Genomic DNA, 144,179 nt, shown 5'->3' with positions numbered 1-144,179 from the left:
ATTTCAGTTGATGTCAGATGGGCAAGCTCTCTCCCTGCCCTGTATTCCAGTAGCCAGATCCTAGAGGATCTGTGCAGTCCTGGGTCCAAAGCATGGGAACTGGAACAAGGCCACTAGTCATTTAGCACAAACAAATATCATGCTGTCTGGAGTTCAGGAGGTGGGGAAGAAGAGGAGGTCAGACAGGAAAAGGATGTTGATAAAGTACAGGAAATAGTATTTTATTTATTCATTTTTTGACAATTGCATATATCAATGCTATACATTTTGATCATTTCCATAAGTCATTACCCGTCTCTCATACCTGTCTCACCCCCCACATAACCCGTTCTTCATGAAAGGGTGTTATTAGGAGTTCTCAAATGGAGAAATAAAGTTAAATTGAGTAGTAGATGGCCTTTGGGTAATGAAGTAGATTTGGCTAGGTAGAAATAGGGAGGAGGCAATCCGAATAAAGGAAATGGCATGAGCAACGGGAATAAATAGTAAATTAAATAAGGCAGACTTGGAGAAAGTGGAAGTACATGAAGACAGAGGTCATACAATGTTTTGGTCACATAGTCTCTGGAGTCAGACAGTGGTTTGAAGCTTAGATCTGAAATTGACTCTGACTTTGGGCAAGTTATTTAACTTGCTTTATCCTGTTTCTTCAATGTAAAGTATAATTAACAAAATAATTGTACCATAGGGTATTTGCATTCAATGACGTAGTATCTAGATCTTGGCAAAGCTCTATTTAAATGCTTGGTACAATCTCCTCTAACTTATCAGAATTACCAAGAAAGATAAAATAGTGATTAAAAATGTATGTCTGTAATACCTAAGATTTTTTTGACTTCGACTTTGTGGTGATCCAACTAGAATACATGAATCCCACAAGTTTATAATACAAATCATTAAAGAAAGTACATTTTTTTCTTTTTTAAGATTATAATATAAGTGCAGTTTTCCTTTTCTCCATACAAACACTCCCATATAATATTCCTCATTTCTTTCAAATTCATGGCCTCTTTTTTCACTAACTTATTACATGCAGATATGTGTATGGAATATATTCATAAGTATAGCCTGCTCAGTCTGTATAATGTTACTTGTATTTATGTTTTCAGAAGTGACCATTTGGAATTAGATAATCTTCCCTGGGGAATTAATGTGTTCTTCCCTGGGTAAAGCTATTTCTCCTGTTTTTAGCTTTCCATGGTAACCTGTAGTTCTTTGTGCAGGAAGAAGGCCTCATGGTCTTTCTGCTGTCCTCTCTGGCATGTATATTATTGTTGTTCTTATTCTGGTTGGTGAGATTTTATGGGTATGACTGGTGAGATTGGATATCCTAGATTATGCATTTTATTTGGAATAGTAACCTTATGTCAAGTGACTTCATGATGCCAATTGAAAATTTTGTTTTAGCTCTTTTGTTTTGTTTTTCAAGAAACACATTCTCTTTGTATTCCTGGCTGTTCAGCTCTTCCACCAGGCTGCTCTCAGAATCAGAGATCTCTCTGACTTTACCTCCTCAATGCTGGAATTAAAACCATGAAGTAACTTGTTTGTTGGTCTTTGCTAGGTGGTGAAATATTACAGAGATTAGAGATAATTTTGGAGATAATCTAGGTGGGCATTAGAAGATCCACGTCAAGCATTGTTTCTACATCCCATGTGGAATTAAGGAGTAGTAGGAGGCAATCACATGTTCTAAATCTGCCACAGACTACAATGGCTTATGTTTTACCAGTAGGAATACATGCCAGAGAGAAATGACTTATAACTGTAATGCAGAAATCACAGAATGAATTTAAAATATGGACTATATGCTTACAGAAATATTTTACCTAACTTATTTTGATACGTATGTAGATTGAGATCTGAAAAAAATAACAGAAATTAAAAATATCACTCCATATAATTCTTCCTGCTCAATTTTCTCATTTAACTTTCAATTCAAAGCCATACTAGAGAGCAGAGTTCAAAATTTAGGTAACATCATTGTGCTTCATGTGACATGTATGGTACCACTCCCTAAGGTTTGGACTGTATAAAGCACAAAAGAAAAATTAACCTTATCTGTAAAGACACACACACACACACACACACACACACACACACACACACACACACGGGGGGGGGGCAGAGGATGTCTGTTTTCTATAAATATTTGACCTATGAGGTAAGATCACTAAGCTGAAATTTTGCCACACTTATATTTGTAGCTCATCTACTTCTTTATTTCTCCTCAAATATATTGGCAAATACAGAATACAGAATATAATTATGCAGTATATATTTGATAACTAGATATACAAGAAAATGATCTCCATCAGAATGTTTCCGTACTAAATTTTAAGAGGTATTTGATTCAAATTTAGTATTTATAGTTTAAATGTATGGGAATTTAAGCAGTGTGATTATTTTTTGTTTCCTCTGTGGTCCTTATCGAACACAAAATAAAACCTATCATAATCTCATTACCTTGTTGTGTGTGTGTGTGTGTGTGTGTGTGTGTGTGCATGCGCGTGTGTGTGTGTGTGTGTGTGTGTGTGTGTGTGTGTGAAAGGAACCTAAAGTTTTCTGCATACTAGAAAAATATGTTTTATCGTTGAACTATCTCCAGCCCAAGCATCCTATCACTGAACCATAGCCTCATCCCATGGTATTTGCTTCTTAATAATTAAATCCATATATAAAATTGTTTCCTATAAATATGTAAATAGAAATTTAGAAAGTAAAATCATGCACTAAAGTCACAAAATAAAATGGTCAGTTAATGAACATCAGATGGCTGGGAGGTGGCATTTAGAGTGTTCATGTTTCCCAACTCAGGTCCACTGCTTCCCCACATCCCAAACAAGCGGAGAAGAACCAGAGTGGCATAGCAACCAGATAGAGTTGCTATTCAGCTGGGTGATCTTCACAGCTCAATGCCTCACAGGATACATTGTTATGATTGAGGCTAAAGTGGCTGCAAACCAGGTTGCTAACAAACTTCTTATCCTGCCTCTACCTTCCCTTATCATCCTAGACTTAATCAGTAGATAGCTATTCATCACACAGAACTGATCTAAGTTTCTAATGGAATATCAAAATGAGGTATGTTGTCACATTTATGAAGATTAAAAGCCAGTAAGTGTGATGAACTTCAAGTAATTATGCCAAGAGTCATAAAAGTATACCTTTGTATTTGCCATTATAAATCCTCTCCTTTTTGTAAAATTTAAATAGTAAAAGATATGTTTTGCCTGTATAACCTAAGGAAGCTACATTCTACTTATATAACCCATGACTTAGTGCATTTATGTAAATGCAATGTATTATATAGGCAATGTAATACTCGCAAATTTCCTATGTAGTAGCATATGGAACATTTCCATGATTGTTAATGGTACTCTTAGCTTCTCCCATTTTTAGGAAGCATGCTGGTTTTTATTGCTGGTTGGTGGAGCTGGAGCTTCACCTTGTTAGGTATGTAAGGGAATAACACAGATGCTAAGAGACAAGAAATGCCCAATGGGCTCTGCTGAATCTTGGAGGGTAAGAAAGGTTCCTTGATTCTATACCACCTACTCCCATGGAAGTGCTTCTAGACCAAGATAGAGAACAGTTACCCTATAATACAATGCCGCGGAAGGAGGTTAACATTTTGGAAACTAAGACAGGAATGGAGAATTTAAGATGCATCTTAAACTGTGATTCTGAACCAGTTTAGAAATGTTCTACGTGACCCTTCCTACAGAACCACTCTCTGGGTCATGTCTCTTTTCTTCTACATGGATATTTCTCCTTCTTGTTTCCAGAGACAATTCAACATTCTTTTTCATGGTAAAAATAGAAAGCAGCAATCGTCGATTTCTCATAGCAATGGTTCTATGTCTGTTTTCTGATTTCTTGAACACACACAGACTAAAGAGGCAGGATAATTATATGGAAGTGCCATGCGCTAACAGAAAATAGCTATTTTAGTAATAAGGAACAATGAAGTGTGGTGTGCATCTATCATGCCATCCTGTGCCCTAGGGTGCTAGAACTAGAGGTACGGGATGCAACAATTGTTCTGCTGACTTTCTTTCAGACTTGCTTTGGTCTTATCCTTTATGTATCTGTACCTCCCTTTGGGATTGAAAGGATTTACTTGGGTATATGGAACTTGATTTTGAGTCTACAGAGATTACAGCTAAGAGGTTGCCATAAGTCTGAGAAGATAGTTTGCAGTTACACTTTTTAGGAACATTGGAATGGCTAAGACTATGGCAACTTTGGGAGGACTCAGAACATTTTACATAATGAAGTAGATAGAAGTCTTTGGGAGTCAGAGGAAGAATGCTGTGATGTGTAGGTGTCCCCTGTAGGCCTGTATATTAATGGTTTAATTGGTACGGTAAGAATGGGTGCGGACACTTTCAAGAAACAAGGTCTTTTTCTTGAAAGGAAGTTGGTCCATTGCAGATATGGTCCTTGAAGAAGACACTTGGAACCCTTTCCTATCTCTGTCTTTTTCTGAACAGGCCTTCTTTGTCATGTGTCCCTACCATGTTATCATGGCTACCCAACACAACATAGCTAAGCAACCGTGGACTTAAATCTCCAAAACCATAAATTGAAACATCTTTCACTCTGAAGATAAGATTTTATGCAGTTATGATGGGAATATGTGCAAATATGACTTTATAGTAGATGCAATCGTCTGCCCTGGACCTACACAAGACTAGGCCTAACAACAGCTGATCATGGACTGAAACACGGTTCACCTTTGCTAAGCTGTTGGCGTTTGATGGCTTCTGGGGGAGAGACAGTCATTTCTTCCAGTTTTGTGCCTAATGAGGAGTCCCAAAAGCTGCAATGGATAATTTCAACCTGTGGCCACAAAGATGGGTGTCATTAAATCAGTGGGTTACAAAATAAAAAGAAATGGATGTTAGAAAGAACTGGTAGGGTGAAAGGAAGATAAGACACTATGGGAGTTAAGAATACAGAATGTACTATATACAAGTAGAAAATTGTCAAAGAAAAGCTTTAATAGATACAAATGGCCGTATAAATATTTTTTTTATAATTTATAATTAATTTTTATGATTGCCATCTTAGGTTTTATATATAACCAATCTGTTTTGATTGTGTGAAAGGACCTAATAAGATCAACTATAGAAACCTATAGAGCTGCACTTTATAAACTAGAAATATTTTAGGACAAAAAGTTACTGCTTATCTTCCCTCATTTCGCAACTCTTGATTGAGAGACTGCTCTGTGGCCAGTACTGTGCTAGATGCTGATAGAGTACAAAGGACAAGGCAGACACAGCCTATCTGTGTTTTTGTGGTACTTGTATACCAGTGGGGTGACAGTCAATATAAAGAGTATCACAATAGTTCAATATGATACCATCTGGAGAAATTTTATGAGCAAACACATGAGGGATATGTGGTAATGCAGTAAATTATACTGTGCTTGACAATTACAAACTACTGAGAAGTCTAATGTTGCATTAATACTTACTCAAAGCCAACTATTCATAATACAGAATTAATTTGAGTAAAAAGAGCAAGTCTTGTAGTTCATTTTAGTGTTTAATTATTACCATACTTCAATATTTAAATATTTTAATATTCAACTATTTTAAAATTTTATGTTCAGTAAAAAATACTATTATTTTTTAACATTGTTAACTTCTGGATTGCTCCTGTAGACATTGTTAATGAATTATAAATGTATATGACTAAATGGATGCTCCCAGTTGGCAGACACCAGTGCAATAATAATGCTATTTTTAAGATGCTTCAATTTAAAACATGTCTTCTTTCTTATTATATTTAATTGTAATTTCTATTATGTATGGCATTAAAGATACAATTTTAAGGGTATACTAGAGTTTGCATCTAACATGTCCTGCAAAGGCACATGTGGTAATGTATTGATTTCCTGGGGTGTAACACTTGGGAGGTGGAAGATCTTTTGGGTAGTAGATCCTAGTGAGAACTCTTAAATTCATCCTATTCACTGCTGCTGGGCTTAGCAGCATTTTTACTCAGGCTACACTCTAGTTAAGATTTACAGACTGTTTCTTGGGCAGCACAAATGAACCAAGAAGACATGAAGATGGGCATAATGGGTGTTAATGTATATTACAAATCATTTCTAAAATGATTTAATGTAATAAGCATGTTTATACTTAATAGATTGAACATCATTTGTACTTACAGTTGTCTGCCCAGAAGCATAAAAATTATGCACGATTTGGTTGATTGCCTTTGAAAATTATTAGTATTCATGTGCTTATGTTTAAAGGTTCAAAGACATAAATAAAACAGTCAATTCTTCGAGATAATATGAAAATGTTACAAAATGACTTTCTTCTTCTTTTTTTTGCTGTTGTTGTTATTTCTTTGGCAGGTTATAACAAGATAAACTCTGTTTTCATGAGAAACAATTGATTTAGTGTTTAACAGGTGGTTAGGGGACCTCTTTTTTTTCTGACAAATTTCTATTGTCGAAGTACTTAAATGTACACCGCTAGCAATAATAGTAAGAATGAACAATAAATACTTTATTGGTTTTATTAGATGTAGTTGAAATAGAAATATTAAGACAATAGAGGAGGGTTAACTTACTGATTATAGATATGATACAGTTTGTGATATAAGAACAGGAGCATTGGAATCAAATGGGTCTCCCATTAACTGGTCTTGAGGATCAGGACAAACCACCAGTCTCTAGAGCCTTTACTTATTCTACTGTCGCAAGAAGTTTAGGGTGAGTCTCTTTCAGGAAGTAGATTTTAGGATTAAAAAATGTTTAGTGTGTAGCATGTTTTCTGGCATTGATGAATTAAATTAGTTGTTGAGTCAACATTTACTGTTTGTAAATCAATTAATTGCTCACTTATGGCCTTTATTACTGAAGGACTTGTATCTGAGTTGTAACATTAAGACCTAAAATACTAAATTCTATGAGAAAGAATGCATGTTATTCTATGACATTTTAGGTCCTAATACAATGAGCCACACTTATTTAGAGTTGACAACAAGAATAAACAGGAACCTTTCAAGCGTTTTAACCATGGCTCAATGAGATCTTGTATCAACTAGGATCTACACAGTTAAATATGAATATTATATTGTATGTTTGTCCACATATTTTGTGATATTATAAATTGGATGAGGCGTACATTTTATTTTGTAACCCAATGAATATTCACGGATGAATCAGAACGGTACTTCATTATATGCAATGAGCTCTGATTATTTTCTTATTTCACCCAACTGATTGTATTTACCTAATTATTTAAATTGATTTAAAAACACAGTAACAATTTTCAATCTATGGTTTAAAAATTCCTCTGCTAGACTACCATGGAGCTCTACATTCCCCCGCATATATGTTGTCTGGGCAAGCTCGTAGGATGCAAACAGAAAAGATGGGCAAGGAACAAATAAAATCTGTTCAGAGAAGATATGGACTAATTCTGGATAGTGGAAACAGGCACGTCAAGAATGGTGGGGTGGGCTGGAGATGCAGCTCAAGAGTAGAGCATAGAAGAGGCTCAAGGTTCAACTTCAATCTAATAGAGAGTATCAAAGGTGAAAGAAGGTAAATTAGAAAGAAGTAATTTTTTGGTTCTAAAATAATGACTTGTGAATATAGAAGCATCCCAATATAACACTAGGCCATGTGACCCAATCTATCAAAAAAAAAAAAATTGCACCAGGGATTGACTGTCTAGAAGTGAATTTGGTAGGCCTCAAATACTACCTAAATATGAGTGTTTCTTTTACTTTGGGCAATAGCTCTTGGTTTGTGAATAGAGAATGAGAAACTCTGGTTATGAAGGACCTAGTACATGGCAATGACCTGGTTTTGTACTGGTCATGGAAGATAACTCACATAGTACTGAAAAGACATGGCATTTATATTATTGAATCTAGTGAAAATTATCACTGTTCCTAAACAGTTTTAGTTTCAGAATTTGCTAGAAATCAGAAAGACAATGGGAAGTGAACTGAATGCTAATTTAGCAAGCCATGTTTTGTGAGTTCAAAATGTATTACAAGCCTCATGTATATAAAAGAGAGCATCTCTAATATAAAGAAATGCATAACACAATGAAATACAATTGAAATAATAAAAGCTTCCAAGAATATAGCCAAATGATCTTGGCAAAGATGCACCTGAAAAAATAGTTTAGTAAAAACTGGATATCTACCTATAAAGAATGAAATTAGAACTCATATCATCTATAATTGTCAGCACAAAACAGACTAAAGGACCCAAAAAATTACATCTCCATCCATTCCTGGTACCCTCGTCCAGCCTCTGCTATCATTATATTTTTTTTCTCCTATGACAGCCACAGTTTTTAGCTTTTATACACAAGTAGGGATATACAGTATTTTTTCATGAGTAAATTATTTAATTTAATCTCCAATTTCATCCATGTTGCCATAAATGCCACATTTATTTTTATAGCAAAATTGTATTCTATTGTGCATATATACCATGTATTCCTTATCAATAAATCTGACTAAGGATACATAGGTCAATTCCATGTCTTAGCTTTTGTACATAAAGGTGTTGCTATCTCATCAACATACAAATCATGTTTCCTCTTTTGGTTATAGAATCAATAGTGGAATTGTTGGATTAGGAGGTTATTCTATCACCTTTTATTGTGGTAAGATTCTATACTATTTTCTATAATGGTTGTACTAAGTTATAGTCCTATCAATAAATAGTAAATAAAAATATGCCTTGGTTTGTATCCATTTTTGTTAGTACCCATTGCTGAATGGGTGGTATGAAATCCCATGATGGTTTGGATTTGCAGTTCCCTGATAATTAGTGATGCTGAACATGATTCATATGCTTTTTGAATGTTTGATAATTATGTATTTATACCACTTTTAATTTAATTTGTTTGTGTGTTTGAGAGACAACTTTTTGGTAACTAACTGGCTGGTCTCTAATTGTTACTTTTTGAGTAGATGTCACTACAGTTATGACTACCATTCCTTGTCATGGCTTGCCCACTCTTAGATATTTTTGTCTGCTCTTGAGTTTCTTTTTTACTTTATTTTATTTTAAAATTTTATTTAATTTTATTTTTTAATTGAACAACTTTATTTTAAAAAGCAGAGATAAATGTACAGATTTTAAGCACTTTTTGCATAAAAGTATACAAACACATTTTTGTCAGTACTTGGTTTTTTTAAAGGTTTGATAGTGTGCATTAAGATCTTACAAGTTACAATGAGCATAAAGTACATGTAAAACAGGATGTTGCCTGGAATTAGTCAAAGTTTTCTTGGTGTGTAAAGATTAAGCATGATGGTTTTTCATTTTCTTTTTTTTTTTCTTGAACTATGTATAGTCTGTGAGTTGTTTCTGAGTTTCTTATATATTCTGAATATTACTGCAATTTTGGATTGGTGAGTTTTCAATTATTTTCTCCCATTATGTGTGTTGTATTCTTAGTGTTTTCTTTTCTGTATAGAAGTTTTTTGTTTGATGTCCTCTCATTTGCCAGTGTTTTTTGTTCTTGCTGAATGAGCTTTTGGGACAATGTTTAAAACTCTTTGTGTAGAATAGCTTGAAATGTTTACCTTATGTTTTCTTCTAGTAATTTCACAGCTTGGAACTTACATTTGAGTCAATCTATTTCATGTTGAGTTTTGTGACTGTTGGGAGAATGAGATTTAATTTGATTTTTCTGAATTTGGTTATCCAAATTTCCCAGCAATATGCTCTATCTTCTTATCTTAAGAAATGTCTGTAAATATGTACATTTATTTCTTAGTTCACTCTCAACTTCATTGCCTATATGTTTATTTTAATGCCAACATTATGTTTTTCTGGTTACTATAGCAGTGTGTTTACTCTAAGATCTGGAAAAGGCCATGTATACACAATTCTATTTTTATTCAACTTTGAGAAGGGAGTCCTAGCTAGAGCAAATAGTCAAAAGAATTAAAAGAAGGGCATACAAATTGAAAATGAGAAAGTGAAACTCTCAGTGTTTGCAGATAGGAGGATTTCATATCTACAAAACCCTCAAGATTCCAAAAAATAAACTGAATAGCAAACTATTAAAACTGAAAGGCCCAGTAATTTGTAGTATACAAGATAAACATATAGCACTTAGGAGAAGTTATTAAGGCAATTATGACTTTTCTAATGCAGAGACCAAGAAAATAATCATATTAACAATAATTTGAAGAGAATACCTAGATAAAAAAGAAATATATATAGACATATATAAATATATAATGTATATAAAAGTACAATAAATAAAAATATGTATTCATTGCTATATATTCAAAAGTATAAAGCACTCACAAAATTTAGGAGAACATACAAATAAATGGAATTCATTCTCATGATTTAGAAGAACATTGTTGATATGTCCCTACTAGCTGAGGCAAAACTATGCACAGATTAATTGCAATTCGTACCAAAATACCAGTGACATTCTTTCAAGTTTATAGAGAGATTTTTGACTTCTTTAAAAACACAGAAATACGAATGTACTCTAGTTTTAATCCAAGGTATGCGGTTGTGAGACTGCCTTGAACTGTCTGCAGCAGCTGCCTATGATTTGCCTTATGCTCTAGCAGAGGCATGATTTTTGCCAGTTGCAGATAGTACCTGTGGTTGTGTGATCGATCGTTGGAATTCTGGGAACTCTTCAGAGGTTATGTAAATGCTGCAAGCCTGCAGTTATGTTGGGATGGTGGTTGGGTTGTTGTTGGTCATTGTTAATCATTGTTGGTCTGTGGTGGTGCTGGTGCTGGTGCTACTGTTGCTGGTGGTGATTCCTTAAGTAGTAATATGGAAAGAAGAAACAAGAAGAAGAAATTAGACATCCTGAAGGTGAAGAACAAACTTCCCCTAAGGAATTTTATGTCCCTAATCAGCAAGAAGTAGTCTAAATTACCACTATCCTTCTCTCTCTGTCTTTCTCTCTCTTTCTCTCTGTCTCTGTCTCTGTCTCTGTCTCTGTCTTTCTATCTCTAATGTATTTCTTTTACACATTCACTTTACATCCTGCTCACTGCCTCCCTCATGGTCAGCCCCTCCCACAATTCTTCCTCACAACTCCCCTCCCTTTCTTCTCTGAGGCGGTTAAAGGGTTAGAAGAATAGTGTTGGAGAACGGTGGAGAAAAGCAGAACCCTCAATAATATTAGTAGGTGATAGAACCCTTAAGAAGTACAACATTGTGTTAGGAAGTAAGGCTACTAAAAGCAAGGCATTAATGAGTGTGTTGGGAACCTCAGCTCCTTCTCTTCAGCCCAGCCTCGTATTCTCTTTTGTTTACAACTTATCATGATGTCAGTAGATTTGTCTCCCATGAACTTCTCTTGGGACATAACTCTTTTCCAAAGGCTGAAAATCAACATGCCAGCCTACCCCAAACTTCAGCCTTTACAACTGTGAATGAAAATTGAACTGTCCTGCTTTTATGCATATCACTCCAGTTATTTCGTTACATGTGTGCACTTAATTTTTGGCTCAACTTTAGAAGATCCCTGACTAATAAAATGTCTAATAAAATATTTGTCTGAATTTCATCATACAAAAGGATATCAATAGTTTATGCTGTACTTTCTTCTAAAGTATTTTATTGTTCTCTACCTTTCTTCCCTTTTGATTCTGCCCACAAGGACAATGGAAAATAGAAAAATAGTATATCTTGACATCTTTAGAGTAAACTCCATTTTGTTTTATTGTTTAAAAATACCTTTATTCTTTGAAAATTCCATAATATATACAGTATATTTTGATCTTTCCACCCAGTATTACTTCCCTCCAACTCCACCTAGCACTGAACTCCTAGTATCACTCCTGACTTAATGTCCCTCCTCCTCCACTAGTGCAATTTATGCGGACCAAGTGAGAATGGTTTTGAGAACATCCACTAGGCAAGGACAGCCTACCACTGGTTATATCTCCAAAGACATCTATCCCTCAGTAGCCATAAAATTCCTATTTGTTCTTAGGTTTGGGCCACTGGAGCCCCTCCTCTATTCATGTTGTACATTTTGATGGGTTGATATTATGCTGCCAATCAAAGATAATGTGAGTTGGTGGATGCAACAGCAATGGAATATCTGAAAACCGCTCTCCTCACCAATTGTTCCCCCTATTCTTCTGTGATGTTTATTATGTCTTTGTTGTCCACATTGATGGCCCATATATGGTTGAGCACTCAGGACACTTATTCTCAGAACTTTGATTGCCAGTGAGTATCTATATTAAGCAATACTCACTGCACACACACAAAAAAAAGTTTCTCTGACCAAGGTTGTGAACAGAGAGAATCATCCTGCTGCAAAAGAACCACACATCCTATGCCTGTGTAATTTGCTCTCCCCACTATACTCCTGCCTAGAGATTACCCTGCTATGGATTGAGTAAAGTTGGTTGCCAACTCAGAGCCCCTAGATGTGGTGGTTGAGCATGTTCTATTGTTTTCAGAAATCTCTAGCTCAAGTTTGACTCATGTGTGCTGAGAACTAAAGAAAATGTCAGAAGGTCTGAAAGGCACAAAGCACAAGATCAAAGTCCTCTGAATGGCCCTTGGACAGCTGTCAGGACCTCTTGTACTTTAGTTGTTGGTATTCTTGGAATAAAAGAAGGTGTAAGAATCATTCCAGAAGAGGCTTTGCATCTAGCAAGAAGATGCTCAGGTCAGGGGCTATGACCCTAAGTTTCTGTACGTGTGGAAACTGCATGTGGATGATTACAGGATGTCTGGGGCCCATCAGGAAACCCATGGAAGGAACCTGGTGTGTAAACAGAATCTCTGGACTCATTAGTTTTATGGCTTCAGAGCAAGGCTGTCCTTCTCAGCTGGTCAGAAAAGTTCAACATGTCTCTTCCCTTAGACTGTGAGAAAGATCTTTTTCTGGCTCTTCACATCACATTTAAACAGTAGAGGTTAGAAGTTAACTAAGAAGTCAGTATCCCAAAATCAGTTCAGAAGGCAGTTTTGATTATTAGGGATATTATTATGTAACTACGACAGAAGTGTTTTGCGTAACCAACACATTTTCCCCCCATAATTTTGGTGCTGGAATTCAAGACTAAATGTCAGAAAGGATGGCCTTTCTTCCTGGCCTGCATACAACCATTTCTTCCTGTGCCCTCCCAGGGGCTTTCCTGTTTGTGTCCCTGGTTTCTTTATCTTTATGTGTCTGATCTCTTCCAGAGACACTAATTAGATTAAATTGGGGCTCACCTAAGAGCCTCGTGTTAGTATACATTTTTTAAATACCTTATATTCGGAACATGGTCTCAGGGTAGCAGGACGAGATCCTCACTGGCTGGAACTCATGGGTCTCAGTTCTTGAGATTCATTTTGGAGTGAAATAGTAACAGATGACCCACACAACCAGGACTGAACTGGATGCTAGATTTTCCTCAGTGATTGTAAAAGGAGAAGTTACTGATATGCCAAGGTACACACTTGTGTTTGTATTCTCTGTCCTTGGACCTTAGGAGCAGCCCATGTCTCCTTTCTCAAAAGATTATCTTTTCTAGTTACTTAGCTACAGACATTGTTCTTGGAATAGACAACATTCACCCTCTGTTCCACCATTACTTGTAAGTCATTGTCTTTAGATTACTGAAATACGATGCATCTTGGGGCTTTAGGTGGCTAGGAGTAGCTACAGTGAAAGTGTCTGGGTAAAGGATCCCTAAGGGCTTATAAGATTCTTTAGGAGAAGCTAACCTCTGGTGTCTGTCAGTGATCTCTGGTTCTGTATTTCTATCCTTGTGATACTCCTTCACACATTAAGTAGGGATGGCCTGTGTAACTAGTAGGATGTAGGGCACATATGAGAACTCAAGTTTTGAGACTTGGTCATGAAGTACCTGGTGGCTTCCATCTTGCTCTCTTAAAACACTTTATTTTGGTCCTCACACTTTTAGATTCTTTCTTCTCCCTCTCTTCTTTGAGGCTTCCCGATCTTTAGGTGCAGGAATTGTGTTGTAGATTTATCAGTTGGTGATCAGCAAGCAATATATAGTCATTTGCTGAGTTTTCATCAGTTGTGGTTTTATTTTTTCTGTGATGGTCTCCATTTGTTGAAAAGAGAAGTTTCTTTGTTGATGTGTAAAAGCTACAGTTAACTGTGGTTATTAGGATAAATATTGAGAATGCAGTTAAGAATTCGGTTTGTTTAGTAAAGTGATGGTTGTATGTTCACCTCTGTGATCTATGAACTCTCTAGCCTTGGGTTGTTGGCTACTTTCCAGTGCCAGACACGATTTCCTTTTTATTAGGCCGGCCTTAAGCCCAATTAGAGAACTGTTGGTTACTGTCAAGATATGCATGCTCTGCATCCTCTGCCCACAATGGATGTAATTGTAATCTGTAATGGTTGCTGCTGCATTACGTTACTTCACTGAATTACCACTTGGGGGATTTTGACTTATGATTTCTTAAGTGACTTTTTCTCTCTGGTATCTGTTTGAATGGATGGATTCTCATCATTCAGGTTTCTCTTTAAATTTTTGCTTCTGAGGAAGTCTTTCTGGAGCACCTGTTCTGAAGTAGTTTCTCCCACCATAGATCATTTGCTCTCTATTCTCTTCTTTATAAACTATCTGCGTCTTCTCTTTGCAGCAATAGCATCACCTGAAATAAACCTGTTGCATTATTGTTTGATTATTAAACTCCTCATACTATAATATATGGTAGTTAAATGCACACCTTTGCATCTACACCATCTAGAACACATAGGAAGTACTCAATAAACACTGAAAGAATTAGCTGATAATTAAAAGCCTGTCCTACTACTCAGTCTTCAACTAGAGGTCTTCACCTATAGGATGGAGGTGTTAGATTGTTCTCCAGGACTTTTCCACTCAAAATCATATGCTCTCCACTCATATAATTTGGCTTTTCAAGAAAGTTCCACCAGATGAGAAATATGTTAACAAATATGTGGATGAATATCTAATTGTTTACAAATATGTGTATGAATATCTAATTGTTTTATGTCTGAAACCGAATGTGCTGCAGTTGTTTTCAAATGTATCACACATAGATAGTTTGCTGAGTGAAACCAGAGTATCTTCACCAATGTCATGTGATATAGAGTTAGAAGCCACCCTGCTCAGGATGAGAACCCATCTCTGTCTCATAATAGCTGTGGAAGTACAGGGAAGCCATTTCAGCTCCTCTGATTCAGAGCATACTTCTGTGTAGAAGGGAGAACAATAAGAATATGTACTGCATTTAACTGATTTTTAACTGTCAACTTTTAGTTTTAGAAAAGTATTCCTAGAAGTATATAGTATACACTGAGCATATTTCCCCTGAACTTCTTCCCTTTCCATACCCCTCACTTCCCTAGTTAGTAGTTTTCCTTCCCTTAGCAGCACAAACAGTTTCACTTCTACTTTTAAGTCATAATTTAATATCTATATATGAAATCTAGGAACCCCATAGAAAAACCATACTTATCACTTTGAGGCTTGTTGAATTTACTCAATATGATTATCTCCAGTAGTATCCAGTATCTCTATTCTAGAATTTTCAGAGTTTCAGGTCTTACATTGGAATCTTTGGATCATTTGAAATTGCTTTGTGTGCATGGTGAGAGATACAGACCAAGGTTCACTTGTCTGCATACATGTAGATATCAAGTTTTCTTAACACCATTTGTTAAAGTTGTGTATGTGTGTGTGTGTGTGTGTGTGTGTGTGTGTGTATGAATATCTTTGTCAAAAATCATGTTGTTGCAGTTGTGTATTTCTAGATCCTCAGTTCTACTCCACTGATCAACATGTCTGTTATGGGCCAGTATCATGCTGTTTTTGTTGCTATGGCTCTGGAATATAATGTGAAATCAGGAATGATAATACCTTGGTGTTTTTATTTGGGATTATTTTGCTATCTGTAATCTTTTGTGCTACCATACAACTTTTAAATATTATTTTACTTATTTACATTCCAGCCATTGACTCTCTTCAGTCCTCCCTCCCACATTTCCTCATCCCATTTCTCCTGCCGCCTTGCCTCCTTGTCACCAGGCCTCCCCCTTCCCTGGGGCTTTAAGTTTCTCTGACTTCTCATCTTCCCACTGAGGCTAAAGCAGGCAGTCCTCTGCTATATATGTGCTGGGCACCTCAGATCAGACCATATACGCTCCCTGGTTGATGTCTCAGTCTCTGGGAGCTCCCTGGGGTTCAGGTTAGTTAACATTGTTTGCCTCCTATGGGGCTGTCATCCCCTTCAGTTCCTTCAATTCTTCCCCTAACTCTTCCATAGGGGTTCCCAACTTCAATACAATAGTTGGGTTAAGTATCTTCTCTCTGTCATCTGCTGGTGGGGGCTTTCAGAGGACAGCCATGCCAGGCTCCCATTTGGAGAAATTTCCTAAATAGAACTCCAATGGATCATGCTCTTAGATCAAGAATTGATAAATCTTCACTAACCCCACATCTGAGAGAGGGCTAATATCCAAAATAAAGAATTCAAGAAGCTAACCACCAAAAAAACCAAGCAACCCAATTTAAAAAAAAAAAAAAAAACAAAAACTGGGGTATAGAACTAAATTAAGAATTCACAACAGAGGAATCTTGAATGGCTGAGAAGCACCTAAAGAAATGTTTAAAGTCCTTAATGATCAGAGAAATGCAAATCAAAATGACCTGGAGATTCCACCTTACAGGAGTCAGAATAACTAGGATCAAAACCTCAGGTAACATCACATGTTAAAGAGGATGTAGAGAAAGAGGAACACTCTTCCATTGCTGGTGGTATTTCAGACTGGTACAACCACTCTGGAAATCAATTTGTAGGTTCCTCATAGAATTGGAAACAGATTTACCTAAGGACCCAGCTATACTACTCCTGAACATATACCTAAAAGATGCCCTACCATGTCACAGGGGCCGGTGTTCCACTATGTTCATAGTGGCCTTATGTCAATCTTCTTGTGTCAGTTGAGGCTTGTTTTTGTGACTGATTATATGGTCAGTTTTGTAAAAGTTACTATGAGATGCTAAAAAAAGGTATATGTTTTTTGGGTGAAGTGGTCTGTATATATCTGTTAAATCCATTTGGATCATAACTTTTATCAGTTTCACTGTGTCTCTACTTAGTTTTTGTTTCAGTGATATGTCCATTGGTAAGAATAGTGTTGAAGTCTCCCACAATTATTGTGTGGGGTTCAATGTGTGTTTTGAGCTTTCATAAGGTTTCTTTTATGAATATGGTTGCCCATGCATTTGGGGCACAGATTGAGTCTTCCTCTTCGTGGATTTTTTTCTTTGATGAATACAAAGTGTTCTTCCCCATCTCACTTGATAACTTTTGGTTGGATGTCTGTTTTATTGGATATTAGAATGGCAAGCCCGGGCTGTTTCTTGAACCCATTTGCTTGGAAAACTTTTTTCCAGAATTTTACTCTTAGGTAGTGTCAATCTTTGTCACCGAGGTGTGTTTTTTGTATGCAGCGAAATGCTGGATCCTGTTTACATATCCAGTCTGTTAGCCTGTGTCTTTTTATTAGGGGAATTGATCCATTGATGTTGAGAGATATTAAAGACAAATGAGTGTTACTTCCTGTTTTTTTTCTTGGTTTGAAGCACTGTTATATATGTATGATTCTTTTCTTTATTGTTTGTTGCGAACTGTTTAGTTTCTTGTATTTCCTTGGGTGTAGCTACCCTCCTTTTGTTGGAGGTTTGTTCCAGTGTCCTCTGTAGGGCTAGATTAGTAGAATGATATTATTTACATTTAGTTTTGTTATGAAATATCTTGCTTTCTCCATCCATGATGATTGAGAGTTTTGCTGGGTAAAGTATCCTGGGCTGGCATTTATGTACTCTTGTGGTCTGGATGACATTTGTCTAGGATTTTCTGGCTTTTAGAATCTTTGTTGAGACATCTGGTGTAATTCAGATAGGTCTGCCTTTATATGTTATATGGCCTGTTTCACTTATGGCTTTTAATGTTATTTCTTTGTTCTGTGCATTTATTGTTTTGATTAATATGTGAGGAGAGGATTTTCTTTTCTGGTCAAATATATTAGATGTTCTATAGGCTTCTTGTATATCTTGGCTGTCTCTTTCTTTAGGTTAAGGAAGTTTTCTTCTATCATTTCCTTGAAGATGTTTTCTGGCCCTTTGAGCTGGGATTCTTCACCCTCTTCTATTCCTATTATTCTTAGGTTTGATCTTTTCATTTTGCCCCAAATTTCCTTGATATTGTGGGTTAAGAACTTTTTTATAGTTTTTATTTTCTTTGACTTATGCATTGATATTTTCTATGGTATCTTTGATGCCTGAGAGTCTTTCTTCTTTTTCTCATATTCTGTTGGTGATGCTTGCATCTGTAGCTCCTGTTCTCTTTCCTAAGTTGTCTATTTCCAGAGTTGTCTTCCTTTGCATTTTATTAAGTGTTTCTATTTTCATGTTTATTTCTTGAACGCTTCTGTTCAATTCCTTCACCTCCTTGATTGAGTTTTCCTGTTTTTAAAGAAATTCTTTATAAGAAAGGCCTATTTCATCTTCATGAGATGGGATTTTACTTTATTATCTGCTTTTTCACGTGTTTTAGGTTAGCCAAGGCTTGCTGTGGTGAAAGTACTGGTTTCAGATGGTGATAAATTGCATTGAGTTCTGTCATTTATGATGTTGTGCTTGCCTCTGGCCATCTGGTTTTCTCTGTTAACTGCCCTGGGTGTGTCTTTGACTAGAACTAGCCTCCATGGAAGCAGGTCGAACTCTGTGACCTGAGTTAGAACTGGTATTCTTGGAATCAAGCAGTGCTTTCTCTGGTTAGTGTAGGCCTCTTGTGTCTCTAGTTACTTCAGACCTCCTGTGCCCTTGGTTACTGTGTGGATCTCTTGGGAGGCTGCAGGCTGTAGTGTTTGGGTGGACATCAAGTCACTGGTCTACCCCAGCTGGGAAAGCGGGACAAAAGGAGGTGGAGCTCAGAGGTTGGGGTAGGGCAATAGGTCCCGAGTCTGCTGGTCTGTGTGGTTATCCTAGGCAGCATGGATATTTGGGCAAAATTCATGCCAGTGTCCTTGGTCACTGCAGACCTCCTCGGGAGCACAAAGGCTGCAGTGTTTGGGCAGATATCCACCATATAACTTTCAAAATTGTGTTTTCAATGTTTTAAGAAGAATTGTGTCAGAATTTTGATGACAACTATATTTAATCTGTAAGTTCCTTTTGGTAGTATGGCTATATTCACAAGTGTTTTCATCTTATGATATCTTCTTAAATTTCTTTATTAGAAGTCTTAAATTTTTTGTTTTATAAGTTTTCACTACTTTGATTAGCCTAATTCTAGGATCTTTTAATTTTTGAAGTTTAATTTTTTTAACATATGAAGCCCTAACCATTTATTTACTTTGCAGCAGTGAGAGTTTATCTTAAGATTTCGATTATGTTTAGCAGGCACGCTATGACTTGAGCTACATCCCAGCCCTCTTATCTTTAAACATATATCTACTAGAAAGTTACCTTGGAGCTGATGTTTGTGGTTCACATATTTATTCTTGTTAGTGCTGATCTAGTCTTTATTTTTGTGTGTGTAAACAAAGGCTAAGGCCGGTCAGAAGAGAAAGATAGCAAGTTCTGTGCATTTAAGTGACCATATGGAGTCATTATTGTTGGTTAGAGAATGTTTGACTTTTCATAGAACTGGTTATTGAAATAGGTCATCATCTGTAGGTGCAATAGATACTGAGCTGAGGATGGCACACTGAACAAACAACCCTGATCCAGAGATTTTCAAGTATCACACAATTTTAAGAGTCAGATCCATAACAACATTATGGTCATAAATCTAGGCCTACTGTTTTAATAAAGCACTCCCCTGTTTACTTTCTTCCTGGAATCTCTAGGCAATACCATGGGAATGAAATGTAGTATTAAATCAAAAGAAAGTTAGAATAAAAATCTAAAATTCAGGCAGCTCATAAACACAGTTTCTATGGAATTGCCAAGAATTAAGCCAGACAAACCCTCAAAAGTACCTTGCAGAATGGCTGTTCATGTGTAGCTCAGTGGTAGACCGCTTGACTAGCACAGGACTCTGCGTTTGATCTTTAGTCTATTAATGAATGAATGAAAGACCCTGTAATTCAATAATAGCACTTTAAGTCTCTACTAACTCACTGTCACAACTGTACTGTGAAAAGATGAGTAATGAATGTTACCTTGCTTTAATTTATGGATTAGGAAAGAGTCAACGGAGGTAAATGATTTGTGCAAATCAATTAGTGGTTAACAGAGCTTACTTGCCAGGATGGGATAGTGTAAATGGAAGTATTTAACAAAACTTAGAAGTTAGGTGCCAGTGGTGCCAGGCTTGCCATGCATGCACAAAAGTCCTGATTCCATCACTAGCATGGCGCAGAAAGAAGTAAAACAATGTTCTGAGTTGATCCTAAAGGAGATATTGTATAATGGTACATTCCAACTTTGTATATCTTTTTGACTAGTAGAGTTAAACAGTTTTCTGGGAGCTTTTGTAAAGTAGCCTTGTTTTAAATGCTAGAAATAAACAAGAAGAGACTTTGGATGTTTATTCATTTTTGTAGCAGTATTCTTTTGAGAGGAGTCTACTTTGTTTAGAATAGGGGTTCCTGATCCCCGTGGACACAGTTTGTCAATCTATTTAACACATTTTGCCAGAGCTCAAGCAAATCATCATCCCTGGCCTAAGAAGCTGATGATGTAGTGAGGATAGGTAGACTTATAAGAAGAAATTCCTGCAAAGCTGGGCAGTAGTTTAAGCCCAGAAACAAGGAGGTAGAGGCAGGCAGACCTCAGAGTTTGAGGCCAGGCAGGTTTACACAGCCAGTCTCTGCAAAGCCAGGGCTATATAGTGAGACCCTGTTTCAAATAAAAATACAAATAAAAGAAAGCAGAATAAAAAAGAAAAAGAAAGAAATGCCTGCACGGGTATGTAGTGCTTTGATGAAAGAAGTAGTCATCAGACTTATCCTTCTAGACACATTCATATGCGCTCTGAAATACAACCAATTGTTAACCTGAACTTTAAAGAAAAGGGATTGAATATTTGTATGAAATTGAAATTTTGGTGTTGAAGTGATCCTCCTACTATAGTCTGATGAGAAACTGGGACTACAGGTGTGTTCCGCTGTGTCTGGTGAAGTAGAATAAAGTATTTGACCTGCAGAAGAATCTCATTAGATGATATTTATTCTAAAAATTCTACAGATGTGCAAAAAAGAGATATGAGGTCTTGAGTGGTGAAGATATTGAGTGATGAGGATTGGATTAATATCTAACACAACTTTTCTTTTATTACTGGCAAAAATGTGTGTGTATCTACCACCTGGAATGCACACTCGCGCACATGTACAAAACCCTTTTCATAAGCACACACAAAATATCATAGCTTTATTCTGGCTAGTCTCTTCATAAGGTAGATATAATCCAAAAATTTTTGACTAACTTTTTCATCATTCTGAAATGTGTAAAATCCTAATCTGTAACAGTATAACAAAATAACTTATGTGCCACTTCCATTAGAAAGACAGGACATCAAGTGGATGGGGTTGCCACCCCACAGTCAAAAATTCTGAGGCAAAATTGTTCCTGTATAAAAGAACTGCAGGGCAAAAATGAAGACTGGACTGAGGAAAAGTGACAGGCCCAAACTGGAATCCAGGTTAAAGGGAGGTTCCAAGGCCAGACACAATTACTGATGCTATGGTGTACTTACAGGCAGGAGCCTAACATGTCTGCCCTCCAAGAGGCCCAAGAAGCAGCTAACAATGACAGATGCACATACTTAACCCTAACGAATGGACTGAAGTTGGGGACCCATGTTGAATTAGGCAAAGGCTGAAAGAAGTTGAGGAGGAGGGTGATCCCACAGGAAGACCAGTAGTTTCAACTAACCTGGAACCCTGAGATCTCTCAGACACTGAGCCACCAACCAGGCAGTATACAGCAGCTGATATGAGGTCCCCAACACATAGACAGCAAAGGACTGCCTGGTCTGGGTTCAGTGAGAGAAGATGCACCTAACCCTCTAGAGACTTGAGGCTTCAGGGAGTGGGAGGTCTGGTGGGGTTGGGGTAGAGGGATAGAAACAACCACTTGGTGACTGGGGAGGAAGTATGGAATAAAAAAAAAATAGTCAGAGGGTGGGCTGGGAGGGGGAAATTACTGAACTGTAAAAAAGATTAAAGAATAAAATATGCCTTATGTGATGTGCTAATATGTAAAACAAATGATAGTCCCTTCAGTGCCCAGTGCCAGATTTCAAAGCACTCATGAGCATGTACTGTATAGCTGTCTTTCTACTGTCAACAAAAAGAAGATACAATAAAGAAAGTAAACATTTTAAAGGTACATGACTGATTGCTCAGTAGTATAATCATTGGGTAGTGGCATAAATATTTCAAGCATACAATTTGGTTAAATATGGACATATATGTGCAATGTAAAACAGTTTTTATAAAACTGTAAGGAACATTCATGTCATCACCAAACATTTTTTTGCATCCTTTTGTCTTTTTTGCTACTTGATGAGCTACAACCACTTATCACTATAGATGCATTTTAATTTCATAGAATTTTATATAATTAAAATAGCACAGTATACTCTGTTATATGGTGTCTGAATGATTATTTTGAGATTCATGCACATAGGTTACTATGTGCTTGACTGTATACTCTGTTCACTTTTATTTGGTGAGTAGTATTTAAGGGTATACATTGTCAATGTATTGATCACTTATTGATGGATATTTGGATCACTTCCAATTTTACCTACAAAAATACATCTGTTTAAGATAGCCACATAAAACTTCTGTGTGAACAAAGGAAAACCCAACTGTCCTTTCATTCAGTAGCTTCTGGATCTGCAAACTGGCTCAAGTCTGTAATTCATTCACAGGGTAAGATTTACTTTTGTCATGATCGAATGAAGTCTGTGTTTCACGTATTTGAGAAATTTTTCACTTATACAAATCAAACAAAAATATAGTAGGCCTCTTATTTGTTTCATGCCTGGACACACCATGATTGATTAGCCAGAACTAAATACAAGTCATGCCACCATAAAACTATCTTTGTCTTTGCTCCCATTATGAGAACTATGATCACCTTGTCTTTGGTGACTCAGTGCTGTGACCTTGCCCCTACTACTTCAGGTCCTAATCTAACCCACTGCATTTAAGTTACCCAACTGATCATCAGTCTCTCCAAACCAGATATGTTCATGCCGTTCTAACCATTTTGTGTCTTATAGGATTAGTGAATGCCATGTCTTCTGGGCTTTCCATTACGAAATATTAGGTTTTATACCTCACATCTACTCTAGCATTGCAATTTCCTTGAGCCATAAAATCATCAACATTTAGCCAAAGGATTTCACACATCTCTAACTCCTCAATAGGCCATTTTTAAACAAATGTTTTAACAAATCTTTCAAATACATTTGACCATCCTCCCTTCTATTTTAAAACTATGCAAGCTTTCATATTAAACCTAGACTCTTCACTCAGAGGGTCCATATTAACAAACTCAGATGGATGGATCTAGTTTTATGTTCCTTCCACCATTATACCAACACCCTTAAAATTCATTGTTACAAATATTCCCCAAAGTTCTGCTTGAATGAATTAGCAACCTCATTAAGCTCTTTAGCACTGTAATTCACTTCCTCAGGACTACACTTTCTACACGCCCCCAGGCACCCAGCCTGTTTAGCCTTAATTCTGGTGGTAGATCTAGAGGCAACTCATGGTGGGCCCTGAGGGACATCCTTATTGTCTTGCCTGGCATCTCCTCAGAGATAGTCAGTGCTGATTTAGCAGACAATAAAGTTTAATTTTCTCACTCAAGGTTAAAAAGTCAGAGGGCCAGGGGAGGAGCAAGTCTTCTACTGAGGGTAGAGAGATTACTTCCTTAGGTGAGATAAAGCCTTGAGATTCTGAGGGTTCAAAGTTCTTAGCTTCATTAGGGTTCTTGTATACATCTCCATCCCAAGTTACTTACACGATTTCTTTCTTTACCAATTAATACCCTTGCTTTAACACCAACGGCTCTGAGGCTGAGACTTAAATTTTTTACTGTAATTCGGCCAACCTTATAATTAGGGCTTCTGTCTGATTTTGTGAAACTTGAGCTCTGTGGTTTCTGAAGAAAAGGTTCTCTTCCAGGGCACACTTAGAAACCTTTAGACTGTTAATGTGCATCTGGAGTTAGTCAGTTTTATCACTGAGTTCATTGTTTTCCTTCACCATATTCCGGGATGCTAGAAGTTGGTTAATTTTTATCACAGAGAGCTCATTCTTCTCCTTTGTCAACTTAACCAGAGATGCTAAGAGCAACTGACAAGATTATCATTTCCTCATTTTTCACAAATTGTCAAAACTTTTATATACAGTCACCAAATGCATTGCTTCTTGAAATTGGTGAATAAGAAAAATCAAATGCATTTGTCTTTTTTTGGGCTTTCAGTACTCTCTGAACTTCTGGAAGAGGTTACAGTAACTGTAGGTGTTGGCAAATTAGGTGCTGTCTCTCTAATAGGTATTAACTTTGTGGTTACATATACAATAATCTTTGAATAAGCATAGAGGAAAAGCCAGTGGATGCAGCCCTGCTGCACTGGTTTGAGTCCACTGATAGGTCAAAAGAAATAATGCATATCACAGTTGTATTTTGTTGCTGTCATGTTTTTAGTAGGGCCCTCTTTAGTTCTAGGAAACTTTTGAGTAGCTGGTTATTTCTCGATTTGCCTAAAACCTATGACTATTTGGATTTCACTGTGTGGAAAGTAACATACCAAGACAGCAATATTGAGATTTCAGATCCCAGAACAGTTTACTGATAGCAAAATGAAGTATTGGGAAACACATATTATTATAGTCCCTAGCCTCAACAGTTTCCCAAAAACTAGGGGGAAGTCCCACAGTGATGAATTAGATTGGTTGCTAAGAAGGCTCTGGCATTTTTTTCAGGAAGGGACTAGAAATAAAAATAAATAAATTGATAAATAAATAAATTATTGTGTGTGTATTTGTATGTTTGTGAGAGTGCAGGTGCTCATATGACACTGTAAAGCAACGGTGGAAGTTAAAGGACAACTTATGAGAGAAGATGCTTCATTCTCACTTAGAAGGGAGAGGAAAATAATCATGGGAAGCAGAGGGAGGGGACCTAAGTGGGAGGAGGAAAAGGAGAAAATGATCAGGTATGAGGGAGGGGTGAGGGCAGGAGAGAAGCCCAGAGGACCAGCAGAATGAATGGAAATATGCAGCCTCAGGGGGTGGGAGGTGGGGAGACCCTCTAGGAAGTAACCAGAGACCTGGAAGGTGAAAGATTCTCAGGCCTCAATGGGAGTAATCTTGAATGCCCAACACTGGGGAGAGGGAACTTTGAGAACCCACCTCCAATAGATAGACAGGCCTCAAGTGGCATTGTACTTGTCTAAAAGAACCAGAGGAACAGAAATGGAGAAGATACTGAGGGAAAGATGGTCCAGTGACAGGCCCAACTTGGGATCCATTTCATGGGGAGGCATCAAGGCCTGAGACACTATTACGGGTGTTATGGTGTGCTTACAGATGGAAGCCTAGCATGGATGTCCTTTGAGAGGCCTAACAAGCAGCTGACTGAGACAGACTCAGATAGTTAAACAATCAACCATTGGACTGAAGTCAGTAACCCCCATGATTGAATTAGGGGACAGATGGAAGAAGCTGAAGAGGAGGACAATCCCATAAGAAGACCAGAAGTGACAACTAACCTGGACCCCTGCAAACTCCCAGACACTGAGTCACCAATGGGATAACATATAGGAGCTAGTCAGAACACCCCCCCACCCTGTCCCCTGACACATATACAGCAGAGGACTTTCCTGGTTTGGCCTCAGTGAGAAAAGACACTCCTCACGGAGACTTGAAGCCCCAGGAAGGGGGAAGGCCTGGTGGTGGGGGAGCATCCTCTTGGAGACAGGGGGGAGGGGGATTGGGATGAAGAACTGTGGGAGGGAAGACCAGAGGGGGCAACAGCTAGATTGCAAGTAAATAAATACAATACTACTACCATTACTACTACTAATAATAATAATAATAGTCATGATAATAATGAAAAAGTTAGTTCTCTCTACCACATGAGACTGACTATAAGTTCCGACCATCAAACTCAGGTTATCAAGTTTGGTAGCAGATGCCTTAACTGCTGAGCTATCTTACATACCTGAGACTAGAACTTTAAGTAGAAATGATGAAGTCTAGAATGATAGATAGAAATGATGAAGGAAGAAATACAAGAAGGTCACCTGACACTTCGGCTGTCAGGAAGGCAAACGATTGATGGAAAACAGGCTGGGAGAAAGCTAAGTTGACTTTTTTTGAATTTTATTGGTTGAGGTCCAGGTTAATGGGATTAGAAAAGAATGAAGAGTTGTCTCAGCAGAGAAGTAGTATATAGCACAGTGGTGAAGAATTTGGGTGCCAGAATCACAGCCTTTGCCATTCTGGGTTCTGATTTACCATTTACAAGGTCGAAGTAACTTGGGCAACGTGCTTAATCTTTATGTACCTCATGGAGTAGCTCCCAGAGTACAGTGATTTCATCGCACAGTGCTGGTAATAGTAGACACTCAGTAAAATGTTAACTGCTGTGTTTGGAGTTGTTCTTCCTCTTTCTTAATGTTTTGTATTCTATTAGGAAGATAGACATCCACTATTCATTCCAGACCATTATAAGAGTTATGAACAAATAGGTGTATGAGTCTGGATCAGATTTATTTTGGTGTTTGGGACCCACTGAGATGATTAGACACGTCTTGCTCAAAATCCCCTTTGGTTGGTCTCTGGAATTACTTTGTAGAAGCTGAAGTTATGGCTGGCAGGATGTACTTAGTGACTTCCTTGGAGAAGTCTATGCACTGCTGTCCCTTGAAACTTAACAGTTTTCACTTCTGCCTCCTGGACACTAGAAGCCATGTGGGCTCACACCCAAGAGTCCTGCTTCCAGAGGCTCCAGAGCCACTTGGCAGTTATCCTGCTTCCGGGGACCAGCCTTGCCTCTCTTCGGCCGAGTGTTCAACTCGGACCCCACACACCGTCCTAGCCCCAGCCTCCGCGCAGGCGCCGCCAGGGCCACCCCTGCCGCCATGTTTCTCCCGCCCACAAGCTCCCCTCCCACCATTCTCCGTCCCCTCCCCTCCTCAGCTGGGCTCTGGGTCCCCTCCCTTATCCCCCACCCCCTGGTGAGGTCAGGCGGAGGCTCTGCCGCTGCGGCCGCAGCAGCTCAGCTCCCATTCCCAGGCAGCCTGGAACAGGGACTTTGGCAAATAACTGGATCCGCGTTCGGGTTAGGGTAAGCAATCTTCCACGCCTGAAGACTGGGCGAAGTGGCTAGGGTGACCAGGGGGAGCAGTGGTGCGGGTGCCTGTGCCTCGCAGCCTGAGGGGACCCGGGCTGCGCTGCGCGCCTCCCTCTTTGGCCTCTGAGCGCAGCTGCTCTCGGAGGAGCGGCTGGGTGCAGGGACTCGGCAAACAAGGTGAGGCAGGATCCTGAAGTCACGGGGGCTCCACGAGCCTCCCAGCCTTCTGAGCCACTAGGAGTTGGGATCTGCACCGGAACGGCGAGGCGGGGAACCCGCTTCGTTCTTTGCCTACCGGGCTTATCTCCACGCTTTACACTCAGAGGTCCCTTTGGCTTCACCAAGAGCTTTGGTACCTCTAGGCTCCTAGTCAGAACTCAGTTTTCCTGTGCTTCTTTGTCATCCCTCCAGTTTCTTCTCTGGTTTCCCTTAGCGCTTCCCCGATCCTCTGGGGTTCCTCTGTCAACCTCACTGTCTCTTGTCCTCTAACACTTTCTACTTTGTGCTTCCTGATCCATCCCGCTTTCAGAATCCTAACTTGAGAGACTCCGCTGGCTGCTTTCTCCCCAGTCAGGAACCAGGAACACTCACCCCCCCCCCCCTCCGAGCTTTTAACTTAGTTCTGAATGTCTTCAGCTCTGAATTTCTCGACTTTTTTTTTTTTTTTAAATCACAGTTGGTTTTCTTGGAAGCTTACAGGGTTTAAGCCTATCTATGGCTTACAGAAAAAAAGATTGAACAATTTCCTTATTAAATACCATTTAATAAGCATCTGTTGAGGAATTTTAAGATTTCTTTCTAGGTTTTAATAGCCTCGTCTAAAACCCAGTCACTTAAACTGTGTGTAAGTATGGTTGTATGTAATACTTTTTCAAAGCCCTAACTTCCTGGCAGTGAAGCAGGCTGGACTGAAGGAGGTCTGGTGGGGTTTGTAAACTTGGCTTCGTTTCTTTATCTATAAATTAGGATGCTCATCATTTAAATGTACTTAGAGGATGACCTTAGAATTTTGGATTAAGTCACCTAAATTAGTTATAGACTGATTATTAAGCACACTGAATGGGAACTGAGAGGCCCTGGGGTTTAAAACTACCTCTGTTGGAAGGGGACCTTCCTTTTAAACAGAAGCCACAGTTTCGTATGGTACATTTTAGAACCTCATAATTCTTTATCAAACAATCAAGCCAAAGCAAGCCCACTAGTTTGAGCCGTTTCGCTTTCTTGCCCATGCAGTTGCCATGTTAGTTCCTGCACTGGGCTTCATTTGCTCATTTCCACGCTGTAATTAGTGTGAGGAACATTGAATGGAGAAGCTGAAAGTGGAGGCAGATACCGGTGAATGAGCGCATGACGTATGCAGCTGTGTTTTTAGAAATAGGCTTTATCTAGTGCTCAAACGTGAAAGCTGAGAAAAATGATTTAAAACAGTTATGACATCATGTTATATCTAAAAATATTAGCTCCTTTAACCACAAGTCCTTACACTTAACAGTGATAGATTTGTTTGCCTAATGCATGACCAGGTGCTGCCATTGACACAAGAGTTCACTAATTGGCAGCAGTCTCAGAAACAACCAAGTTGAGAATAAAGATGGTGACTACGTTTCACTCTCCTGGTAGCAATTTTGAGGTCTGGTAGTGTGGCCGTGAGAAGAGTTTCTGATGTAATATCAAATTATAGCATCTTTAGATAGGCAAGAAGTTCAAATGCTCAGTATTTTTAAGCTGCCGTTTTTATAAGCAAATGTGAAACTGTGTGTCGTGGTTCTATTGCTTTTAGTTAATGTTTTGAAGAAAGTAATTTTCATAAGGGCAGTAAAGGATATAAATTATTTTAGTTAGGTAACTTGCCTCTAACATTTCCTTTTCCAATGAATTTCTAGAGTTCACTTTAGTTCTATTAAAAACTGGAAGACGGGAGGGTGGGTGGTGGTTGTGGTGGCTGCCTTTAATCCCAGCTCTCAGGAGATGGACGCAGGCAGATCTCCGTGAGTTTGAGGCCACCCTGGTCTACAGATCAAGTTCCAGGTCAGCCACAGCTACACAGAGAAACCCTGGCCCCCACAAAAAAATAAAAACAAACAAAAAAGGGAGATGACAGGGAAAGGGCCTACCATTTTCATTTTTGGAGCAACCTGTCTTTGAGACATTGCCACTGATGTGACTTTATAATGAAAAGCTATTAATTTTTGCCTGGAAGATAAAGAAAACTGTAAGTTAGCCATAAGCATTTTCTCTGTATTTTCAAAATTTGAAGATTGTTTGATATACTTAGAGATTACCATACTGAATATTTCCTTTTCTTTAAAATTATAAGTTGGTCTCACACAGCCCATGCTGGCCTCAGATTTGGTATGTAGCTGAGGGAGGGTGGCCTTGAAGATGTGATCCTCTGATCTCAGTGCCTGGATCACGTACCACAGAACCAGCTCAGATGGATGGTACTAAATCTAACTTCAATGTCATCTCATAGTTTCCTTTTCTTTTATGTTTATATTGTATTCATTAATTTGATTTGCAGTCCTGAAATGAGATTAAACGTTCAAATCGTTTGGTTTGTGATATTTCATATATTATTAGTATCTTTTCAGCATCTTGGATTTTGGTGTCATTCTCTCGTTTATTTCTCTAAAATGATAACTCGGTAGAAATCACATTTTAAAAAAAGCATAGGAACCGTGTGAAAACATGAACAGCCTAGAGTAAAATTTCAAAAGTAGAGTTACAAATATTTATAACAACGAGATTTTTAATAAGTTAATATTTCTTGGCATAAAATCTGTTGAAAGCCTCCCATCTTCCAGGGCTCTGTAGATTAGCCACAGTATAAAACCTTGTAAGTCAGTAAAAAGAACGATAAAGAAAATACATAGAATACAGAAAACTCGAAAACACCTAGCTCCACACAGTGGTGTCCTGTGGTTAATGTTCTTTAGCTTACCTGGCTTAAGAAATATCCACAGAGTAGGTAAAACAGTGCTTTGGGCGTGTCGCAGAGAATGTTCTAGAATAGTGTCTGACTATGGGTGGACTAAGTAGGGAAGACCTGCCCTCAGAGTGGGTGGGCACCATCCAATTGGCTGCAGAGAACAGATAAAAGAGAGTGGAGAGCGCCGCTTCGTCCCTTGCTGCCTTGAGCTTTGGACCTTGGCTCCACTCTTAACCAGTGGCCCCTTAGGCTCTCAGGCTTTAGGCCTTCCTTAAACTGAGTCTCACCCTTGTTTTCCCTAGTTCTGAGGCCGTCAGACCGGGACTGAACTCCACCACCAGCATCTACGAGCATCCAGCTTTCGGACTGCTGTAGGAGGCCACTGCCGTGGGACATCTCTGTCGCCGCGACTCCGTAAGTCAATTAATTCCCGTATATATCTACCCTTTTAGATCTACTCGAATTTCCTATTCTGTATCTGTCTCTGGAAGCCTCTTAGTGAAGGGGCGATGTTGGAGTAAAGTCTAAAGAGAAGAGTGAAATGTGTTTACTTTCTTAAATTCTGGGAGCACACCTGGCCTGGCGACACAGGCCTTTATCTTTAATCTCCGCAGTCTGGAGACAGGGCGCCTGATCTCCTTGAGTCTGAAGCCATCCTGGTCTACATAGTTAGTTCCAGGCAACCAGAGCTACATAGTAAAGCTCTGTTTTTTAAAAATAATCCGGGAACATGGTCTCCAGTGAACATTCAGACATAGGATTCTCGAACAGAAAGTTGGTGTGCTGAGAGGACCTAGAAAGTGTTAGAGATAATAGATACATAGAATTTGGAAGTCCTCGGAAAGAATTTGAATTTGATTGTTGGAAGACCGGAAAGCCATTAGGGAATTTGAAGTTGTTAAAAAAAAAAAAAAAAAAAAAAAAAAAAAAAAAAAAAAAAAAGGACGTAAAACCCGGTTTAATACCTGGTTCCATCATTTACATTAATACCCAAGAATAAAAACTTTGAAAACTTGTTAAATAGCTAAGCGAGTCAGTTTTAGTCTGTTTAAATAAGGGACCAGGGACATAGAAACTCTAGGGTGTGTCCCAAGCAGTCCTTTTGCCGCTAGCAAACTGTCCTCTGTGCTGCAAGGTGAGTTGTCAACAAGTGAGGCCTAGTGGCGGAGGCCTATAATTACAGCCCTGCGGAGGCAGAGACAGGCAGATGTCTGTTCTAGGGCGGAGGTGTTGTTTCGAAACAAAGCAAAAGCCACAAAACCAAAAATCCCACCGCCAGATTCCAACAGACTATTGCGCTATTTTAGGAATTTGTTTTTCCAGGACTGGGGTTTGTTAATTTCTTAGAAATACATTTCTTTTGGAGTGCTGGAAATTTCATTTGTACACAAAGGAATTAAAAAAAATTATTTGGACTTTTAAGAGATGTTTTTATGCTTTTTTTACCTGTTGCCCCTATAACATTTTCCTATCTCTGTTCCTTTATGCTTTGAGTTTGGGTTGTCTTAACGATATTTTTTTTAAAAAAATCTTTTCTTTTTGGTCACAAATAGGAGTGTGATTACTAACATCCTAATGAGCGTCAATTCTGTTACAGGAGCATTTCTTGTAAAATGTCCTCTAGCGCCTCCTGTAGGTTCCTTAACTGAGCAAGCCCAGATCCTTCATGACTTGACTCCCCAGATTTTTCCAACAGGTCTATTGTTGTGTGTGTGTGTGTGTGTGTGTGTGTGTGTGTGTGTTTTAAGAAAAGGAAGACAGGGATATGTTTAGTAGAGGCATGGTATGGTGCAGGGGTTGGGGGGGGAGGGAGTGCCTTTGCGAGCCCATGCTGAGGTATCTCTTCTCCGTGAAGCACTAACCATATGGATATAGTATAGAATAGTTTCTTTAGGTTATGGGGAGGGGAGGGAGGGAGGGAGGGAGGGAGAGAGAGAGAGAGAGAGAGAGAGAGAGAGAGAGAGCTTGCTCAGAAGCCAGAGGCCTGCCATGAACACTCGGAGAGAAGGGGGAGGGGAGGGGAATAGGGAGAGAAGGGACAGAGATGGAAGCAGATAAGAGGGTAAGAGAATGAGAGAGAGAGAGAGCTCTCCAGAGAAGAGGCCAGAGGCCAGAGGCCATCCATGAACACGTGGAAAGAGAGGGCGGCAGTGGAGGGGGGTGGGGAGAGCAGGGACAGAGATGGGAGTAGATAAGAGGGTAAGAGAATGATTGAGTAAGAGAGAGGAGGGGACAAACAGCCCCTTTATACTGACTTGCCAGGTAACTAGGGCAGAGCCTAGAAGAAATGCTAACATTTATTATTCTCATATGGATTTCTTTTGGTTTCGAGGGTTTTCCCTACTATGGGACTTTTGTGTTTATAATTCATTTTTAAAATGATTTTTTTCTGTAATTTCAAATCTTAGCACTGTTCAAAGAACATTTTAAACATCAGGTGAGTAGTAGCCATCAACTTGCCCTATTGTGTCATCATTAAGCTGACTTGGTACCTGACCATCGCTACACTTGCTGCTGCTTCTGTGAAGGTGACCTGGACCTCATCTGTTTGCTGGTTGTTGGTATCCCAAGCACCAAGATTTATCCGTTCTAGTTACTTAATAATGAATAATGCCTTGTGATAGTTCTCCTGCTATATTTGCATACCATATCATTTAATACTTCTTTACCTTTTACACATCTCTCTTGTATTCTAAAACAGTCTAAAGGGAGAGTTTATTTATGAAGAATAATCTTTGAGAACATAAACACTGCAGCTAAGCAGCTTGGGTTCTAATTCTATCTAGGATACTTAGTAGCTGGAGGCCTTGGAGCGAGAGAGTACTGTAAATACACCTCTGTTCATCATTAAAGTAAGGAAAACTAAACTTACCTCTTTCGATATTTTAAAGTTTAAATGAATTGGCTAGACTCAGGATTACTTTGAAAATTTCAGATTTCCAAAGTTGTAAAAGTTAAAACTTTCATTTGATAAGTTAGGTGCTAAAACTCAAGTGGGGGAAAAATATAACATTTAAATATTAAGGTCTTTCTTTTCCTTAGTGTTAGACTGCATACTTACTGTGGCATTATTAATATGCTTAGGAAATAGTACTATAGGCGCTAGTGGAGAATTACATCACATAGAGTGATACAGGTTATTGCCTATCTGAAAGACTGGACATTTCTGAGAATTGGGATTCTATTTGGCATTGAGGTTTTTAGATAAGGGACTGTACACCTTGTCTCCTCATAGTAAAGCCCTTAAAGCAGGGCTTTGCACATACTAATAGTAAACTGTTGCTCTGGGCAGTGGAGATTGGGGAGGTAAATGAATTATTTCATCTTCTCAGTACTTTGCTCATAATGATTACCATTTAAATTGTTACCATATAAATACATGCCGATTTATTCACAGAACTCCCAATAGAGAGGGCTGTCTGTCTGCTCCTTATATCAGAAGAAAGCAACTATAACAGGGTTACACAATTGAAATTTGCCAGAACTCTGATCTGTCAGTACTGGTATTTTGTGCTCAGTCATCTAGGACCATGTTCATAGAATATTTTGTGTTTCTTTTGTTATTTAAATATTCTACTTTTTTCTACAACAAGGGAGTCTTTGTGGGGGTCAGAATTCAGTTAAGATGTATTTATTCTGATTTTGTACTCATTGTTGCAATTTATAAACATTTCTTAAATTCATAATACATATTAAGAATCTGTATTAAAAGCAGAAGTAATGTCCCAAACAACTGAAACATAATCCCTAGCCCAGAACTATTCATAGTTATATAGGACCATGAGTGTTCAATATAATTATTTGATTTTTTTCTTTAATCTTTAAATAATATTTAAAAACATGCAACAAAGTCCTAACTGACTGTAGTGTATATTACATGAACCTTTATTTATCACCTAATATCTTTGCAGCCATTTCATTCTAACTTGAGGTAATGTGAAAAGAAAGGAAGGGAGTGATAGGGGAAGGGATTTGTAAGGATAGAACTGAGAGAGGGAGGGGCTATGATTGGGATGTAAAATTAATAAAAATAAATTGTTGGAAAAAACTAAAGTAAAAAGTAGAAGAGAATTTGTTTCTTAATAACCAAAATATGTGCTGATCAATATGACAGATAACTATGTATATGAGGTATCGTATAATTATAAAACATGACAAATGAAGACTACACATTTTATTAAAATTATTTTACATTAGGAAACTAGTTTAAAAGATCATTCTTATCTATATTTGACAATCATTAATGACATATTTTATTTGTCCTTTCAGTTTTATTGATGCTATTTATAATTTCATGCCACAGTGGATGTTTTTCTGGAATGTTCTTTCAATTGAAATCTGCCAATTCAATCAACTAATATATAGGAAATATGCGCAGTGTATCTCAGACATTATTCATTCATTCATTCATTTACTTATATTAACTTATTTACTTTACATCCTGCTCACTGCCCCCTCCTGGTCAGTCCCTCCCACAATCCTTACCCCATCCTCCCTCCCCCTTCTCCTCTGAGAGGATGGGTATGGCCTGTGTATCCTCCAAACACTAGCACACCAAGTCTCTGTGAGGCTAGGCACATCCTCTCCCACTGAGGCCAGACAAGGCAGCTCAGCTAGAAGAACATATGCCACATACAAGCAACAGCTTTTGGAATAGTCCCTGCTCCAGTTGTTTAGGACTGCACATCTGCTACGTATTGCACAGAGGGCCTAGGTCCAGCACATTATGATTCATAACAGTAGCTAAATTACAGTTATAAAGAAGCAATGAAAATAATTTTATGGCGGGGGTTAACCACGACATGAAGAATTATATTAAGGAGTCACAGCATTAGAAAGGGTGAGAGCTCTGCAGTCTAACGTAAAGACACAGAATCTGTATTTATTGTTCTTTCACCTACTCCAGCTTCCTCAAAATAGGGTATATGTACTGAATAAACAGGGTGGCAACATTATAGTGTGCCCCTTGAGACAGAAAATAAGCCCCTTTGTAGTTTAAAAATCTTTTGAGACTTATTATTTTATGTATATTTGCCTATGTGTATAGACATATGCAAATTACTATCTGGTACCTACAGAGGCTAGAACAGGGCATTGGAACAGCCAGAAGAGGGCTTTGGGAGGTTAGAAGGTGGCATTGAATCTCTTGTAACTGCAGTTACAGGTCATTTTGAGCTGCCATGTGAGTACTTAGAATTGAATCTTCATCCTCTGGAAGAGTATTTTGTGCTTTTAACCAGTGAGTCTTCTATCTAGCCAAATTTGTCTTTCATGGACCACATTTTTTATATAAAGATTCATAAGAAGATCAACTATGTTTTTCAATTTACATATGTGAAAATACTTCCACAAACACAGATATACGCATTTGAGACAGTACATTGAAATGTAATATTCATGTTAAAATTTAAGTTAAACCACATATTTCATTGTAACTCTCCAGACACAGTTATAAGTGCATGCTTACCCTGCAAAGGTTATCGAGGCTATAATGTAGTGCAAGAGTTTGTTTCTTTAAGTTAAATACTCATGTAGCTCATTATATTCCCATCATGACCTGTCCAAACATCATTGATGCTCTTCTCGGTTGCCCAAAAGGGTTTGCCCGATAATGGCCAAAATGTTAACATGTTTTGAATTCCTAACATTGGTGTGTAAGAACTAAGACCAACAGTGAGTGATTAGCTAAGGGACTGATATCTTCAGAAGAGAGGTTATTAGAACACAGTGAGCATAAACTTAAACTACACAGTTGATGGGTCAGAGCTGGGCCCTGTAGTGTGAGCACTCGCCGATTTGAAGTTATCTTTGTTAAGTTTAAATTGTCTTTTGTTTACAACACATTAAGTATACAATGTGTTAATTGCTGACTACTGGAACATTTGAAGCTAGAGCAAAGTTAAGGGGTCGCCTTGACTTTGATTTAAAAAGTTTTCTACAACTTGGTATTTTTTGGGAAATAGGACAAGAGTTCCTGTTAAAGTGAAGTAGTTTAATTTGCTACAAATGAGAATGATTAAAAAAAAATAAAAAGCAAGTGAAAAAACCGGGGTTGAAATGAAAAGGAATAACTCATACAGTAAATCTTTCGACTGTTTTTCATCATTGGTGTCCCAAGTTGAGTGTTCTCTCATGCCAGATGCAGTTCCCAGGACTTGGCATCTCTGTGCTGTTGTGTTAGTGCTGAAAGATTGTAAAAACCATGGGCATAAAGGATGGTGATTAAGGCAAAGCCTTTGTAATCTACAAGGGATGGGCTTTATAGTCTATTCAGTAAAAGTGGGTAAGAGAGTTGTGCTTTTTGGATATGCTGTAAAAAATAAGCAAACATTGCTAAAGATTTTGGCTATTTATTGTTCTACCCTCGGGTAATACGAAGTGGGAGGACAGCTGAAGAGCTTAGGCCCTAAAAGCACAGGCTTGGGTTCAAATGTTGACTCTTCAGGTTTGAATTGTGATTTGGGGTAAATTGTTTCATCTCTGTGAACCTTAATTTTCTCTTATAAAATATCTGACTCACTTGAAGTATTGAATAAGAAAGGTAGTGTTGGTGGGTACCTTTAATCTCAGTTCTTGGGAGGCAGAGGCAGAGAGACAGAGGTAGGCAGATCTCTGAGTTTGAGGCCATCATGGTCTACAGGGTAAGTTCCAGGATACAGGCTACACAGAGTGTGTACTCGTGTGTCTGTATGTTTATATATGTGAACATTTTCAATGGTAAAAAATTGAGATGGCAAATAAGATGATAAACCTTTTATACAAAACAGTCACATATCTCTTTCAGGGTATCTGACTTGTGTAAAGTCAAAAGATTTGTGTTCCTTTTTAAAGATTTATTTTTATTATTTATTAATATACATGTATACATGTATGCATGTGCCTACAGAGACCAGAAGAGGGCATCTGATCTCTTGGAGCTGCAGTTACCAGTGGTTGTGAACCATGTGATGTGGGTGCTAAGAACTTGGTCCTCTGAAAGAACAGCAAGTGTTTCTTAACCATTAAGTAATCTCTCCAGCTCCCAAACCTGTGGTTTTAAAAACAGCATAATCAACTAGGCCTGATCATGCATCATGCACACATTTAATCCTAGCGCTAGGGAGGCAGAGGCACACGGATCTCTGTGAGTTTGGGGCAGGCTTGGTCTACATAGTGAATTCTAGAACAGTTAAGGCTCAGTGAGAGATCCTGTCTCAAAACAAACAAACAAACAAGCACCCCAAAATATGTAATTGATACACCATCTAAATTTAATCTATTTAAAGTATACAATTCTGTGGTTTTAGTGTATTCACTGTGGGTTTTTGTTTTGAAACAATATTCTCACTGTGTAGTTCTGTCTGCCCTGGAGTCACTATGTCCAGCAGGCCGGCCTCAAACTCACAAAGATCTGTCTGCTGCTCTCTCTCTCTCTCTCTCTCTCTCTCTCTCTCTCTCTCTCCTCCCTCCCTCCCTCCCTCCCTCCCTCCCTCCCTCCCTCCCTCCCTCCCTCCCTCCCTCCCTCTCTCTCTCTCTCTCTCTCTCTCTCTCTCTCTCTCTCTGCCTCCTAAATGCTGGGATTCAAGGTGTAAGGCACCCTGCCCAGCTATTCACTTTACAACCACCAACAATCAGTTTTAGAGTGTTTAGAGTGTTTCACACACCCCCCTTGAAAGTAGATTTTACATTTGTTCTACTGATTACCTATAAAAATATCCGGAGATGTCCTCTCAGTGTAACTCAGAAGCTTCATCTCCCGCTCTCCTGCTTCTGCCACACACACAGTCTAGTCACACTACTTTTAATTTCAGTTTGAACACTTACTCATTGTTCAATGGATTATGGGTTTTTGTTTAAACTGATTGTATAATTGTGTTTGTCATAAAATGTTGATATTAGTACTAAACAAATGTAAGTCAGACTTGTCTTTAACAAGGGAACTGCTAAACCCACTTAGTGTGAGTTTCTTCTGCTGTGTGCGTTCTTTATAATAAACCATAACTAGAAATAGCTGAGAAATGTTTTGGGTACATAGTGGCATTTTAAAATATTTTTTAAATGTTATGCCTGGCATAGGTTAATTTGTAGAGTTTTCTGACATAAAAAGAATCTGTGTCTGGTTTGGGCTAGAGGATAGTACTAGGGTCCTGTGTCATGGAAAATGTCTACTTTAGTGGACAATGAGGTATTGTGTACAGATACTATGAAATAACTGCCATTTACAATTTTTTTTTGTATACTTGCTTTTTGGTCACTCAAAAAAAAAAAAAAAAAAAAAGAAAGAAAGAAAAGAAAAACCTCTAGTTGGTGCTAGAATTGAGGACTGACTTTTAGTCAAGCTATAGTTCCCCTTCCATTTATCTGTGTGATTATTTGAGGAGAAAGTCTGTCCCCAGCTCTTCATTAAAGGAATGAGAGTGTTACTTTTCAGGGAGGGAATAGCGGTTCAGTTTTTGTTATTAAAATGTGTCTCCATAATGAGGTATCATAAGCAAATTTTGAGTTAATTTTAGTTGGTTTCTTTTGCTTTGTTTTTATTTTACCTACTTTTGAGTTTATTGACTTTGATTTTCAAAGTGATTTTGTTATCTTAATTTGTGCCAACTGTATATGTGGCATTTCTAAGGACCACTTTATGTTTCAGTCGTCAGATTTTTTCAACAGGATTTGCTGTAAATGTCAAGTGAGGTCTTTAGTTGCTATGGTGGATTTTCTGCTTTGCCATGTGCAGCAGAGGCACATGTGCTCAAAGTTGGTGGGGGAGAATAGACTCATACAAGATGGCACTGCTTGTTCTAGGAGAAGGAATCAGTTTGTATCATTTAACTAGATCAGTGGTTCTTAGCTTGTGGGGTCCTGACCTCTTTCGGGGTGGAGGGTATTAACCCTTTCTCATAAGGGTAAATACAGAGCATCAGAAAACACAGATATTTATGTTACAATTCATAACAGCAGCAAAATTACAGTTATGAAGTAGCAAAGAAGTGATTTTATGGTTGGGAGTCACCACAACATGAGGAACTGTTATATTAAAGGGTCACATCATTAGCAATGTTGAGAACCACCGATCTAGATAGCCTTATTACCAAGGAACTTGGTATAACATGCAGTGAGGGAATCAAAGTATTGAGTAGATTCTAAAAAAAAAAAAAAAAAAAAAAAAAAAAAAAAAAAAAAAAAAAAAAAAAAAAACTTGATTTAGAATGGTTACTGTGTATATAATGTTGCTGCCCTTATTATGGCTAGATTTTTATTGAGCCTTTATGCTTTGCGAATATATGGAAATAGGTTAGAAATCTACACATTTAAGGCAGGCCAAATTGGGCTTTCTAAATGAGAAAGTATCATACATACCGTTTAACAACAGCAATTTTGAGTAATGTGAGTGTTGAATTCTCTGTGGCTTTATTTATTTATTGATTCAAAAAAGAACCCATTACATTATTCTCATTAACTGTTGTTTCAAAATGCTCTGGTATTTCTGCTTGAAGTCGTGCTTAAAATGGTTTGGAGTAGTAAATGGTTGAGAAGGACTCTTCATGTGGCTTAAATCCATCTACTATTCTACAGATAGATTTGCTTTATCTTCAGATAATGACTCTCTGGCTTTAATTAACCTTTTTATGTTGTATAGGCAAGACCTTATTTCTCTGGAAGGAAATGAAGTATTTTATATAAATTTACTTATGATGTATTAGGTAGTTCTCTGACAGAGGTGCAGGGATGCAGTTGCATTCATCTTCTGAGCCAATCACAATATTCTTCCTTGTTCTTTCTTCTTTCAGAACACTGTATCTAAAGAAATGTAGAAAAGGCAGAGAATCCACATTCCTTCCAATGATATTACTTGGAGCTTGTATACATCACTTTCACAAATGTCACAAGCCGTTTTAGACCTGTGGTAAAATCTAGGTATAAGGGAAGGGGAAACAATGCTGCCCTTTCCTAATCGTCCTGTGTGAAAGCTTTTTGTAATGAGAAGGGAAGAGCATATATTGGAGGATAACCAGCAGTGTCTCCTATATATTTTCCTAATGTAAACTTGAATTATTGGTCAATTTCATGATATTTTTGAAGATGGCTACCTATTTGTTTCAGAGATTTGTTTTGGGGTATCTCCATTGCTTTGAGAAACCTGAAGCAAGGTCAGCAAGGCAGATGAAGTGTGCCACAGCAGAGGTGACTTAACTTATTTCAGCCAGGAAGCAAAAAGAGACAGAAAGGGGCATGATATAGTCCCCAGCAGGATGTCAGAATAACCCATTTCCTTCATCTCTTCTATTTCTAACGTTTCTATCACTTCCCAATAGCCCACTAGATTATGAGCTCATCAGTGGCTTAGCCTAGAGATAAAGTCATCTCACAATCCTTTTAATTCTTAAAAGCCAAACATCTGAAATATGGCTGTATCCCAAAGCAAGCATTGGCCCATGAGCATTTGAGGGCTCAAACTATAATAGACTTAAGATTTGCCTTCTGGTTGTCCCTTTAGCTCTTCCCTCGTGCCTACTAATATTGCAATCTAACTTGAAGCCTTACCCAGCCTTCTTGCACTTCCCCAAACTAGCCGTGCTCTCTTAGCTTCACAAATTTGCACTTGCTTCTCTTCTGGAATGCTAACTATTTCCTGCCATTCAGAGTTCACTTTACATGACATCTCTTCTGGGAAGATTTTCTTGAATCTATTCTACTTCATAATTCCACTCTGGGGTTTCTTTTACATGTTTATATAGTATCATTTTCTCTGCTCTTTAGCAATGTTTATTATTGTCTTTGCTTCTCTCTTGTTCACACTGGCTTGTGAGTTCATTGAGGGAAAAAGTCAGGTATTTTTATTGCTTGGTATGATACCTGGCTTAGATTGAAGTTTAATACTTGCTGACCGAGAAAAATGGATGATTGAATAGTGACATCTGTTGAGTCAAAGCTGATAGTTTATCCCTTTGGCCTCTTGAAATTGTAAATAATACTAGCTGTCTAGTAGCTAGGACTGGACAATTCTTTCTATACTAGGTATGGTTAAATCCAGCTATTTTAACATAAATGCCATCTTATAAAAAGCATAAGAGATAGATTGATAAAATTTTAGAATTAGGAGCATCCCTAGGGTTCCCTTAGTATAGCCCCTTTAATTTTAGAAAGATGAATAATACATGGAGAGAGAGAGGGAGAGAGACGGACAGACAGAGACAGACAGACAGACAGAGAGAGATAGAGAGAGAGACAGAGAGTGAGACAGAGAGAGACGGAGGGACAGAGACAGAGAGAGACAGGCAGACAGAGACAGAGAGAGACAGGCAGACAGAGACAGAGAGACAGACAGAGAGAGATAGAGACACACAGAGAGAGACAGAGAAACAGAGACAGAGAAACAGAGACAGAGGGACAGAGACAGAGAGAGACAGAGAGGCAGACAGAGACAGACAGACAGAGGCAGAGAGAGAGATAGGTGAAATCATCCTTTATCTTTACGGAATGTGCAGTGTCATAGAACAGATGATATTTATAATCATGAAAAAACACAATTAAAAATTAAGTGCCAAGGAAATAGAAGGGGTTTGAATTGAAAAGATAGATTTAACCAAGGAATTAGGCTGTGAAATGACCCTGGATAAGTAGTTGGGATTTGAAATAGAGAATCTTCCAAGTGTGGGGAGTGTATACAGTTAGGAAGATGCAACAGAGAATTAGGGAACATATTCAGCTGAGTGGTTTAGAGTTGTAAGAGGAATTGCAGAAAATTGGAACCAGAAAGTATAGGCATTTGGCTAAGATGTTACTTGGGAAATTGTGGGCAGTTTCTAATTTGATGATCAATTTAATGAAAATAACTTATATTTTAGCTGACTGATGTGTGCAGGGTTTAAGATAAATGGGTCATGAAACTGGCACAATGTCTAATATGCCAATTTAAAGATTAGAGGCTTAACTGTTTTTATTTTTGTTTTGGTTTTGCATAAAGGCCAAAAAAACCATAATACATCACAAATTTTCAATATAATTAACAAAACAATGTCCGAATGTTTTCCTAATGGAAAAATAAGCGCAAGGAGCAAACTTGTACTATCAGTAATGCACATGTATTAGTCATGACATACTATAGATAATTGCATAAAGTCTCCTGTCACGCCAATCAAGTGCAAACATTCCTGAAGTAACTGAGAATGTGGTAGCAGCTGCAGCATCAGCCTGTGCTAGTCAACCAGTCATCTAGCGTAGACAAACTAATATGAAACATGCCCCTTCCCTATGCATTTGGAAGCCATTTTGTGTAAGAATGGTTTTGTAGGAAGCTAATACACTGTATTATAAGAGCTGAGTCCAGCAAATATTATTACAGTTCCTCCGAAACTCAAAGCATGAAAGAGAACTTTGAATTCTGACCTTGTACAGGGCAGATTTATTCTGAAAGGTATATCTGTAAATATTATACCTAATTTTCATTGTTAGTGGTGAGTCCATTTATTTTTGTATGGAGTTATGTAGTTCCCACTGGCCTTGAACTTGCTATATCCTGAAGGATGACTATAGGTTTTTCTTCTTTAGAAAGAGTGAGTGAGCCACTGTGCCCTGTGTTACATATTTCTTTAAGGGAACAAATGCATGGTTCTGGAGAAGAGTCTCGGGTGATTTTAGCTTTGGTTTGTGAAAGTCAGTAAATTTACAGCAAATTTTATTTTTTACTCTTTTTTGGGGATTAAAGAAAATTAATACAATTTTTTTTTGTAAAGTACCTACATGTGAACAATTTATATCATTTCTTTTTCACCTAAGAATTATGAAGAACATTTGAGATAAATGACTGCTTGTTTAGATAATATCGATATGAGTCTATTATATTTTTAAAAGATTAATTTATTTATTGTGTATTGTGTGCCTGAGTTTGCGTACGTGGAATTAGTGTATTCACGTACCCACAGAGCTAGGAAAGGGACTTGGACCACCTGCAGCTGGAGTTGTAGGTCATTGAAAGCTGTCATTTGGGTACTGGGAACCGAATCGTTGTAAGAGAAGTCAGTGCTCTTAATCTCTGAGCCAGTGTCTGGCATACTTTAAAAGGTTTTTGAGGAAAGCTGTATCAAAAATATTAAATATGACACACAGATAAATCTATGCAAACCTATTCTATACTATCTTTGAATTTCAATACAATTTAATCAACTCTGTGTATACTTTTGAAAACTAAATACAGTTTTATCTTAAAAGTATATATTATTTCCTCTTTTTTTTTCTCTTCCCTACTCTAAGTTTTGGTAATTTCTAGCCCATAATATACTTTTTACTCTTGCACAATAACATTATCTGTGTTTATATGTGATACATGTACATGTTTAGGAGTGGTGTCTATGCACCGAATGTACATTGCATATGTGCGCATATATGGATGCCAGAGTTCAACATCAGATATCTTCTTTCTTTTATATACATTTATTGTTTTTGTTATATGTCAGGCTAGAAGAGAGTATTGGGTGCCCTGGAACTGGAGCTAGAGGTAGTAGTGCACTTCCATATGGATACTTAGAACTAAACTTGTATAACCAAGGTTTAACTTGAATTTCTGAGCCTCCTGCCTCCACTTGTCAAGGGCCAGGATTGTAGGCATAGCTTCAGTTGATGCAGTGGTCTAAAGTACTGAGGCATCTTTGTCATCCCTCTACCTTTGGAGATAGAATATGTCTGCGATCCTGGAACTTACCATTTCAACTATGGTAGCTGGCCATCTAGCCCTTGGTCTGTACCTCCACAGGACTGCAATTACAGGGATGTGCCACTGTGCCTCTTATACATGGGTGATGGAGATGCAAAGATATGTCATTATGCTTGTACAGCAAATGGTATATCCATTGAGCCATCATTGCAACCTCCTTTATTTTGCCAACAAATTTTTGGTTGGCAAACACAACAAAAATGTTTGTCAACCAGTGTTTGGCACCATATATCATTGTAAAACTTACTGTCATAATATTTTAGAAAAGTTATACTTCTGTATGTCCCATTAAGACATAAATGAATTATCAGGATTATCTAAGCTATGACCTGTTAAAAATTATTTGTTACACTTTCAAGTTGGATGGGAATATTAACAGAAATACTTAAAAGTGATTTATAGGGTAGAATATAATAGAAATTAGTCATACATATGAGTACATGTTCTTTCTATGCATTGTAAACAGTAGTGATTATAGATATAGCGGTAAAGATAGTTTTAGTTAAGTGGCCCTGCTATTTGCTATTTGAAACAGTATATTTCATTAAGTCATTATTTACCCTCTCAAACATAGAAAAACATAAATGTCACAGTAAGTAGATGAATGTGGCATGTGTTTAAGTGTGGTACGCATAATACAGTATGTTTCAGTGAATGTTAGTTATAATTTCTCCATGCAAGCACCATTTATTTGACTACTGAAAAAAAACCTCTTCTCATTCCAAATTTATTTTTTCAACTGTTTTATTTAAAATAAGCATCTATAGAAGAAACAATCTAGTAAGAAGTAGGTAAGGGGAAAATAAGTACTTTAGTCATTATCAAATAATAGTCATTATCAAATGTAAATGGGTAAATCTCTCATTTTCATTTCTTTTTTGGAAAGGTAATGTATTTATTTATTTTCCTTCAATTGCAAATACAATTTCTCACATAATATATTCTGATTACAGTTTTTCCTCTCCCTTCCCCACCTGCCCTCTTATCCAGATATACCCCCTTTCTGTCTCTCTTCAGAAAATCAATAGGCTTCTAAGGGGTATAATATAATACAATATAATATAGTATGCCAAGAAAAAAAAAAAAAGAATTGGACAAGACAAACCAACAGAAGCAAAAGAGCCCAAGAAAAGCAACAAGAACCAGAGACCCACTCATTTTATATACTCGGGAATCCCGTAAAAGTTTTCACTAAACTGAAAGCCATACTAGAGAAGCAGAAGACCCTGTGCAGAGCTGTGCTTACTGCTTCAGTCTCTGAGTTCATAGGAGCTTTGCTCAAGTTGATTTAGAGGGCTTTGTTTTCCTGGTGTCCTCCCTTCCCTCTGGCTCTTTTTCCAGAGAGTTCCCTGAGGGGAAGGGATAGATGGGCTGAGTTTTCCAAGATGTCTCATTCTCTACAAAATGTCTGGCTGTGGCTCTCTCTCTATTTATTACCATTTGATGCAGGAAAAGCTCTGATGATGGCTGAGCAAGACAGCCATTTTAGTTTTCTTTCTGCCTCTGAGATGCCTCACTCAGGGTGATTTTCTTTTCCTAGTTCAATCATATTACCTGTGGACTGTACTTTTTAAAAATAATATTCCATTGTGTAGACATGTACATTTTCTTTGTCTATTCTTCATTTGAGAGGTATCTAGGTTGTTTCCAGTTTGTGGCTATTATAAATAAGGTTGCTATGAACATAGTGGAATATGTGTCCTTGTTAGATGTTGAAGTATCCTTTGGGTATATACCCAGGAATGATTTAGTTGTGTCTTGAGGTTGAACTACTCCAAATTTTCTGAGAAACTGCCAAATTAATTTCCAAAGTGGTTGTACAAGTTTGCACTCCTAGCAGCAATGGAGGACTGTTCCCCTTGTTCCACATCCTCAGCAGCAGCTGCTGTCACCTGAGTTTTGTTCTTAGTCATTCTGACTAGTGTGAGATGGAATCTCTGGCTTGTTTTGATTCGCATTTCCCTGGTGATTAAAGGTGTTGAACATTTAAGTGTTTCTCAGCCATTTGAGTTCACTCTGTTTACACACGTGTTCCACTTTTAATTTGGATATTTTTTTTCTTTACACCTGTGGTTTGAGTTTTTTATATATTTTGGGTATTATTCCTCTGTCAGATGTATAGTTGGTAAAGGTATATTTTTTCCATTCTGTAGGCTGCCACTTGGAATGACAATGTCTGTTGTTGTACAGAAGGTTTTCAGTTTCAGGAGTTCTCATTTATTGTAGATCTTGGTGCCTGTGCTATTCAGGCAGTATTTTTCCTGTGCCAATGAGTTCAAGGCTATTCCTCTTCTATCACATTGTCATTTTGTGTTTCCACCTTGCTGCTGGGGTTTCCAGAAGAGTGCCACTGTGCCCACTACCCACCAGGGGAGGCAAAATACAGGTGTGTTAGGCTGCATTTCTTCTATACACTGGGGTGCCGAACCCCACCTCAGGGATAGCAAAATGCAATCTATGATAGGGGGTCTCAGCAAGTGTTTCTCTGGGTAAAAACAGCAGAGGCTGGGATGGAGGCTATAGTTCTCAAACTCCTGTGCACCCAGACACTGCTGGGAACCACAAGGAGTTGAGAAAGGTAGTTCCCATCCTCCGGTGTACCCAGAAGCCTCTGGACATGGAGGAATTGAGAAAAGTGGTTTGTGGCCTGCCGTGAGCTATAGGGGTGGAATAAGGCTTAGCTCCAAATGAGTATAAGGAATACAGAGGGTCTTCTATGGGAGACCTAGGCATACCTCTGTATGAAGAAGGCCTTCAACCCGTAATACCGCCCCTATGTGGTCTTTAATGAAGGAGACAGTTCTTGCTTGTGCAAACTGTTTTGTTCATGGTGGATGAAGATGCATACATGTTACTCAGGGTGAACCAGAGATTAAGTACCTTTTGCTAGAAGGGATGTCCAGGAAGGGAAGCTCATTTGCTAAACACTAGGGGCCTATATAGATACTTCATTAGCATGGAGAACTCTAGGTTATATGCCACATAACCAGTTGTCATGGTCATCATAGTAGGGTGCTGTGATTAAGTGCTCCAGGACAGATTCTGGCTAGTTCAAACTCCTGCCTTTGTCAGTCATCACATTAATTGGGCTCTGAACTTACTACAAACTTAACAGTTCTCTCTGTTGGCATGGTCCATTATCCCACATCAGATTTAGTGTATCTGGCCTTATATTGAGATACTTAATGTTTGGTGCTGAGTTTTGTTCAGTGTGATAAGTAAATGGATCTATTTAGATTCTTCTGCATGCTGCTGTGCAACTCTTCCAAGTTTCTATTTCTGGCTTCATAATCAAAAATTAGATGTTTATAGGTATAGATTTGTGGCTGGATCTTTAGTTTGATTTCATTGATCAGTGTGTCTGTTTCTGTGTCAATACCATGCTCTTTTTAATTACTATAGCTCAGTACTTCAACTTGAAATTGGAGGTGGGGGTGGTGATACATTTTGCAGTTCTTTTAATATTCAGGATTTGTTTTAGTTATTCTGTTTCTTTCTCTCCCTCCTTCCCTTCCTCTCTTTCTCTCTCCCTCCCTCCATTCCTCCTCTGTCCCTCCCTCCCTCCATGTGTGTGTGTGTGTGTGTGTGTGTGTGTGTGTGTCTGTGTGTGTCTGTGTGTTTCCATATGAAGCTGAAGATTGTCCATGCAAGATACATTAAGAATTGGTTTGGAGTTTTGATGGGGATTATATTTAGTCTGTAGATTACTCTTGGTAGGATGACCATTTTTGTTATATAAATCTGACTGATCCATGAGCCAGGAGATCTTTATATCTTTTGATGTCTTTAATTTATTTTCTCAATGTCTTAAAGGTTTTATTTTATAAGTCTTTACTTGCTTGGTTAGAATTACTCCAAGATATTTTATATTACTTTAGCATATTGTGAAAAATCTTTCCTTGATTTATTTTTTAGTTCATTTTCCTTTTGCGTATAGGAGGGCTCCTGGTTTTTGTGTGTCAATTTTATATTCAGCTACCTTAATGAAAGTGTTTATTAAATTAAGAAAATAATTTACTTTATCAGTGGTAGGAGCTTTCCAGTGGAAGTTTAATGTCACTTGCTTATACTCTAATATCATCTTTGACTTATTTGACAAAGAAAGATACTTTGACTTATTCTTTCTAATTTGTATATCCTTGATCTGCACTAGTTTTCTTGCTGCTTGAGATAAAACTTCAAATACCATATTGAAGAGGTATGGAGAGAGTGGACAACATTGTCTTACTTCTGATTGTGATGGAATTGTTTTGAGTTTCTCTCCATTTAACTTGATGTTAGCTATAGGTGACCTGTAAACATTTTTTATTATGTTTTAGTATGCCCCTTTTGTCCATATCTTGCCAGGACTTTTATCATGACAGGGTGTTGGATTTTGTCTAAGGCTTTTTCTATATCTAATGAAATACAGGTTTTTTTTGTCTTTTACTTTGTTTATTTGGTTGATGACATTCATAGGTTTACTTATGATAAACCATCTCCAAATCTATGAGGTGAAGTCTACTTGATTATGGTGGGTGATCTTTTTGATATGGTCTTGGATTTGGTTTGCAAGTATTTTTATTAATATATTTACATCTATAGTCATAAGATAAATTGGTCTGTATACCTTTTTATTGGGTCTTTATGTGGTATCAGTATAACTGTGGTCTTGTATAATGAATTGGGCAGTGTTCCTTCTGTGTCTCTCTTGTGGAATAATTTAAGTATGGGCATTAACACTTCTTTGAAAATCTGGTAGCGTTCTGTGCTAAAACCATCTGGCCCTGGGGTTTTTCTTAGTTGGAATATTTTTAATGAGCAGTTCAACTTCACTAGAGGTTATGTGTCTGTTTAAATTGCTTATTTGATCTTGACTTAACTTTGGTAGGTGGTATGTATAGAGAAAATTATACATTTCTTTGACATTTTCCAATTTGGTAGAGTGCAGGTTTTTAAAGTATGTCCATATTTTATTGATTTCCTCTGTGTCTGTCGTTATGACCCCCTTTTCAATTTCTCATTTTTTATAATTTGGATATTGTCTCTCTGGCTTTTAGTTGTTAACTTGGAGAAGGGTGTGCCAATATTATTGATTTTTTTTCAAAGAACCAACTCTTTGTTTCATTGATTCTTTTTATTTTTCTATGTTATCACTTTCAACCCCAAGTTTGATTATTTCTTGCTATCTCCTCCCTTTTGGATGTTGTTTCCTCCTTACACCTTTTCTGATGTTGTTCAAGAGCTTTTGGGCGTACTGTTATGTTTCTAGCATGGTATTGAAGGATGGATATACATGACCTCTTCTCAAAATATGTTACAATAACTTTTGTAAAGCTAGAGATATAGTCAGTTGGTAAACTGCTGAATTATCATGCATGAACCCCAAGAGGACTGAGGACAATCCTAGCCCGTGACTAGTAGAGGCAGGAGTATCATAAGTTCAAGTTCATCCTTAGTTATGAAGTGAATTAGAGACCAGCCTGTGATAAATTAAATATGTCTCAACAATATATACAAAACAAAAGCTCTTAAACTATCTGCTACAAATATGGTGATTTCCTAGTCAGGAGGGTAAGTATAAAACAATTCCTATTAATTAAAGTTAGCAGGGCACTGTGGTGTAATCCCAGCATTCAGAAGCTGGGTTATAAGAATTTCAAGCCTGAAGCTACCCTGGGCTACCATACTAGTTCAAGTCTGGAATACATGTAAAATTGATTTAAAACACAAATAAATGAACAGAAAATAGAATTGAAAACAATCATTCTTAGTTTTCTAGTCATTTTTTCCTCATATGTTTTCCTTTTTATTCTCAAAAATAAACAAATAAACAGACTCTGGCCAAGGAGGCAGGTAGGCTAACTGATGAGCTTTCAGTGCTCAAATCTAATTCCCCAGTTATTGGTTCTCTCTCCGTCCCCCTCCCTCCGCCTGCCACCCCCCCCTCTCCTCCCCCTGTGTGTGTGTGTGTGTGTGTGTGTGTGTGTGTGTGTGTGTGTGCGAGCGCGCACGCGGGGTGTGCTTGCAAGCACATATGCATGCATGCATAGTTTTGTTTCATTTTACTATGATGGAGTTCGTATAGCCATTTTCACAATGAAAATGTAAAACTGGTTAATTACTATAAACATAATTTTAATAAATCAAAATAAGGAAGGAAAGTAACTAGTATTTTTCTTATTATGCTTTTTTTCTTTCATGTTCCAAGAATCTTTTATGGTTTCCTTTCAAACTAGGAAACTTCCTTTACTACTTCTTGTAGGGTAGATGTGTTAATGATAGATTCTTCTTTCCCTCATCCAAGAATGCCTTGCACACCCCCATCCTTGAATTGGATTCAAGGTTCTTGCTTAATGGTTCTTTTTTTTTTAAAGTACTTCAAAAAAATCTCCTTTTCCCTTTCCTTGTGGCTTTAGCATTTTCTGAGGATAATCTGTCGCATAAGGAAGGTACTATTTCACATTAGTTCAGCTTTATGACTGTGCATTCCCTATTTCTTTAAGTATAATATTTGGTTGTCTTTGTTTTAGTAACTTGTGGTTAAATTCAACCTGAAAATGTCCCATGGCAAGGTTGGAAAAGAAACAATCCATGTTTTAAAATCTAGCCTGTTTTGAGCAGTGTGCTATTCTATCCAGGATATTACTATTCCTGCTTGTGTTCAAGTTAGCCTTTGGATTGAGAAGAACATCCAAATAACTTTTAATATAGAAGATTGTTATCATTGTTCTGATAGCTAATTCCTTTCTTTTTCAAGATGTATTTACTTGTTTTCATTTCTGTGTATGTGTGGGTCTGCATGAGTAGTCATGCACTCCATATGCTCAGGTGCCCACAGAGAGCAGAAGAGGGGATCCAATCCCCTAAAAACTTGAGTTACATACACTTTTGAGCTACTCCAAGGAAACTGAAACCCAGGTCCTTTGCAAGAGCAGGAAATGCTCCTTTTTTTCAAAATGTATTTATTTATATTCCTTTTATACCAACCAAAGCCCCCTCCTCTCCTCCAAGAACTATCCTTCCAAATCCCTCCCCCCCTTCACTAACCTTTCTCTCTAGACATCAAATCCCAGCAGGACTAAGCACATCCTCTCTCACTAAACTGCTGAGCCATTTCCCTAGTCCCTAATTAGTTCCTTTTCTTTGTTCAGTTTATAAACTATATTTTAATCATACAAATGTGTATCGCAAATAAGTACAGTATATACAGAGTTTATAGTGTAGCATGAGTCAGTTTCAGGAATTCACTGGAATTTGTAGCTCCAGGTGAAATGGGAGGGGTGCTGTAATCAACTTCCTTTCCTGCTATCTCCATCTGGAACTCGGTTGACCCGGAGGTTTGTTGTTCTGTTATCCTTTTCCTGAAGTTTCTAACAATTTTTTTTAACTTACTGTCAGTTTGCTTTGCTGTTCAAATTTGGTAATAAGGCTCTGTGTCTTCCAGTTCACTCATTTCTTTTCTTGTGGATGCCATTGTAGTACTGAGTCTGTCTTTTCAGTGAGTGTTTTTATTTGATGATTGTGTGTTTTGACTTTAAATCTTTTTTGTTGTTTTTCTTTGTATCTTCTATTCTTGTTTTCTTTTGTAAGACAGGATATCACTGTGTAATCTAGGCTAAATTTAAACTTGTGAAGTGCTGGGATTATAGGCGTTTGTGAAGAGATTAATCTTTGTCTTCTAGTTCATAACTAAGACACTCTGTTGTTTGTCTTTTTTAAAAATAAGGCTTTTTTGGAAGTTGCTTATTCAAGTATTTTTAGGATTGCTGTTTTAGAGCTTTGTTAGTTTGAACATCTCTGCTACTACGGCATTCACAACTATTGTTTTGTGTGTGCATATGTGTGTGTGTGTGTGTGTGTGTGTGTGTGTGTAGCTTGATATCCTTGTTAGGTAAATGATTTTATATTTTGGTATGGGAACCTAGACATCTTACACATTAGGCCACATGATGCTGGGTCTGATGAAGGTCTCTTTCCTAACATCCTCTGCGATCCCTCTGCCCCCAGAGAACAGATGCTGCGTCATTACTACTAAACAGGTCTGGAATTTCAGGTTCCTCAGGGGACCTCTGTGGATAACTAAATTGTTCCCTCTTTACTGCTAAGGTGACAGTACGGCGATATCTATCTCCTTCTCTGGGAGGACAGGAAAAACCTCATCATTGCCCTCTAGGTGGCCTGGGCTGCCACCATACGAAAGGCAATAATAGTAATAAAAAGTAATGACTGCCTTATAAGGCAGTGCTGAAAGAGAAATTCTTTACTTTGCTGCATGTGACACCATCCTAGTAACCTTGTGAATGTGGAGTCTAGGGTCCCTTACAACTCTTTGGTAATACAAACGGCATACTGCATTTTAGATTTTATGGGTTTTAGCTGGTTGCAGAGTTTTTATTGTTCTTACTGTCCCAGAGTTTTTGTCTTGCTCTTCTGTCACGTTCTTATCACTTGTCTAGATAGGAGAGGCTGAATATATCCTCTATTCCCCCATCACTTCCTCCCTCCTCCTCAGCTCCTCCTTCTCCCTCACTTCCTCCCTTCCTCTCCCTTCCTTCCTCCCCCTCCCTTCTCTCCTTACCCCTCCCTCCTTCCCTGCCTCCATTCCTTCCTCCCTCCCTCTCATTTCTTGTTCTATTCTGGTTGTGCTCTCTGTTCAGTGTCATTTGTAGATTACCATCTTCTTTGACTTTATATTTAGAGTAGGTGAGAAAGAATGCTCAGAGCACCCATCACTGGTCCCGAGTTCCTCAGCCCACCTACCCTTTCTTGCTAATTTTCAGAACTATGGCATTTTTTTTTCTTACATACTGTTTCTATGGTTAGTAGTTATACTTTATAGAAGGAACAAAGAAAAGTTCTACCTACTTCATCTTCCCAGAAGCAGAAGTTTTAATTATTTTTGGCCTTGACTAACTTTTGTCATGATTTAATTAATTTTCAGCTTGGAATAGGAGACTGATTCTTGTATTAACTCTAGAGACAGTTTGCTACTTTTACAGTGTTACTAAATTTACCTTTAGACAGGCATTGCCTCCATTTATGAAGGAAATAGAACAAAATAAAAAAATCAACATCTAAAAGAAAAAAATGTAGCACATACAAAATAGTTTATCTTGAAGAATTTACTTACTCCTTTTTAAAAAGAAACCTTTTTGATATAAAAACTATGAATTGATATAATAGATTCTCTAGGTCACCTGAAGAGAAAAATACTTTAAGCTATAATGGTGACTTTTCTCATAGTTAGTATAATAATATCTGTACCGCTTCAATGAACACCAAATGTATGCATTATAGCAACACCATTTGTGTGGAACTTTCCTTTGAGATTAAAACTTTTCATCTTGGAGGGAAACTTCTGAAGACAAAATGTTTTTACAGTAGAGTGAAACCAGGGATGTTCTGGGTACAGAGGAAACTGCAGGGACCTTGCTTTAAGCCATGGAATGAACACACACACACACACACACACAGACACACACACACACAGAGAGAGAGAGACACACACACACACACACACACACACACACACACACACACACACACACACACCAAAATAGCTTCGGGAAGTCCCTGAATCTTGTTTAGATTTACTAGGACCATCTCTCTATATAAACAGTAAAGACTGCTGATAGTAACTTTCAAATGAGCCAAGTTGCAAAGAAGAGTCAGAGAAACTTCTAAATAGCCTGAAAAGTAGCAGAGACGAATTGCCTAGATGAACCAAAGACCAGCTGAACTGGCCAGAAAAGGCCCAGGTTAACTGAACCACCTGGAAAGAATACTGCAAGTCATTGAGCTGCCTGCAGGCTGTGCAGAGGATTCCAGGTTCTCAGCTCTTGTGAGCTATTACTCATGGTGATGTGGGCTTCTGTGGTAGATCTGTTTTGTCTATTTCTGTAAGTAACCCCTCTCCCATATTCCTGTAAGTAAGTCCAGTGAAAATTATTGCTTCACCAAGTCAGCCTTGGTTGGTGTTTGGCACTTCGTACTTTTTACCAGTTAGCCAGAAAGCACATCACACTTCTTCATACCCTTCCAAGACAGACTATATTGATATACATCTTTAGTTATTGTACTGATTCTTGAAAGTGTGTCTGCTGTAGATTTTCTAAAGTCTTTAAATGCCATTCTATGAATATGCTTCATCCTTCCTGTTGTATAACTAGTGAGGAAGTTATGACAGTGCACCTTCAAATTAATGGTATAGTAAGGATTCAGAAGAGATCTCTGAGAAAGTGGGTGTGTGGGGGTATGTATTGATGGTTATACACATCAAATTTAACCAAGAATGAGGAAACGGTTTTTTCTGCTTGCATACTGATGAGGAAATTGGACCTCAAACATATGAAGATGCCTGAGAAAAGTTTTAAGAGCCTACTTAGAAAAACTGGCCTTTATATTCCTTGATACTCAAAATTTTTGAGTATATTTTCTGTTTTGATGTATTTGGCACAGTGGTTGTTATTCAAAAGTTTAATGCATTTAATATAGAAACATGAGTATTTTAATTTATTATTGACTTTTAGCAAAGTTGCTTGATCAAAAAAAATACCACTTTCAAGGCTAAATAGATAGCCTATAAACTATAAATATGTGAGATCTCTCTCTCTCTCTCTCTCTCTCTCTCTCTCTCTCTCTCTCTCTATCTCTCTCTCTCTCTCTCTCTCTCACACACACACACACACAGAGAGAGAGAGACAGAGACAGAGAGAGACAGAGAGAGACAGAGAGAGAGACAGAGACAGAGAGACAGAGACAGAGAGAATATTCTGTCTCACCTTTCCATTTATGGAGGTTTAAAAAACCTGGTCCTTCTGCACGTACCTTCCATGTGCTTGCTTGGATTATGAGCATGTGCTATCATGCCTGATTTATGTGGTACTGGAGATAGAACCCAGGGCTTTATGCATACTAAGCAAACATTCTACCCACTAAACTAAATCTTCTGAACCTTAATAAACTCAAATTTTATAATGTACAGTCACAGGGAGAGAAAAATGCATATATCCCCTCTGTTACTCTTTCCTCCAGTAATATCCATGCAATACAGAATTGGCTATGGGAACAACAGTAGATTATCCAGGAATGTGAATGTATCTGGAACCAAAGACACAGTATTTGTGATTCTGTTTTCCCCACATCTGGTGTTTAACATTAAAAGTGTCAGTAAAGAATGAAGAATGTAATTTTGAGATTAATTTTGAGAAATCTCAAGTTAGAAATTGTGCTGCTTTTTAACAGGCCCAGTTTGCTTCTCAGACATTATGCCCTGCTTATCTGTAGATTATTGACTTACTCCTGCTCGTTTATATGTTTTCCTAACTTTATTTTCAAGGAGGTCACTGTGGGTTAGAGTAAAACTTTCTTTCACAAGGCTGTAAAGAACCTCGAGAAGTTTTTAGCGCTCTTTTCTCATCTCTAATATACTTTAGATGAAGAAACTGACATCTTCATAAATAAATTAAAATTTTCAATTACACCTTCATGACAGAGTCAGAATTCCCCCCTTTGGCTCTCATCCCATTTTTTCTTGGGTTTTTCTCAATTGGGGTTCTCATTAAAGCCACTGACAGACCTTGGTATCCTCTGCCAACTAGAGTGTTCTCTGTGTATAAATCTGAATATAAAACTGTTCTTTCTTAGGAGTCTCTTTGGTATAAAGGGGCTTCAGTTGAAATGTTGGTTCTAACTAATGATTTGTTTGCGAAGTAAATGCCTGAACATAAATCTATCAGCCCTCGTAGGTTGAGAAAAAACTGGTTCTCAAAGGATCCAGAGTTTCTCTGAATGCATGTTTGAGTCTTATTTGGCAAACTAGTGCTAACTGCTAGCCTTATCCAGCTGGAGGGGGTTTCATCGATGATTTTCTTTGTAAATAATCTCCTATCACACAAACTTCTAGAGCATTTTTTGTGACAGTTTCAGGATGGTGCCACTGTTGTGTGATCTGGATGGGTCAATGAGTTTATGAACATGGCAAGCATTTTCCATTGATGACTGTTATGGAGCTTATTGTTAAATTTTAAATCTATATAAAAATCCCCCCCACACCATTGAAAATAGTCTGCTGTGTGCACATAAGTGTGCAGGTCCCTGTGGCCCTCACAGAGGGCACTGGATCTTGCAGAGCTGGAGTTTTGGGAATTTGGTGGTTTTTGAGCCACCTGGTATGGATGCTGACAACTGAAGCCAGGTTCTTTGGAAGATCCCCAGCCCTTGATTTTTAAACAAAAGACTGACTTGAGAATAGAATTATAGCGATTAAAAAAAAATCAGAGTGCAGTTTGCAGAACTAATTAAAAGGAGAGAAGCCTTGAGGCTCAGGGTTTAGCAGACTAATACAAATTAAGATCTAATAAAGAAAAGGGAGAGGAGGACAGATGAACTTGATTGGCAATCAAAAATTTCAGACCTGGGATGGATGAAGGACTGAGAAATTAGAGAAGAGTAAAGGTTTGGGCTTGTGTGTTCCTTGGTATGAGAAGTGTTTTGCTTCTACTGCCAGAGAATGCAAGAGTCTGAGAGGGAAAATTAAATCATTTAGCTAATGTAAGTAGTTAAAATTTGGGCATGTTGCAAGAATCTGGGCATGTATATTAGCAATAGCTGCTTGGTTTGTCAGAGGCCCTGGGATCATTTTCACAGCAAGGCAAAAGACAATTTGTGCCAGTTGTGTATTCTGTGTGATTTACTTAGTAAGCAGCTGAATAGATGGTCCTGGGTATGGAGAGATGGATTAGTGGTTAAGGTCACTTGCTGCTCTCATACAAGACCCAAGTTCAGTTCCCAGAACTTCCCATGGTAGCTCACAACTGCTTATAACTACAGTTTCAGGGGATCTGGTGCCCTCTTCTGGCCACTGCATATTTGTGGCACACTTTCCACACATTCAGGCAAAACACTCATACCTAAAAAAAACCTTTTAAAATAATAAATATAAATATAAAATTAGATTATTTCTTATCATAATAGAATAGTCAAAATATATGTTTAAGCAAATGTATTTTAGAAGTAATCAACACACAGGTGGTAGCTTAAATTAACATGATGCATGCAATGGACCGTACAAGGAGTGTACAAAAAGTGAGAAGGCATTTAAGACAGGGGAAAGGGAGACCTGAAGCAGTGCTTTGTCAACACCAGAAGAACTGGGGTGAATGGGATAAGAAGCGGAAAATGATAAGATTGCTTGGAGAATAATCATCTGTGTCAAGCTCCAGAGAGGCTATGTAAAAATAGACTGAACATCCTTGTTAGCTTTCATTTAGCTTTGAGGGCAGCTTGTTGACTGTGGTTGATAAAAGCAGTGCATGTAGTGCATTGTTTTATACTGATGAGTATACCAGTCATTTTCCTGAAGCTTGCACTCCTCTAAAAGCTACCAGTCAGATACTCAGTTGACACTTGTTGCCTTCATGTTTTAATGCGCTTTTCTTTTTTACTTCCCTAAGAAATCTAACTTATATCTCCCTATGCCTTGCCCATGTTCATTATTTGCGGGCTACACCAATCTGCTAGAATCTGTATATATGTGTGTGTGTGTATATGTGTGTGTGTGTGTGTGTGTGTGTGTGTGTGTGTGTGTGTGTGTAAGGGAAAGGCTGTATTAAAATAATTAAGAGTGTCTAATTTTGTTTTTATTTGGGCATTATGGATTTTAGCATCAGTAATTATGCTAGTTAAGTTTTTATTTTATAACTTTTTTCCTCTTCTGTTTCTTCTTTCATGGTGTGTTGAAATTTCACTTTTATTTTAGGTTACTTGCAACTGGTTTAGAACGAAGAGACACACACATACAAATTACATACACATGGACACAGATACCACACACACACACACACACACAGAGAGAGAGAGAGAGAGAGAGAGAGAGAGAGAGAGAGAGAGAGAGAGAGAGAGGGGAGGGAGGGAGGGAGGGAGGGAGAACGAGAGAGAGATTGTGGGGGAGAGAGTGAGATAGAGAGAGAAAGAGACAGAGAGACAGAGAATACAGAGAGAATATACTGTCTCATATTTGCATTTTATGGAGGTTTTAAAAAACCTGGTCCTTCTGCACATTTCTTCTCTCTCTCTCTCTCTCTCTCTCTCTCTCTCTCTCTCTCTCTCTCTCTCTCTCTCTCTCTCTGTGTGTGTGTGTGTGTGTGTGTGTGAGTGGTGGTGTGCATGAACACATATTCACCTACCCATATCACCATCACCATCCCATTGTTTTATATGTTTCTCTGCAGATTCCTGGCTAACTTGGGGGAACAGCATGCACGTACTTTATTACTTTTGTGTGTTTTGCTTTCCATGTCTGCCTTTTTCTTTCCTCTTGGATTGGTGGTCCCTGGAATTGTGAGCCACATTTAGTATGGCTATAGTTCACTTAAAGTATGGAGAGCTTACTGCATGTCATAGAGAGTATAACATAGGCAGCTGCTGTCTATTCAGAGGAACAAGGCTAGACACCTGGTCTTAAGGAGTTTATGACTGGAAGCAAGGAAGTATCCATAAGATAAAGGGGGATGGGATGAGTACTATAAGAGAGCTATAATGTATAAAGTAGAAATTCAGAAAGAGTAATGACTTCTGCCTGAAATATAGAGGAGTTTGGGGCTGATCCTCTGTATGTATGGAATGTAAATCACTACCTTGATGTGGATAGAATGTGTAAAAGCATGTCAGAAACAGAAAGAATATAGTGAGCAAAGGTGTTAGACTAAGAAAAGTGGTATGTTGTAGGGATAAGTTAAAAAAATGCAGTGAGGCTTGTCCTAGCCTAATCAGGACAGCAGAGGCCCAAGGCAGGAAGCTGGACTGGGTCAGTAATGTAGTCAATGGTTCTTTCAACAATTTGTCCCAAGCTCTACTTGATCTGTGACTCCTTTTTTATGTGACTCATTTGTCTGCCTGCCTTCCTGCCTGCCTGTCTGTCCATTCATCTGTCTCTCCATCCTCTCCTCTCTATTTTCAAACTGCACATGGCTGCCAGGAGTTTTTGAGTTTCCTTGTAGCAAGACTGGAATTACTCTTTTACTTGTCTTAGAAGAATCAGTACAGTTACACACACACACACACACACACACACACACACACACACACAGAGAGAGAGAGAGAGAGAGAGAGAGTCCTAACTTTCCTAGAATTCATTCTGTAGGCCAATCTGGTGATAAACTCAGAGATCTAACTGCGTTTGCCTCCCAAGTGCTAGGATTAAGTGCATGTCCCACCACTACCCAGCAGACATGTGTATCTTGTGGGAAGAAGGAATACAGTCTTCAGAGACTGAGAAGGGTGTTGGCTGTACCAAAATTTCTGATAGGAGTATTGGTACATACTTTAAAAATGAATTTTAAAATTGACATGTCATGAAATGAATTTTATTGTTTTCTGCATTTTTTGAAAAAAAAGATTTTATACAATATATTAACCACGGAGTGATCTTTTGTAATATTATTTTAAAATGTGAGCGTTCTTTGGTAATTTCAGACACAGATACAGTCAGTGTGTTTAGAGCATAGTCCTTCCCCAGCGGTCCTTGCTCTACTTGCTCCTCTCTTTAACTTTTCCTGGACTCTCTCAAGTTAGCCTCCCAAGTTCTTGTCATCTTCTCTTGTTTAATAAACCAGAGACCACATAGTACTTACTAAAATACAGGGAAAAAAATCCAGTGAGTGTATGACAAAGCTGCAATTTAACGTTATGTCTGCATATTTGAGAATCTTTCCCACGTAATCTACCGTAGGAAGTGTTATGAGTTTTTTTAATATTTAATTAATTAACCAATTAAGTAATTGGTGTGTGTGTGTGTGTGTGTGTGTGTGTGTGTGTGTGTGTGTGCACAATGAGCCTCCACGGATGAATTCTGGGAACTGAATTAGTGAAAAGAACATTATGCTCTGGTAACCCCTGAACAGTCCCTCCTGCCCTCATAAGCTTATGAATAAAACCCTCTCAGAGGATCTTATAGGCAAAGATCTACAGAAGCTGCCCAGCTTGTTTTCTTGTCTGTATACTTGACACTATAGTAAATGTGTGGTAACCATTTTCTCCACATCTGGAGCAGAATGAGAGAGTTGTAGTTGTCTAATGTTAGCCACTAAGCACCTGGATTTTTTCAGGGGGTCATTAAAGTGATGAATCAATACTTAAAAATAGCTGGTTTCTACATTTGGGAAAGAGACATTTTTGTCTGTATATTCTAAACATTAATGCAGCCTAAATTGAGGATTGAGGGAATAGGGGAAAGCTGACCTTTCCTTTTCAGGCTAAGCAAACAGACTGAAGAAAGCAAAGACTGTCTAAACTTTATGGAGAAGTATTTTAAACTTTTCATGTTTATATACTTGAAACTTGGTATTTCCAAGACCATATTTTTAATGTATAAAAACGGTGTACTTTAGAAATTTCTTTTGAGACCAATATTTATAGCATGAAGCGTTTTTTAGTTACAAAAAGACAATTTGCATTAAAATCAACCTAAATAGCCTTGGCCAGTAAAATGAGTAATTTGCTTGTGTATTTCAGACTTAATTTGAAAATACTGAAACCGCAACCATATGATTTGTAGTATAAATCATATAATTACTGATTTTGTGGTAAAGAATATTCATGAAAGCCATTACAAAGTATTTTATTGTGCCTTTAAATTTTTATAGACTTTATTTATTTATTTAGGGCACAGGAGAGGGTGAGAGTGTGTGCACACCACATTGAACACACTGAACATATGGAGGTCAGAGGACAGCTGGAGAGAGTCAATTCTCACCACTACGTGGGGCTTAGAGATTGAACTCAAGTTGTCAGGCTTGGCAGCAAACACCCTTACCTGCTAAGCCATCTCACTTGCCCAGACTGCGCATTCTGTAATGAGTTTGTCCAGGGCTATGTCAAGAAAGCAGCTAGGGAAGAAATATTAGTGGAGCTAAAAAAGGTAACAGCCTCACCAAGGCCTGATCTCCCACACCGAGGACACAGGTGACTTTCAGGTAGTTTTTTATGTGTAATAAAATGGTTTCTCTGTCTCATGAGTTAACCTTATTTGATTTAAATTAAAATTTGGTATTTTATTAAGAATTCCCACACAGTAAATAGAAATTGGGTATTTTTATGGGAGAAAAGGGAATAGGAACTCCATAGGAAGAAAAACAGAGTCAACTAACCTGAACCCTGGGCTCTCAGAGACTGAACTATCAATGAAAGAGCACACACAGACTGGACCTAGGCCCCACACACATATGTAGCACATGTGCAGCTTGGTCTTCATGTGGGTCTCACACAACTGGAAAAAGGGTGGGGTAGCTATTCCAAAAGCTAGTGCCTGACTGTACATGGGACATGTTTTCCTTCTAGCTGGGCTGTCTTGTCTGGCCTCAGTGGGAAAGAATGCACCTAACCTTGCAGAAACTTAATGTGGCAGGGTAAAGGGATATCCAGGAGGGGGTGGCTACCTGCTCAGATGAAAAGGAGAGGAGGGATTGGGGGAGGATTGTGGAAGGAGGTGACTGATGGAGGCATTGAGCATGATCTAAAGTGAATAAAAAATGAAAAATAATAGATATAAAATCAAATATGTATCATACTGAAAAAAAAATCCTAATAGTATTTCTAAAATACAGGAACTGGGAATGGCAAATGAGCTTGATGATCCAGAATTCAGAATGCAGTCTTTTTGAAGGTCAGAAAGGAAGATACAAAATCATATTTTGCTGTATCGTTACAGGCTGTATTTCCAGAAGGATTAACTAATTATATGAGTTCTCTGGACTCATCCGAAATAAATGAAAAACTGTGTAGCACTCTGTATTTAACATGTCTCTGTGGGCTTCTCATGCTCAAGTTTGTAGACCTCTGATACATGGAATATTTCCTTTTATTTATATTTTTTCTTGTAACATTTGTATAGCAGGCCTCAGTGGAAACAAATTACTGATTTCCAGGAGTAAAAGGGAGGAAGAGATTATGGGATATGCATACTCTTTTTCATTTTTCAGTTACTTAATTAGAGTAATCAGGAAGGGGTGAGATTTTGGTGATTAGCAGAATTGCGTTCGTTTCAAATTGAGACATGGTAGGCAATCAAAAGTTTCAAAGAATAGATTTGCAAGACGTTGAGTCAGCTATGCCTGGCATTTGACACTCATTGGATGTTTGTAAAAAGAAAATTCGCCCCTTTAATACTAGAAAAATAACCCCAAATAACCACTTGAACATAATAGAGGATTTTCTTTTTTTATTTATTTTTATTTATTTACATTTGAAGGATCACATCTAATAATGCCACTTCCTATAACCAAGCATTCAAACACATAAGGCTACGGGGCCCCACCTATTTAAACCACCACAGTGATGAAGATGAAAGGGGAGCGTAAAAGTAAGTGCATGCATCTAAAAGGGGGCCAAAAGCTAATGTGATCGCACAGCAGAAAAAGGTGCTTGCTGCCAAGTTGGTTGTGTTGAATTCAATCATGGGCACTATAAGGTAGGGGAGCAGTTACTCCCACAATTTGACCCCTGCCTGATTTCTTCCTGTGTTCCATGGTATGTGCCTCCTTTGCAGCCAAATTAAAAAAAAAATCCAAAAATAAGATCCCCCAAAACAAATAAACAATAGACATACAAGTGAAACATGTCATTTAATGAGAAACCCACTCCTTGAAATTATCACTAATAAGGGTGTGGTCCCCATGAGTCAAACATTAAACAAACCGAAACAGCTCCCAGCCCTGCCACGTGTGGGTTAAAATTTTCCAACATAATGCTTTCAGAGGCAGATACATCCAAATGGCAATAAGGACGACGAATAAGTTTTCATGCTTAGCTTCAGGATTTTATAGTTTATGTCTATTTCATTAGTGAAACAGGGATTGTGTCGCTCAGCTTATTTATCTAGATCTGTGGTAGCAATCTTGTACATTTGGGTTTTCTGATGCTTTATCATATCTCCTTTAAAAAATGTACCATAGACCCTAAGCAAAATATAAACTATACAACATCTCAAAATTCTCTCACCATTTGAAACTTTTTAAAGAAAGGATAAATCCAAAGTCATTTCATTTTGAGATACTTTAATTTTTTTTTATTGCATTTAAGGTACTTGATTACTTGCAACAATGTGATTACAAGCAGAAAATATGACATGAAGAAAGTACATGCTATATGGTCTTTTGATTTGTTTTCTATTTATTAAAATCAATTTTAAACAGAGAATAATATTCTTTCTTCTTTCCTGTTTCTAAAAAAAAGAAAAGGACAAACAAACCTGATGAGGGCTGACTTAATGTTTAACATTTCAAGATGTTTTATCGAAATTCTTCTCTATGTGGTTGACTGTCTATATACACTTGTTAGTTAATGATTTCATAGGAAATTATCAATAATATTATCAGTGCTATTTAGTTATTCACCATTGGGTTTCTGATATATTTAGTTGTAAAATGACTCAATAATTTTCACAAGATCATGATCAGTAGATACATGTATTTATATCTTAAGACTTTTATAACCTTTAAAGACAGCACCATTTTGAAAACTCTTGGTAATTATCTTTGTAGTGAATTTTGACTTCTTTTTTTTCTTGATAGGTCTGCTCAGCCCTGCGAAGTGATGGACATTATGCACAGAGGAGAACTGGTTGCTGCAATACTCCGCAACCGGTATTTATAAAAACAATTTACTTTACAAGTTATATAATCTCTCTCCTATTTTATATACTTAATACAGAAGGTACTTAATAAATACTATTCTGCACCTAGGTAAAGTAGAAATTATCAAATAAATACAAGAATAGCTGTTTAATTAGATAATTAGTAAACCTGTATTCTGAGCTAATGAAAAAACAGAGAATACAGCTATAAAACACAATGGATATAAAATACAAAGAGTTGGCAAATAGTCACTGGAGATTATGATTTAAAATCTTAATTCTAAAAGCATTATCTGTGAGTAAATACAATCATGGCTTAATAGTAAAAATCCCAATAAGATTTTCAAACAGTACTTCCTGTGATTATGTATATATTTCTGTCACTAAAGATCTAGTTATATGCTTTCCAAGGAATTAATGTGAACCATTTAGAGCTCCCTAAGGCAGATTAAGAATTTAAATGAATAGTTTAAAGAAACTAGCCTTGTTTATGCAGGTGTGAAAGAATCTCTCTCCTAGTTGTTTGATTGCACAGTTTGGGTGAAACCCAGGAATAGCATATTCCACATAGTTCTCTATGGTCTGCTTATTATTCATGGTAGGAGTCTAGTCTTGAGAAATGTTAACTATTCTAAACATCAATTTCATCATCTGGAATGTGGGGCCATAATACCAATGTTGCAAAATGATTATGGAGATGAAATACAGGTAATATAGTATGTGTATGCTTGTAATGTGGATGAGGATAGAGAGCTAGTAGGTTTCAAAAATAGTAAGTGCTGTGTAAGTGCTATGTTATTGAACTTTAGTTATTAAATTATTTTAATTACTAAAATGTAACACTTTCAAATGCTACACATTACTCTCATTAATAATAGAAGCATATACATCAACTGTCCTCTAAGACTGTAAAGTACAGGCTTTTGAAGTAAGACCTGATGATTTTTTAAAATTTCCTCAGGGTCTATTGTTATGTCTTCCTCTTCATTTCTGATTTTGTTAATTTGAGTTCTCTCTCTCTCTCTCTCTCTCTCTCTCTCTCTCTCTCTCTCTCTCTCTCTCTCTCTCTCTCTCTCTCTCTCTCGTTCTCTCTCTCGTTCTCTCTCTCTCGTTCTCTCTCTCTCTCTCTCTCTCTCTCTCTCTCTCTCTCTCTCTCTCTCTCTCTCTCTCTCTCTCTCTCTCTCTCTCTCTCTCTCGGTTTATAGTTAGTTTGGGTAATGGCTTGATTTTCTCAAAGAACCAGCTCTTAGTTTTGTTGATCCTTTGTTTTGTTCTCTTTGTTTGTAATTGATTGATTTTGGCTGACTTGGATTATTTTCTGTAGTCTACTTCCCTTGTATGTATTGCTTCTTTTTATTTTCTAAAGCTTTCAGGTGTACTTTTAAATTGTTAGTACGAGAACTCTGCAATTTCTTTTTGAAGGGACTGCTTTCTCTCAGTACTTTCATTTTGTCCTGTAAGTTTGGGCATGTTATGATTCCATTTTCACATAATTCTAGAAAGTCTTTGATTTTTTTCTTTGTTTCTTTTTTAACATAGTGGTCGTAGATTAGGGAGTTGTTTAGTTTTCATGAGTTTGTAAGCCTCATATTGTTGCTGTTGTTTTAGAAGTCCAGGTTTAACCCATGGCGGTCTGATAAGATGCAAAGGGTTAGTTTAATCTTCTTGTGTCTGTTGAGGCTTGCATTGTGACTGAGTATATGATCAATTTTGGAGAAGGGTCTACGAGGTGCTGAAAAGAAAGTATATTTGTTTGGGTTTTGGTGAAATGTTTTGTTAATTTGAATACTGTCTCTCTGTTTTTAGTTAGTTTGGGTAAGGGGCTTATCTATCCTGTTGATTTTCTCAAAGAACCAGCTCTTAGTTTTGTTGATCCTTTGTGTTCTTCTCTTTGTTTGTAGTTGATGTATGTATATGTTTATATTAAAAGCACTTTACTAACTTTGCAGAAAAGCCAGATTTTGTTTCCAGTATTTGAATGGTAGCTCACAAACATATGTAACTCCAGTTCCAAGGGGTCTGAGTCATTGTTCAAGCCTACAAGGACACTAGGCATTCATGTGGTACCCATACATGCATGAAGGCAAAATCTACATAAAATAAATAAAAACTAATTAGTAATTTTGCAAAAAGCTTCTATAGGACAAAGAAAGCAGCCAACAAAAATGAAAAGATTGACAGAAAGTATTAGAAAAAGGATGTTTGAGAAAGAATGTAGACATTATTATAAGCAATTATAAGGAAGCTTATATATTATATTGGTAGGGATATGTATTATGAATATGTAGATATTCATAAGCCGTTGTGGAAAAGAGTATGTAGGTTTTTCAAAAAGCAATACAAACTACTTCTGTGTGAATCAGACATTGTGTTTAGCATATGTGAAAAGAAAATGAAATGTGTAACTTTTGAGGTATCTTTACACCTATGTTCATTATATCATCATTCACAATAGCCAAAAGATAGCAAACTTCCTTTAATATAATAATGAACTGTTATCTTTAATGTAATGAGTTGTTCTATATGAAATCACAGCCATCAATAGCCTCTTCATTTTTAAAGGGGCATAGCCATTTTCCATAATATGGATGAATCTGGAGACATTTCCCTAAGTGAAACAACACAATTGCCAGTCCTATTGTGGGATCTGAGGAAAAATAAACAAACGTCAGAGATGTAGGATGGAAATGATGGACAGGGAGTAGGAAGAAATGGGGAGAAATGAGTCATACAACACATTTATCCTGAGGTAATTTTCAGAGTTTTGGAGGTGTGAAGTAGAGCTTTAGCATAATAGTTGATGCTGCAGTATTTGATAAAAATTTGCCAGGTATGTAGATCTTTGGAGTTTTCACCAAAGGCAACAAATATGGATGGTGATGAATTGTCTTAGTTAAGATTTTATTGCTGTTAAGAGAAACCATGAGCAACATAACTCTTATAAAATAAAACATTTAATTGGGGCTGGTTTATAGCTCCAGAAATTTAATCCATTATCATTATGGTGGGAAACATGGCAGCATGCAGGCAGACATGGTGCTGGAGAAAGAGCTGAGAGTTCTACATTGTGATTCACAGGCAGCCATGAGGAGACTGTCTTCTACAGGCAGCCAGAAGCAGAATGTATATCACACTGGGTATAGCTTGAGCATAGGAGACTTCAAAGCCTACCACACAAGGGCACATCTACTCCAACAAGGCCACAGCTCCTAATAGTGCCACTCCCTATAGACAAGCATTCAAACACATGAGTCTGTGGGGGCCATACCTAGTTAAAACCACCACAGAGATATTAATTTATTTGGGTATTAGTCACTGTTTCACTGTGACTGTGACTACAAGTACTAAAACACAATGATACATACCTTAAATGTATATCATTAATGATATAAATAGAAGATGGGAAGATATATTCATATACCTATAATCGTTACACAAGATTTTAAAATAATTGATAAGGTAATATAAAAACCAATTTGATGTAAATAAAAATTAAAATAACAATATTATTTTTGTCTTAGTAGTGGCTATTTCAAATTTCCAAGGGAAAATATTTCTCTAAAATAACCATAAAGCATAAATATTTCAAATGATCTCAAGTATAATTCTCAGAAGTAAGGCAGAACACTTATGTTACATACCAGGGTTTAATTATAAGACTAAAACTTCTAGTCAAAGATAAATGTCTCCCTAGATCATTGTATAGATCCTATAGCTTTCTCTTAATGCATTGGAAAATGCCTGATTGTGCAGTAGGGCATGTAAATTTGAAACATATTCATGGAACTGTAAGGGAGAAAAGTTAATAATTTATGCTGTCAAGGGAAAAATAAAAAGGATTAGAAAATGTAGGAGGAAACCAAATTAAGAAGTTTGATGTGTGAAGGAATTGCTGCATATGCTTTATTGGACTATGTTTTGTTGTATGAAAGTGAATTCACCAAAAACCATACACCTCACTGACAGTTTAAAAAGAGAAATGATGTCTGTTTGGGGAAGGAAGGCTCGAGATTTTTTTTTGAGATCAGGTACCTAATATAGCAATCAAAGTGGGAAATGAAAGAACACAATGGTTGACAGTGAAAATGAAGGAATGAGCTTATGGGATATTTAGATTAAATTTGGAAGGATTCCATGGTCACCTGGAGTAGTCACACCCTACTTAGAATAATTTTTAAATTTATAGCACGATGGTGCCAACAACGTTGTCCTTTTGTTTAGGTTAAAGTGCAGCCTATTTTTTAGTACTCAGATCAAATTCCATGCCCTGTGATCAGCCAGATGATCCAGGAGTGTCTCTTGGCTTCTTCATTTAATACATTTATTGTATAATATTTATTTTCACACTGAAGCAATTTTATCTTGTTAATACCTATGGCACTGGGTCTCATAGCATGCTCGCTAGATTAATTTGGTGTCATTTACACTATGATCATGCATAGTATGTAATCAATAAATACGCAAATTGGATCACTGATGAGAAATCATTTGTTGCTGGTAACTTTGGTTAGAGAGTTTAAGGTTGTTTTCATGTGTTTCTTCCAGTCAGCCATCTTGTTGGAACTAGATGTTGTCAGTCTCTATAAGTGAGGTGAAATAACTGAGTTTAGATTATAGAAATAACCCAGATTTGTTTTGTTTGATTTCAATTTTTTCCACATATTTTTTCTTTGGGGCTCAGATATTTTACCTGGTGTAATATGTAGTCACTTCCCTGCCACCCATCCTGTTTCTGTGCTAGAAACTAGATTGTTTTTGCTAATTGGACCTGCTTCCAGGATGCCTACCTAACTCAGTTTGATTATGTGAGTTGCTTTATATAATCTATAAATATAATTTTAGTTACTTATAGATTTCTCAAAAAGTATAGTCTATTATATTATACTAATTTTCTAATTTTTCAAATTCTAGATGTTTTGTTTGGATTGAGCTTCTGAACTTAATTGCTTAACATGTAGGACTTGAGTTAGTTATTGTATAAACCCATTAAGGAGCAGTAATTAGTCCCTCCACTTTAATTTAGAGTCCTGTTTAATTATTTTTTTCTTATGCTTATAGAGTTTTCCACAAGGCTAATATATTGTAATATTTTGGCAAGCTTTTCTTATTTCTTCTGTTTTCATATGAGAAAATTCCTAATGAGTGAAACAACTATGCTAATAATAATGTTAGATTAACGTAGGATATCAGATGAACACAAGGCTGAGGCTGAAGCCAGATGATATTTTGAAATATTCAATATTTATTAATTTCAAAGTGTACACACCTGTAAAGTATGAAGGCTAGGAATATTAGCTTCTCCTTTTGAGTTAAAATCTACAGTCATGCATATATATATAATTGTTATATACATGTAATTTTGTTATTTATATACATTTATGTATATATTTATATATATACACGTATATATATCAAACCTATCTAGTACTCACATAGTGATTACTAAGTAAAAGCATTATTTATTTAACTTTATAAAAATAAATTTTTAAAAATTATTTCTCATCAAAGATCTGCCCTTTTACTTTTTAATGATTTATGTTTGAAAACTGATTTGAAGATATTTTTGTGCTTTTGCTTGTAAGTCAGACAGTCTCCCAGGAGTGGAATCTAGGGATTAGACAGAGGGTAAAACTCAAACTGTGGAGGCCATTTGCTTTCTATACAGTTGGTTCATTTTGCTTCAGAAATCATGTGGATTTTGGTTATCCATATATTGCCATAAGATTTTACACTACATTCAAAGTGTTGTTATATTTTCCCATCACTGAAAGGCTGTATATTTTTATACAAATGGTATGTATATTTTAGTAACATTTTGTGTTTTATAGTCTAAAGGAATTTTCCAAACCACACAAAGTTTTCTCTCTTCCTACAAAGGAAAAAATGCTATTAGATTTCTGTTTTTCTACCACATTCTTATGTTATTCATAATTTTTATTGAATTATACCTACACCTTCCTCTTGTACAGTCTCATCTGCAGCCATCCTGTTAATCTTTGCCCGTGTATTGATGTTTTCATATGTCAAATCTAAACCTTTTCTATGATTTAGGCTAGAGGTTTATCATCATCATTTTCTGTCATTTGGGATGGTAGGCTGCACTGCATAACACACTTATTAATACATGGAAAAGAGAGAAAACATATATGCAACACAATAACCGAAGATAGTGTTTGTTCATTCTGGTCTTTTGGTGTGGTTTTGATTGCAAAAATAAAATTATAATGACAGAATCGGATCTGTTGTGCAGGAGGGCTGACCACATTCCATTCTAGCCCACTTTGTTTTTTTTTTAAATTCTTCTCTCACACATTCCATCCTGATAGCAGCTTCTTCTCCTTCCATTTCTCACAGTCCTTCCCCCATTGTCTACTCCCTCTCCCCAGTCTTACTAGCTGTCTAAAATGTAGAAGGTTCTTTCATATATCTGATTGGTTCATATCTAAATTAATGTCTTAGTGTGTAGGATATATACATATATGTGTGTACATACAAGTATACACACATATATCTGTGGGTTAAATGAAATATATCTAAGAGTTAAATCCGTGGCATGTAGTGAATGTTTAATGATAGAAAGGAAACACTTCTTCTCTGTATTGTGCCTTTATTTTTATACTAGTTACATCATGAAAAAAATTTCACAGGTCAATAAATACTTGTAATACACAAAATAGCTGCATGTTATAAACTATTATATGGTATAAATAATTTCTTAATTTTTAAGTTGATTCTGTTTTGAAATGTTACTAGTTTTAGCTGTCACTATTTTTTCTTTTGCTTTTTTTCCGGTCATTGATTGATTACCAATAGCTATAGTTTTCACAGGATTAGGTGGTCGATTAATATTTGCCAAATGAAAAGGTAAATGAATTGACTGTCATACCCCCATGCTTTTGGACACTGGCCCCACTCTTGTCTTTGAATTAGCCACTAGTGAATATATAAAGGAGTAATTAGATGAAAGTAGAAAAGTATTCTTTGAAGAAGTCCATATTCTAATTGTGGGTTTATATGTGTACATGTATATATAGAAATAAACAGGTAATATGCATATATCTGCTTCATCCAGAGGGAGAAATTTCAGCCCCTGAGAGCCAAGTATGTATTTGATGATTGATTCTAAAGCAAAGCACATTAAATAGGGAAAATACAATTATAGGGAAGAAATTTGGCGTGTGCTACCAATGATGGGTAGAATGATACCCTCTATGGACCTCAGTACTATAAGCTGTGACTTATATGTGACTATCATGTACAATATGTGACTATCATGATCTTCATGGCAAAAGGGACTCTGCAGATTTTTATTATTTTTGAAATTACTTTCCTTATTTATTGTGTGTGTGGTGCTGTTGGTGGATTATGTGTGTGCTACAGCCCATGCATGACGGTCAGAGAACAACTTACTGAAGTTAGTTCTCTTCCTCTCCTTTGTGTGTTCTGGGAATTGAACCCAGGTTATCAGGCTTACCAGCATGCATTTGAACTAATTAACACCCCAACTTTGCAGACTATTAAATGAAGGATGTTCGGATGTAATCACAAGGGAATTAATGAAAGGGATACTGGAGACTCAGAATTGGTAGAAGTTGTAAAGAAGGATTCAGAGTTTGGAGTGATGATACTTGTTGAAGATACAGGAAAGTGGTACATGCCAAGCCATGTAATCCCTGAAAAGACAAAAAATCAAATTTTGTCCTTAAGCCCTGTTGACCTTACTTTAGATGGCTATCAGAAGTGTAACATAATTGGCTGTTGATACTTAAAGTTGCTCTGTAGCCAAGCTCCTCATTTAGGTATTCAGCAATCAGAAAAGAAATTAATATGCTACACTTTCAGAGCCTGGCATGTAATTCCTGTGTTGATAAAAATATAAGAGAGAATCAGAGGTGTTAGAAATGGGCATTCAGAATAAGGTACATGGAAAAGCAAACCTTTAACATGTTTCAGTTTTAGTGTTTGTGTGCATGGTTCTCAACACTGTCTTCAAGATAGTTGTTATTAGAATTTACATGATCAGAGGTAACGTTTTGTTTTTCAGAATAGTATGTTCATTCATTGATCTTCGTTTCCGTTATTCACATGCTATTCATAGTTATAATGAGCTAGTTGAAAAAATATGGAAAGTATAATACCGTTGCTCTTAAACAATTCTAGTATTTTGGAATTTATAAGTACTTATAAGATCTCTTAGTACTATAAATATAACATGTATAGATACCAACCTGACACCCAGAACCTACACAGTCTTGATCTTGTGAAATGACACCATGGTTAACTGAGTCACCTAGATCAGAAAATTGAGCACAGTCATGGACTCACTTTCTCATCCCTTATATTTAAGTAGTCAGGGATCTGTTTCCCTGCCACTTCATTCTTTCTGCTGTACCGTAGTTTAAGCCTAAACACCTAAATCACCAGAACATTCTACTCTGGTTGTTTTTCCTCCAATCTCAGTCCTCTATGTACATTCTCTCCTGATAGTGAATTTGTCTCTTGTGAATGTTGGTTCCTATTTGCATTTCTTCAGCACTGCCTTCCTCCTCAATTCCCACAGCTTTCAATAAGCCACATAGGGCTCTGTCAGTGCTGGGTGTTTGCGGTGCTGCATTTGCTTAGTCATGTGGGTACCACAAACTACCTCTAATGTATCTCAAAATGTCTACATGGATTGACCTATTATTGGGTATTGGATCAAAGTGTTCAGAAGGCAGGAGGGAAAGAAAGAACAATTTAATATTTCAGGTTTTAAGTGGTTTTATTTTTCTCACACAACCATAAAACACTGTAGTAGTTACAAAACTAAACAGGTGAATGGTCTGGCTTATCTTGTCTGTTTTCAGTTCATGATGTCATTTAAATACAGTTTTAAATGTTCTTCTGAAGACAAATGACATGGTTTTTACGACCCCCTACCTACTAGCCCTTCCTAAAGATTACTTGAGAAGATGTGGCACATTTTCAAAGTTGCACGCTTGTTTTTTCCTTCATATTCGAATTATTTTCGTCCAAATTAGGCAAATGATAACAGGTAAAATTTTGCTTTCAGTAAAATAAAGGGTACATGGACAGCTTTTATCTTGGAAATCTTAACTTGGAGAGCATACACTTGCAAGTATTGCCTACTTTTTGAAATTATTAGCTGTCTTTTCTTAATTCACTTAAACAAAAAGAACAGTGAATTTGATTTTTAAAAAGGTTTTTTTTCTTTGTGGCATAAATGAGAAAACATCATGGTTTTTGTATTGTTGAATAAATTTTAAGATATTTTGCATCTATAAACAAGATGAAACAGAGCTGAACACCAACAATAGCTTAAATACTTATGGAGTGTTTGACAGTGGGTGTAATGGGATGTGATTTCATAGGAAGAATGCTGATATTCATACACCTAAAGACACTTTCTTGCCCTAGATTTATCTCCTAACCAAACACTTAACCCTTTAAAATTACCACTTTGTTTCTGGGATTTCTCCTTGAATAGACCATCCTTGAAGATTTTGAACCTAGATAAAAATAATTCACCTTGTTTCCCAGTCTTTTTCTGTGGTCCTCGTGAATTCCTCTAGTTTATTGTATGCCTTCAAGGTGAAATCTTCTGCTTTACTGCACATGATAGAACACAGTCAGTTTCCCCCAACTTAACAGCTATTTTTGAAGGCTGCTTGTACAGTTTTCAGCTATTCCGTTGGCATCTTTCTCTCATCTGTCCTCTGTAATTTTTGAATGAGATAGACAGTGCAATTAACAATGATGCAGTGCTCCTGACTAATGGGGTTCATCTTCCCCACAATTCACATATACTTTGGAGCTTTAAATATGGTTTGGGAGTTATTAAAAGTAGTGTGCACTTTGATATGTGGAAAAGTAGGTCTCTTGAGCCCTAATTGTTACCTTTTAAATCATTCTGTTTCATAAAATGAACATAGGATTAAAGTGAGTTCTTATACATTATATTCTAAACATTAGGAATGGTGCACAGTCTCCTCCTAAGAAAAAACGGGATGATACCATAGAAAAGAGTACAATTTGAGGTAAATCTTTAAGTATAGATTTTATCCAGAAAAGGGGGTTAGAGGAAAAAAAACACATATGCCAGGAGGACCTGTGGAGCAAAAGCAAAAAAGAACAAAGAAAACTGGGTATGAAGGAGAATGTTAGACTGGGATTTCTGGGCTGCTACAGCAGAAAGCTGAAAAAAAAAAAAAAAAGCCCTTCAGCCACGGTGTACTGGATCCTTGATGCTGTGCTTTACTGCTTGATTAATTCTGCTGTTGATCCATCTACTCACTCAAATGTTTTCTCATAGCACAGTGGATAAAATGCAGATATCTTTGCTGTTGTGCATTGTCTTCTGGTATGTGGTCTTTTACATATGTCTCTCAATGCTATCTCCTTTGCAGCCACAGAGCCACTCCCCAGCTATATTAAGTCAGTATTTAGCCTCAGTTGCAATATGATTTTCATTTTTCTTTTGCTCTGGAATCCTGGTTCTATGCTACTGAAGCTTCCGCACCAAGTTTTTGTGCCTGTTTCCCTCACTCAGGAGCTTCTTGAGATCAAAAGAATTGTGTCCCATTCACTTTTATATCAGTACCAGTAGTAAGTATAGCACATAACACAGCTAATTCCAAAAATACATGAATTTTGAGTATTCACTAAATGTTACATTTTTATCACATGTAGCTTTATTTAAAATTGATCTAGAGATAATATGATTGGAGAATAGAAATGGAAGATGGAGGGAGAACAGTTAGATGTCTCTGCTTTGAAGTAGCTTATTTGTTTAGATGAACCATTAGGAGGTAGATTTCTGGAAAACTGGTGTAAGGAAAAATGCAGGCTTTAATGACTGGATAGGATTTATTACTGTGTGACATAGAGAGAGGGAAGTGTGAATGCTAATAAAGATTTAGGACGTTAGTGTAAATAATAAGATAGTGATGCTTGCAAAAATAGGTTTACTTTTAAATAAACATGTTTTGCCTGAGTCAGAGCTCCTGGTGCCTTTGTCTCACACTGGCTCTGCTGTAGGAGGAGCTGCTCCTGTTCAGTTTGCTGGAACTGAGCTTTAGATACATTTGGTTCTCATTTTCATATCTGATCAGGAGTTTAGATATGAAATATAAATAGTTCAGCCACACTGACTGTAATTTCTTATCAAGGCAAGGTGTGCAGGACATAGGCTTTTGAATATAAAAGGCTTGTTTCCGTTTCTGGGAGCTACAGCTGGCGTGTTATACCAGGCAGAGGCACTGGGGTGCGCTACTGTGTAGTAGCAGAGCCTAGCTGTGCATCACAGCTCTTAACTTTAAAACTCCAGAGAATTTGATGAGAGAGGGATCCACAAGAACATGACAAATGATGAGAGTTCAAACCTTAAGAGAAAAATGGGCTTATTGGTAAGAGACCTTTCTTTTCCTTTATTTACTACTGTTCCTTATTCATTAAAATAGAAAGCCTGTTGTTTTGAGATGTGGTTGTGAAGCGGTATATAAAAATCAATTTTATATGTATTGTAGAATTCAGGAGACATATTGGTAACCATGTAAAAATCATAGGGAACGTGTGGAGACCTTGGTTTCTTCTTACAAAACATCTATGGAATTTTTATTTTAGCTCAGACTGTGGAATGGATTTACTTATGTAGCATAAATGTAATGCACGTCAAGAAATATGTATTTTTTAAAAGTTAAAATAAAGAATAGTGACTTGAGTAAAAATACATAATTTCACTTAGTCGCCAGAAGGTGGCACACCAGATTGTTCTTACATACACAAAGAAAAGGAATAATATTAATAAGAATATAAAATAACCTGTATTTAAAGATATTTTAGTATATTGTAATCACAGAAGTAATACAATTGCCATTTGCTTGGCAAGGCTTAATAAGAAATTAATGACAAATGTGAATTTAACATATTGTACTTATCTATTATTCAACCATAATATTTATGTGTATATAATTTTAAAAATAAGGTTTGCAGTAGTATCACCATTAAAGAGATGTTGTCTTGAATATATAGTTTTCAAATAGAAATCAAATCTTCCATAACTATCACATTTTGTAGGGTGCCTTTGGACTTAAAAGGCATTTGGATAATGTCTTTGTCAAGGTCTTTCTAAAAATTCTCTTAGACTTTGATGTAGTTCTGACTTTAATAATGCGCTGGTGCCTGTGAAATGACCCATAAAAAAGATCTGAGCTGGTTTATTTTGAGAAAAATATTAGGTGAGGCTAATGTTTGTTTTGCATAAGGTGATAGCAACATCAATGCAATAAATGCAAATAAATTATGCATTGTGTTGGAGCCTCAAACATCTGCCGGCAAATTGTAATTATTTTGAGGAGAGTTGACTGTCAGCAGCAAATACTGCAGTGTTTCTGTAGTAGTCTCTATTTTTAAAACTGCATCCCCAAGGCAGTTCAAGAGTGTGTCCAGGGTTGGGAGATTTTATATATTTATCTCTAAAAGGAGCTAGTTATGTGAGAAAACTTCACAAAAATCATCTCCCAAATTTTCTGTACAGGAGATAGTACATCTATGTCCCATATAAAAATTAATTACAAGCAGTATGAAAATAACAACAAAAAAGGAAATGGTAGTAAATGAAGCTAGAAGAACATTAGCCACATGTTCCCTGAAACCTTAGAATGTTTGTCATTTGCTTTCAGGTCTTTATGGCAAAGCAGTATATCAGAAAAGAACAGACCTTTAGGCATAGAAAGCTTTAAAAAATGACAAAGCATGCCAAAGACTAAGGGGGTATCTATTGAAAAAATGCTTCTTTCTATGATAATTTGATTAGCTTAGTCTTGTAGGTCAGCTGCAAATCATTTTACTTATTGCCAATCTGCACTTTATGGTTTCTGAAACATTAAGAAAGCTTCTAAAAACAAATGCAATCTTAGGATTTTCTATGTTACGCTTTGTAAAACTACTTTATATAGTATTATATTGTTCTGTGTGGCCTTAAATGTTCAGAATTTTAAAAAAAATATGAAATAATAAATTACATTAAATATTTCCAGTGTATGTATTGAAAAATTTGAAGCAAATATAATAAAGCCACAATTAACCAGATTTTTTTGCACTCCACTTTCAGGAGACGGAGGCAATTGTCTTTAAAACAAGCCGATTTCAAGGATATATTCAAAAAAGCAGCTGCAGGGTATGTTCAAGGGTCTACATTTTCCTGTACCTGTATTTTTCTGATGAGAATTTATTTTCATAAAAGACCCTGAGGTATTTGAAGACATTCAGTTATCAAATAAACTTCCAATAATGCCTAGAGTCTGTGTTGATTGAGAAATGTGCTAATAATATTTGCATCATTGTTTTGGCTTTGTACTTCTCATTGTATATTCACAAACCTAAGTTCATTTGGCTTTCATATTATTGCTGTGAGATAAACAAGGACAGTAGCATTTTTCTCTTATTTACATAAGAGAAAAATAGCACTTGGGGTCATTTAGCTAATTAGTGTCAGAGTTGCAACCAGACTGCAGGTCTCTTGTTCTGTCCTCTTTTGCTAATGAATGAAGTTGAAAACAAGTTTTTTTAACTTTTAAACCTATATTGCATAATCAGTCTAATTTGTACCATATTTCTATCCTTGTTTCTATATGTCCCACTTTTTCTTTCACACTGTGAATCTTTCTGTCTGCTTCTGTAAGATGGACACCTTGCTTTCAGACTCTCTGTGACTGGAAAGGATCTTGAGTTTGGGAGGGCAAGATAAGGGCTATGGATACTGGTTTGACAGTTGCTGGTGAGCAGCCAATACTGATGTGCTAAGGAAGGCCAGTGATTAAGAGAGGCAACTGACTATTACTATAGCTTGGGTGTCTTGGGCAGGGGTAACTAGTTTAAAGTCAGTCTTTCTCCAAGCCTGTTAGACCTGGTGTGATAATGAGTCTGAGTAATTGTTTAAAATGCAGAATATTCGGCCCCACCCCCAGACTTTGACATTTTATTCACCCCAGGTGATTCTTCACACACTAATATTTGAGAGCATTTGCCTTAAAGGTATAAGAGTTCTCTGTGCCTCACTATTGACTCTTGAAGAGCCAAGGAAAGAACATCTTTCTCTCAGCAGAATCTATGCTTTATGTCAAAGCATATCAACTAAGACAAGGGGCAGGCAAGGGTGAGGCATGAAAGCCACCGTTTGTGCACATTTTTGTGTCTGGATGTGACGCATATCACAATGGCTTTTTATGCATTTTGAAGACTGTGAGGTATTTTAGATAGGTTTGTGTCTGTTTTAAACTTGAAGTAGGTAAAAGGCAAAGAAAAAGATGGCACTAAAAGATAAAAACATATGTTTTGGTATCTTAGTAGCTTACTTCTGCCAGATTTCTTTTATTTGAAAATATTTTTAAAGAATGTGTAAAACTGTCAAAAGAGCTGTACGGTGAAAGCTTTTCATCTGTCTTTCTTCCCCTTTGGGTGTCTGATCAGACCTGGCCAGGTCACACGTGCTTTTCTCTGTATTTGTAAAACCTAGCAAAGTTGTCAGTGCTCACTTAGACAACTCATCTGTCATGCAAAGTCTCTCAAGGGAGTTTTCACCAAATGTAGTAAATTTGTTGATTTTGATATTTGTAATACATAAGAAGTTTCTATGATACTGTTGATGGTGACTAACATGTTAAAGAGGCCTTGGTAAAAAACTATGCACTTATTTGATGGGAATGCAAAATCGTTATTTAGTAAATAAATTTGCTAATGTTTTTTGCTGATCATTTACAGGAGCAGATTAAGCTCAGTCTGGCTACTTCTTCAGGTGGTACTGTTTACAAGTTTTGTGATACTTTACCAATCTGAACCATAAAAATTTGTATTTCTGAAAACCTCTAGGCATAAATATTTTTGCTTTAATATCTTGTGATTTTATAAAAGCAGTTGTTCAGACCCTTTATTAGAATACTGATAAGAATGCCCAGCAATATTTCTGACTTAGACCAAACTGAAGCTCAAGAAGGAATGATGTTATTCTCGGTGTATGTGGGAGGGGTGTACACATCAACAGAGAAATATACTTCATTGAAGTTTCACAGGGCTTCTGAATTTTGTAAGAAATAACTGATTAAGGCAGATATTTGATTTTGAAGAGATGAAGTCATAGTTCTGCATGTATTAGCAGCTGTAGACAGACTTAGAAATGCAAGTAGAAAAGTCAAATTTAGATTACCTTTAGCTTAAATGTATGGTCAACCTAGAGGGTACATTCTATTTTTATTCAAAATTGCATTTCATGAATAATAGAACATGAAATAAAGGACAAGAAATGACTTATGCAATATTTAAAACTGCTTCTATCATACATATGTCATATGTCAGTACATTTTAGATATCCTTTATTTGTTTTGGAATTCTCAAAATCACCAAAGAACACTAAATCTAAAAATGAGAAGTCTCTATAAACAGTCACAGAAAGTACAGATATGGATTACCATAACTGTTAGGCAACATGTAGCAATGGGTCAGTAGGTTCAAATTTGAGATAGAGTTTGTTGTAAAGACTTTATCTTTATTCAGTTGAATTATTATTATTATTATTATTATTATTATTATTATTATTATTATTATTATTATTATTATTATTATTATGGTGTAGGATTAGAGGCATAAGGCACTCATTTCTAAATGAACTTTTAATTTTTTGATAGTACTAGTGTTTTCATTTGCTTTGGGGTGTTTTTGACTATTTGTTTTGTTAGTTGGTTTGTTTTGCTTTGTTTATTCAGGACAGGGTTTCTCTATATAGTACTGGCTACCCTGGAACCTACTCTGTAGATCAGACTGGCCTCAACACATTAGAAATTTGCCTGCTTCTGCTTTCCAAGTGCTAGGATTAAAGGCATTTCCTACCACCACCCAGCTGACAGTAATGGTTCTATTGAATGTATGTATAAGAAATTTGAAGTTTTAATGAACAAATCTAAAAATAGTAAAAGAAAATCATATTTCACATATATATTTCATTTCATATTATATAATTTTAATAAATCATGTAAACTGCTTCTGAGAAGCACCCCCAGCACCCTGATTTATACACAGGCAAGGGGAAGAGATGAAGTGATTGGGTAATCTTCCAATCTCAGCTTTAGTCAAAACAGTAATGTTTTCATGAGAATATAACGATAGATCTTTGTATTTTTTTCAAAATATTAAAACTTTATCAATTAAACTTGGAATGTTGATCAAATCTACTATTTGAAAGGCCTTTTATATCCTCAGGTTTTATTAATGAAGAGATATTTCTAAAATAGTATAAAAAGTGTTGGTTTTCTTTAATTGGCACACATTTTGTGTGGTATGCACTGTGCTTCTTATTGAAAATTTTCAACCATCATAAATAAACACAGTTAAATTACTTACTTTCACCAAAACAATATAAATGTAAAGATTTACAAATATAAAGATTGCCATTTTTTCTTCATTCACCTTCCTTAGTTCTGCTTCTGTATAAAGTTACCGAAATTAAAACAAAGTCCTGAAATACTGAACATGTATTTTTATTCAAAATAGCCATATCCTTAGTTATTTATTCAAATTTGCTATACATTTTTATTTTAATTATGTTTGGCTCTGATGAGTATCAAACCCATAACTTGAGTTGTGTCAGTGTTCTTTTAATGAGCCACACCCTATCCTCCCCTGCACGTTTTCAAATGGTTTTTTATTTGAATAGGTTTGGAAGTTTAATGTCTTATTTCCCTCAAATTAATTTAAGGATATCCTAAGGAAGTTGCTGAGAGGTATTTAACCAGGTAAATGATCCTTATCAGACACAGCGTTTTTAGTAGGCCAGTTTATTTTACTTATATAAGTATAAATTTTGGTTGATTTTATTTACCATGTACTTCTTTTATTCAGATGGTACCTGAGCTGCTCAGTTTTTCGTCAATAGTGGCAAATACCTCAGTGAAATAATTTAGTTCCAGAGGTTTCAGCTCAAGGGGAGCTGAATCCTTTACATTGAAGGCAAGGTGTTAGGAGCATATTCTAGAGGTTGTTTATGTTATAGTGTCTAAGAGGGGGTGGAGAGGCTAAGGACCAGGATATATCTTCCAGAGCACACATCAGTGACCTCCTTTCTTACCTCTTACCTTTTACCTCCTCCCAGAATAAATGTCATCATCCATGACTCAAGCCTTCAGCCTTTGATCCTGTGGCAACATTTCCACATTTCTGTATATATATATATATATATATATATATATATATATATATATATATATGATAATAGCTATTTTGATATTAAGGATTTTGTAGCCCAAAATTATCAAACTAATAAATATTCATTTTACCTAAACTCTATTTGTGGTCCTAGCAATTATAGCAATATTATTTCAAACACCTTTCTTCAGTAAGATATTCTGATTGAGTCAATTATAAGCTTACATATTTTCCATTCAATTCAAGCAACTTAATATACACTGAGTGTCTCCCAATAGGGCTGAAATGATATTGAGGTAGGAAGTTATACAAATTAAAGTATTCTTGATTATTCTTGAAGGGTAATTTGGGGTAGGTATCTAACATGTTTGTGGTACAAGATTTACTAACATCATGGTATCTTACTAGGGCACCAAGTAAATTATTTTTCTAAGATTATGACAAACCATCTCATTATTATTGCTGTTTGTAATAAATTTTAAAATTATAATACAAAAATCATCTATTTAAACAGCGTATATTAAACATCATTAATTTCTGCTACTAGATCCCTAGTAAATAAAACTCAGGAAGTTCTTTCTGTTCCTATTTCAATCATAACCTCCCCTGCTATTCCTTAAACAATTTCATTCTTCAATTCTTCATATCACATACTCTGCTGTTTCAATACACTAGCTCTTTACATTGTACATTGTTTACTACTGCATACTTAATTATTCTTAGCCATTAGGGTTATTCAAGAGTTCTGCCCCTTGTATTACTTACACTACCATGGAGTAAGGGATTTGATTTTTTGCACTTGCATATGAACATAAGAGTAGTATTGTGTCAGGAGTAGTGATAGACAGTTGCATATGTCTCCATAAATCTGCTGTGGAACCATATATATCTATATAGTTCTATTAGGAAAAATTTCAAAATGGAGTTCTTCAATTCCGTGAAAAACATTTGAGATTTATTGTAACAAGGCTTTGTATATGAGTATCTATGAAGAAATTTATTGTATATTTTGTATTCACATTCACAGAAACAAATAAAGGAGACAGAAAAGCACTTATAATCTTACTGTGTATGAAAGATACATACATACATGTATATATGAAAAGTATTTCCCAAAAGAATATTGAAGTGCTATTCACTTTTGTTGTTGTTGTTGTTGCAGCATATTTGGCCAGAATTACAACTCCTACTGGTTGCCATGCACAAGCTTTATTAATTGGCTCTACCAAGTCATTTAGGGATTAATACTAAGACAAATGCAAGAATATTAGCTATATTGTCTCTATTTTCCTTATACCAAGACAGTCTTAAGTAGTACTTACATTATTTCGACCTGACCATTCTTCTACACATTGTTAATTAAAGTTTCAGGTTCTGTATGTGTCTCATTTCTTATGGGTGATCCTTTCCCATTTCTGTCTTTCAGTGGACTTCCAATAGGAGGATGAAATATCTCTTATTTGTCCTTATTTCTTTAGAATATGCTGAGATAATTAATAGGATGTGGCTCACTTCGGATATAAGCATCCATCTGATGGGTAGTCTGAATGAAAAAACCTCAGGAATGCTATAGAAGTAATTCTGGACTAAGAGACTGACAGTAATCTTTTAGCTAGTCAGCACTATGACAGAAGACAAATTAACTTCTTTGAGTTCAGAATTTTAATCTCCACAAATGAGAACACTGATAAAGGCATTTTGTAGGGAATCTACCAGTTCTAAAATCTTCTTTTCTTACTTTGGAAGCCATAGGGTTCTGTGCTGTAGGAGCTGTCTAAAAATGTTCTCTTTCTTTCTATGGCCTTAACCAAGAGCCATCAATGTCTTCTGACTATTTTATCTCTGAGATATATATTGCACAGGTACTTAAGACATCAATGTCTATAAAATACTTGGAATATCCTTCTGTCTTCTGTGGTGCTATGTTATAGCATCCAAGTGTTCTGTAAATGAAATCAGTGCTTCCTGTACTATGATTGGGGGGCAGTAGGCTTCACAAATCTGAGTAAAATTATATTTTAAATGTATAATTCATCATTTTATATAGATGCAAATATTTTGGGTTTGGGATATGTTAGTAATTATGATGACATTCAAATTATGATGACATTCAGTGTTTGCCATTAGGCTCTCTGGTAAGAGAATGAAATCTGGTTAATTTTGGTAGTTAGTTTGTAATGTGGCAGTTTTCCTTGGGTAGAGTTTATTTCTAAACAATATATGAGGAATGGTATTGTTAAGTGGATTTAAATTTATGACAATTCATGGACCATATTTCTACTTAAAGAAGTTATTTTTATGCCCTTGACATAATGATTATTTGCAGGTGACAGATAATTACAAAGCATATAGCAACTTATTAAGCCCAAAACCTAGAATTGATGACACAATGTACATTCAGGTCTAAGAGTATTTGCATTTTAAGTCTTTAAGGATGCTGAAAATGGGATGCAAGGAAGCAGTTTTTGTTTATTCTCATTTTGAACAACTATTAAAATCATTTTATTTAACACTAAATCTCTCAGAAATCTAGACTGAAAGTTGACAAGTGAATTTGACTTTGATTAGTTTCTTTGGCTCTTAATGATAATAGATAACTGTTCGTTTGTTGTTTACTTCAGTCAGTTGATTGTTAACAGAAGAATGATACCTCAAGGATGTTTCTAAGAAAAATGATCATCAACTATATACTTTAGAAAGTTGCAAAACTCTCACCATGTTTTCTGTTCAGCAATTTTGAGGTGTCTCTCTGGCTAGATAGCTACTAGATACACTTGTTACTGTGGTTTGGTGGAGGACTAGGTACTCAGAAGGTGACGTCACATTTGCAATTGCTGCTTTGTAGAATTGCCATAAGCATAAAGGCCTTCTAATCTATACTTTTCTTACTACGAACAGCAAGTATTCTGTTTAATATTTTCAAATGTCTGCCTGTGCTTTAGGCATTAAAATTTTATTAGAAACTCATTTTGGAATGTATACATATATGTGTATCTCTATACATGCTTGGTGTATATGTTTATGTAAATTTTCCCTTTGGATTTCAAATCATTTACCCTTGCCGACTGTTTCTGAGGCTTTTCCTAGACAACATAAAATCTCCCAACATGAAATGCTGACTGTGGTATATTTGTATCTGTGAGTTTTTTTTTTTTTTTTAATCAAGTATGTTTTCACTGCTAAGATGTTGATGAATATTCTTTTCTTTGATTCATTTAAAGATTTCTCAGAGATAGTTTTGTGTTGAGTACTAAAATGAGATGGAAATTTTTTGGCTTTTTTTTTTTTCCTTGAGAAGTAGTTACTGTATGATAGAATAAAAATTACATGGGAGGTAATGATGGCTAATGGTAATTTGATATTTATTAGGTTTATGGATTACTGATAAGTGCTTCAAAATAAACAGTCTTTCTATACATAAATGTGCATGTAAATACCACTCCTACATCTGTTTTTATATCTCATAAAAAGTGGCTTTTTGCTTCCATGATAAACTAAACTTTACAAAGAAGTTGTGATTATCCTAGTGGATCTCATGCTATGCTTCTGGTGTGTTAAGTGATATGGTTTGGGGATTTTTGAAAGATGTTTCTTATTAAAGAAACGTTCATCTGTAGGATTTTTTTTAATAATAAAAAATCTTTTTAAGGGACTGAATTTGAGTCTTTCGAAACAAGGACAATTTGAAAAGACTGGCTGGAGGTATAAGTTTATTGTCTGGATATGAATATAAGAATAGGTAGGAGCTCTTTGTTATGGCAGTATTGTCTTTAAAAGCTAGTGACTTTTCTGTTATTGCTGTCTGCGTTTATTAAGTAAGCATTGATGGAGACAGATAATTTCATTTTTACTAGAAGAGAGAGGTGTTAGGAAGGTAGGTTTTTATAGCAGCAACTTGCCCATTTAAAAAGCAGTATTTCTCAGCTTGTAACGAAAGAGTTGTAAATAGTATTAATTAAATTTAACCCAATTTTACTTTTAAAGTTGCATAGAAAATTTGGGAATATGTTTTGCTGCTTTAAACAGAAGTGTAAAACACCCAATCACTTTGGGATTATTTATAGCCCTATTTTCAGGCAGTATTTTAAAACAATGTAGATGAATCCTTTATTTGACATTGCTTTCATGAAATACCTCAAGCTGCTTTAACAGCAGCTTCAATTTTTGGAACCTCTCTGACAGTCGCTAATCCCAAGAGGTTACTGGACCGCTGCTGAGCTGTGGAGTGGTCCCTGCTGGACACCTGCTTGGCTAGCAGTGTTGGTCTTTCCTCTAGACAATTTGTGAGCTGTTTGGGGGGCGGAGGAGGAGAAAAGGGGAAGAAGGGGAGGGCAGTATTGAATTAGATTGTTGATAGCGTCCCTCGGAGGACTGCTATTAAGAGCGCGCTATTCTGTACTTCTCTGCTGCAGAAGACAGAGAGATATTCGTGTTGCCACAGCATGTTGTAAATGTACGAGGTTTTGCTCATCCCGGCTTGGATATAAAATAGGGAAAGGAGTGCAACTTGAATCAGAAGCTACTAGAGGAGCGCACAGAGTTCTGCAGCAGTTTATATTTGCTCTGACATTTTGCTTTCTTCTAACTGGAAAACAGAGGACCTGGCATTTTTTAAATGGGCTTTTCCCATAATGGCATTCTTGTATTGTGTGGCCAGAGCTTTCACAGGAGAAAAGCAGGCTGCTGAATTTAGTCACTGATCTCTATTAGCTGTGGCCTAAGGCTATGCTGAGGTTTATATCCCATTTGTACTGTTGCAGCTCAAAAGAAGAATGTTCAGAGGATGACAAATGTATTCTGAGTAGGTATGTTGTTTCATTTTTATATGAAACCCATCTATTTTTTTTTTTTTTTGCTACTATTGGTCAGAAATCAGGTTAATAGGTATAGAACATAGTACAGTGCTGCAGTATCCCTGTTAAGGTAGAACAATGGTAGTGCAAGATTTTAAAAAAGCACCCTAGCTGCTTTTATTAAGTAAAGCTACATTGTGTACTATACACAGTACAGTGTACCTACACACACACACACACACACACACACACACACACACACACAAAGACACACACACACTGCAGTCAACACTTTCTTAACGAGGTGGCACTATTGTTGAGTTGGAAGGATGGAATCATTGCTTTAGGGGACAGGGCGATTTAAAGGAGGTACCTTGCATTCCTATTGTACAGATTGGAAGCGTCGGTTTAAGGGCACTGGCAGAATCTTTTGCTTGTTCTCCGCGGCTGCTGTGTCAATCCACTGTGGAATGGAAGTGTTAGTCGGTAGTCTGTTATGGAAACGCTGTTTAATGTTATTGTAGTACCGTGGTGACAACATGCCATTGAAATGGAAAACGAGCTCTCCTGCTATCTGGAAATTCCCAGTTCCTGTGCTTAAAACATCCAGGTCAACTCCACTTTCTCCAGCATACATGTAAGTAAGAGAAACTAGGATATTAAAGTGGGGTTTCATTCATGAATCTGCCGTGTGGCAAACTGTGGGAGGGGGATCCCAAACAGCAACATCCCCCAACTGGCAAGACTGAGAAACTAACAACCAAACAAAACAACCAAACAAAAACCCTCAAACTTGCTTACATTTAGAGATGCTGGCATGCCCCAGTTAACATTGGTTTTATTTTCCTAGAGTTTGTTTTCACTTAATGTGTTAAATGCAATACTAGTCATTACTATGCAGGTATAACCAAAGGATTATATAAGGAATCTTTAATGTTTAACATGAGCTTTTGGGGATTTTTATAATTCTGAAATGGTGATTTTTTTTTGTCTTTTAGTTTAAAATCTGCTTAGTCTTGATGGTTTTGGTATGCTAAGTGTGGGAATGTTTTGTGTGTTATTTTGGATGAATTTGAAACATTCATAGTTCATCAAATGAGTCTTTCAGTCAAGACTTTTACACAGTAGTTCTGTATAAATGTTAATGAATGAACGATAAGTCTTTCGCGGTGTTCATTCAAGTTGTAAAGTACAAGTTCAAATATAGGTGGCATGTTACTTCTCTGGGCAGTTACTTATATATTCAGAGGTTGAAAAGAATATTGTACAAACCACTGTTTAAAAACGTGTTTTAAGTAAAATGCTATAGAAACACATTGGGCAATCTGCTTGCAATTTTTTAAAAAATATTTTAAAGCAATAAAATATGACATTTAAAATCCAGGAGCTATGTTGAAATGTTCTTATGAGGTATTGTTCAAAATCTTTTCTAGAGGAGGAATGACTGCAGGGAAGCTAGACCTTTTTAAAAGAACAATATTAGAACTGGACAATCCTTTGAGTATTAAGGGAGCTTGAACTCTGAATGCTCCCTTGAAATTATTTTTTAGTACTGATAATGTGAAAATTGTTTTTCCTTTAAGTGAAATATGTATTTAGAAGTCCGTTTTGTATTGTCATTTTTAAACATATTTGTATGTAATATACAATAGTCAGGTCCTTTGAAAGGTAGTCAGTTGCTTTTACTGTAACCAAAGTGATTCCCTGGAAAGCACTGAAAAATGAGGGTATTTCAGAGTCATTTTGAGATCATTTTTCCTGATACTCCTTATTTGTGTTCTGGGTTATTTTGTCTAATTGGATAGTGAACTCTTTTTTTCTTTTGAAGTAAAATAATTTAGTTGATGTTTGTGAAAATACAACAGCTATGTTTGGCTTACAGATGCTCTATTTAGGAAAAGCACAAATTAATGGGAGCTGACAATTAGTGGAGCTCCTTCCAATTATTTGAGAAAAACAGAGTAGCTTTCTGACTTTATGGATCTTAGTTAATGAGGAATGGTGAAATATATATGAAAAGCACCTTGATTGTGAATAAAACCAAACCCTGCAAAGATCACTGGGCTACAATAAATAATAGTAATTCATGTTTATGGTATTTTTACTATGTTTCACCGTTCAAATGATCCAAATTACAGTCCTTTTTGCCCTTTTTAGAGATGTTTAAATATATGCCCGTATTTGATTAATTCTGCCATTAGCTCAGATACTAGGTAATACGACATTTTTAATAAATAACATTTCCCTTGAAAAATTGATCTGTTTAGAAGGTAAAAGCTAGAAAAATCACAATGGGAATACTGCTTACTGGTAATACACATAGTTAGGATGGAAAGGTGTTTGAAGAAAGGTTTGGCGAGACTATTTTGATTGGTACCAGGCAATTTTATTAAAGTGATCCCAGTGTGTTTTTCTTTATAAACATGTTATCCCCAAACTTCAAGTGATTAAGCATGGAGATAAAAATGTTTGCTATGAAAAGGGGTCACTTGGGGAAGATGTAATCTGATTACCTTTTACCTTTTAGATCACAATGCATTGATTCATTTGGCCAACAATAATAATGCATGTTGCTGTCACATTGCTTTCCACTCTACACCCTTTCTGTATCCAAAGCAGTCTTTGCACTCTTTAAGTCTAACATAAAATTCAAACCCCAAATGATCAAAAATAAGTTAGGTTACTGGGTTAGGTACCAGTATTTTGTCTGAGTTATTTGACTGGCCAGTAGATGTTGGTTGTTGTTGTTGTTATTATTATTATTATTATTACTACTACTACTACTACTACTACTACTACTACTACTACTACTACTACTACTACTATCATTTTGCTCTTGTTCTTTAAATTCTTAACATTGCAATGAAATAGTTAAATTCAGACTCCTGGGCAGACTGTGATCTATTGGACATTGATCTATAAAATCATGTCTTAGAATTTCAAATTATATTTTGAATAATCTAGACTCATTCACAGTCTGCGTATAATCTTCTTGTATGTGTGCCTGTGCAACACAAAAAAAAATGCTTTACAATGTTTTATCATTATGTACTGTGATTTGTCAAACACACATTACATGACTGTGATTGGAAGCAAGTATTTTCTCCAAGACTGAACTGCCAAAGCAAAGTTTCCTTAGTTATAGCACAACTGTACTTTAAGACTTCAGCAAGTATAAAAAAATATAAAGGATCTTACATTATTTTTTAAACCTGCTGTCAGTGCTATTTGGCTTGAGCTTGGCTTTGATGCTGTAGACAGGTTAGGGATGCTATGCTAAGACCTGTTACAGTACAGAACATTGAAGTCATTTTCAATATCAAACAGATATGTTTGTTTCTGTGGGATTTATAGTTTCAAGTTTGGTTTCTACTTTTAGATAGTTGAAATGTCTCAGTATTTTTAAGAGTTGTGACAATAAGGACTATGGCACCTTTAAGGAAAATTGTTTTATGTAGCATAAAATACATTTCAATTATTTTGTAATGCATTAGGGGAGATAAAAGACGTAGGATAATTTCTGGCCCTGTTTACTGTGTAGACATAGTTTTCCTCTAGCTTCAGGTCTGACCACGTGCATAGTGGCATGCCATTCATCTGGATTTCTGAAGCAGTTTTCTTAATAGAAATGGAGTCCTTGGTGAAATGTTTGTGGTACCCCGTCTGTTCAACAGTAGGTTGTAGTTCAGCCTTAGCCTCAGGGAGGTTCTCCTGGTCAGTGAAAACTGCATTAGTAGAGACTCTACTCTTGACAGGTGTAAACCATGTAAATTTCCCTGTCATGTGGCTTAAATTAATAAAGCTGAAAGGGCAATCAGCAATCGCATTAAAGTGCTTTGCCAGTGTTTTGGTATTCATTGTTTTAAAACAGCAAATGGCTCCTTCAGACCTGTGTTATAGGATTAATGCATTGTTAGATTCTGAATGCACATGGAAACAGTATAGGTACTAGCAACCTTTTCTTTTTCTTCACTAATAGAAGTATAGGAAGAAGGTGGAAAATAATTAGGTTAAGAATTACGTGGTGCATCATACCAGTGAATTTTTGCAAGATAGACACTATGATATCTTTTCCTTAGAGTTTTAACTTTCTTAAGCTATGAGATAACTGATATTAGTGAACTAATTTGAATCAGAATGAGTCGCGTTCTCTTTTAGCCAGTATTATTGTAAATGGTTAGCTATATGTTTAAAATTTGTTGTATATGTAAACTATATTTTATAGTTAATGCCAACAGTGTAGTATTCCACAGCATTTTTTCAATCAATAAAATTCAGTCTTTAGATTCCCTGAGAAAAACATTTTCATGCAATGTTAATTTTTCTCATTTCTGGATGCTTCAAATACACATACAACCAAAATGCATATTTTTATACTTTGTTGATATTTTCTTTCCCCTAAAAGTATCCTCTAGCAGTTCATGGTACAAATCAAAACTTGTAGTTTGTTAAATCTTAACTAGTCTCAAATTTAGAAAGACCAATCACTTTCACAGTTAGTATAGAAACTTTTAATTCTGTATCTGCTTGATTTGTCTTTGCTACATAGCAAAATTATGTCAGTAAATTGTATGCATTAGACTAACTTGTGCTACTCTGTAACTTTTGTGGCATGGTGGTCAGGAATTTGCATTGTCTTGGCTTACAGAAGGGTTACCTTATCATTTATTAATAGAAAATCACAGTGACCTTTGAGGTGATTTGGAGAGCTCACAGTTCCTTTAATTAGTGCAGGAACCCCTTCTGTGATACTTCTCAAGAATGTCAATCCATGTCCTCCTTGAACATTGTCAGGGAAAAAGCATTGACTACCTCCCCAGGAGAGCACCCATCTTCATTCATGGACAAGTCTTTGTCCTGTCCTCTATTATTTCCTCATTCTAGTAGAGTCTCATGGAGCTAGTAAAGTTAAAAGTATTTCTTGAATAGAGCCAAGCTTGGAAACTGTCCTGTGCATCGTGGTTCCCAGACACTTCATGCTTAAGTTGTTTCATTCAGTACTTCTATACAATATATGTGGTCCCACTAGGGGAAGACAGCCTTTCATGTTTGCAAACTTTTCTTGTTAGAGGTTTATGACTAGACTGCACCTCCTCTTCATCAACATTCATTCTTTTAGGTGTTTAAGATATTTTAGTCTGGTATGTTCAAGTAAAGTTAAATTTTAATTGTTATGGGATCATTGTGTATTTAAAACAAAAACAAAACTTTTCAAAACCATTAGTGAACTTGCAAAATTCTACATGTGACTCATGTATAAAGCTAGTGGTTCTTTCACTTTCATATATTTCAAAGAATTTTACTTGTCAACCATTTACCTTGCTTTATTCTTTTTATCCTTAATGAGATGCTGGTGCTCAGAATCCCTCCCTGCAAAGCAACTGCCCATAGTGCATGTCACTTTTTTCAGTTATCTTGTAAGTTGAAAATATCACAGGCAAAACCCAATGAACTCAATACTCCTAACTTACTCCATATCCCTGACTACCATCCTAGCATACTGCAATGTGTGTGTTTATCATCATAATGTGTGACTGTGACCTATAGTGCTCAACTCTAGGAGCATCACAAGACACAGCCGTACTGCATTAGATAATATAGGAAACAGTCAAAATTCAGAAGGTTTGCTTCTGAATGCATATTTTACAGCAAATAGAAAAAGTGTGTGTGTGTGTGTGTGTGAGAGAGAGAGAGAGAGAGAGAGAGAGAGAGAGAGAGAGAGAGAGAGAGAGAGAGAGAGAGAGAGATGGGGGATGCAGGGAGGGAGGAAGGGAGGAAGGGAGGAAGGGAGGAAGGGAGAGAGAGACTGGCAGGTGGGGGTGTGAGACTATTGTAAATCAGGAGCCACCATATTCTAAATCAGTAACATTCAGCAATTGCTTGATGCTGCATGCTTAGAATAACTGCTGAGCATTAGGCAATGTAGTCCTTATAGTCAGTCAGTAACTATTCTTCATCGTCCATTCTGTTTTTGTTCATGTTTTCCTTCTGTGAAAATTCTGCATCAAGATAAGCATTAAACACTTTCAATTTTGATAGCTGATTTAAAGACAATGAAAACATTACAGAAGAAAAATTGGTCTTGAGCCTAATGGGACACAAATTGGAGATAGGTACCAGATTTTAGAACATATACTGCATAGTCTTCAAAGTGAAGTAAGTTATGCTTAAACCTGATGGTATCTTTTGAAACAACAAAATAGAAGGCCATCCTCATGTTAGAAAGGAAATTATCTATTGTTCAAAAGCTTTTTATCACTCAATGATACTTACAGAGCTTTCCAAGCAGCAGTAGTTTCATCTAGACTATGTAATGGAATTTTGGTTTAAAGTTACAATATCATTTTCAATGACTACTGACATAACTCACTATGATAAAGAGATCTGTTGCTTTTACTTAGTTGTTCACATTTATGGCTTGCTAAAGTGAGAACATGCACACCTTGTTTCAGAGCACATCTTAAAATGGGGTTCAGTGGAGAAGTGAAATTAAATCCTTCAATAAGAAAACAAAATAGCTTAAAATTTTATCATGCATATCATATACTCTAAATTTCATATAAGAATGTATCCCATTTTTAATGCCCTGGTTTAGCATGGTTAACATTATTTATTGATGCTACTATGCTTAGAATGCTTAGAAACTGCTAAGCATCTTCTATGATGCTTCTCCCAAACTGCAGACATAAATGTATTCTCTGATTCTTACTTCTCAGACACAGAGTTTCACATAAACTAATTAGCCTGCTCAGTCTGATAAGTAATGCCATACTTTAAACCCAGAGTTAGATGATGTCAAACATTTTACTACCTCCAATACCTTTTTCACTTGTATAGAAGTCTGTGTCTTCTAAATTAAATGTAATGTCATTGGTGGTGTTTGGTATGGGACCCCAGCTTTGCGGATGCTAGACAATGAGCTACACCCCCAGACAATATTTTGGCTACTTTTTATTTTATATTTAATTAGATAATGTTGCACTAGGATTAAAATAAACAGGCAGCCTGATACCTTAAAGGGCCTTTTTGTAGGGAGTGGTGGTATAGAAAAAGAGATTCATCCACATATTGTTTGCTGGCAAAGTTGTTCAAAAATATTGGGTCAGCTTTGTCCACTTGCTATTCTGATCTATCGTCTCCTGATATGTATATAATTTCTTTTTAAAAATTATTTATATGGCACTTTATTTGTTTTTGAGACAAGAGTCTCACAGTGTGTGTCTGGTTAGCCTGGAACTTGCTATGTAGAACAATATCTGGTTATTCTGGAAATCACAGAATTCTGCCTCCTGATTGTTGGTAATATAGTCATTCACCACCACACTTGGCCTGTGTAATTTTTCATGCACTATTCTACTTTGGTTCCCTGTAGAAACTGGATACCATGAACAGTGCCATAGCTGGCATACTCTTTTTAGCACTGTCCAAGGACACCTTTCTAGTCAGTGTGTTTAATATTTTCTTGAGGACAATCATATTCTATTAATTATATGCAAGTATTTAAAACAAATGTAAATGCCTCATTTATTAGCTTTCTGTTGCTTTAGTATTGAGTTAATGTGTACTGGTAGCCTAAAGATTCACAAATATAGTATTTACAGTTTAGTAGATCATAATTTGATACACTATTTCTTCATAGAAGGATTTATGTGATTAGATTTGGCCACCTGAATAATACAAGGAATTTTGACATATCAAGGTCCATAATATTAGCTACTTTTGCCACGGACTTGTTCACAACATGCTTTTGCCTTAAACATGCTCACAAGATCCTGGGATGTGAATATTTTTGGGTGTCTGCTCTGATGCATCTTGATAAAAACAGCCATACACGACTTGTACAAGGAATGTAAAAACTTTTTCCAGTGAACCAAAGTAATATTATAAACTTAGCATTTTTACAACTAAGCTATATTAATTTCTGGATCAATAATTTTCTTCTTGCAAATTACAGTAATTTAAATGTTACCTAGGCAGCTATAAAACCCGTGCAACAAAATTTAATGAAAATGTTATGAAAAGTAGAATTGTCCATTGAAAACTGTATCACCTGGAATTTTGTTGAAAGCATCATTAGAGCACTATACAAGAACTTTTTTGTGTCCCAGTTCTTGTAAGTAGATATTGACGACATCAATTTTGCAAAGAGACATAATAGCATAAAATGAGTATAAAATATGAACTAAAATGCTGGCTCTTAAAAATTGCATTGTTTATTGGACTACATTGATATTAGTACTGCTTATAAATTACTAAAGTGAGTTCATAGGGCAAGTTGGTTGATATAACTGTATCACTGTTCTTTCTGCCCTCTCAGAGCATTTGTTCAAAGAACTGTTCACAATCAGGTGAAGTAGAAAGTATTAGCAACTAGAAAGTCCTCACACATCTCTGCATAGTCAAATAGACACACGTTTCTGAGAACTGTTTAAACAATCTTCATAGGTGTCAGTTAGAAACATTCTTTGGTTTAAGAATCAATAAAATTCAATGCAATTTAAAATGTTAATGTATTATGTCATTGATAACATTTCTTATGCCCTTCAGTGAAAGGTTTCTGGTAGGAAAATGAGAGAGTTTTGAAATTTGAATGTTTCTTAATCATCAATTATTGAGTGAAGTCATAACAGCAGCTGAGTACTGTTTGTGCTTCTGTTACTGAGTTTTACACATGATTCTTCAAGTTACTAAAGCCTGTAAAGCACTATTACTCAATTTGGAGTCAAATGTAGGCAAATTCTGAACTCAGATCTTGCTACCCAGCTCTCTAGACACTGCCTTCTTATTAGTAAGGTACAGAGGCTTAATAGTAGTAGTTTCTCTTTTTTATTCAATATACTTATTGTGCATTTATGCACATTATCATAGTGTATCTTAGATTAAAGGAGAACTGGCAAGAATTGATTCTCTCCTTTTGGTGTGCTTTAAATGAGAATGGCTCCTATGGGGTTATATGTTTGAGTGATGAGTTCCTAGTAGAACTGTTTGTGAATGATTAAGCAGAGTGGCCTTGGTGAAGGAGGCTTGTCATTGGGGTAGGCTTTGAGGTTTCAAAAGCCCACACCAGGCCCTTTCTCTTTTTGCCAACTTCCTTCAGGTCAGGATGTAAAGCTCCCAGATACTGCTCCAATGCCATGCCTGTTTGCTTTCTGCCAAGATGATAATGAATTAACCCTCTAAAACTATAAACATGCCCCTAATTTAATGATTTCTTCTATAGGAGTTGCCTTGATCATGATGGTTCTTTACAACAATAGAGAAGACACTTAGATAGCTTCCAGAAGACTTGGGTTACATTTCCAGTATTTGCATGGCCACTCACAACCTTCTTCTGTAGCTCCAGTTCAATTCTTCTGACCTCTGCACAAGTGGTGCATAGACATACGTGAAGTTAAGACTTCAATATACACTCTTTAAAGGAGGAAAGGAAGGATACCCTTTGGGATTAGGGAAGAAATTTTAACTAAGTTTGGGTGCTGCTTTACATGAATGATATATGAAATTCACTTGCGGATAATGGTAAGCAAGAAACAAGCCTACCTGGTGTTTCTATTTCTATTTTTTTGCCAGTATTTTGTACTTTTAAATATTTTATTAATTTACATTTCTTTTTATTAATCATTTTATTTGTTTGCATTTCAAATAATATCCCTCTTTCCAGTTATAGTATCTAGCATATAAGAGATGCCCCATAAATTCTAAATATATGGATGACCTTAGGAAAAGTTGCTTTTTGGGCTATAACCCTGTATAGTTTGTTCTTCTTCACATCATTAGCATTATCCATCTTCATTGGAAATAGGTAGTATTATTCACTGTCTTAGATGATAAATTATAGCTTTGTTGTCTAAAACTGAAACTATCCTAAAATCCAGAACCTTGGTATCATTGCTGGTAAATCCCATGGTGCTCACAAAGACTGACAGCACTCTCACTAAAAGCAATTAGCCAGGGACCAAAATATGTTTGCCGTAGTTATGTCATTTTGTAATTTGATAAAGAAAATAAAGTTTTAGTCTTTATAAGATTGCAAATATTCTTAACTTTAAAGTTTATTTTACCTATTATATACTTTTTATCTTAACAGGAAAAAAAACCTTTTTCGGGTAGATTTATAATTTTTAAAATAGTGAGTTTTCATAAGGCTTCTTCATATCTCTATCAGAGTTAACCCATCTACTGCCACCTCTTTCCTCTGGTTTTCCTGAACATGCAATGTGAAAGACTAGTTGGGAATATTAGAGATTATAAACTAGGTGAATTGGTTCCTAAATATGTTTAAATAAGATTGGTTGCATACTACTTGGTTAAAGATAGACAAAGGCATAACAGTGACTGATAAGTGTAACATAAAGCAAAACAGCTGTAATTTTTAAGTTTTATTTATTCTCTAATCAAGAATATTTAATGTTAATTAATTGGAATACTTGGTTACTTAAGGTGGGCAAGGCCCAGTTATCTTGGAGCTAAGTATGTAGGGCTGATATTTTGTTTAGCCTATAGTGCTTAGCCAAGTACCTTTGAACAAGTAGATATTTTTCAGAGATATAAGATCACTATCTATGGAATACTAAAACATAGTGTATATGAAATTGGTCATCATAAATATAGTGTATAAGAGTGACAAAAATGTTCTGCTGATGGGAGTTGCCTTTTACAATCTGACATATTTTATCCGTGACTCATTTGGATGCATAACAGGATATATTTGAGATTCCTGAAATTTGTTATGATTGACTAGGTTTCCATCATTAAGGATCATTAAGACATAAGTAGTCAAATTCATTTTTATGTAGAAAACTGCAGGCATGTGAACAGATCACATTTTGAAAATTTAAGACTTACATTGAAGGCATGGCTCATGAAGATATAGTAAAGGTGGTAGGTACCATTTTCTAACCAGTGAGCAAACTTTTAACACCTTATTAGTATTCTCAATTCCCTGATGACTCATTTCTTTCTATGTGCGTCTCACATTCTCTGATTGTCATAAGTTATAATTTGCATATGAAACAGTTTAATGTTCTGTATAGAAAGGTAAGAAGGATTCTATTCCATTATCTCAAATTAAGCTGGTATTTTTTTACTTCTTTACAACATGGAGGCAAAACACTGATATACATAAATAAAAAAATAATAAGCATAAGTTGAATATAACTGGAAAATCCAGAAGGTGGTTAGGCTTTTCACTCCCCTCTCCAGCTGGACTAATGCTTCTCCTATTTCCCAGTATATCTGTCTTGGTGGTTGCTAATTTGCTTTTGGTTTATGGTATCTGCCGTGTAAATAAATTCTAAATTTGTATAACTTGAGTCTTTGAATGTTTAATAAAGTCAAATTCTAGGCATTTGAAACCCAGTTTATTCATAGTATGGATCACTTATTTAAATATGTCACTAGAGTCAGACAATCCTCCGTAAGAAAAAAAAATGTTTTAAGTGAGTTGGGTTGATATTAAAGGAGCTGGGAAGTCTAATCTAATTTCTTTATTGGGAATTGAAGGGAGAGAAGACAAACTCACTGCTGCAGGTATACTGAGGTTTCTTGCTAGTCAGGCCTGATTAATTAATGGCTGGAGGTTGGAACATTCTGCCAAAAGGTTTGTGTGTTACTAGAGGACAGATTCTGTGTCCTCTATTTATCTGATAATAATTAGAGTATTTGCTGTTTCTCTCAACTGACTTCTCCATATTGCAATATACTTATCACCAATACTCATGCCTTAATTAGTATTTCTATTGATGTGAAGGGATATTCAGACCTCAAGAACTCTTTTAACAGAGTTAAATATAACTGGGGCTGGCTTATAGGTTCAGAGGTTTAGTCTGTTGTCATCATGGCAGGAAGTATGGTGGCACACAGACAGACATGGTTGCGGAGAGGTAGTTGAGAGTTCCACATCCAGATTCATAAGCAGCAGGAAGAGAGAGAGACACTTGGCCTGGCTTGGACATTTGAAACTTCAAAGCTCACCCCGAGGCCATTCACTCCATTCTTATTCAAACCATTAAAACCTCCATGTGCAATCTGTCATATTTTACAGCTGTCTAAAGGCAATGGAGTCTTTGGATAAGGTAGTTTCTGCATGCCAGGAATAGAATGAACATTCATTAATTAATTTCTTCACTTATTGTTTTATTTCTACTTCTGAATATATAGTGGATTCTATTTGTTTTTTTATCATCTATAGTTCATTAACCCACCTACCCATTCATCCATCCATCTTTCCTTCTACCTCTTCACCCACTACCTACCTACTTATATGCTTATTTGTTTATCACCAAAATATTATTTAAAATGTGAAGAATAAAAACAATATATAAACCAAGCTTCTTAAATAGAATAAATTTTGGTCAAGGTATATGAAACTTGATGTAATTTAATTAGCATCAGTGTATTCAATAAGGAAAGCAGAACAAAGTCTTAAAATATGGTAGGGTGAAAGCAAAATCATTAATTTTAGAGTTGTTCAAGGACAGGATTGAAATATTCAGTGCAAATGCTTTTTCGTTCGGATAATTAACTTTCATCCTGTTACAGTTATCTAATGGAGTGTCATTTGTCATTCCATTTGTCTAGCCCAATTCCCTCATCTGTGTCATAGTGCTATTTTTGTGATCATGATAGTCAGCATTGGAATTCAAAATCTGTTCTTTTGAAAGTTGGTATCAGTAATGTAAAATGCTTCCTAAGTCTGATCTGAATTATGATCAAAGAAGCACTACTTCTTCCTATATTAATACATAATTTTATTATTGATATTGTTTTTATGAAACTACAGTGATAAAAATAGGGACTTTTATTGTTTAAATGCTTACTAAATTTTAAAGATATATCTTGTTTTCTTATTTATATATGAGTGCCTCTCTGTGTGCATGTGTGCTTATGCAAGAGAGAGAGAGGGACAGAGACAGAGACAGAGAGAGACAGAGAGACTCTGCGTGTACATAGTTAAGCACACACATGCTCAGTGTTTGTGCAAGCTCTCTTAGAGGCCAGGAAAATTGTTGTATTCCCTGGAGCTGGAGTTGTAGGCAGTTTTGAACTGCCCCATGTGGGTGTGGGGAATCAAACTCGGGTTGTCTGGTAGAGCAGCAAATACTCTTTACTACTAAGCTATCTGTAGCTCTATGTATTATCAGTTTTTGTGGGGTAGGGACAAGGCCTTGCTGTGTTGTCCAGGCTACTCTCAAACTCATAGGCTGAGGTCCTCCTGTCTCAGCATCCCAACTAGTTAAAGATACAGGCTTGTATCGATAAAAAAAAAGTTTTATTTTTAATTTTGTAAATGGCATATTAGGAATTGTACATGGTGATAAGATCCACTCTAATATCTCTATATACACATATAGTATATATCAGAACAATGAAATTGTTATATCTGGATAACCCTGGACATTTGTTACTTCTTTGTCTAGAGAATATTAAAAATCTTCACTTGTAACTACTTTTAAGTGTTCAGTTAGTTCTTGTCAACTATAGTTATCCTATATTATAGATTATTAGAAGCATTACACTAAACCATCTGGACCTTGTACCCATTAACTCTTGCCTTATCATCATCTTTTCCCATACTCAAAGCAGGGAACTTGGGAATCAATTAATTAAATCAGAAAATTACTTGTTTCCAACAGATTATATTTTATGGTATTTTCTAGTATTTATAAAATAAACTTTTAAATGTGAATCATTGTACAGTCTCCACTCTCTGCTATTTTTAACTTGTAGCCCTCATGTAATGGAAACAATGTTGGCTCTAGGTTTAGACATGGGCTTGGATTCATAGTTATGATATGTATGTAAGGCATTAAACTCCCCGGGCTTCAGTTCCCAGTCTTGAAAGTAGGATTGTCATGAGGATTAAGTACCATATGAGAATGTGCTTGGCACAGTGCCTAGTACACAGCAGGTGCTGAGTGAATGATCTTATTCCTATGTTATTATGAACATCAGCTACTTATTAATGTAATTCTATTTTGGACATGGTAGATGTATGCATTTGAGAAATGTGCACAATATTTTTTTCCACTTTGAAATTCCATTTTGACATATTCTTATCACCTTGATTATTTTTCTTTTTCTATATGCTTGTATTATCGCAGCAGAAATAGAATATTAAAAACAGTAGCTATTGATGGAAATAACAAATATTGTTTATGCTGGGTGTTTCTATTAATATAGCCATTTCTGATCAATAATAATAGACTTAACATATATTATAAAATTACAAATAACTTCTGAAGCTTTGTTTTTCTGATTTCTTTCAAGCCTAACCTCATTAAGGAGATATGTTGTCTATACTTTTCTTAGCCATCACTTAATTTATACCTTACTAATACAGACTGCCATTGTATTTGTAATTTTCTCATGCAATAATATTGCGAATATTGTTGGTAAACTGAAATCTCCATATTTAAAGTATTGTACACACTTTTCATTTGTTTTAAACAACTGTTTTGAAAATAGATTTTTTATGTTTCATATATAATGATTTTTTTATAAATGTTAATTTCAGAAGTTGGAAATTTTTTTCCTGATTTTTATTTTGTAGTTTCCTAATTTTTCATAATGGAGAGAAATAAAATGAATGAGTATGAATATGCAAATATGTCTGATTTATCATTCAGTTTTTGTTTGGGATAGATGGAAGAGGATAAAAAAAGTCTACTAAAATCTTTAACATTCAATTCATACTTTGAATCTATCTGAAAACTGGTGGGAAATGGCTTCTATCATCTTAAGTTTTTGATTCATTTCTCAAGGGTGGAAGGAAATACCTTGACAGATTTAGCACTCAAATTCAAATGAGTATGAGAACAGGTGGCAAAATTCTTCCTCCACCTGCCATGCAACTTTATCACAAGAAATATTTCATTTAGCAAATGCTGCTGCTAGTGCACACTTCTCTACTTCAGAGCAGACAAACAAATGGAGGGAGAGTACTTCTTTGAAGAAAACCCCTTTCTTGACTTTCTTTTAAAAATGTGAGTTTGAAATCTGTCTTTTCTTTTCCTGGGGGCCGGGTTGTGGAAAGGATGAGTCATTGACTTGATTAACTGGCCTGCTTTATGCTACTGCAAAACCCTCTAAGTCTCATGTGTTGTCTGGTTAGTGTTGCTGTTCTTATGTGTTCACCCACTGATAGGAGCATTTGGTTATGATACTACTATTGACCTTGGAATTTAAAAATATTTGCGTTATACTTAAAATATTAACTTACGAGACACAAGTGTTTTGTTGGAGTGAAGCTGTGTTGTTATAGTATATGTTAGATTTAATATGTATAAGGAAGTGATAGCAAGCCAAAAGCCACTGTGAAATTAGCCAGTAACTTAATGAAGGGAAACAAAAAAGTTGTTGTTCATATACTTTGTATTTTATTCTGATTCATGTTTTCTCTGACGAATTCCAAGTAATGGAGGAATGTTCAAGGCAGATTATTTTCTTGTAACATCACTGCGCTGTTCTTTATTTGGTGTAAGCTAAAAGTTAATCTGCCAGTGTATAATTTGGCATACTTCCCTACCAAGGAAAGTCATGTGGTTTTAATGTATTCTTATGATAATTTCAAAAAGTACTAAACTGTTTCCCTTTTCCTTGACAGTGAAATGTCACCTTCCCTGGCTTTTGCATTTAAAATGTATTTGTGGATTGGGGTGATAGAAGCCAAGAAAATGAACTGTGCATTTTATAACTTACCAAGATAATACCTAGATTTCCAACACAATAGCCGGTTTTAGTATACTTAGTCTTTTGGATATAGAGATGTAGGACTGATTAGAGGGAGTTTGTGAATTTGGACTCAATGCAAATTAGATATGCCTTTCTATGAAGCATACCAACCAATGTAATTGGCATAGTAATTTATAAGAATATTCAATTCTTTCTAGAACCTTGAACAAATGAACTTAGCCATCATTGTTCCATATTGGAAATGTTTTTAACAAGATTCACAGAACACTCCCTTTGTGGCAGTCTCCTAGGCATAGATGCAATGCACCGTCCCTTGTTATCATAAAAGAAAAAAAGAAAGAAAAACGACTGGTCTAGTAATTTTTAGAAGTCTTTTTGTCAAGTATCCATTTGGATGAACAGCTCCACATAGACCCCAGTGATTTCATGCATGTCTGCATTAGTAATTTTGAAAGTATGTCTTGTGTTCTATGCTTTGATAATGTATAGATTTACAGATAGATACTTTATGTTGACATGATGCTCAGCGATAGTGAAGATATTGAACATTTTTATTTGTTAACTATTTGTACATCTGTCTATATGAATTGTACATTTGTATTCATTTACATTTGTAAATTTCCTTGAGATTTTCTGTGACATATGGAAAATTTGATATATGATCACAATGTTGGCATTTCCTAGTTAACAAAAATCAAATGGTAGACTTTTTTTTTTCTTCAAACGGCAGTGTAAGTAAATACACTACTGTGTGTTCAGTTTTTCATGTTATTTTAGTAAAATAAATCAAGATGCCTCTACCTATAAACTAATCCTCTTTTAGAAAACCAGTGATTATTTTCTTTGAATAAACACATTTGGCTGGTTCATGCACATTTTATGAAAGATTGGTTTTGTGTTCATTGGATGGTTGTTTTGACAATAAAACATGTTCAGAGTATGTGATTAGTTTGGCAGCCATATGTAGACACTAATATAGCAGAAATATTTAAGTTTTAGAAAAGCTGATAAAGGCATTGCTTCCTCTAGATAACCTTTGAGTATTTATATAATTGCAGAGTTTGTTCAAGATTTGTGAGATTGTAACTTATGTGAAAATAAATCCAGTTAACAGTTGTTTTAAGTAGAATTAAATTGTTATTCCTACATGAAAGATAAAAAAATCTTTTCTATATAATTATTTTATAAACCTCAGAGCTATTATCTACCTATCTGTGGTAAACACTTGAGTTTTCAAAGTGCTAGAGATCAGGATGGCTGAAGTGTTCTGTTAGATGGCTTAGAAGATGTAGTGGTAATTAATAATCCCCACTGTGTTTTTGTACTGCTAACATTACTTTGTGGAGTCAAGCCAAGGACTGGAAAATATTTAAAACATGAAATTACTCAAACACTTCATGTGAAAGTCAACCCCTTCATAGCAGGGTTTTGCAACCTTAGCAACACTGACATTTTTGCTAGAGAACATCTTTGACATACAGAACTGTCCTGTGTACTGTAGTATTCTCCAGCAGCCACCCAAGAGATGACAGTAATTGCCTACCCCTCCCTCAGTTGCTACAGTGAAAAATGTCCACAGTCATTGTCAAGGCATATGTGCATGACAAGGGGCAGGCACTGGAGGCAAAATTCTGTCCTTTCCTCTACCTTTTGAGAACCATTGGCATGCATATTGCTTTAACTAAATGACTTGACAAAAAAAATTTAAGACAAAAATTTTTGTCTGATAAACAGTCCCTTAATATAATGTGATATAATTGTGGTCTGGGCTTTACAAAAACAGAAAGGCATTACTTGATTTCAGTGTTGAAGAACAATGCTCTTCCTTGCAGTCAATAAACTTGGTCTCCTAAGAAGGTTGACATGACATGTACTGTTACTGGTGCAGAAATAATAAAGAGTGTTCAGAATGTTAAAGAGTCTGTCTCCTCAGTATTCCAGAAGTCAAGTATGAGGGCCTCTTCAGCTTTCAAAGTAATTAATTAGAAAGCTAGTTATCTCCCATTGCCACAAAAGGATGGCATTTTTATAGAAGTCTTCTGGATTTCAAGAGCAAGGAACAGCTGACAAATAAACAAGTTGTTATCTGTAGTTTATTCTAAGAGGCAGCGTCTAAGATTTGTCATAAGGACAGAACAGCTCCAGCTTTACCCATGCCCTTGCTTCAAAAAAATAATTGATGGTCATTTTAAACACTGTGTGATAAAGACATGTCTTTAGAATGATTCACAGAAATGAGATTACATATTCAGTTACAGGACATAAATTAAGCCCCTCATGCCAGGCTCGGTGTAAGGAATATAAAAATGAATAGCACAGTCTGCTTGAATTTGCTATTAAAATACTTTTAGATGAATAGATTTTTTTTTAGGTAGAGATGTGCTTCACCATCTATCTACTTCTGAGTTTTCCAATTGATTCTATAAATTCTGGTGCCTGTCTACAAACATGTATATGAGTATTTTGTATGTTATGTAAGTTATATGCATAGTATATCATTATTTTTAAAGCTATTTCTGAAGCTTTAATGGAAGGCTATGTTCATTTTCTTTTATGCTTGTCAAAATCTTATTTGAACTGTTCTCTATTAAATATCAATGAGAGATGAATAAAGGATAGTTATGTATTATTAATTCATTTTTCACTACATTATGGCTCTAATGCCATTAAGAAGAATTGATGTGACCCTTAAGGCAAGAATTTCTGCTAATTATTACAGGATTTAAAATCCCTTGATCGGTGACAGTACTCAAAATGCAACATCTTTGTGTATAAAATGGCTATAGTACTACAACTCTTTCTAATTAAAATTGAGCAGCTCAGGTTATAGAACTTACAGGAAAAGTGCAAAATCTTTGATATTGGATGGTCCAATTAAGAAATCAAATAATTTAAAATTCAGGATGTTATATAGATAAGTTGGAAAACTCAAGTCGATGTTCTTTCTTCTCCTAATATCTACTTAGCAGTATTGATCATAAATGTACAAACCAAACCAATCCAAAGCCAAGGAATCCTTCTTCTTAGGCACATAATTTAGAAACCATGTTAGCCACCTAGAGGCAATGATACAAAAGGCCTTTTGTAAGAAATAATGACAGGTCATTTCAGGGTGGTCATTTTAGTATAACCTTAGGAAAGCCCTTTATCAAAGATTTCACTATAGTTTCTTGTAATTAAGTAACTGTACATTCTGCAATACTTTTTAAGACATTATATATATCATTATATATGGATATTTTACACTTATGTTATCCATTTCTTTGAAAAAAAGTGGAAATGTTGGTAGAATGTAGTTACTTCTTTAAACAGTCTCAAATTGAGAAAAGCTATCTAAAGTTTTCTATTTTATGTGTAATATTTTATGTTGTTAGAAGTGACTGATTTGTACTAATAACAGCAACATGTAGTACTGCAATAATATATTGCATTGATTTTATTTGAAAAACGTTTATTAGTGTAGGTGGACAGGAATTGGAATAATTTAGACTTAAATCAAAATCTTGACTCATTTACTTGAATAACCTGGATAAGTTATTTCTAACATTTTCTTTGTTTTCCTTAATAAAAAGAGATAGGGGCAAGAGAGAGAGCTCAGTGGTTAAAAGCACTTGTTCCTCTTGCAGAGGAACCAAATTCAGCTCTCAGCACTCACATTGTGCCTCCCAAGCATCTAGAACTCCAGTTCTAGGGGATCTGACTCCTCAGGTCAGACTCTGAGGGCACTAAGCACCCCTGTAGTGCACAGACCTACACGAAGGTGGATATTCAAGCACAACAAATAAAATATGAAAAGAAAGGGGGGCTAATAATAGGACATTTTGCACCAGATTGTGTTAAAGCCAAAGAGCTTATGGGTACAAAATTCTTGACAAGTACTTGATAGAGAATATACATCATTTGCTAGATTTCTCTTTCTAAAATTGCACACTTGAAATTAAACCTAACCATTATGTACATAATTTGATGGCATTGGCATCAGAATAGTAAAATACAGAAAGCAAACACTGTCACCCTAAAAGTTCCTTGAGACTGCAGCATAAAGCTCTCTTAGTTGATTTCTGAGATCTTCTCTACGATTACTGTCCTATGAAGGCATTTTAAGTATGTACATTTCTTCCATGCTATGGATTAGTTTGAGATTAGAATACAGTGAAAGAAATTTCAGCATATTTCATGCTTAGATTGTCAGCAGCAGCTGACTATTTTTCTAAATCGTTTCACTATTATGAATTCTGTACATTTTAACTTTTCTTTTCTTTTGATTTAAAAAATTTCAGATCACTTGTGGAAGAGGAAGACCAGCACTTGAAACTGTGCCTTGGAAGTGAAATGGGCCTCTCTTCCCATCTGCATTCTTGCAAGGCAGGAAGCACACGCATCTTTACCAGCAACAGCCACAGTTCTGTGGTGTTACAGGTAATCTTGACTGCTCTTTTTGCAGAGTTTGTATAGGTATAAAACCTTCTGGGTTTGGTTGTTATTGTTTTAAGGTGCAGGATATCAGAAATTGGAGAGGCTGTTAATGTGTGATGATGGGAAGAAAACGTGTATGGAAATTTTCTGTTGTCAGCTTATCTCTTGTTTACATAAAATTTCTCAGAAATAGAATTTATTACATAGAAACCTCCCAAATGTAGACATCTTGATTTTAAGCGAAATCATATGTTCTTGAGTTTTCAATAATTGCTGCAGTTCAGTTTCTGTTTTATGTGTGTAAAGTGTCTTGCTATTATGTCACATTCATTTTTAAATTTATGTTTATTTTCATTTATACTCAAACACATACGTACAAACACAAACACACACACACACACACACACACACACACACACACACGATTTCACATCATTTACTCTCACTTCTTCCTCTCTAAAGAATATCATGTTTACAAACATTGACTCTCTAATCTTTATTAATCTCAATTGTATAATACAAAGTAAACATTATAAGTTTCCTATTCAATATACTCATTTCTTATCACTCCTACAGTTTGCATTGTCATAGTCCTAGATATCATGTTTACTTGATATCTCAGTTCTCACTAGCCAGGATGGTACAGGAGTAGGGATGGAGACTACTGTGTGTAATCCCATTCATAGATGTAAGAATCAATAACTAACATGAAAAAAGTGGGCAGAAAATAAAAAATTAAACACAAGCCACAGAGAATTGAAATGACAAAGGATTAAATGGGATAGTGTATGAGAGGTCAACGTGGAGGAGGGAATATGGGGAGGGAAAAGATATACTAGACGCCTTTTGAAAAAGTGATATGGAAACCTATCACTGTAGAAACATCATAAACGTAATGCATACACAAAAATGATTCAAGTGACATTATCCTATAACTGGGAGACAATATTCAAAATACACAGTGTGTGCTAGCAAATAAAAACACTAGTACCAGAACTTGGTTATCTTCTTGAGTTTGGTAATAGTGATATCCCCAAAACCCCTAAGGATTGCAGGCTATTGCCTTTGCTTTTGGTTAGCCTCCAGAACTTGATTGGAAGGCATAATTGATGAAAACCCTTTATACTTGAGTCATAAATCATGTGAAATTAAAGCAAGGACAGACCTCAAAACTCCACCCCTGCTGGCTAGGAGATGCTATGCAGTCTAGTGAGGAGAAGAACAACTCTCAGTGTTTCTCAGTTGTGACCTCTATGAGGTACAGTAATGGCTTTCCTGGCCAGACACTGCTGTAATAGTGGCAGACATGTTAGAATGTTTTCTTGGATAAAAGACCTATTCCAGGAGATAGAGCCCATACGTGAAACTGTTATTGGAGCCAATATTCTGCCTATACTGGTCTTGGTCCATAGGAGAGAATATACTATTTTTCTGCTAAAATGACATATATTAAAACAACTCCTAATGACCTATTGCTATACCCACAGATTAGTGCAAATCTCAACCCTCACCAGAAAAACTACTTTCAGTAGCTTTCAGGGAGACCGACAACTGGTCAGTGTGCAAATAAAAACAGAATAAAGGAAAACTTTACACCTAAATAGGAAATCTGTGCCACATCCCTCCCGCAAAGCTTCAAGAATCAATCATCAAGAGTGTAAGAGCCAGAGGCAGAGGTGGCAAATGACTATGAAGAAGTAGAGTTTTTCAGACTCAATAGGACAAACACACATTTGAACTTCCAGTAATTCTGACAGCATGTTCAAGACCAGTGAAAACCCAAGAGAGACAAAATCCTAGTTCAGGGGGAGTGAGATTGGTAGAAAGTGCCATCCCTAGCTGAGGGGCTATCAGCATTTGGTAGTTGTGAAAAGAGCTTTGTTTTCTTTAAAACCTCTATGGCAGGCCTCACACATAAGTGATGCAAATTGAAATGGATGAGTTAAATGAGGAGGAGGAGGAAGGAAGAGGAGAAAAATACAGTGGCAGTGGTGAGGAAGAAGAACAGGAGAAACAGCAGCAGCAGCAGCAGTGAAGTTAGATGTGGCTAGATCTGGGAAGAGGGGTTTAGAGTGGGAATGTATTAAAATACATTGTATGAAATTCTCAAAGAATTAATAAAATATTATTTTTAAAAAGTATGTTCCCACAAACAAATTTCTAAGACCAAGCACTAACAGGGAACCCTTTTCTATCTAATTTTGGATGGGAGATTGTCAAGGGAATAAGCCAGAGAAGTGTGTAATATATAAATGTTATCATTTTGTTAAAATTAGCAACAGTACAAACTCCAGCTAGAGAGGGGTGATTGCTCCATAGGGAGCAACTGTTTTTAGGAATTCTAGCCCTGAAGGATTACCCATTTCCAAACTGTCGTGAGAATAACTTGGTTCATACAGTCAGTGCAGCCCAAACTAGAATTCTAATTATAGTATTACTAGCTAGTTATCTGATTTTGAGAAAAATCACGTATCCTCTCTGGAACAGTTTCCTTATTTGTAAACTAGGTGAAATATATGAAGATTAAGTATAACAATTATGGGAAAGTGAGATCTATGATAAATCTTTGTTTTCCTTTCACCCAAGCTAAACAGAGAAGATGTCAGGAAACTGTAGCTGATCAGAAGTGATGGGTACACCAAATAAGGTATCCATCTGGTTGGCCTGAGTGACTCCAAAAGATTAGTCATCTTTAGTAAATAGGCTGCAACAAATTAGGCTGTCAACGTGCCTAGAAAGACATTTGATATGTAATCAGCTTGGATTCCTAGAACATTGAACAAATCCCAGAAGAATCCATAACAGAGTTAGCAGTACAAATTACACATTCTGAAGTAAGAAGATTACCTAGAGTTAGCTTAAGGAGTGATTGTTAAAGTCAACGATAATCTCATTGCCCCATTTCTGAAGTACTTCTATATCTGTGCTTACTTCCTTTGGTTTATTATCCTGGGTTGTCACTGTCTTTCTTTTACTGTGTATGAAATGATAATTTTTGGTTTTATATGCATCAGGTGTATTTAACACTTAAATATTGAGATTAAATTTATATACCATATAATTCACCCACTTAAAGTGTATGAGCCAGTGGATTTTAGACTGTTCACAGGATTTTGCAACTATCACAGTTGTCCATTTTAGATTATCATCTCAACTATAAGAAAATCTATATCTGCTAGCAGATACTTGGCATCTACTGCCAACCCCTTCCTTGTCCCTAGGTAGCCAATAATCTCTCTAGCTTCATAGTCCTGTATATTCTGAGCATTTCATATATGTCCTTGTGACTCATTTCTTTTAGGAAGACTCACAATAACTTCAGTCTTATGTTCCTACATTGTTTTGTTAACATTATGCCAATTTCTAATCCATTCAACTACCTACTCCTTTCTTTGGCATTAGCATAATTTGATTTTTTTCACTGCCTTCTAAATTTACACCATTCTTTCATATATCATGATTCTTATTCTTTTTTCCTCTCCCAAGAATGTCCTTTCTTTTCTTTATTCTATTATTTCTATTTATCCATTATGATTCATCTTAAATGGTACCTTTTTGGCAATATGCTTCTGTTTTTTAATTTATGTTTATCAGACACATAAAACATAAAATTATACATATTAATTAATACATGGTCTTGGTACATGACAGGTTGTATAATGTTTTAAAATGTGTAAATATGTCTTTTTAAATATTTACCATGTTTATGGTAAAATATTTACCATTTCATTATGATATAACCTTTCAAAACACTTTTCAAATTTTGTGATATATGCTTGTTATCCATAGGCACCCAGCTAGGCAATAACACACAGAACCCTTCTTTCCAATCTAACTGAAGTTTTAACAACTGTTGTTCTATTTCTCCCATCAAAGCTATTTTGTGACTAAAGCAACTGCTAACTTTTAGTATATCCATATAACCCTTGATGAATGACCGCTCTGAGAAGGATTTTTTTAGACCTACTATCAAAATCTTCTTTCAGTATGCCTTGTGTTCTAGAACTGGCGTACATGAGTATTCTCCATAAATATCCATCCAGCTTTGATTTTTTAAAATATTCTCTATCATTAAAAGAGGCAGTGCAAGTAAATAGCCCTCATACTTGGCATAGAGGAATCACTCAGTGCCTTTTTTGCTGTTCTTATGAATATTTATTTATAGGATGAATAAATTTAGATGGCAGTTTGTGATGTATTCATATTTAGTCTGCCTCATTAATGCTTGAAAATAGACCAAATGAATCAGAAATGGCAATCATTGTCATATCTACCTTATATAAAGAGATACTGAATTTCACAGAAATTAGGAGGCCTGCCTAAGGTTCATATACCCATACATACTTGACCCAGGTTTTCTGACTCTGTACATGTATTTATACTCTAATTTTGTTGGAAACCATTTTATCTTTTGAAATTTAAAATTCTTACAAATATTAGCTCTTCATTAGCTGTGATTTTAAAAACATATCAATAGATCTAATGATTTACATGATGATATAGTAAATTTCATTTTTGATAGAAATAATAATATTACATAGATTATTTTTTCTTGGTTTTAAGGTGTTGTGGTAGGCAACATGAAGAAAAATGCTGCTGGTTGGTTTGTTCTGAAAACAAAACTTTAGAAACTAAAATTAAATTCTATATATTAAGAGCCAGAGCAAAATTGTCTAATTATTTTAGAAGAGATTTGATTGCTAATTACTTTCTAAAGGAGTTCAGATTTAAAGTAGGCTTTGAATGAGGGAGACCATCTATGTAAAAAAAAAAAAAAGTGGCAGAAATAAAAGCCATATGATTGGTTACAGTACACAGGGTCATAAAAGTGATGGGTGTATAGTTAGGTTAAAGCCAAATTTCAGAAGTCTTTGTGAAGCAGTAGTTATGATACACACAGTGATAAAGAGCCATTAGATGTTTTGAAAATACAAGCCATGTTATATACTGACAACAGTGTTTAGTATTAATATAAATTTTTATTATGTCCAGCCTATATATCTCTTTAAACTTAAGTGCATCCCTTCTTCTTTCTCCTCTGAATCAAATGAGGGGCAGCCTCATGAAAGGGAAGCTCATATTGTTTTGATCAAATATGTGACATCTCCATAAACTCATTACTTAGCTATTCCTTCTTTGGTTTATAAAAATCTTCCATCCTTGTTTGAACAACGCATTTTCCATCAGTAATTTTTATTGTTCTTGTAAAGTTGAATTTCCTGTTTTTGCTCATTCTTCTTGCAAAATTATAGTCATCACATTAGTTATAATATGCTACTAAATTCTTTGTAATACAGAAGTTGAAATATTTGTTTATCTTATTATGTTTAATACCATACTATACATCAGAGTTCTTTTTTGAATGATGGTTGTATATTCCATATGGGTTCTATTGCTATGCAGGCAACTTTTAAAATTTTACTGTTGCTTATTTTTATAGCATAAGCTCCTTAATCCCTTTTATACAATAAGTATGACATTTGTTAGATGAATATGTTCCATTCTCTTAGGGTATTTATGTATGTACATGCCTTTTGTCATAATATTTGAATCTTTGCTACACTGATTAAATTTAATGTCAAAAGGTAAAAACATCATAATGCTTGTTTGCCCTAGAAGAATATAGGGAAATTTATAGAAGGAGGAAAAAAGTAAATATTTAGAAGCTGAGGACAAACAAGTTTCTCTCAAATGAGAACCAAGACACAGCAGAAATGCAATAATAGAGGAGTAGGAGAAGTGCTGAGACAGAAAAGTAAATTGAAATTAATGGAAGCAATTTTGAAGACACCCTTAAAAGTTAACTTGAGCCTATGCTTCGTCCATAAAACTGAACTCTTTATGTGTAGAGGGGTGGGGAACAAAGGGAATGCGTACAAAGTTGGTGAGAGGAAATTATTTTTGTAGTAAAACTGTATGCTTTGTGCATAATCTCTAAGATCTTTGCTATTGTTAATCAGAGAAAGAATATGAGAGACTGTGATAAAATGCAGAGAACAAATTGTGGCATGCCAAGTCCCAGTTGATATAGTTCCAATGCCACCCTACACCAAAGGCTCAGGGAAAATCATAAAAGGGGATGGGAAGGTTGTAAAAGGTACAGAACCTAGATGTCTGTTTCGAGATAGTGTCTTCTATCTTAAAGGGACAGAAGTTGCACCCATGAAATCTCAACAATATGGCTGTCTAAACAAGACCTGCATAATTCCAGCATCAATTGACATTCTGGTGTAGATGAGGAATTCTCACAAAACCCCATATCTAGGTGAATAAAATATAAGCAATCACAGGATGCTGGCAGAGAGACTCAGTCTTTCCACAAACAGGACCTCTGATAGATACTATCCCAAGTAGTACAGCCCCAAACACAAGAAGTGTGAAAATGAGAATAAAATATAGATATATTGAAGGAGGATTCAAAGGACTTTCATGACACCAATTTGTACTAAGAAAAGGTTGAATTTTCATGGTAGTGTGAGTGAATGCAAAATGATTTACTTTGTGATGAGGATGAAGTCTGTTGATACCTTGGCTAAGCTGCACTGTCAAGGTGTTAGGGAATGGGTACTTCCTTTCACAGGAAGTACATTGTTGCATCAATTTTCAAAAGTTGTAAAACTATCAAAGTGCTGTGGTCTGTACTGAAAGGGGACAGAATGAAGTTTTTCTTTGCACACTGAGATCCAAAGCTCTTCATTGTTATATAGGCCTGTGCCACTGCACCTTGACTTATCCTTATGTGTTTTGACTTTTTAAAAATATATATATTTACAAACTTTTAACCTCAAATTTATTTGATGAAGAAAGGATAAACAAGCCAAGTCATTGGACCCAACATTTTCTTCTTAAACATCGGTTTAATTCTATTTTTCTTCTAATTTTCAACCTTTACAATTCTTTCACAAACAAGCAGTTTAAATACATTCTAATTCTTTCTTGAGAAAAGCTAGGTTTCTAGTTTCTGGTTAATGACAAAAAGCTAGTGTTTTTCCCACCATGGTTATATGATGTTACAGTACTCTTTGATAGCTTCTGAATGAAATAGGGCTATTCTACTTGAACATTTCCACCAAGAATATGTGAAAAAACCCGGCAAATTCAAAGGTACTGGTCCCCAAACTGCCTGGGCTTCTGAACAGCTAATAAAGCCTTACCCCCACAGCAGTAGGCTCAGTTAGTACTTATGGATATTCACAAAAGTTTAAAGACATGTACCATAAGCTTACTGCACATTTCAGTCCTTAATCGAATAGTAAGGGTCAGTTCTTGTCTTAAGAATGAGAACAATGTCTCCAAGTAGACTAGACATTGCTTTGCCAAAATGCATTGCTATTCTTTTATATCTGCTTTTCTGAATAAGAGAGGCAAGGGGTGAATTGCAGAAGTAGGGTTTAAGAGTTTTTATATTGGCAAAGGAAAGGGGTATTTATGCAAAGTTTTATGGTTGTGAATAAAAATAAGCAATTCATTTGAGGAGATACACAAATATCTATTTCAGTCCTAAAGTATATGTATAATAAGTGAATATTTTCCTCTCCCTAGAAAAGCAATGGTTGGATCAGATAATTTCTCTGAGGTTTCCATTCTATTAAACCACATATTTACTTTCAAAAGTAATTTTAAAATTATAATGGGAAGTTTACATTGTGGTTTGCATTATTCCTATGGATAGAATCAATATTTCCAGAATTTCATTCTTAGTATATTATACCTTTTGGTTCTTAAATTGTTTCTTAAGTCTATAAAACGTGACTCTATTTGAAGTTTTGAGATCAAGTAATCCTTTATATTTTACTATGTTAGCTTATTATAATCTTAGATCACCCCTGTTTTTTTTATAATGAAACACTTATTTGAAAGTACAAATTGAGTCTGTCATTCTTCCTTTTTGCTTTATTATCTACTTCTGTATAGCTCCCTTTTAGCAGCTTGTTATGACGCTCTTCATTATTTTTAATAAAGTGAATTATATAATTCATCTTGTAAAACATGTTGGGTAATATACATTGTGGAAACTGCCCACTGTAATCAAAGCATGCCATTCTCCTAAGAGTAGAGACTGCAATGGTTGCAGGGTAGCTGAAGGAGTTAATCAACAGGTCCTCTTCTCACTGGGACCTGTCCTTTCTCTCCACTGTAGGGGCTAGCCAGTTCATTCTGGGCTAATCCTTTAAGCCTTTGGAGACAATTAAGCCTCCTGTTGGGACTTCCTACACTCTTTTTATCAAAGATAATTAAATCTTTGACTTGAAAGATAATTAGCCAAACAGCAGAGGCAGTAAACTGAGTATTGGAATATTTAAAGTACAATCCTTAATTCTCTGAGAGGGCAAACAATTCAGATCATAAAATGAACCCCAGTCTTGTACTTGATACAGATAAATACCCTCTCCCTTTCTGCCTCAGGGGGAAAAATCATCAAAATACAAAATAATCTATTAAAGCCCTACCACCCTACCGTAGTACATTCCATGTGAGTATGAAAGGCAATTCTGGAAAGTCAAAGATTTTTATTTTATGTGTGGGGAAAGCAGAAGTGTATGTAAATGGTCTTCTTTCTTTTCTCCAATTAGGGCAAATAGATGTCTCAATAAATTATTTCACATACTTATCCTGTTTTTTCTTAATATAAATTAGCCTTAATATTCTATTTTTTTCATGCAGTAAAACCTATAGATATAGAAACAAAGCAGTTTTTATTCTTTCTGAGAACTCGTTTTGCTCTGTTTTCAAAATACTCTAGATGTATGAGCTTGTAAACATAAGTTTAGCACACAGACAGTTTAAGCGTTTTTCTCCTCGATTTTATACTCAATTCATATACTTGTTTGTTACAGGGATTTGACCAGCTTCGGGTTGATGGATTGCTTTGTGATGTGACACTCATGCCGGGTGATACAGATGATGCCTACCCTGTGCACAGAGTCATGATGGCCTCTGCTAGTGACTACTTCAAAGCTATGTTCACAGGTAGGTTGGCTTTTAACACTCTGTGTTCACATTAATACACATATAATATATATTATACATACATAATTTCTAATTTAAAATCCAGTATTTTACTCTTTGTCATTCTAGAAACATGTTCAAAAGGAATATTCACTAATGTGTATGGTTGTGTGTGGCACTGTTTGAATCATGTTTTCTACCATCTGTTCTATTCCATAGCCTTTTAAAAAAGTATCTGAATGGACTACCACAGACTTTGTACTCCTATACTATGAGCTTTAATTCATCAACAGATATGAAATGACAGAACATTTGAAAGCACTTGTATTATATGTGATATCCATTAGTACAGATAGAATTTTTTAAGTGTCCTTTTTAACTTTAAAAACGCACAAAAGCCAAACGGTGGAATGGATGCTTACTTGGAGTAAGACTAATTACTAGCAGTACTGAGTTTGACCTTAACTTTTCACCTTCTTTAATTGACTGTCTTTTCATTTAAGGTGGGATGAAAGAACAAGAGTTAATGTGCATTAAGCTTCATGGCGTGAGCAGAGTGGGTCTAAGGAAAATTATTGATTTCATCTATACTGCGAAGCTTTCTCTGAACATGGACACCCTTCAAGATACCCTGGAAGCTGCCAGCTTTCTCCAGATCCTTCCGGTTTTAGACTTCTGTAAAGTCTTCCTCATATCTGGGGTAAGAAGTTTTTATATTTTATCTTTCTTTTTTAAAAGTTTTTATTTGATGCTCTGTATTTACATTTGAAATGTTATCTTCTTGTGGTATATATGCTCATGTAGAGCTAAACAAGGGCTTAATTATATAGATATGTAATGCTCATCAGAAAAAGATGTATAACATGTGGTATAGAAGTAAATGAAAAATAAAACCAGTGAATTTTATAAAGTAGACTCATTTAACAAAAGCCTTTTTTGTAGTCAAATGATTTGGAATGCTAATATCATTTGATAAATGTATATACTTTAACTTGTTAAATCATTTATATACTCTAACTTAGATTTATTTAATTGATTTTATACATATGCTTGACTTAATTTTATACAGTACACTTCTTTTATACAATTACATAGAAAAGTAATTTGAACTTCTAGAATACTGTTTATACAGGCTTAGATTTTTTTTCTTCTTTGAATACAAGGACACAATCTTAATAACTAGCAGTTAAAGGCAAACTTGCAAAGACTAAGAACATACCACACTGAAGAGTGGTTAGCTCTTTATCAAGTAATCAATGAACTGCATAACACTTACTCTGTTCCTACATACACTCTTTTACTTCAGGAAACTGACTTATACAGAAATAACAAGATTTCTATAGTTCCTGGAGCCTGCTCTTGTGGTTAAAATTATAGTAATAGCAAAATATTATGTATTTTCTAGTTCACTATTTGATAAATAATGTATGTTCCTAGAATTGGTTTTAATGGTCAACTTTAATATTGGTAATTTGCTCCTTGGACTCTTAAGAATTTGAACATGAACTCCTCTTTAAAATAGTAAATTTGGGGGAAACATTTACCTAATTTCTTTTTTTATAATTTTTAATAAATTTTTATTGGATATTCTCTGTATTTACATTTCATTTTACTGTCATCATGCAAATCCCATACTGTTAATAACTGTTTCCCCTAGAGTCTTGTTATTAACACCATGCAACAGTTTCAAGTAGACTGGGATTGTACTGAATGTATTTTCATGATGTCATAGTTTCAGGAATTAATTTTGTAGTAGCGCTTACATTTTATGTTTGCAGACTCTTTTACATCACTTCCCACTGAGTGTAGCAACATATACTCACCTCAAAACAAACTAGGGGAAGTGCTATGATTTCTTCAGAGATAGTGGTTAACCAGAAGCATACTGACCTATTATCTAACAGAAGTTTCATGTTCATAACTTCAGTATTTTGATCATACTTTACCTGAAAGAAGATGGCCAAATTTATCGTCTGTGTGGTGTGGTGTGGTGTGTGTGTGTGTGTGTGTGTGTGTGTGTTTGAGAGAGAGAGAGAGACAGACAGACAGACAGACAGACACAGAAAGAGAGATAATGTGTATATATTTTATATGTACATACATTTTTTTAGATAGGGTCTCACTATGTACCCCTGGCTGGCCTATAATACCCAGTTTAGACCAGTCTATGCAGCCTCACTTGCAACAGGGATCTGCCTCTGTCTGCTAAGTGCTGGGTTTAAAAAACATGAACCACCACACCTGACTATATTTAATGTTAGTGTTTTCCTATAAGTTTAGTATAGAATCTAATGAGATGGTCATTATTTCTTTTCTTTGAGTTTGTTTATATAATGGATTATGTTGATGGATTTCTGTACATTGAAGTATCCCTGGGATGAAACCTACTTGACCGTGATGAGTTGATGAGTGATCATTTTGATGTGTTCTTGGATTCGGTTTGCAACTGAGGTTTTTTTTTTTTTTTTTTTTTTTTTTTTTGCATCAATATTCATGAGGGAAATTGGTCTGAAGTTCTCTTTCCTTGTAAGGCCTTTGTTTGGTTTAGAAATGAAAGTAATTGTAGCTTTGAAGAATAAGTTGGGTTGTGTTCTTTCTGTTTCTATTTTGTGGAATAGTTTAAAGAGTATTTGTATTAGGTCTTCTATGAAGGTCTGATAGAATTCTGTACTAAACCCATCTGGACCTGGGCTTTTCTTGGTTGGGAGGCTTTTGATGACTGCTTCTATTTCTTTAGGTGTTATGGGACTGTTTAGATAGTTTATCTAATCCTGAGTTAACTTTGTTACCTGGTATCTGTCTAGAAATTTGTCCACTTCCTCTAGATTTTCCTGTTTTGTTGAGTATAGGCTTTTGTAGTAGGATCTGAAGATTTCTTGAATTTCCTCAGTTTCTGTTATGTCTCCCCTTTCATTTCTGATTTTGATAATTTAGATACTCTCTGTGCCCTCTAGTTTGGGTAAGGGTTTATCGATCTTGTTGATTTTCTCAAAGAACCAGCTTCTGGTTTTGTTGATTCTTTGTATATTTCTTTGTTGTTTCTACCTGTTCCTTAATATATTTAAAATACTTTCTGTAACTAAGGCTTGTTACCTTGAGATTCCTTTATTAACATTCCTTCATTAACATGAACAGTTAATATTTTTCTCAAGAATATTCATTCTTAACAGCTCCAGCAGACAAGCTGCTCCCTATGTACTGATGGGGCTTTGGGTTAGTGATACTTACTTGTGCTACACTTCATTCTTAGGTCACCTCTCGGATTTCCTGTGTACTTCTAGTAGATGCAACTTTTTCTGAACATCATTCTACTTTTATGGTGGGAATCTCCTCTCCCATGTTTTTTGAAGTGTGTTTTAGAAAATTGGTGGTTTGTAAGTCCCAGGATCTTTTCTTTTTCTGATGCATTATGTTTCTTAGTTGAACCAGTATTTAGCTTGAAATTATTTCTCCCTTCTCAGCAAGTGAAATAGGCAAAATAATATTCCTGGGGAGCTTTTCTACTTAGAACTTCAAGTTTCAAGATACTGTGACTTTTTCACAGGATTTTTTCCCCCTTTGGTTATTCCCTGAGATAAACTCTTGTGGGAAATTTCTTATGACAACGATCCTATGTTTTAAAAACTGTGCTGAAACAAAATGTTTGGCAGAAATAGGCTTCATGTTTTTAATGAAGCATTGAGATTATAGCTCAAGCAGCTGAAGCACTAATCAAGTTGGAGCTTTGAGAAGAAACATTGATTTAGTTCTTTTTTTTAAATCATGTGTACAGATAAAGAACTGTGACTAGGAAAATATGAATTGGCAAAATGAGATCCAGAAAGAATTTATGCAGCAGTTTTGAATGATATGTTTAAATATAACAAACTCACTTTCATGTTAGAATCCACCTTTGTGTAACAGATCCTGAGTCTCAGTAGAAGAACATTAACGTTCTGTCTAATTTCACCATATTTTTAAGATTATTACTTTTGTCTTAGGGTAATAATTAGTATTATATTTTATGGGATCTGGCAATTTTGTTCTTGCTATATCATTTTCTTTATTGTTATAAGAAATAAAATACTGAAATGAACATAAGCTATTGATGAATAAGACCATGAATTAGAATAGATATAATTATTTATAAAGTTAAAAAAAAAGTACCTTTATATGTTTGGAAGGTAAAGGGACTTTGCCTTGTTTTTAATCACATACTTTAAAGATATAAATTAGGGCATTCCACATATAATAGGAAACAAATATTTATCTTTCTTTGGCTTGTTTCACTTTGTTGTGTATAACTACCTAAATGGCCAGAGTTAGAGTATCCTGTCTCTATTTAAATTGTTCAAGTACAACCTGGCCTTGGAACCCCAAAAAGAGATTTAAGAATGACAACAGCATATATAAAATTCATAAGCCTAAGATATTTATAATCCAATGAATTCTTTTGGGTGTCGACTCTTATTTGGACATTAGCTACAGCCAACTGGGAGCTTTCTATAATAAAGAGCTTACTTCATCTCTAAGTGTGTGGAACGATTTCTCACAAAGAAGGTGTATTATTTCTATAATGTGGTTGACCATCTTCTTAAAGCAGAAGATTTATATGATCTAAAGAGAAGCCAGAGTGTCTCCAGCCCTTTTAAATGAAGTAATACTATCTGACCTCACTTCAGGTGTAAATCTGTTCTCATGTGTAATTACTTGGGAATTCTGGCCAGACTTTCAGATGAAATTCAATAAACTGCGATAAAATTAGAATTAGTATTACTTGAAGACTTCTTAAACTAACCTTTAAGTATCATTGAAATTATAAGGTTACCCGTCATGTGTAAATTATATTAAACAGTATTGCCTTATTCATTTCTTAAATACTACCTGATGTAAACACCTAGAGATCTGACACATTACTAAGAGTTGGGAATGGGAAGTAGGTCAGAGTGAACAAGAATAAAGTGGTCCTGAACTGTGTTAAAATTATTTCCTGTTTGCCATCAGCTTTAGTCTGTTTATGTTGTCAATTGTTCTTTGAGACTTCAACTTTTACCCCTATATTCTACAAATATTTGATGAAGATGAATTTCCCAACATACACTCCTTTGTGTTCCATTTATAATTAATAAGGTTCTAATAATGTTCCCTCCTAACAGGCATTACATTTTATTTTTGTCTTGAATGTGTGTAACACTGATTTGAGTAAGTCTTAGCTTTGCTTGTATGCCCACAGTGTAGTGCCTGTTGTATAGAGGCTATAGAAAATAGTTCTTTTCTATAAAGAAGACGACAGTTCAGTAGGTTAACAAAAACTCTCTAGCATTATTTTAAAGGTAGGAGTTATTTGTAGTGGGCAGGTACTCACTCCATCCCAGACTTTCCCAGTCCTTTGCATCTGTGTATATAGGTTACTGCTGTCTAGAAGTTATTCTCCAAATGCCCCTAAGTAAACAGAAGTTTTTGTCTCCTGTCATATTAGGAATGTTTATCTGATCGGATATTTTTGAAGACAGGGGCAGGGCAGTGGAAGAATAAAATGCCCTAATCCTGTTTCTTTACTATCATCATTACCATTATAATCATAATCATCTTCAGTTTTTGAGAAAAGTTCTCACTCTACCCCAGGCTGACCTCAAACTCATGGCAATCCTAGTCCTAGTACATAGACACACAAATAGCAGGATGTAAGGCTCTACTAATCATTTTTTAGATTGTTTTTAAAATCTTGATTGTTAGGCTATTTTGTTTTTCTTTAGATGCTTTCATTTTGTCATTGTTCAGGAGATGGGGATCTCAGTTTGTAGCTCTGGCTGGCCAGGAGCTTGTGAGCACCCTACTTCTGCTTCTCAAATGGTAGAATCAGAGGCTTATAACATCATACCCACCACATACTATAAATTTAGATTTAATTTGTAACTAAATAATGTGTAACAGCTGCTGGACTCTTTTTAGCATTTTAAGTGCCCATTCTTTGATTTTGATAGTAGTTATATCAATAGTGACAAATGGTCATCTTTGAGAATTTTGTGCTGTCATAAATATTTGCTTATTCCAAATAGTAAATATTTCCCAAAGCACAAATTACATTCTCTTTTTACTTGCCTTGGAAGTCAGATTCATCATCCCGAACAATAATGCCTTCCACCTAGTACCATCTGTGTAATCAAATAGTGACTATAACTCTATTCAATGGAACTGAATATTTTTTAACACATCAATCTGCCTCTTCTAAAATAAGATATAATACATTATTAAACTGCAAATTTCTAGAGAACCAGAATTTATTTTCTTTACTTTGTGCTAGTTTATTTTAGGTATTTTAAACATATACCTACCAAATAAAGTAAGCAATGAGACATTTTGATGATTTTAATAATGAGCAAATCAGTTTTTTTTATTGGATGTTCTCTGTATTTACATTTTAAATGTTATTCCCTTCCCTCCTTTCCTATCCCCCTTTCCCCCTCCCCTTGCTTCTGTGAAAATGCTTCCATTTCCCAACTACCCACTTAAACCTCAGCACCTTGGCATTGGCCTATACTGGGAAAACGAGCCTTCACAGGACTATGGGGTTCTCATACTACTGATGCCAGACAATGCAATCCTCTTCTACATATGTGGTTGGAGCTATGGGTGCTCCCATGTGTATTCTTTCATTGGCAATTTAGTCCATGGGAACTCTGGAGGGTCTGGTGGGTTGATACTGTTCTTCCAATGGAGTTGAAAACCCTTTTAGCTCTTTCAGTCCTTTCTCTGGCTCCTTCATTGGGATCTGATGAATTACCATTCAGTCTGATGGTTAGCTGCAAGCATCCTCATCTGTATCTGTATGACTCTGGCAGGGCCCCTGAGGAGGCATTCATATCTGGTTCCTGCCAGTAAGCACTATTTGGCATCAGCACTAGTGCTTTGGATTGGTGACTGCATATGGGGTGGATCCCCAGGTGAGGCGGTCTCTGATTGATCTTTTCTTCAGTCCCTGCTCCCTATTTTTCCCTGTATTTCTTCTAGTGAGTATTTTGTTTTCCCTTCTAAGAAGGACTGAAGTGTCCACATTTTAGTCTTCCTTATTTTTGACCTTCATAAGGTCTGTGAATTGTTTCTTGACTATTCTGAGCTTTTAGGCTAGTATCCACTTATCAGTGAGTGAATACCATGTGTGTTCTTTTGTGACTGGGTTGCCTCACTCAGGATGATAGTCTCTAGTTCCATCCATTTGCCTACGGATTTCATGAAGTCATTGTTTCTAATAGCTGAGTAGTACTCCATTGTGTAAATGTACCACACATTCTGTATCCATTCATCTACTGAAGGACATCTGGGTTCTTTCCAGCTTCTGGCTATTATAAATAAGGCTGCTATGAACATGGTGAAGCATGTGTCCTTGTTAGATATTGCAGTGTCTTTTGGGTATATGCCCAAGAGTAGTATGGCTGGGTCCCTAGGTAGTACTATGTCCAATTTTCTGAGGCACTGCCAGACTGATTTCCATAGTGGTTGTACTAACTTATAACCCCACAAAGAGGGAATGCGTGTTCCTCTTTCTCCACATCCTTGCCAGCATCTGCTGTCACCTGAGTTTTTGATCTTAGCCATTATGACTAGTGTGAGGTGGAATCTCAGGGTTGTTTTGATTTGCATTTCCCTCCTGACTAGCCCTCCAATTGGATGTAGAATTGGTAAAGATCTTTTCCCAATCTGTTGGTTGCCATTTTGTCCTATTGACAGTGTCCTTCCCTTTACAGAAGGTTTGAAATTTTATAAGTTCCCATTTCAATGAATTTTGATCCTAGGGCATAAGCTATTGGTGTTCTGTTCAGGAAAATTTCCCCTGTGCCTTCATGTTGGAGGCTCTTCCCCACATTTTCTTCTATTAGTTTCAGTGTATCTGGTTTTATGTGAAGGTCCTTGATGCACTTGGACTTGAGCTTTCTACAAGGAGATAAGAATGGATCAATTTACATTCTTCTACATGCTGACTAACAGTTGAACCAGTACCATTTGTTGAAAATGCTATCTTTTTTCAGTTGAATGTTTTTAGCTCCTTTATCAGAGATCAAGTGACCATTGGTGTTTAGGTTTATTTCTGCATCTTCAATTTTATCCCATTGATCTACCTGTCTATCTCTGTACCAGTACCATGCAGTTTTTATCACTATTGCTCTGAGTTATCATTTTATGTAAAGGAGTAATGCTTTTTTCCTTTTATTTTCCATACTGGGGGTGGAACTAATGGTTTTACCCATGCCAGGCAAACAACGCACCAGTGAGCTAGCCCTTCATTTCACCTTTCAAGTGAAACATCAATAGAAAGATTATTCAGTTTTCTCTTAACCATGTAACACATACCTTAGCATTATAGTTATGAGGCTAACAATGCATTGATGAATTTTATGTTACACATTGTTAATGCACTATGCAAAAATTTAAGAAACTCACATTTGAGCCTTTTCTTCTGCCTTTGTGCTGTATACACACATGGAAGTATTTTTGTGGTAGGCTTGTTTTATTTATTTTTTTCTGTATTATGTTTGCTGATTTTATTTTCTTGGTTTTCATTGTGACCTATCATACTAGAACATTGCAAAGAGATCCTGCCAAGAAGGGCCACTTGAATTACTTCTCCTCTTTGTTCACTTTTCACTTTAAGGCGTATTTAAATTTGTGCTGGGAACATTATTCTGGACTCTTTTCGATTCTAGCTCATGCTAGAGTGTTAGTACTAATGAAATAACTAAGGAAAGTTATAGTGCAAGATACAAACTCATCCTGCATGGGTTTTGTTATAGATACACCCTTCCTGCCCTTAACACATTCTCTAACTTACATTTCTGGATAGATACTATGTAAACTATCTTTCTACAAAAAGCAATTGTGATATTAAATCATTTCTTCTGAACACTATCTTTGAAAAGAATCCATAAGAAAGATAATAACAAGTGACATCGTTATAGAAAATGGGAGTCAAAGAATTATATACTAGACAGTTTTTATTTTTTCTGTTTTGTGTCCTGCTAACCTAACCACATGTTCTATTTTGAACAACCAAGAGGAAGATGACTTGAGTGTAATTAAATAACATACATTTTCCTAAATTTTTTTATCTAGCAATAATTTCCTCGGTATTTAGGACAGTGAATAATTTTGGAGGAAGAAAAACTTAATTATTTTGGACATAGTCAATTGAAATGTTGTCTTAGTTTAAGAGCTTTTTGTTTGTGTAGCCATCTTATTTGCTGAACCCAGTGAAGTCTGTTTGCATCTTTTTTACATCTTTATGCACTTAAATAAGAATTTTTATTTGCATTTCTATGTATTTTACAAAGCATTTTTTCCTCTGAAATAAGAGCTTTTGTGATAAGAATGTAGATGTCCAGAAAGGAGCCATGTTTGAATTTTCTTATTAAATTTCTAGGTCACTTTGGATAATTGTGTTGAAGTGGGACGAATTGCCAACACCTACCATCTGACCGAAGTGGATAAATATGTCAACAGCTTCGTCTTAAAGAATTTTGCCGCATTGCTGACCACTGGGGAGTTCCTGAAGCTTCCCTTCGAGCGTCTTTCCTTTGTGCTTTCCAGCAACAGCCTTAAGCGCTGCACCGAACTTGATCTCTTCAAAGCTACCTGTCGCTGGCTTCGCCTGGAGGAACCGAGAATGGATGTTGCTGCAAAACTAATGAAGAACATACGATTTCCGCTGATGACACCACAAGAGCTCATTAATTATGTGCAAACGGTGGATTTCATGAGAACTGACAATACCTGTGTCAATTTGCTTCTGGAAGCCAGCAATTACCAAATGATGCCGTTTATGCAGCCAGTTATGCAGTCAGACAGGACTGCCATTCGGTCTGACACCACTCATTTGGTTACACTCGGAGGAGTCCTGCGACAGCAGCTTGTCGTCAGTAAAGAATTGCGCATGTATGATGAAAAGACCCATGAGTGGAAATCTTTAGCACCCATGGATGCCCCAAGATACCAGCATGGCATTGCTGTCATCGGAAATTTTCTCTATGTCGTCGGTGGGCAGAGTAATTATGACACAAAAGGAAAAACAGCTGTCGATACGGTGTTCAGATTTGATCCTCGATACAACAAGTGGATCCAAGTGGCATCTTTAAATGAAAAGCGCACCTTCTTCCACCTAAGTGCCCTCAAAGGACTTCTGTATGCAGTCGGTGGGCGAAATGCAGCTGGAGAACTACGTAAGTCTCTCTACTTATATTACATTTAGGACATTTTTCTTTATCCAGAAATTTGTTGTAGGTAACAAAATAAACAGTTCTAAAATATTTAGAGACAAAAAATATTTTTCAAAGAAAATATCAAAGATCATTTTTATGTTTTATTTCTACATAAAAAATAATAGCCAAGCTCCAAACTATAACTAATATATAGTTAACTAAATTTGAACAACTAAATAATATATAGAGAGATATAAGTTTTCATATTGAAAAATCAATTGGAATATATACTCAAGTAATTTTATCTAACATAATTCTTCATTCTCTACTGTTAAAAGCCCATGAGCTATGCTACTTAGTTGGTTAAAATCATTCTTTACAGAGGCCTGGCTCTTCTTATTTTTTCATTTCCATAATTGATACCTAATAGAAACCACATTAGTTATTCTTAGACTAAAGTACACAGTTCATTCAGTATTAGGCACAGTTTATTAACTATGATAATTAAGATCTCTGACTATTAGTTTTCCAAATTACTGTTACTAAAACATCAGATAGGTTTCACCATTGTACACTTCTTTTGTCTTCCTAATTAAACATTGCTCATAAGTGTATTTTAACAGAAATATTTTGACTACATACATCAATCTCATAAGATGCATTTTAGATTAAATGTGAATTATATATTTAATGAATGCTAGGGATATGTCACTTTATTTCTGACACCACTATTATTATTTAGTCTTTTAAAATTACCAACAATACGTTCTTTTATTTGGAAAGTATCTAAAACGTCTTTGTTAGTTGTTGCCGTCCCAGTGTGGGAAGTGAACTCCAGGCATTAGCCTGAATTTACCCTTTGATTCTATATAGAGTCCTTGAGGTGGCCAGTATCTCACTCTGTGTCATCTGTTATTGCTTCAAATAAATTTAGAGTATTTCACAGAATTTTTTCTCCTAGTATTGTAAGAAATTAGAGACTTTAGTGTTTTCTGTTTTTTTGTTTGTTTGTTTTTTGTTTTTTTTAGATTGGGCCATTTATTGGAGAAAAAAAACTGTGTCCATATTTTTTACTTTCCTATGTATAGAATACTTTCTTGATAGTAGCATGGCCTTAATGTTACTCATCTTTTCTATCTGATTTCTCTACTTGGAGTTCTAAAAGGTTTTCTGGGACCAAGCTGTGTAGATCCAGGGGGAGGGGCTAAATGACATTATCATTAAGTACATAGGTTTTCCAACTTCTTTCATTAGTCAGTTTTCTAAAAGCATGAGACACTCATGCTCTTAGCATAGAATTGACATTCTAGGTCTTCTTAATTTATCCACACACATCATCTTCCTGTTTTTGTACTATTTTAAGTGCATGGCATCTGAAAATGCCTAGAAAGTACAAGTGATGATTTTGTGGTTTATTGAAAATGTAACTACCATAAAGATAGTCTTTAAGAACTGATGGAATTCTACATAGCAGTTGGAGGCATTTTGTAACATTTATTTGTACATGGGATCGGTCTCTTTCTTAGTGCTGTGAATGAATATGCAGCCACTTTTTTTTCATTATCCTGTCCCTAATATTAGTAGCATTACTTTTGAGGAAATTATACTCCTTAAGCCAAGGAAAATTATTATGTAAAACTAAGAAGCTAGAAGCTTCTTTTTATTTTTATCCTGCATCCTTGTGTTCTCTGTTTTTTCCTCTCTTGTGTCTAGATAGGAACAAGAAATATGTGAGTACATTAGCCAAACAGCATAGGAATAGGCTACGGTGAACATGATCTGTACACCTAATTAAAGATAGTTGTGCGTGTGTGTCTGCGCATGCAAACACACGCACACACACACACACACACACACGCACACACACACACACACACACACACACACACACGACTAATTTAAAACTAGAGGCCATAAATTTGAAATCAAGATGGGATATGTGGGATAGGTTGAAGGGAAGAAATAGAAAGAGAAAAAAAGATGTAATAATATTTTACTCTGGGAGAGAATAAAAAAATACACCTATTGGCACTGCCTACTGGCAATACTACACTATCATGAGGCCTAATGTTGCATACCTGAACTCTTTGGACTTGACAGGCAGGAGGATTCCAAGTTCAGGGCCAATCTGGGCCATATAGTGAGTCTCTGACTTTAAAAAGTTTTCACAAAGGTTAGCCTAAAGATAGATAATTACTTTAAAATTTATTATTATTATTATTATTATTATTATTATTATTATTATTATTATTATTATTATTTGCCTGAGATGCTATTAACTGATTCTAATTTTATTTCACAAACCACATTTCTTACTGTTTCTCTAATTGCAATACAGAGCCTAAACCTCCTTGTGATGAGGCTGCTCTAATTTTAATTATAGTTCACTTTATGACATTTCATCCCATTTTAAGAGATCTCCCTTAGCTGAGCATGTTAGTGCATATATTTAACCCCAGACGGAGGAAAGCAGATCTCTTGAGTTTGCAGCCAGCCTAATATACAGAGTAAGTTCCAGGACAACCTGGTACACACACACACACACACACACACACACACACACACACACACACACGAAACTCTGTGTCAAAAAACAGAGAGCAAGCAAATGAGAGAGAAAATTCCCCTTGCTTATAAATCACAAAATTAAAACCATTCCTAAACTTTTGTAAGAATTCACTACTTCCTAAGTGGCATCACTATCAAGAGCATGTTCTACTAAATAGATTAAAGTACAGTATATGGAATTTTTAAAATTACATGACTAACATACTAAGTGATTTAAATTGAGAGTCTTGAATCCAAGAAAAACTTCAGGCTTGAAAGAATCATTGCACAAAGACTAAAATCAAGAGACTTCATTCATTTTCTTCCCAGAACACCTGTCGAGGTGGAGGGTATGCTATCTTAGCTAGTCATTCTCTGTTCCATTTTGTTGGGGTAGTCAACCATGTAATCATCCTTGGTTTCTCTTCCTAGTAAACACAGTGAATTCTTCTGAATCTTATCCATTAATAATGATTTCTCTATAAATCCAAACCAAATTTTGCATTTGTTGCACTCTTTAGTTCTGCTGCCCACATTGTTTTTGTAGAACAGCAAAAATACATCTCAAGAAAGTCATATATATGTAAGACTGGATTGGTTTATTGTTATTCTTTTTTAATTCCTCTTCTACACACTTGCTAGCATCTCTTCTTGTAAATGAGCATCCTCATTTTAACTCATTAGATTTCCACACTCGCATGCCTGTTGAGATAGAAAAGATGATGGAGAGGGATTGATGGGGAAAGGCTCTTAATAATTTGCCAGATTCATTGATTGGTTCTGTACATTATGTAACTTTCATATATACAATTTCATTTGCCCATATGTAATTATAAAAGGAAAACTGCCAACCTTTGTAAGACATGATATATTAATTTAATATACTGTGTCTTTTCAGATTCTCCCATGAAGTATATGAGGGTCTTAAGGGGAAAATCTGTCTGTAGCACATTTTTAAAAAGACAATTTGTATACCTACATGTTTGACTTATTGCTGGAATGTAATTCCTTGGGAATTCTGCTCTCACTGATACTGGTTGCAACAGAAAAATAGGATAAGTGTTTATAGGAACTGCCACTTAAGGGAAAATGATTTTTCTTTTAATTTTTGACATTTTTAGAAGTGTCTGTTGGGGTTTTTTCAACCTTTTAAAAACGTAATATAATTATGAAGTCAGACTTCCACTGCAGGTTTCCATTTTGAAGAAGTCTATAATGACCCAGATCTGTTCACTGCAATTACATAAATAAGCAAGTTTTCAGATGATAGAATAACAGAAAAAAATGTTAAAATTTTCAAATAGACAGCAAAGGTGCTAAATTATATTAAATGAGCCCCCTACTTTTTAATGGATTTGGGGGTTTGTTCGTTAGTAAACAGATCTAGAGTAAGTTCCATATTCTCTCTCTTTTAAAATTAGTTTATGTATGTGAGTACATTGTAGCTGTCTTCAGACACACCAGAAGAGGGCATCAGATCCCATTACAGATGGTTGTGAGCCACCATGTGGGTGCTGGGATTTGAACTCAGGACCTCTGGAAGGGAAGCCATCTTAACTGCTGAACCATCTCTCCAGCCCCAATTCACATTATCTCTTAAGACTTACTTCAGACCTTGATAAAATCACTTGAGAAAATGAGGATACCTGAGACATATGAAATAAGCATAGTACTTATAGTTATGAAATTGAAGGGTCTCTAAGTTCTACACCAGAGCCTTAGAGGACTGAAGTTGAGTCTCTAACAGTCAGGAAACTTGTGTAAAGTCTCAGAAATTATAGTCATAGCTTTTGAGGTATTAATTCTCTGTTGCAGCTAATGAGTCCCACTCTTGTAGAAAAAAAACAGTTATACAGTCCATAAACAAATATTTGGGCCTCAGCTCCAACAAAACTTTATTTATGACCACTGAAATTGTAGTTTCATAACAATATTTTTTGTTGCAGAATAGTCTTTTAGTAGTTTTTTCCATCCTTGAAAAAATGCTACACCCTTCATCTTGCTATATTGTGGGGCATAGAGAAATGGGCATGGATTTGGGATACTGGCTTTGGCAGGGACTGAAGTTTCCTGACACCTGCCCTGCATTTGCCCTCATGCTTCTGGATATAAATATCATTTTAGGGCTCAAGCCCCTTACCTTGTGCTGTCTTTGCCCTCCCTCCTCTGCTTGTCAGACTTATCAGTAGCACTCCGCATCTGATTATTGTGCAAATGGGAAAGACCGAGACAGGAATATACACATCAGATTTTGAATCAGATGCATTTTATTTTCATAGCGAATGTTATTGATTTCTCTAATAAAAACAGATGGACACAGAGGAACTTGAACAGTTGACAATAAAGCTAAGGGAACTGAAAAGTATAAAGGTGATTGATGACCCAGCTGGATGAGGGGATGCTCAGGGTTGATGAGCTATCACACAGTTAGTGAGATAAATTTCCATCTTGTACTGAGAGGTTCCTGCATGAGAAACTATGAATGGATCTTACAATTCCTATTAGAAAAAATGCAATTAATGTACTGATATAGGAACAGCATTATCTTTTCATACAGGGGAATGTTAACCACCACTGTGATGAGCTATTCAATCTCCCAACTGTACCTTAAAAAGAATAAAAGGAAAATTATAGAAACTGCATCTAGGCAGGTGGATTAGATATAGAAAAGGACAGTTATAATGGAGAAACTTTAAAGTTCAAGGGGAAAATTGTTATATTAAGAGAAGCATATAGCTAGTCAGGTCTCTTTTTGGCTTGAACTAGATGAAGAAAATAATACCTGGAAGTCTTTATTTTTAAATCCCCATTCTGTTAGGATGTGAGATTAGATTGCTTTCTCATGGAAAGTTTATCCTCTTATTACTTTTCTAATATCACATGCCATTCACTACATTAAGTCCCTCTGTGTATGAGACAAAAATGTACAATCTGCGTTTTTGCTTGTCAGGTGATAGTCATGCCAAGAGCAACCAGAAAGAATTATTTTTAAAGGCATTGCTACGTAAAAATCAATATGTACTTGAGGTGATAGATATGCTAATTACACTGGTTTAGCCATCATATATGTATACACACAGTAGAACATCATATGGTGCTATAAATTCATCATTATTGTCTACCCATTAAAAATTTAAGACTCCAGAGCCTCATATAGAACATCAAGAGAATAGATCAGAATGAGGATAGTAAAAGATTTTGAAATTAAAAAAATAATAAAGTAAGTGGAAAAGGAAAGGACTAGAAGGATGGGAATTGCTAATGTATAGGCATGGTGGGAGGGATCAAGAGTACTTAGGATAATTACTCTATATAACACAAACAAATCACTCCTCTATTCCCATATTAACCTGTAGTTATTAAGTAGACAATGTGCTTCAAAAGTTTACTCTCCAGTTAGTATTACATTTGGGGTGAAGTTGCTAAACCTTAGACTTTCTGCTTTATGTCACTGCCTAGAACTGTGCTCTAAAGTAAAAACTATATCATAAAGCTTGAAGGGAAGTTACTGAAGCAGATTTCATTTTGAGGTTGACACTGTGTTTCCCTGCATAGTGTTGTGGTGAGGCAGGAGTGGGGGTGGGGTGGGGGAAGTAAAGTACTCTCTTAGAAGCAGAGGAAAGGAGAAAGGGGATAGGGGGTTTGTGGAGGGGAAACCAGGAAGGGAAATAACATTTGAAATGTAAATAAATAAAATGATCAAAAAAACTTAAAGGAAAGAGACAGAGTAGAAGGAAACAAAGAACTGAATCTTCTTTTATAGTATCTGTAGTAAATCTGAACCTTTCAAGTCCATCTAGATTTCATGCTTCCTGCCAGTCTTCAGAATATCTGTTTCTTTCCTTCTAGAAAGAAACATTTTTAATCTGTCTGGACTGCTATTGTTCTGATCTTGTGGTGTCCAACAGTGGATAGATTGAAAGATATTTAAGTAATTGTGGTCACGTGTCCAAAGTACTTTATGTTGAAGACGACAAATTAATTACTGACATGAAGTATACTTCATAGAGATATTAACACATTATTACCAATCATTTTTGAGTTAAGAAAGGTGCTATTGGTTGTAGTCGTTGCCATAGTGAATGTGTAGGAAATAGATCAGACAGTAATTATACTCAGACTCAGCTGTGCGTTGCAGATAGGGATGTTTGTTCCTGTCCACTATGTTAAAAATAGGTAATCAGAATTGATGTGTTATTCTGTTTGTTGTGATTTTTTAAAATCTTTTCCTGAATTTTTAGAGCAAAGAAATTTGAGAAATGTCAAATTAAAAAGTGATAAACAAATAAATGGTAGAAGAAATCCTTAATGATGTTTTTACAGTTGTATAATGTTTTAGAAATTAAACTAGCCTAATATAATATCTCTTAATGTTTCATTTTAACAGTCTCATAAATTATAAGAGGCCCTCTGAGGATTCTCATATTATTCATTTTCAGAGATTAATATATTATTATTATTATTATACTAAAATAAAAATGTCATTATAGTAAAATAAAAAAAAATTAAAATATAATTGTATTTCTGTTTTTTTTTAAACAGCTACTGTAGAATGTTACAATCCAAGAACAAATGAGTGGACCTATGTTGCCAAAATGAATGAACCTCACTATGGCCACGCTGGAACTGTGTATGGAGGAGTGATGTATATTTCAGGTAGACAACTACCCTGTGAACATATCATAATGTTTATTCTTTCTAATTTATTTATTTGTTGACTTTACATCCTGATCACTGTTCCCCCTTCCCAGTCCCTCCCTCCCATAGTTCCTTTCCTATCCCTTCCCCTTTTCTTCTGAGAGAGTGGAAGCTCCCCCTGCATATCTCCCCCACCTTGTACATCAAGTCTCTGCAGAACTTGGCGCTTCTTCTCCCACTGAATATGATCTTTCCATATAGTGCCAGTAATAATAATTTCTGGGAAAATAGTAAATATTTATATATATATATATATATTTTTTTTTTTAGGAAGACGTTTATGTGTATATTTATGTGTGAATGCTTTGAGTATTCTATAAGGTTATCTAGCACCAAACCAATTCAGTTAGACACATATAATGTATAAGAATTTGGAAAGCATTTGTTTCCAGTTCTTTTTTAAAGTAATTCTCAATACTCTGTATTCTAGTAAACACCATTCACATATAGTAATCATTTGTTTGACTTAAAATCTGGCTAAGATATATTAGGAGATAAAACATACATAATAATCTCTTTAACTGTAATCCATTATATATAATACACATAACAAATACACACATATTATTTCTTTAGTATTAAAATGAGGATTTTACTGTGGTACCATTATATGTAGAGATATTTCTATATGAAAATTTCAAAATGGCTCAAGTTTGTTCAGTATTCAAATAAAAACTTTCATTCTCAAACAGTTTGTATTTGAATTTCCCTTCAGAAATTCATGAATTTAGCAATGTTTTAGTATAGTAATCACCTTTGATATTGACATTTAAGTTATTAGGCAACTTTGTTCCCCACACACTTTCTATTTCCCTTCCTCTCTTTCTCTTTTTCTTTCTTTCTGTCTGTCTGTCTCTCTGTCTGTCTGTCTCTGTCTGTATGTCTCTCCCTCTCCCTCTCCCTCTCCCTCTCCCCCCCTTCCCTAGTCATGTATGCCTCTGAGAGCCTTCAATGCCATGAAAATAGTTCTGTTATTAGAAAGCAAATTTGTTAAGGGGCTGATAAGTCACAGAGCATTGCCTTATGATGTGTGTAGTCAAGAAGGATCTGTGAATGGCTATGTGGCATGTGGTTGGCAGGCTTCCAGGGTTCGATTCATAAGTGACTATGGGGCGTCATTTACTGACAGAGCCATAAAGGAAGTCATATTGTATCACCTACCTGTTTCATGTGTATAAGTGCTCTACTACTATAACAAGAGCTCCCAGTTCTCTGAAGCAAAACTGATACTTGAATAGTTTTACTGGCACTTTGGCATAATTGGTATATACTGCAAATCATCTTCCACACTGATGTTAGGATAAGAACTGAGCCAATGTTATAACCAAAAGAAAACAAAAGAAACAATGTATTGATTTCTGGTAAGGCTTTAAAGATTAGAAAATTATGCTTTGTAGATTTCTGTCTGGCTACTTGATAAATCGATAACAGCAAAAGATTAGCTTAGGTCTGTCCCTTGTCTGCTGAAGATAGTCTGGTGCTTTCATTGCATAGGATGGATTACTTGTGTTCTATCTGTATTCAGATTGTAGGTAATTTGACCCAATAAAATAACGATCAACTGCTATATATATAAAATTCTTATGTTCAAAATTTCAATTCTTTAGCTTTGCATAGTGTTCCAGGCTGTGTGTTACTGGCATGAGAATTTTAACTTTTAATAAATATCTTGCTTTATATTTAGAAGCCTAATATGTTAATTAGAATGGGGATTTTGATTTGGAAAAAAAAAACGTAATCGGTACCTACAATTTAAAGTGTCCTAGCCCAGTGCTCAGCACCCATAGCTACTCACTAAAATGTCACAACACACTGATGCTTTGCAGTTTGAATTTACTGCACAGTCAACTCTAATAATGGCCAAAATATATGTCCATCCACTGAAGCTCCTTAAATATGATAGCTCTTCATTTGAGAAGGTTTTGGCAATAATATATCAATTTCACACGAATTAAATAGTTAAACATGAGATTTTTCTTTTCTTCGTTGTTGCTAAAGAGTATGGAGTGACAACACATAATTTGTCATCTACAATATACCATAAAATGCAGGAAAATTTAATTATCTATGAGAGAGCCTCACTTTTTATATTCTTTAGGATCTATTTTCCTCATGCCTATTATTTTCATTCTTTAGGAGGAATTACCCATGACACTTTCCAAAAGGAACTCATGTGCTTCGACCCTGATACTGACAAATGGACCCAGAAGGCACCAATGACTACTGTCCGAGGCCTACACTGCATGTGTACAGTGGGCGACAGGCTGTATGTCATTGGTGGCAACCATTTCCGAGGAACCAGTGATTACGATGATGTCCTGAGCTGTGAATACTACTCACCTATCCTTGACCAGTGGACCCCAATTGCTTCTATGCTGAGAGGGCAGAGCGATGTTGGGGTCGCTGTCTTTGAGAATAAAATTTATGTGGTGGGAGGATATTCATGGAATAATCGCTGTATGGTTGAGATAGTGCAGAAGTATGATCCAGAGAAAAATGAGTGGCATAAGGTTTTTGATCTGCCAGAGTCCCTTGGTGGTATTCGAGCTTGTACACTTACAGTTTATCCACCTGAGGAAGCCACACCATCACCTTCTAGGGAGTCCCCTCTTTCTGGACCCTAAGATCATCCTTACAGTTAAGATGCTATATTCCTATCTTTGCAATGTGTCATGATTATCTTCTTTTCCCCCCCTTAAGTAGAATATATGTTAGAATTAGCCTCCAGTAATTGATACAGATATTGGAAAAAAAATTGACATTGATGTTACTTGTGATGTTTGTATGGCCTAGAGTGTTTATAAAGTGGTAACAAACCATCCTTGAACTATATCCCATAGAAGCTGATGTTTAACATGAAAACAAAAAAAAAAGTATTGTCTACAAAATGTTTCTTCAGTACTTTTTAAATGCTGTGTACTGAGTGTAAGGTATTCATCATCTTACATTATAAGCCAAATTGACGGTGGATTATAGTAAATGTGCAACTGTGATCACTAGGCTTCAAAGTAAAGTTTTCCTTTCATCTTTAACTGTAAGATGTCAAAGGGAGGCAGCCTGCTCCAACAGGAAACACTACACAAAAGGTTGCCAACTCGCATGAGCTACCTCCCTCTTTTCATAAAGTATTTTTGACACATCTGTCAACCCACCTAACTGTGTGGGTGCATTGAGAACACACCAAGTTTCTAAGACACACAGGAGAAATAACTGAAATTCACCAACACTAGTTTGGGGGGGAAAGCATGACCCCTCTTCTTATAAGAATAGGCTTGGGGTTTTTTAAGTGTGTATAGATAAAACACACACATACTTATGTCAAAAACAAATTTTTAAAAATTGAGTGACAGGTCAAATAAATGTGAAATTTAAGAAATTCTTCAAAAAAGCAGCTTCCATGAAAAACGGGGATTCAGTATGCACACATTAAATGCATATATTTAGAACCATACTGAATTTAGGTGGATAAGGGCTAGGAATTTTGAGCAACTAAATTTATCACTTGACCAAATTTTATCTTAAAGAATTACATTCTCTTTTTCTCCTTTGCTGTTGAGGTAACTTACCTGTTCAGTGTATTCTGTATTCTGTAACTCTTGGTTCATGAGGTTATCTAGCACAAAGTGTAACAGCTTCACCTGGGAAGCTGCTTTTGCTCTTTGATGTCCATGGTTTCCCTTTTATTCAATAAAAACATTTAATGTCATCCTGCACTGCGCTATTACTTTCTGATTTGACTTCCATTTATTCAATTCCTTTCAAGGGGCGAGACTGAGGAGGTTGAGCACATAAGTGTATGTGACTTTTATTCAAAGGACGAAGACTTGGGCCAGCCCTCACCTCACTGTGAAGATATTGCTTGTTGCCTTTGAGGAAGCGGTTTGTGAAAAATGCTAATTGGCTCTTATGCAGCTGCAGTGCCAAGTCTGGGTAAACTATAAAAGCAGTCATATGTCCTCCCTCCCTTTCTTTTCCCTTCTCTTCCCTCCCTACTATGACCTGCAAAGCTTGGTCCAGAAACCCTATCTAAGGGTGACGAGGGTAATATAGAAATGACAGACATGTACAGAAAAGCTGGGGCCAGGTGAAGTGTTGCCACTCTATGGAGTGGCATTTCCACCCCCTGCAACCCAAGCCTGTGGGGAGTAGTGTGGGAAAAGGGAGAACTAGTCTGGGTAGGAGGTATCTGTAGCCCAGTAGTTTCAAGCTACAAACATCTGAAAGGACAGAGCTGCAGTTGCTGGTTTTTGCTCAAACTAGACAGTTGTTCATAAATACTTGTACTTGGGGCAGTGGAAGGAAGGCTTTGCCAAATTCAAGCTTGGGCCCTATGGGGAAAGACTTTGCCAATTTCCCATGGTTCTGCGGCCTTAATCCTTTCCGTGGCTGTATCCATGACAACACTTCACGTTCACTCAGGATTTCGCTCACTCAGCGCTCCTCTGCTCCTTATACCTCCTCTTCCATCCCTTCTGCTTGCTCGAGTAGCGCTTTATTACTCTATTGCTCAGGTTGACCTTAATTTTCTGGGTTCAAGCCATCTTACTGCCTCAGCATAGACTCATGCTACGTTATAGAGATATACTGAATTATATTTCTGAGGACAGTTTCTCTGTCACTCAAGATCTATCTTCTCTACTCAGGTGGAGCATGATTCTCATGATATGCTACTACCAGAAGATCAACAACCTGTCTTTCATTTTAAAACTTGTATGGAAAAGTCAGCTTTACTTCGTATTTTATTCTAGACTCCTGAGATTTTTAGTTACGAAGCATCTGTACTGTAGTCAAGTTGTCTGTATGTCATAATGATTTTAGGGAAGAAAATACATGCAAAGCAAGTTCTAAAGGTTTCATAAATCACTGTTTTAAGTTGATCAAATTCCATATTTAAAGATCTTGGTAATCACAAAAAAAATGTATTTTAAAAAATTAAGAAGAAAAGTACCACGAAGAAACATCACATCAATGTAGAAAACCTCTATTATCAGTCTAATCTTTCATATTTTATGTAAAGTATGGTTTAGAGTATCAATACACAATTTTCTGATAAATCAATAGGTTGCCCTCTGAATTCTAAGATAGTATTTCTGGCCTGTCTTTTTTCCATTAAGTTATTTATTTATTCACTTTACATCCCTATGGAAGCATGCCCGTTCTCCAAGTCCCACTTTTTACACTCCCCCTATCTTTCCCCCCTGTTCATCTCTGAGGAGGGTGAGGTCCCCCTTAGACACCAACTGACCATGACACCTCAAGTCACTGCAGGATTAGGCATATCCTTTCCCATTGAGTTAAGACAAGGTGCCCCAGTTAGGGGAATAGGATCCGTAGGCAACAGAGTGAGACTAAGGCCCTGTTCCAGTTGTTGCAGATCCACATCAAAGCCAAGCTTCACATCTGTTACCTAAGTGCAGGGGGCATAGGTACAGCCCATGTATGCTCTTTTGGTTAGTGGCTTAGTCTCTTAGAGCCCCTAAGGGTCCAGGTTATTTGACTCTGTTAGTCTTCCTGTCAAGTCTGTATGCCACTGAGGATCAAAGGACTTCCTTCAACTCTTTCATAAGACCTCTGAAAATTTTGGTTGTGGGTGTGAGTATCTGTTTCAGTCAGCTGCTGGGTAGAGCATCTCAGAGGACAGTTATACTAGACTCCCATCTGCAAGCATGACATAGTATCATTAATAGTGTTTCTGACCTGTCTTACATGAGATTTAATGACCAGGAAATGTATTGAGCTTTGCCAGTTTAAAACTACTAAATGTTGTTGGGGTAGTGTAGCAATACAATTCAGATATTTTGCCAGTGCACTGAGTCCATGTAATTTAGATCTTAGAGTCAATGAGTATTTCATCTCTAAATGTCCCCACTAATAGGGTATACCCAATTATCACAGTTTGTTCCCCTCACTTGGACCATTTGGTTAGATCCTTAAAATTAGAGGGATAAAAGCAACATTAAAGAACATACCTCTATAGAAAGAAAAAAAAGGGAAATATTAGTAGGAGTGGCATGAATTTTGTGTAAAAAGCCAGTGACTTTTAATCCTTGTGAATTACATAATATCCATCACAACTAATCATCCTCACTGTGGTAGTACAAAGAGATATACGATACCTAAATGTATTATCATGAATACAACTTTATTTAAAGACATTAGAATTTTATGTAATGTGGGAGTATTGGAAAACATTACTATTATTTTGGGTAGTTTTTCAAACATTTAAAAACATGACTGTCATTTTCACTCATAGGCTACACACAAAAGGGCCACAGGCCTTATTTTGTGCACAGGCTATAGTTTCCTGAGTTTACCATTATGCATGGATGTGTGTGTGTTAGTTCTGGTGTGTTAGTTACTGTTCTGTTTCTGTGAAAAGACAGCATGAACCATCCCTTTTATAAAACATTTGATTGGAGCTTACTTACATTTTCAGAGAGTTAATCTGTGATCATTATGGAGGGAAGCTTGGTGGCAGGCAGACATGGTGCTGGAGCAGTAGCTGACAGGTCCTATATGATCAAGTCAGAGGCAGAGAGAGCTAACTGGGAATGGTGTGAGTTTTGGAGACTTTAAACTCCACCCCTAGTGGCAACTGTCCTTCAACAAGGACATGCCTACTAATCCCTCCTAAATGATCCACCATCTGTAAACCAAACATTTAAATATATAAGCCAATGGGGGCCATTCTTATTCAAGCCACCATACCAGGGCTACAAAGATGAATACAAAACTGTGAAGCTCGGTCTAGTCATGTGATAGGCACTTACACTGAAGATGGCTGTCTAACATGGCATCATTCCAACAATGGCATAAGAAGAGGTATTTGTAAAGTGGATGAAAGGAAAGCTATAAATGAGAGATTTCCTCAATAACACACATATTCTGTGGCTCCAAATTTCAAAATATAAGAGCAACCTTGGAAAAGGCAGCCAGTCATTGCTGCTGTCATGTAGAAAGGGTTACAAATAACTTGCCCTTTAAAGTATGTGGCAAACTGAGATGGAGTTATTTCACAAGGCTTCCTTCAAATCTCACTGTGTAGCATGTTTCTTTGATACAGGAAATTTAAACCCAGAGGCAAAAATAAAGGATATTTTCTTTCTTATTGCAAAGCATTCTTGAAGACAAGTAAGGCTCCAGGCATCCTATAATTAATCTCAGTGTTATGAAACACCCAGTCTTTTAATTATTGTTATTTCTTATCTCCATACACAATTTTGCCAGTAGCTTGCCTAGTTCACTGAGTATGGTTGTACACATCTTTAATTCCTGTACTCAGGAGGCAGAGTCGGGTGACTCTCTGAGATAGAGGCCAGCTTAGTCTACAGATTGAGTTCCAGGACAGCCAGGTCTGTTAAACAGAAAAACCCTGTCTTAAAAAATAAAAGGAGAAGGAAGAAGAGAAGGAGGAACAAGAAGATGAGAAAGAATATATGAAGTAAGAGGGGGAGAAAGAAGAGAAAAGGAAGAAGAGGAGAAGGTGGAGGAGGGAGAAGTGGAGGAGAAAAAAAACCCTCCTAACCAGGAATTTAAGTCTTTTGAAATTAATAATAGTACCTTCGCAATTCAAAAATGAATATAAAGTACTGAGAACAATACTGACCTAATAGACTTTATTTGGTTAAATTTGTATTAATAAGCTTGTGGTTCTAGATTCCATGTTATGTTGATTGGAAGGAGAAAGGCCTCCATATAGGCTCATGTATTTGGCCCCAGTTGCTGGGAGTGTTTGGGGAGTGTTTGGATTATTTAGAAGATGTTAACTGTTTATTGCACAAAGAAACATTTCTGATGAGGTCTGAGAATACAGAGGTATAAGTTTAGTAAATAGTGTAATACCATGCCTATTTAACCAAGCAGTAGTTGTAAGGTCACCCATGTAGCCTATGAGAACCTGAATTATGGCTTCTTGACCATATTTACAATACTAGGCACTCATGCCCTCCTGTGGAGCAGGCCTTTTCTAATTATATAAATGTATATATGTGTGTGTGTTTACAAATTCTTACATTCATGTAGGTATACATATACATGCACACACATACATCTCACCATATATATATATATATATATATATATATATATATATATATATATATATATATATATATATATAACACAGTATATATATATAATATACTGTTAAGGAAAAACTTGGCAAAACAGTTTTTGTGCATGTAAATACATACACACATACTTGATTACAGTGTAAAAGAAAGTATATTTTTATTGATTTTTTTCTTAGTATGGGTTTCATATTTTCATGGTAGGCTGATATTTTTGGGCAAACTAACCAGACACAGAAGCTAAATATTGCATTTTGTTTCATTTGAATTCTTCAAGTAAGGTTACAACTTGAGAGCTATTTACATACAATGAAGATTTCATTTACATTTCATTTTGAATATTAAAAATTTAAATATACTTACAGTTGATGAACTACCATATTAAACATTCATACCACCTGTTTATATGAAACAATTATAAACATATTTCATATTTGTATAATTTAATGTTGTTAAGGCATTAAAAATGTATAAGCATTATGACATTTCTTCATTAAATATATGTAAATGTATACTTAAGTATAATTTCCTTCTTAAAACCCTCACCTTGCCTAGGACAATTCAAAATTTCTTACTGAGTGCAAATTTAAATACCCATTGTCTTTCATGATGTTCTACTGCTGTGAAAAGACACCATGATAAAGGCAGTTCTTATTAAAGTATGTAGTTGGGGCTTACCTATGGTTTTAGAGGGTTAGATTGCAATAATCATGACAAAAAGCAGATAATCATGGTGTTGTTGCAGTACTCAAAAGCTTTCTATCTTGATCCATATAAATCAAGGGAGGGGAGAGAGGGAAGGGGCTGAAAACCTGAAAGTCTGACAGCCTGGCACCAGCCTCTTAAACCTCGAAGCCCATCCTCAATGACATATCTCCTCCAACAAGGTGACAGCTACTTACAACAAGGTGACACATTCAAATCCTTCTCAAACAGTTCCAGTAACTAGTGGATAAGCTTTCAAATATATATGCCTACGAAAGTCATTCTCATTCAGACCACCACAGCCATAAAATATGTCACCAAAGACCACAATATTTGAATTTATATCAGAATGAGAACAAAGAAATTATTCACCATCTGTGTATGATATCCCACTAAAGCCCTGAAGCATGACAAGTGAAAACTTCTTACCATGGATTTACTAAAGTGATTGTTTTTCCAGAGTGCTAAGTACCAGGAGCTTACCCATTGTCCAAAGTTTGGGCTAGCAAACAGCGGCTCTCCGTGTGGCAGTGGATGTGAACCTTTGAGTTTCTGAATCCTGGGTTTCTGCACCAAATGTGTTTTTATAAAAATAAAGGAGAGAAGGAATATGTTTTTGGGTGTACAGTCAGGGGTAGAGAAAGGGGGTACTTCTCTGGGTCCATGCTGAGGCATCCCTTTCCTCTGAGGACCAGCAATATGATGGTATAGTATAGAATAGATTTATTCAGGGCATGAAGAGGGGAGTTAAGGGAGTAGACACAGAAAGGCAGAGAGAGTGGAGTAGAGGAGTTGAGGCTAGCCATGAGTACATGGAGAGAGAATGAGGAAGGGAATGGGAAGAGAAGAGGTGCAGGTGCAAGAGGACAGAGCAAGAGCAAGAAGGTAAGAGAGAGTAGGAAGGGGCAAGCAGCTCCCTTTTTAGTGAGTTGGGCATACCTGGCTATTGCCAGGTAATTGTGGGGCAGAGCCTAGATGAAATGCCAATAATATCCTATTACTACTGTTAGTCAACACAAGTAAATGCTTAGAGAAAACTCATCAAAAAAATCCTATTATTGTTCTTTTTAGTTTGGCAGTATTTCAGAAGGACAATCATAGAGGCATTATGTAGCTCAGCTAATCCATCCTTAGCTGGAAATTCAAGAAAAAATAAGCCAAATATTCTCATTCAAACTTACAGAAGAATGTTCAAGGAATCATTATAACAGAGGAAATGATAAAAACAAGCAAGGCATTCATCAAATGATGAGTGGATGTGCAACAATGTGTTTTAAGTTGTATACAAAACAGAATACTATGCAACAATGAAAAATGCACTACAAATACATGGTAAAATATGTGTAAGTCCTGAAGATGCTGAAGAAAGCAGACAAAATTGTAGGCATAATTTTTTGCAACCCAATTTTAATAAGGGTTCAACCTCTCCTCTAGTCCACCACCCAGAAAATAAAAGTTATTAGGATAGGTGGGAAGTGAGCCTGTTCTACAATAGTTCTTTGAGGGCAAGCTTCTTTGGCAATAATTCTGTCCCATAGCAAACACCAAATACAACTTGGCAGTTGCAGACTGGTCCTCTAGAAAGGCAGACACTACACAGGAATCAGCAGCTACAGTCCTTTCCTTTCAGCAAGCAGACACGAGGCATGAACCAGAACCTGTATTTCAATCCTGAAGAAATCGAAAGGCTCGCCAGCCTGCCTGAGAATAGGCTTCAGAAGTGGCAAGCTGCAGCGAAAACCTCACAAGCAGTACTTGGGTGAACTTCTTCTCTCAATGGTGGAGTTATGACAAGTTGAACTCAAAACACTATGTAAAGTATGTGTCTTATAGCCAATAATACGGAGGTGGAGCAAAGCTCAGTGCTTGTCTCCCACTGTCTGTGGGGTCATATTTATATTCCTTCATCCTGGGTCCTTTCACCTGTCCTGTATATCCATACACCCTTTCACCTGGGTGCTCCAGCAAAACATCGTTTGACACAACTTTCCAAAGAACTGGAACTTCCCAATTCACAAAATTGACACACATTTTGTGCCTTTTTAAAAATTCCACTTATGTGACATATCCAAAGTAGGGACATCTAAAGAGACAGAAAACAGAGTAATTCTTTGTCAGAGGCTGAGAGCTAAGCCAGTGCTGTGACTGTTCATGAGTAAGGGCTTTCTTGGGAAGTTATGAAATCACAGAATTCAAAGTCAATGAAGCTTGTTTCTCAGCTTAAAAAAATTAAATTGTGGATTCTGTGATCATCAACAAAGAAATCCCTGAAAGTGAATTCATGCCAGATGTGTATGTGTTTTAAATGATTACATGGCAGTAGTCTTCCTTAAAATATGATTTTCCCTCTCACTATAAGAAGATGGGAGGGAGGGAAATTGGGCAAATTTTCATTTACGCTTTCCAGTGAGTGACATTTTAATTAGTCCCCCAAGGAAAAAATGATTTGTTGTTCCTGTTTAGAAGATATCAGTAAAGATCGATGGCTTCCAGAAAATCAAAGAACTAACACTGTTTGGATATTGAGGCCTAGGTCAAAATGAAGGTAAAAGCTTGGGCATGAATCCTGAAGAACATAAGCACCCTAAAGTCTTCCCAGCATTGACCATGTAACGATCTGTTATTTTTAATTCACAATGGTGGCTCAGGCCCTGGCATCCCCTGAGTTCTACTTTTCAGACATAGCAGAGGATTCAGAAAGGGAAAATGGTAGTGGAGGTGGGCTGGCATGAATTTCTCATTCAAACAGAGACTACATGAAGCCAGAACTCCCAGAGAAGGCTTCTGAAAAATGCCTGGAAGTGTAGAAGAGGATCTTAGGTATGGCACCTTTGAAAACCAACATCTACCAAAAAGTAGCAATGACTAGGTATGACTCTCCACTGCCACATGGAGAGCCACTGTTTGCTAGCCTAAACTTTGGACAATGGGTAAGCTCCTTCCCCACACTGGTCATCGTAAACATCCTCTGGTCGAGGGGGAGAGTTCTTGAACTTGGAGCTACCTCTGTGCTACTCTTGAGGATGGAGACATTCAGTGTTTATGACGGGTCTTTCCACTGGCCCTCACTTGTTCTAGGACCTCTAACCCTTGGGGGATCCCTGCCCCTCTCGAAAGCAGATTTTGTGACCCCTACCTTGGGCTCTTGCAGCCATAGAACCAACTCCCAAGCTTCGGTGGACCACACTCCCATGAGTTTCGGACTCACATTGAGCTACTAGCATCCACATGATGATCCGGTACATCTAGACCTGACTGGTTTGTTTGGTTTTTGTTGTTGTTTATTAGTTGTTGAATTTTGTACTCAGACGCTGAAAGGAACATTTTTAATAACTTCCACATCCAATGGATTGGTCTTAGCCTTGTCCCCACTTACTCGGAATTCA

The 144,179-nt window shown here is 36.1% G+C and overlaps 1 protein-coding gene across 2 annotated transcripts; it reads left to right on the top strand.

Annotated features, from left to right (window-relative positions):
* The first annotated feature begins 27,228 nt into the window (after positions 1-27,228).
* On the top strand, positions 27,229-135,624 carry KLHL13 (kelch like family member 13). Of its 2 annotated transcripts, XM_080909922.1 has the most exons (10): positions 27,229-27,327; positions 30,565-30,676; positions 63,500-63,571; positions 76,673-76,738; positions 105,521-105,659; positions 114,494-114,626; positions 115,109-115,305; positions 124,000-124,795; positions 131,864-131,977; positions 134,156-135,624. In XM_080909922.1, the coding sequence occupies exons 3-10, from the start codon at positions 63,522-63,524 to the stop codon at positions 134,641-134,643; spliced, it is 1,983 nt and encodes a 660-aa protein (XP_080766048.1). In that variant the 5' UTR covers positions 27,229-27,327; positions 30,565-30,676; positions 63,500-63,521; the 3' UTR covers positions 134,644-135,624. The 2 variants fall into 2 exon arrangements, with proteins under 2 accessions (XP_080766048.1, XP_080766047.1); XM_080909921.1 differs by lacking the exon at positions 76,673-76,738.
* Positions 135,625-144,179: the final 8,555 nt, after the last annotated feature.

Source organism: Micromys minutus (genome assembly GCF_963924665.1).
Source record: "Micromys minutus genome assembly, chromosome: X".
Classification (NCBI taxonomy): domain Eukaryota; kingdom Metazoa; phylum Chordata; class Mammalia; order Rodentia; family Muridae; genus Micromys; species Micromys minutus.
This window is presented reverse-complemented; position numbering and strand designations above follow the sequence as displayed.

Bases quoted from the DNA above. Each gene is read 5' to 3' on its own strand.
- KLHL13 (XM_080909922.1), top strand. From the start codon at position 63,522: ATGGACATTATGCACAGAGGAGAACTGGTTGCTGCAATACTCCGCAAC. The intron at 105,660-114,493 runs GTAATCTTGACT...TGTTTGTTACAG, and splicing joins ACAGTTCTGTGGTGTTACAG to GGATTTGACCAGCTTCGGGT. The intron at 124,796-131,863 runs GTAAGTCTCTCT...TTTTTTAAACAG, and splicing joins AAATGCAGCTGGAGAACTAC to CTACTGTAGAATGTTACAAT.